The sequence below is a fragment of the Stomoxys calcitrans genome, chromosome 5 (genome assembly GCF_963082655.1).
Source record: "Stomoxys calcitrans chromosome 5, idStoCalc2.1, whole genome shotgun sequence".
Classification (NCBI taxonomy): Eukaryota; Metazoa; Arthropoda; class Insecta; order Diptera; family Muscidae; genus Stomoxys; species Stomoxys calcitrans.
Window position 1 is genome coordinate 48,532,259 of NC_081556.1, and position 134,553 is coordinate 48,666,811.

A 134,553-nucleotide genomic window follows, 5' to 3' on the forward strand; every position below is an offset into this window, starting at 1 on the left:
ACCATGCTATTGAGACCCAATGACTATACTGTTAAGTTCTCAAGCTAGGGCACAAGCATGCCAGATAACGTCTCTGGGGAAAAAGATACAAAACACCGATGCTTAAACGGTGTATCCTGACCAATGAATAATCCATCAGTTGAATACAGGGCCTAGAATTGGCTGCCATGGGATTGAAAAATTTAAAGTGTTTCAAGAAATTTTACTCCAAATTGAACACATTTGAGAATAAACTGGGATATAATTCAAGTTATCAATATATTTATTTATTGAAGATTTTTTTATAGTTCTAAAAAATCCCAAATATTATCACAAAAAGTTTGTTATAGATTAATTTTCCAAAAACAAGAGAAAAACATTTTTGTTATTTAAGGCACATTCCATCACTCAGAAGACCACAGGGGGAGAATAACAAGTTGTACTAAGTATTGTAATATCAAAGTGTTGCACTGGTTTAATTGCTGGGCTTTAGTGATTCTCCGCTCCGCTGTACTGTGAGACATCATCCATCATGGCGGAGTCATAGTCATCCAAATCGACAAAATTGAAATCCACATTACCCTGATATTGTTGTTGTTGTTGCCTTCGACCGGCTCGATTTACTTCCACTGAAAAGGGTTGACGTGTCGATGTGGGCTTTGCACTGCCCGGAGCAGGTGGAGCTGCTTTCTTCGCTGGCATATTTGATGAATGTAATCTGCCAGCTGAGAGAGGAAGTTCATCCGCCTTTTTATTTTTACCAGTAGTTTGACTAATAGTCGATTTGTTATTTGAGCCTGAGGCCTTTTTTGTAATCTGTATTTCGGGCAATGTCTGGGAGCGAGTGGTGACCGCCTTTGTGGTTTTCGAGGTGGTCGACTTGGTCTTATTTTGGGCATCTTGCTCTATGTGTTTGTTAAAGGTACTCGGTGGAGGTTTCTGGTGTTGTAAGAATTTGCGCCGTACCTCTTCAAGTTGTCCAGTACGCGCTGAATTCTCACCTTGGCTGGTAGCCAACTCCTCACTGATTTGGTTGAGTAACTCCAACAATGTTTGAGCCTTTTCATCTTCAAACTCAACTTCAATGGGTGAATCGCGGCCATGCACTTTGGAGGGGACATGGAGAATTAACCTGGAATTAAAGAAAGAAATGAAACATGAAGAATTGTGGAAAATTGTAGAATTTCAACCATATCATTGAATAGGTTGATAGACAGAAAGATGAATAGTTAAGCAAAATCATAAACCATTGACTGTTGCACCGTTGTCCAATAGCGACTAACATCCATAATTTCAGTTTGATTAAAAATTTTGAATATAATCGGCTTTTGGCAGAATTTTAAAATGTGTTCTCGAGCTTAAACTATGGGATTTTTCCCAATTGTTTTACATCTCGGACCATTGTTACATGGGTGCAAGTTGTTGGGCATTTTAAAGTGATCTGGATGATTAAACGGAAGGGACTAGAAGGCATCTTCCTTCTTCAGTTACTGTGATAACACAATGAACGAAAATGTCTTAGTGAGACTCATGGCGGACTGCCACTTAAACCTAACCTACACGGGCAGATGAGTCTAGAGTGTTGTATAAAGGAATAGAGAGTGCAGGCTTAGGGTTGTGATTCAGGTTTGCCATGCCCGACTTCCGAAATCAAAAAATAGTTGGAGCGAATGCAAAATTGCTCATGAACATTCAATAAAGAAGCAGGGTGCAAACTTCTCATATATCAATGAATGGTGTCAGATTCAAGTCTAAGCTCAATGATAAAGGGCCCCTGCTTTATAACCAAGTCCGAACGTTGTGACGCAGGGCGAAACCTCTCTGTGAAGTAGGTTTTACATGGCTGCGTTACTAAATGGTACAGTACCTCACAAATGTCGCCAGCATTAGGGCGGCTGAAAATTTTTCTCAAGTTCTAGCTTAGATTCGAACCCCCGTGTTCTGCGTCATAGGCGGACATGCTAACTTCTGCGCTACGGTGGTCTCCAAATGATAAACTAAATAATAAGTTAAGAGAAGTAATAGCACAAGTAGCAGCACGGCACAGCTGATCTCTGGCGAAAGGAGGAGTGCCCCGAGAGGCGGTGTATGTTATTATACCCTCCACCATAGATTGGGGGTATACTAATTTCGTCATTCTGTTTGTAACATCTCAAAATATGCGTCTAAGACCCCTTAAAGTATATATATTCTTGATCGCCGTGACATCTTAAGTCGAACTAGCCATGTCCGTCCGTCTATCTGTCCGTCCGCCCGTCCTTATGTCTGTCGAAAGCACGCTAACTTTTGAAGGCGTAGTGCTAACCGCTTGAAATTTTTCACAAATACTTCTTATTAGTGTAGGTCGTTTGGGATTGTAAATGGGCCAAATCGGTCCATGTTTTGATATAGCTGCCATACAATCCGATCTTGGGTCTTGACTTCTTGACAATCTATAGAGCGCAATTCTCATCCGATTTGACTGAAATTTCGTAGATAGTGTTTTGATATTACTTCCAACAACTGTGTTAAGTATGGTCGAAATCGGTCTACAAACTGATATAGCTGCCATATAAACCGATGTTGGGTATTGACTTCTTGAGCCTCTATAGGGCGCAATTCTCGTCCGACTTGACTGAAATTTCGCACATAGTGTTTTGATATTACTTCCAACAACTGTGTTAAGTATGGTTGGAGTCAGTCTACAAACTGATATAGCTGCCATATAAACCGATCTTGGTTATTGACTTCTTGAGCCTCTAGAGGGCCCAATTCTCGTCCGATTTAACTGAAATTTTGCACAAAGTGTTTTGATATTACTTCCAACAACTATGCAAAGCATGGTTCTAATCAGACCAAAACCTAATATAGCTGCCATATAAACCGATCTTGGGTCTTGACTTATTGAGCCTCTAGAGGGCGCAATTCTCATCCGATTTGATTGAAATTTCGCACATAGTGTTTTGATGTTTTGATATCACTTCCAACTACTATGCGAAGTATGGTCCTAATCGGTCCATAACCTAATATAGCTGCCATATAAACCGATTTTGGGTCTTGAGCCTCTAGAGAGCGCAATTCTCATTCGATTTGGCACAAATTTTGTACAACGGCTCCTCCCATGGCCTTCAATATACGTGTGCAATATGGTCAGAATCGATCTATAACTTGATAGAGCTCCCATATAAACCGGTCGCCCGATTTCGCTTCTTGGGCCCCGAATTCGACTATAACTTGATATAGGTACTCCTACGTCCTTATTCATTATACTTTGTTTGCCTAAAAACAGATATTGCGCAAAGAACTCGACAGATGCGACCATGGTGGAGGGAGACTGAGGGTCATATACATGTCGCTTCTCAATCTTTGGTAAGTCTTCTGTTCTGAAATGGGGTGCCTGGAAAGAAATGCGATAACGAGGAAAGTCTCGTCATTCTGTAATTCTATAGAAACCTTAATTGGCTGACCAAACTCTCTCCTGTGACAATTTCTTCCCGTTCTGCCCGGTTCGCTATCTTTTGTTATTCCCACCACCAAAGGATGGGGGTACATTCTTTATGTCATTCCGTTTGCAACACAACGAAATATCTATTTCCGATACCACAATCTATATATTCTTGATCGTCGTTAAAAATTGTATATCGAAATAGACCAATATACCAATTTAAGATCTGAGATGCATTAAAGCCACATTTATTGTCCTATATCACTGAAATTTGGGACAGCCAGTTGTGCTAGGACCCTTGATACCACTGTCCAATGTGGCCCTGATCGGTCTAGATTTTAATATAGCTGCCTTATATACATATCTCCCGATTTAAGGTTTTAGGCCCATTAAAGGTGAATTTATTAAACGATTTCGCTGATATTCAGCAGAAATTCGTATCGAGTTTGGTTAAGATCGGGTTATATTTGGATCTAAGCTGCGTTACGCTCTTCTGCACTCGTGTTTAATATGGCTCAGATCGGTTTGTATTTGGATATAGCTGACATATAGACCAATCTCCCGATTTAGGGTCTTGGTACCATAAAAGGCACATTTACTATGTAAGGCTTTTGGACATCCCTACTGTTTATGATTCAGATTGGTCCATACAGGATATAGCTACCTTATTAATATACCAAGAACTTAAGAATCTTCCTATAAGCAAAATTTAAATTTTAAATATACGTCTCCCTTTTATAGTAAAGGTTAAAGCAATAGATTTTCTCTTTTCTGTCTCCACTTCATCCCACTTACTTTTTAGCCTCCTCAATTGCCTTGCCCAATTGTTCTACATTCTTGGCAGCTTCCTTGTTGCTGCGTCCTATTTGAGAATTTTTGAGAGTGCCTTGCAAAACCATGGTCCATTTATGGGCAGTTGATTGGGCTGCCACTTGACGAGCAACTCTTTGGAAACGCTGCTTTGGTGTCTCTTGGGCTGGCCGCGAGGCAACTTTTTCCACCCTAATCTCATTCATATCACCATAGCCGTTGACATTAAAATTGCCATTGCCATTGCCATCGCGAGCATTCTCATCATTGACATTATCGACGGGGGCCAATTGGAAACCTTTCATTAGACGACGCTCCCAGACTTTGGTTTTGCGGGCGCGGCAAGCTGAAATTAAAAATAAACAACCTCATATTTTTATTTCATCCTTTTTTACAAACTTTTAATTTCCGCTACGCTTACGTTTCTCCTTCTTGGCTGCCGATGTAACATCCATGCCACTATTTTCAAATATCTCCAACATTTCATAACGCATTGTGGATATTTCACTCTTGACCTCATTGATGTCATCCTCTGTCACGGGATTATCTTCGAACTTGCGATGTTGGGCAGCTACATAACGCCATACAAGCGAGCGCATGATGTTTTCGTAAGCATTTCCCTGCTCCTTGGCATGACGTTTCTAAGGGACACCAAACATAGAACCAAACAAAAACAATAGGAGACTAGAATCAAATATCAAATGGGTTGTCATGTTTTCGAGAATGGTGAAATATAACCAGAATTACCATTTTTGGGATTTAATTACAAAATATTTTTTGGGTGAAAATCAAATTTCAAAAAACCCTGTCATTCAAATAAAGCTTTGGTTTAAATTCGGATGTTGTATTAAAAATTCTCAAATCAAATTTAAAATTTATTCCTAAAATCGGACAATAGCTGCTCACAGACCACTATGGCCCGATTTATATCATATGGGGTGAAGACTCGATAGGTCACTGTACCAAATTTTGGGTATGAAATACGTCTTAACGGGTAAAAGAACTTAAATCGGAGATCGGTCTAACAGCAGCTATGTCAAAATATGTTCTGATCTGAAACTTATTTTGCAGTGACGTACTGGAGAAATTGGGTAGTATATGAGATTTAAACTATAAGTTAGCTCTAACCAATGTCTAGTGAGTAAACACTAGAACTACTCATTGATACACATTTCCCGGGAAATTCTCCAACGGACAACGTGGCGCCAGAAGAGGTTGTCACTGCTAAGCATTCGTCGGAGGCCATTAGGGAAATTGTGTCTGAGCCGAAAATCCTTAGGGCGATACGATATTTCGACTACTTTAAGTCGCCAGGTCCTGATGATGTGTCGGCGGTTGAATTACAAGCAGTGTCTGATAGACTAATTCCTTGCCTTAGGGAGATATATTCTGCTTGTGTCAGCATGTCATATATACCTGTGGGATGGAAGGACACGAAGGTCACTTTTATTCCGAAAGCAGGAAAACCGTACCACACGAAGGCGAAAGATTTTCGTCCTATTATTCTGTCATCCTTTATGCTGAAGACCCTTGAGAGATTGGTAGAAATATATCCATATCCCATACCTGATAGACTAATTCCTTGCCTTAGGGAGATATATTCTGCTTCTGTCAGCATGTCATATATAGCTGATTGATGGAGGGACACGAAGGTTATTTTCATTCCGAAAGCAAGAAAACCTTACTACACTAAGGCGAGAGATTTTCGTACTATTAGTGTGTCATTCTTTTATGCTGAAGACCCTTGTGAGGTTGGTAGAAACATATCTTAGGGCAAAGAACCAGATCAATTTGGCTCAGACCGGCCCATATTTGGATATAACTGTCATATAGTCCGATATCTCGATTAAAGTTTTGGGTCCATAAAAGACGCATTTATTTTCCGATTTCGCCGAAATTTGGGACAGTGAGTTGTGTTAGGCCCCTTGATATCCTTCTTTAATTTTGCTCAGATCGGTTCAGTTTTGAATATAGCTGCCATATAGACCGATCCGCCAATTTAGGGTCTTAGGCCCATAAAAGCCACATTTATTGTATGATATTGCCTAAATTTGGGTCAGTGAGTTGTGTTAGGTAAGTCGATATTCTCCTTCAATTTCGCTTAGATGGGTCCAGATTTGGATATAGCTGTCACATAGATCGATCTCTTGATTTAAGGTTTGGGGCCCATAAAAAGCCCATTTATTGTCTTATGTCGCCGAAATTTTGGGACAGTGAGTTGTGTTAGGCCCTTCGAAATCGTTTTTCAATTTGGCCCAGATCCGTGCAAATCGGTCATATAGACCGATCTCTCGATTTAAGGTCTTGGACCCATAAAAGACGCAATTTTTCTCCGATTGCCCCGAAATTTGGTACGGTGTGTTGTGTTAGGCCCTTCGACATCCGCCTTCAATTTGGCCCAGATCGGTTCAGATTTGGATATAGCTGCCATATAGACCGATCTCTCGATTTAAAGTCTTGGCCCCATAAAAGGCGCATTTATAATCCGATTTCCCTGCATTTTGACACAGTGACTTATGTTAGTCTTTTCGACTTCCTTGTCGTATATGGTTCAGATAGCTAGCTCAACAACAAAAATATTTTGTTCTACAAAATTGAACAATGACTTGTACCAATTAGACCACTCAAATCCCGTGCCGAATTTGGTCCAAATCGGACCATATTTCGATATAGCTGCTATAGAGACTTAAATTACGCATTTTTCACCGGATTATGACGAAAGGTGGTTTACATATATACCCGAGGTGGTGATTATTCAAAGTTCGACCCGGGGGAACTTTACGCCTTTAATTTTTCACTTAAGGGTCAAAAATGAAATAAGTCCTTGAAATTATGAAACTGTTTACAAAATGTTGGACTTATTCCCTTGCGCAATAAGTCCCAAAATGTATGGTGTTTATTTGGGTCTTATTTTATTTTTTTGGGAGCTCTTTCATTGGGGTTTATTTCATGTAGCCAAAAATCGGCCAGGCCGAATTTAGCACGTTCTTACTTTGTAAACACTGTAACGTTTATTTCAACAGGCAGAGAGTCAGGACTTGATCCCCGCTATGAAATTTACCAAAATTTAAATTGATGATTTTTTCATTCGATATTTTCTGAGATTTTTTAGAAAATGATGTCTCACATTTCTTAAAAAAAAGGATTTCCATAAATGTTGCTCTTATTTATGTAGCTTTTTCTTAAAAGTAAAAGTCTTTTTCCCCATTGGCAACACTGGTCTAACCAAAGCACAGGATGTTAATGTCTAATGTCGAGATTTATTTCCACATACCTTGGAACGCTTGCGATCAATCTCTTTGCTCGATTTCCTAAACAATCTAATGAGCCACTTAACAGAGGGCAAAATATTAAAGGGTGGCGGTAGGGTGGAGCTGTCATCAAAAAAGCTCATCCATAGCTTGGTACGTGCAAACTTCCACTCGGTATCGGAATGTTCCTACAAAAAAGAAAATGAAAACAAAACAAAAAATCGCAAAAAACAAACGGATTTACTCCGCACTCCACATGGCAAGGCAATCGTAAATTGGAAAATTCCTACAATCCCCTTGAAATGCACGTGCCTAAATTTTCAGCTCGTTTAGGTAGTCCTTAACAACTCCTATAAGAGACTTGTATTGTTTTGCCCTCCCTTTGTTCATTTCAGCAGTTTCGAGGGGATTTGGTCTTGCTAACAGCTAAACTTACATCAATCATGGCATAGGAGTTGGACATCATGGCGATTAGCAGATTCAAGAGCACTATCACATTGATGACGCTGTATGAGCCGAACATGAGAAGACCCCAAAAACGTGTGTAGGACTTAATGCCAGTCAGTTCGAAATCATCCAGGCCAACCATGCCGAAACTGGCCCAAAACAATGACTGGGAGGATTCAAACAAACTGTAAGAGGCAACAAAAGAGAGAAACAAAAGTTTTAAGTTTTCTGTCACATCATCAATTTGTTAATAAAACAACAACGAAAAAATTTCTAAAATTGTCACTCAATTCAAAACAAGCTGAATTTTCAAAAGAATGACAACAACAACAACAATAATTTAGGAAGTAATTATCCTTGTCAAACTAACTCCCTCACCCACTGCCTTTTGAGTTGCCTATCTCTCTGAAATGTTTTCAAATTTCCCAATTCATCATCATTCCACCCCTGGGTGATGAAACATCCATTGACTTACTTTCCAAATCTACGCCATTTCATACACGAATCCGAATGTCCTGCCCAGTCAGCCTCTCCATCAGGCAGGACATAACATTTACTTTTCTCCAAATCAGCAAAATACCACAACAATTGATTTAGGCCACAGGCAAAGGCAAACAGCACCAACGAGTAGATGAAGAAGAATTTCACAATGTCTATGACCATGCGCCCTAATGAGATTTGCAAGGGTCCCAAATGCGGATTGATGGAGAACAGATGCACCAATTTCAAGGCAGAGAAAACATTGGCAGCAGCAAACAGTCCTTCGGCTATCAGTTGTGGATCAAAGTCATTCCATTTCTCGCGCGGCACATATGCCATTTTAGGATCCAAAGCAATTTCACGAGCTTGTTGGATATAAGCCAAGGTTCTGAAATGAGATTAAAGAACAAAAGGTAATTTTTATACGAAATTAATGATATTTTTGTGAGAAAAAAGGATTTTTCAAGAAATTTTTGCTCAAATTTTTTAATCAAATTCTGAATCACTTCCTCCATAGGATGTGGGTATACAAATTTTGTCATACCGTGTGCAATTCATCAAAATAATGATCAGAGACCTAACATGGTATATATATTCTAAATCGACTTGACACTCCAATTCGACTTAGCCATGTCCGTCCGTAACTTCTGAAGGGGTAAAAATATAGCTGACATAAAAACTTCCGATTTAGCTTCTAGAGCCTCTAGAGGGCGCAATTCTAACCGATTTGACTGACATTTTGTATGGTACTCTGAGAAACCAAGCCAGCCATCCCGCAATGGAGACTCCAAACAGTGTCTTGCGGAGGCATGGCCACTGAGTCTTCATGGAGGACTGTGACTTCCAAAAGTCGCTGAGAATGGTAAGGAGCCACCCTCTTACGCCAGAGTGGCAAGGAAGCACAACAGAGTGCGCTGACTTATGCAGTCATCAATATCGGCTGTCATCGGTCCCAATTGGAGGATCTGGTTAACGATCGGATTTTTCAACATGTATGGAACTCTGTAGAGAGCTCACCCTTACAAATGATGAGCTGCGAGTTTAGAGAGGACATCTTTACGCTGCGTGCTGTGAGAAAGGTGGATATCCCCCAGCTCACAAAGGCTACGGTCTTCATCATGGGATGGGGCAGTAAATTTGCAACGAAACGCATGTTAGGATTCTTGGGCAAGCAAAACCAAGGTTTGGTCGCAGAAAAGTGGGTGGTTTTCCACAGGGAGGAGAAGGAGGAAGGAACTCTCTTTGTGGTTGGCATTGGCATGGCGCACTACGGGAGCAAAGCTGCCCTTTTCAAGATTGGGAAGATTAGGATAGGCAGAAATTTTCATTCTGCTACATAAGGCCGTGCAGTGGCAGGAGACTTAACACCGCTCAACAAACAGGGGGCTGAAAACGAAACAATCACGGCATCTCTCAATATTGGAAAGAGTAGCAGAAGCAAAGATCATAAAACAAAATATCACCAACTTAAAGATTCGGAATACTGGGATAGGTAAAGATCCTAATATTGAAACATGCAACCCAACGAACAGGGAGCCGATACTTTCACCTACTCCCAAGAAGCCCATTTACTTAAGATTTGGAAGGCTAAGATAGGCAAAGATCCTAGTACTGAACATTAGCCAGTTCAGGGAATTGATACCCAATATAGCTTAACGAACAGGGACCCGACGATGGAACCATTACCGACTTTATAAAAAGTCGGAAGACTAGACTAGGCAAAGAAACTAAAACGATGACATCAGTGACAGAAAAGTCAATGCTGTCTAAAGAACGGGGAGCAGACGATGAGATCATCACCTACTCCCAAGATGCCCATTTACTAGAGGACCAATGATTGAGGTAATTCAGATAAACCTCCACCGGAGCGAGACTGCAACACACGCTCTGAGGGAGAAAATCAGCAAGGGCAAGATCCAAATTGCCATAATTCAGGAGCAATGAACGATCCGGAACAAAGTTTCTGGCTGAACCATATCAACTACCAATTATTCAATGCTATCACTGATTCTCGGCCGAGGACCTCCGTTATTGTTCATAAAAATTTGAATTATATATTTTCCCCAGTGTTGTCAACGTCGGATACAACAGTGGTGAGACAGGAAGACGGTGGAGCATACCTGGCAGCACTTTATCTGCCTTTCGACTCTCCCACATCGCCACCCACGTCGGAGCTACAACGACTGGTGTGGAAAGCAAAACAGTCAGGAAACGAGGTTCTAATAGGGTGCGATGCGAACTCTCACCATATTTGGTGGGGTAGTACCAACTCTAATAAGCGGGGCCAAGCCCTGGAAAAGTTCTTGAATACTAACGACCTAATAACACTTAATATTGGTAACACCGCTACCTTTGTTAATAGATTAGGGAGGAGATATTAGATGTGACTATATGTTCCGAAAAGCTGATAGATGAAGTTCAGGATTGGAGGGTCTCCATGGAACACTCTTTCTCTGACCATCGCTACATTAGGTTTAGAATAAAACGGCCAGCGCCAAATCCGATAAGCTTCCGGAATAACTAGAAAACCAACTGGACAAGACTCGAAAGGCTACTCAGAAAACGACTTGGGCAAGATAATTCAGATTGCCCAAGCATAGAAGAGATTGACGACTGCACTGGTGGGATCCTTCGAAGATAGCTGTCATCTTCGGGAAAGGAAATCAGCCCAAGAAAAACACTGGATGACCGCGGATATTAGCAATTTTGGAAAGGAGGTCCGCAGACTTTTTAACAGAGCACGTCGAAAAAAAGCGTAAGTTTATTGGGATGTGTATTACGCACGGCTCAAGCAATATAATAAGATTACCAGAGCAGCAAAACGTTTCTCTTGGAAGCTTTTCAGCGAACAGGTCGACAGCGTTAATGACGCCGCCAAGATAAAAAAGTTTCTCTCAAAAACCCATGTCCAAACTGAAAATGAGAAACAACGTAGAACATGTTGAACAACGACGGCTTTTGATGAAAACCCATTTTCCAAAGGATACAGGATAAAAACTCGCGGAAACACTGGAATCTACGAATCATGAGGTTGATCGAAGGTTGGTGAAGGAATCCTTGAGGAGCTTCAGACCATTTTTTGCCCCTCCTATGGGTGACCACCATAAATGACCTATTACGGATGCTGAAAGGGTCTTGCATATGGCATATGACTGGGCTAGACCCAGAGGTTTCAATGTTAACCCAGAGAAGACTGAAATATGCCTGTTCACGAGCAAGACGAAGGTGGGCCAATTGAACGCACCACATTTCCCCAATAAGACGATTTCAATATCTGACAAGGTCAAATACTTAGGTGTGATCTTGGACAGAAAACTGAAATGGAAGTGTCACATTCTGGAGCGTACTGAAAAGGCTCACAGTTGTTGGGCACTATGTAGACGGGCCGAAATGGGGCCTAAATCCGACGATAGTCCACTGGCTCTAGGGAGCGTGATTAAACCAATACTTAATTACGCCTCAGAAGTTTGTTGGACTGCTATGGAGAAAAAGAGCAACGAAAGGACCATATAACATGTTCAGAGAGAGAATCACGCCCACTAGGGCACTGGAGACCATTCTAGATATCCGACCCATTTACATACAGATTAAGTGGGAGGCAGCCACTGCGGCTATGATACTTAAAGTAAAACTGGTCATCATGGCACTTATTATCCAATTTGCAGAAATTTTTGAAGTGGTATTTTTTCTATTCGGCCCGATCAAACTTAATACGCTTTTAATGGTTTTAATATAAATAATATTTTGCGTTTGTTTGGAGACCACCGTAGCGCAGAGGTTAGCATGTCCGCCTATGACGCTGAACGCCTGGGTTCGAATTCTGGCGAGACCATCAGAGAAATTTTCAGCGGTGGTTTTCCACTCCTTATGCTGGCACAATTTGTGAGGTACTATGCTATGTAAAACTTCTCTCCAAGGAGGTGTCGTACTGTGGCACGCCGTTCGAACTTGGCTATAAAAAGGAGGCCCCTTACGATTGAGCTTAAACTTGAATCGGACTGAACTCATTGATATGTGAGAAGTTTGCCCCAGTTTCTTAGTGGAATGTTCATGGCCAAAATTTGCATTTGGATTTGTTTGTAACACCAAAAGGAAGAGCGGTAGAGCCGTTGTTAAGCATACGGAGCAACTCAAATTCATATTCTGAATTACAAACAGACAAACTGACAAACTTTTAAGTCTCGACCCTCTTTCTTTTGAATTTCATTGAAATCGGTTCAGATATAGCTTCCATTTATATGTATCTCCTGATTATCAGTTCTGGAGCCTTTTGCAAGCGTATTTATCGACCGCATAATGTCTTCATCTATGACTTTTGCTGGAGTACGGATTTTTGTTAAAATCGGTTTAGACTGAGATGTAGCTCACATGTTAGTGTTCATCAGTTATTGTGTTGTAATTTTACAATGTGGTCATGTGAGGATTGGTTCGATCCTCACAAATATTGCCACAAATGATTATCTTAAGAATGATGTCAACATTCTTTTATTGAATTTTATCGAAATCGGTTCAGATACACATCGCCTATTTATACCCTACACCACAACTGTGGTACAGGGTATTATAACTTAGTGAATTAACTGGAAACACCCAAAAGGATGAGAGATGGACCCATTGATAAGTATACCGATCGACTCGAAATCACTTTCTGATTCGATTTATCCGTCTGTCTGTCTGTCTGTCCGTCTGTCTATGTTAATTTCTGTTCAAAGTACAGGACGCAGTTTTCATCCTATCGACTTAAAATTTAGTACAGGCATGTTTTTTGGCCTAGAGACGAAGCCTATTGAAATTGGAAAAAATCGGTTCAGAACTGGATATAGCTCCCATATATATATATATATATATATATATATATATATATATATATATATATATATATATATATCGGTTCAGATTTAGGAATAGCTCTCATATATATGTTCGTCCAATTTTGAGAAATATTGCAAAAAAGTGTTCATTTGTTAACCGATTCTGTCGAAATTTTCCAGGAAGTATTTCTATGACTCTCAATGTAACTGGTGAATTTCATTGAAATCGGCCCAGATTTAGATATAGCTGTCATTTAGGAAAGTTTTATTACCCATTTAAAAACCTATGCGGAAGTCCAAAAAAATGGGCAAGATTCATAAATAAATACAGTGGCATTGCCGAGTTTTCTATTGGGTTGTCCAAAAAGTAATTGCGGATTTTTCATATAGTCGGCGTTGACAAATTTTTTCACAGCTTGTGACTCTCTAATTGCATTCTTTCTTCTGTCAGTTTTCAGCTGTTACTTTTAGCTTGCTTTAGTAAAAAAAGTATATTTGATTAAAGTTAATTCTAAGTTTTATTAAAAATGCATTTGCTTTCTTTTAAAAACTCCGCAATTACTTTTTGGGCAACCCAATACTTATGGGGTATAGTCGGCACAGCCGGACTTTTGCCTTTCGTTACTGATTGAATTTTAAAATATTAACTTGTTCGCCCCACACATCTCCACACTCACCTTAAACACACCACACTGATGTATAAGCTATTCCGTAGGAAATCAATAAAATTCCACATATTCCTCAGATAGCACTTCATGCCCACACTGAATATCTCCTGGACCTCCTCCCACATGAAGCCGAATAAATAGAGAACAACCAGTAGCTCTAATTTGGTGGGTCCACGGCCACGCTGACGCATTTTATCCTCCATGAGTTGGTGTTTCATGTTGTCGGTACCAAGGATACGTATCACATCTTCATCGGCTCGCTGTGAGACCAGTATAAGGATAACTGTTGAACATTAAGGGAAACAAAAAAAAGAGAAGGAAAACAGAATTAAACCACAGGGCTGTAATGACAAATACAGTGTGTGTGTGTGTGTGTGCGTGTGTTCACAAAAACAAAAATGTAATTTTATATAAACAGAAAAAATGAAGTGAAAAGAAAAGAAAAACGCTAGCGAATTATGGTAGATTGGCCATATTCATATGAAGATGTCATTACATTTCTTGCGAGACTCATAGCCTTTTGTATATTCAGTGTGAGTGGGACTGTGTACACCGGACTTGTTGTGAATGGGTTGTTGCGTGTCTACCACCAATATCAATGTCTTTGTGTGCATGGACAACACACAGCCACATCGAAATCTACATCAACTGCCATTATTTGCAGTCTTGCTTCGCTCAACTCCTGAGGGCATTTCAAGGATCACTTGTGTGTACAGTGTTCTTCATTTGGCCAAAGCGCTTGTTATTGTGCTGCCACAATCTCTTTTGTAAGTTTGAGTTCGCTATTGTGTAGATGATGCGATGATGCGTACCTCTATACATGTGTGTGCATGTGTTTGTGGGTGTTGTTAGCATTTTATGCTTCTGGTCAAGTACAAGGGCATTCTAACTTTCAGTTTAAGTTTTATGCACACACTCATATCCCTATACCCCCACTCACACACTCACAGCCATACACATACTACACTTTAAAGACAATAGCTTTAGTCTATGATATGGTTTTCGTTTGCGTGTATGTGGCTTGTTATGCGGTAATGTTAGTGGTCATAGCATTAAATGTTAGTATTATGTGATGGCTTAGTGGTTGTCATATGCACAAGCATGAGTATGAGAGTGCGTGTGAGTGCTGCTGTATTTGCCTTGGCCAGTCGAGCAACAAGACTGATAGATAGAAGGAGATAGAGAGTGTCAGTCTTAATACAAAAACACCAATGTTAAACATTCTTCCGGTATCGTTATGGACGACTCTGCACAATTTTCATTGTGCAGGTTACAGCCATCGGGCACAGTGAAGTAAAAGAACTTAGAAGTTCGGCCGGGCGAAATCTTGGATACCCACAAACCATGGATTTTTCTAAAAATTGGATAATGTTTGACTTTTTTGGGACCTCAAGTAGTGATCGGGGTATGGATATATATGGGATTAAGTTAGTGACCATATGAGGCAATCATATTGGCCGGATCGAATCGTAAAGGGTGATTTTTTTGAGGTTAGGATTTTCATGCATTAGTATTTGACAGATCACGTGGGATTTCAGACATGGTGTCAAAGAGAAAGATGCTCAGTATGCTTTGACATTTCATCATGAATAGACTTACTAACGAGCAACGCTTGCAAATCATTGAATTTTATTACCAAAATCAGTGTTCGGTTCGAAATGTGTTCATTCACCGTTCAGCGATGAGGCTCATTTCTGGTTGAATGGCTACGTAAATAAGCAAAATTGCCGCATTTGGAGTGAAGAGCAACCAGAAGCCGTTCAAGAACTGCCCATGCATACCGAAAAATGCACTGTTTGGTGTGGTTTGTACGCTGGTGGAATCATTGGACCGTATTTTTTCAAAGATGCTGTTGGACGCAACGTTACGGTGAATGAACACATTTCGAACCGAACACTGATTTTGGTAATAAAATTCAATGATTTGCAAGCGTTGCTCGTTAGTAAGTCTATTCATGATGAAATGTCAAAGCATACTGAGCATCTTTCTCTTTGACACCATGTCTGAAATCCCACGTGATCTGTCAAATACTAATGCATGAAAATCCTAACCTCAAAAAAATCACCCTTTTTATACGCTCCACCATTTGTCAAGTTATTTGCCCGATATCTCTTTATATGCAAACAAAGGACAATGGATAAGAATTGCTATGCCATTGGAGCTATACCAAGTTATGAACGATTTGGGGCCATACTTCGTTTGACTGTTGTGGACCAAAGTGGAAGTCATTGTGCAAAATTTCCGCCAAATTGGATAATAATTACGCCCTTTAGAGGCTCAAAGTATAAACTTGAGATCGGCTTATATTAGAGCTTTATCAGGATATAAACTGTTTTAGACCATACTTAGCACAGTTGTTGAAAGTCATAACCTAACAGTTCATGCAACATTTCATGAATCACATTTCAAAAATTGAGGCTTCTTAGGATATAAAAATCAAATCCAAGGACTAGGGCAGCTATAATCAAATGTGAGCCATTTTCATCTTGGCGGCGTCATTAATGCTACCGACCTATTGCCAGAAAAGCATCCAGAAGACACGTTTTGTCGCTATGATCAGCTTATTGTATTCCTTGGGCCGTGCGAAGTACATACACCAATAAACTCCAGTTTTTTTACGATGTGCTCCTTTATCAACTATGCGGACCTAATTTAAAAAATTGTTTCTCTATGTGAACAAATACCTTCGAAAGACCACACTATTGTTCTCTCAATGTCTTTTTTGGTCGGACAATTCAAAGTTTGCCCAAGTTTTCATCTGAGTAGTCTTCCGTATTTTGCCCAGTTAATTTCACCGTATTCCGAAATTTTAGCGGATTCAACGCTGCCCGAGCTGTTCTAAGCCTAGTGTAGCGGTAGTCCGAGAAGGCGTGCCCCATGGAGGAGACTTATCTGGATGACCTTAATCATCGGTCCTACACTCAATCATCGTCGGCTCACTGCTCGTAACAATGAGTTTCCTGTCATCGCAATGCACAGTCTTCTCTATATTCATCAAGACAGCTTGGCTTGACAGTTGTCACGAACACTTGGTCAATGTTCACTTCAATGAGAGTTATTTCCTTCTCCTCCTCCATGAGGTAGACCTCCCATATCTCGCGAATTTGCTGCCCCATCCCCTAATGAAAGTCGTCGCCTTTGTGAGCTGAGGGATGACCATCTTTCTCCCCAGGTCGAGCTTTGCACACTCCGAGGGAGTGGAGATACTCCATCGAGCTTTTTGATTGACTGATGATTGACATTCTGCTGACGTAAAGCGCAGCATCAAAGTTTCCCCCTATATTCGCACCTCGTAATTTGTATGGGTGGACCCTCTTTAAAGTTCCACACATGTTCGTAAATCCGCTCGTTAACCAGATCCTCCACTTGAGACCGATGATCTGGTAGAATCCTACCGGATCATCGGTGACATCGATGACTGACTGCATGCAACTTGTTAGACCAAATAATTTAGACCAAAATTCGTACTTATTGTGGGAGGCATATAGGAAATCGCTGTGCAATTTTAAGATGACCGATTCATAAATGCGTTATCTAAATACGGCTCAGATATTCTTTCAAGGATAACACAGTGTCCGTAGCCGCCACATGACCAACGAAAAAGCTCCCTTAACCTCACAGCAGTGGTCACTGCAATTTGTGTAGCCACAATGTCCAGAGCCACTAGATGTAGTATTAAATCCAGAGCATCAGATGGTGTCATCCTCAGAGCGGCTGTGATCCGGTTAAGTATTGAGCGGTAGGTGGACTTTTGAACGCCGTCCACCAGATCACAACGCTATATAGCATTATAGGTCTGACAACTGCAGTGATAGGTAAGCTAAGTTTTCAGGACCAGGCCCAGAGGACAACGAATGATAGATGGTCACAAAGAGATGGCTGTGAGCTTTCCAAAACTACGTGGCCTAATCTAGACTCGAAGAGGTCTACTGCTTTGCTGTTATAGGCTAGAACAGATGTCTCAGTCATTGTGCCCGTCATGACAGGTCACTGTCTAATCGGAAAACATGCTGACAGACTAAAGGTTGCCAGCAACGACTCATTTCTTTAAGAACCTGTCTGATATAAAGGGTATGAATATTCGCAACATATTAGGCTTTTTAAAGCGATCTGGATGGTTCAACGATAGGAACTAGAAAGCATCTTCTTTCTTCAGTTCCTATGGTATCACAATGGACTAAAACGTCTAAGTGAGTCTGATGGCAGACTGCCACTTAAACCTAACCTAACCTTGCTCAGAGACTTCCTCAGCTCACCATATTATGTTCATAGCTCAGCCTTATACACCTCCCAATCGTGTGGTGTTCTTGTTGGTTTCGCTCTATTGATGGATTTTCTGCAATCCTATCTTAGACCAACCAGTTCTGGGGTCCACCACGGCGGTCGCTGTTTGCGCCTTGGCTTGGCACTTAAATATGCTGATACAAGCGAGTCATTAGGGGCCTTCATGACTCGCTTGACTATTATGTATATATCCGTCTATGTGAGCCGAAATTTATCCGAATCTGGCTTTCCTCTGGTTAGCCAAGGGTATCATATTACCTTCGGCTAAATTTGATGAAAATTTAATGAAAACATTCACATACACACCAGCTGACATGAATTTGAATTCCCAGGATTTGTATACCCACCACCGAACGATTCAACATATCGAAATATCCATTTCCCACCCTTAAAGTACATATATTCTTGATCAGCATAAAAATCTAAGACGATCTAGCCAAGTCCGTCCGTATGTCCGTCCGTCTGTCCGTCCGTCTGTCCGTCCGTCTGTTCGTCCGTCTGTTCGTCCGTCTGTCCATCCGTCCGTCCGTCTGTCCGTCCGTCCGTCTGTCCGTCTGGGGCTATGGGGATATTGGGCTGAAACTTTGCACAGATTCTTTTTTTGACCATAAGCAGGTTAAGTTCAAAGATGGGCTTATCGGACTATATCTTGATATAGCCCCCATATGGACCGATCCGCCGATAAGGATCGGCCCATAACAGCCACATTTATTATCCTATATCGCTGAAATTAGAGATAGTGAGTTGAGTTAGGCCCTTCGACATTCTTCGTCAATTTGGCTCAGATCAGTCCAGATTTGGATATAGCTGCCATAAGACCGATCCTTTCGATTAAGGGTTTTAGGCCCATAAAATCTACATTTATTATCCGATTTTGCTGAAATTTGAGACAGTGACTTTTGTTTATTTTTAGATGTACCTACTAAAAAGCCCAATATTTTGTAATACACAATTGAACAATGACTTGTACTTATTAGTATTTGGTCCAAATCGGAACATATTTCGATATAACTGGACATAGGACATAAGGTTAAGGTATGCAATTTTCACCGGATTTGGATGAAAGGTGGTTTACATATATACCCGAAGTGGTGGGTATCCAAAATTTGGCCCGGCCGAACTTAACGCCTTTTTACTTGTTTTTTTTTTTTTTAATAAATTTGTCACCATAACTACTACTTTTTTCTTCAGCCAATTCAGTGATTTATATGCTTTGTTCTTGAAAACATTTTCTAAAATAAGCAGAATGTAAATCTGTGAAATGGCTGAAGAAAAGAAGTGGAATTTTTCTTGCGAACGCCCCATGTTAAAATCATGGCATTTAATATAAATTTGAAAGTAAAATAAAAAAAAAAATGTTGCTGGGTTTATTTCGTATACCCTTTATTACAAATAACAATTATGATTAAAATTTTTAGTTTTTTCTCAAAACTCCTCAACACATCCACTGTGCCTTTCCTTGGACCTCATTATTATTGGTACAACTACCACTACTAGTGATGCTGTTTTTGGTTTATGAGATTAGATAATGTCCACAAATGGTTTAAAGACAGCTGCCTTGCTTCGTTCACATTTAGGTTCCCTGCTCCTTTTCTTTCTGTTCTAGCGTTTTCATATTAAACCAGTAGAGTCATCATGTCATTTAAGCAAATGGCAAAACATAAAGGTCTCTTACTAGTCACCCATTTCCTACTGACCACGCCAAGATGGGATGGTATGGGATGGGATGGACAAACGCCATGAAAATAAAAGGAAGTTGCAGAACGCAGCTCGAATGATGATGGAGTAGAAAGTGGAAACTCTAACAGATATGAAATCCATGGTGTTTTAACATTTTTTTATTATTTTGTTTTTTCTTTTTGCTTATCTTTTATTAAAAATTTTCCGTGATGGATGGAAAGCGAAATAAAAACGCAAACAGTTTAGCAACAGAAGGCCAAACGATGAAAGGAGGGCAAAAACATAACAAGAAATAGCTGTCATCAACTAGCTTTTCACGAACACTGAAGCCGAATAAATGATATTCAATTATGCTCATTGTTATCGCAATCAAAAGAGGAATTTCTAAATAAAATTACGGATGGGGCAAAATTCATAATTTTTCTCGTTTTCCCCTACTTTTTGGACAAATCTACTTAATTGACATTTGTTGTACTTACACAAAAAGAAGAGATATGACGAGGCATGAATGAGAAACTTCATGAACGGTTTACGCATCAGTTGACCAGTTTTGCAATTGGGAGCCACCATGTAGATCATGCAATAGATGGGAAATAGAACAGCAACTTGGGCAATGCAAATCATTTTCTCCAGCAGCGTTTTGCGTCGAAACCCGGGAAGACCTTCATACCAAATGGCCGATAGCAATTGTTGGATATTGGAATGGGCTACAAACTAGAAAAGGAATATTAAAAAAAATTTTAATATTTTTTTAGGGTAAAGGTTATTGTTATCTGTAGAAATTAAATATCAGCATAATATTCTAGAAACCCTAATACCAAGTAAAGAAAGGCAAAAAAAAAAAGTTGAGCGATACCGTTTATACAATACCACACATCTACCCTTTAGGTATAAATTGTGCAACAGCATCAAGAGGACGATATATCTTAACCCTCCGGCGGATGAGAAGGTCAGTGGGGACTTTTTTGAAGGTCCCAGGTAAAAAGGCCTACTAAAAAGGCGTTTAGTTCGGCCGGGCCGAACTTTGGATACCCACCACCCCGGGAATATACATAAACCACTTTTCATCAAAATTCGGTGAAAAATGCATACCTTTTGCCCCATAGCAGATATATCGAAATATGTTCCGATTTGGATCAAAAACCTATAAGTACAAGTCTTTGTTCAATTCAAACCAAAATGTTTGTCTTTTAAATAGCTTTATCCAAAAATAAACCGATCTAAGCCATATACGACACGGATGTTGAAAAGCCTAAAATAAGGCACTGTGCCAAATTTCAATGAAATCGGATTATAAGTGCGCCTTTTATGGGGCCAAGACTTTAAATCTTTACCGATCTTGCAATATGGCAGAAGTATGTCGAGGGGCTTAACGTAACTCACTGTCCCATATTTCGGCGACATCGGACAATAAATACGCCTTTTATGGGCCCAAAACCTTAAATCGTGATATCGGTCTATATGGCAGCTATATCAAATTCTAGACCGATCTGAGCCAAATTGAAGAATAATGTCGAAGGGCTTAACCTAACTCCCTGTTCCAAATTTCGGTGACAACGGACAATAAATGCGCCTTTTATAGGCCTAAGACCATAAATCGGAGGTTCGGTCTATATGGCAGCTATATCCAAATTTGGACCGATCTGGACCAAATTGACGAAGAATGTCGAAGGGCTCAACACAGCTCACTGTCCCAAATTTCAGCAAAATCGGATAATAAATGTGGCTTTTATGGGCCTAAGACCCAAAATCGGAGGATCGGTCTATATGGCAGCTATATCCAAATTTGGACCGATCTGGACCAAATTGACGAAGGATGTCGTAGGGCCCAACGCAACTCACTGTCCCAAATTTCAGCTAAATCGGATAATAAATGTGGCTTTTATGGGCCTAAGACCTTAAATCGGCGGATCGGTCTATATGGGGGCTATATCAAGATATAGTCCGATATAGCCCGTCTTCGAACTTAACCTGCTTAAGGACAAAAAAAGAATCTGTGCAAAATTTCAGCTCAATATCTCAATTTTTAAAGACTGTAGCGTGATTTCAACAGACAGACGGACAGACGGACGGACATGTCTATATCGTCTTAGATTTTTACGCTGATCAAGAATATATATACTTTATAGGGTCGGAAATGGATATTTCGATGTGTTGCAAACGGAATGACAAAATGAATATACCCCCATCCTTCGGTGGTGGGTATGAAAAAAAACCAAAAAGGCGTTAAATTAGGCTGGGCCGAACTTTGGATACCCACAACCTCGGGTATATATGTAAACCACCTTTAGTCAAAATTCGGTGAAAAATGCATACCTTATGCCCCATAGAAGCTATATCGAAATATGTTCCGATTTGGACCAAATACAAATAATAACAAGTCATTGTTCAATTGTGTATAACAAAATATTTGCCTTTTTAGTAGCTTTATCTAAAAATTAACCGATCTGAACCATATTCGACACGGATGTCGAAAAGCCTAACATAAGTCACTGTGTCAAATTTCAGTGAAATCGGATAATAAATGCGCCTTTTATGGGGCCAAGACATTAAATCGAGATATCGGTCTATATGGCAGCTATATCCAAATCTGGACCAATTTGGGGCGAGTTTCAGAAAAATTTCGAAGAACCTAACACAACTCACCGTCATAAGTTTCAGCGATATCGGACAATAAATGCGTCTTTTATGGCGCCAAAGCCTTAAATTGTGATATCGATCTATGTGACAGCTATATCCAAATATGTACCGATCTGAGCCAAATTAAAGGAGAATGTCGAAGGGCTTAACTTAACTCCCTGTCCCAAATTTCGGTGACAACGGACAATAAATGCGCCTTTTATGGGTCCAAAACCTTAAATCGGGAGATCGGTCTATATGGCAGCTATATTCAAAAACTGGACCGATCTGGGCCATATTGAACAAGGATACCGAAGGGCCTAACACGCCGTTCCTACTCATTGAGCTTAAAATTGAATCGGACAGCACTCATTGATTTGTGAGAAGTTTGTCCCAGTTCCTTAATGGAATGTTCATGGGCAAGTTTGTATTTTCTAGATGAAGGGTGCGAAGTTAAAGTTGTTTTAGCTTAGACATAAACCTAGAATTGGTGAATTTGCAACAATAATTTTAAATTAATTTATCTCATGGAATTTTGGAAAATGTGCTATCCAAAGAAAGCGTAAAGCGAGACGAATCTCTTACAGTTGGTATAACTTCAATGACTTCATTTGTACAGTTGTGAATTGACACACAATTTTGGCAAAAAATTTCAAAGGCGTTTTTCGGAAATTTCTTGAAGAAATTAAAATAGAAAAAAAATTAATTTCAAAAGAAAGCCCTAAAGGAGCAGAATTCCCTGAACTAAAAAAAAAACAAAATTTTACAAAAAATTAAATAAATCAAGATATTTTGTTTTTAAGGTTAGGTATACGAACCGCGGTTTGGACATTTCTGGATGGAATTTCATCAAAATTTTGGTATGTATGGAAAATGAATGACCCAATGGGCTATATACAGTATATATACTTCGTTATTGAAATTACAATGAAGCAATTTAACGATGTTTGTGTGTCTGTCCGTCCGTCTGTTGTAATCATGCTACAGCTTTTAACCAGTAAGTATATAATACCCTACACTTATCCTACAATTATAAATTCGGGCAATAGATATTTATAAATGAAAGCTATATCTAAATCGGAACCGACTTTTTTGGACAGATCGTTTGAAAATTTTTGTTACTACGGCGACATAAGTGTAAATCCGGCGATAGGTATCTATAAGAGCTGTATCCAAATCTGAACCGATTTTGATGAAGTCTTGCAGATATGCAAATTGCAAATTTTGCCCATGAACATTCCACTAAGAAACACGGTCGCAAACTTCTCACTTATCAATGAGTGCAGTCCGATTCAAGTTTAATCTCAACGATTTTATAGCCGAGTCCGAACAGCGTGCCGCAGTGCGACACCTCTTGGAGAGAAGTTTTACATGGCATAGTACCTCACAAATGTTGCCAGCATTAGGAGGGGAAAACCACCTCTGAAAATTTTTTTCTGATGGCCATGCCAGGATTCAAACCCATTCGTTCAACGCCATAGGCGAACATGCTAACTCTGCTCTACTGTGGTCACCAATCTTGCAGATATATTAAGATCAGTAATAAAACAATCCCTGCCAAATTTTGTGTAGATAGGTTGAAAATTGCAGTTACTACAGCCATTAAAGTGCAAATCGGGCGATACATATATATGGGAGCTATATCCAAATACGAACCGATTTTTACAAAAATCAATAGCGTATGTCCTTGGGCTAAACAAGTGACATGTGGAAAATTTCGTCACGATTGGAGAACAAATACGACCTGTAACTTGATTACAAGAATATAAGGACTCACAGGCGGAACGACGGACATGGCTAAATCGAATCAGAAAGTGATTCTCAGTCGATCGGTATACTTATCACCTCTACCTCTTCTCCTATTTATCGTTGCAAATAAATGCACAAATACCCTGTACCACAGTGGTGATGTAGGATATAAAAATAAAATCGAATATCTCCGAAACCATTATAGATATTAAAGACCTAAAGCGGACTTTTTAGTAGAAGTTTTCGAGCATAATCCAGTAATTTGGAAATCAGACCATAAATTAAAATTTGGCAGCCTGAACACTTTTTCGAAATACCGTGATGATCAAATTTAAGGGCGTGCCAAAAGGCGCCCAGACAACCTACGGCCTGGAAATTTTGCACACGATCTCGTTAACACCTAAGCTCTAAACATTGCATAGAGATATCTATATCTATCGCACAGCATTTTTATACCCACCACCGAAGGATGGGGTTAAGTTCGACGATGGGCTATATCAGACTATATCTTCATATAGCCCCCATATAGACCGATCCGTCGATTAAGGGTCCTAGGCCAATAAAAGTCACATTTATTATCCGATATTGCTGAAATTTAGGACAATGAGGTCTGTTAGACCCTTCGACATCCTTCTGCAATTTGGCCCAGATCGGTTCAGATTTGGATACAGCTGCCATATAGACCGATCCCCCGATTTGAGGTCTTAGGCCCATAAAAGCCACATTTATTATCCGATTTTGCTGAAATGTGGGACAATGAGCTGTGTTAGGCCCTTCGACATCCTTCGTCAATATGATCCAGATCGGTTCAGATTTGGATATAGCTGCCATATATACCGATCCTTCGTTTTAGGGTCTTAGGCCAATAAAAGCCACATTTATAATCCGATTTTACTGAAATTTGGAACAGAATTTGGAACAGTGAGTTGTGTTAGGCCCTTCGGTATCCTTCGTCAATTTGGCGAAAGTCAGTCCAGATTTGGATATAGCTGCCATATAGACCGATCTCTCGATTTAAGGTCTTTGGCCCATATAAGCCACATTTATTATTCGATTTTGCTGAAATTTGGAACAGTGAGTTGCCTTAGGCCCTTCGACATCTTTCTTCAATTTGGCCTTGATCGGATCAGATTTGGATGTAGCTGCCGTATAGACCGATCCCTCGATTTAAGGTTTTTGGGCCAATAAAAGCGCTTTTATTGTCCGATGTCGCCGAAATTTGGGACAGTGTGTAAAGTTAAGCCCCTTGATATACCTCTGCATTATGGCTCAGATCGGTCCAGATTTGGATGAAGCTGCAATATAGATCGATCTCTCGGTTTTAGTTTTTCGGGCCATAAAAAGTGCCCATAAAAGGCGCATTTATTGTCCGATTTCGCCGAAATTTGGGACAGAGAGTTAGGTTAAGCCCCTCTATATATTTCTGCAATTTGGTCTAGATCGATCAAGATTTGCATATAGCTGCCATATAGACCGAGATCTCTATTTAAAGTCTTGGTCCCAAACAAAGGCGCGTTTATAATCCGATTTAACTGAAATTTGACACATTAACTTATATTAGGCTTTTCGACATCCATTTTGTGTATGGATCAGATCGGTTTATTTTTAGATATAGCTGCTAAAAAGACCAATATTTTTTTACACACAATTGAACAATGCCATGTACTTATTAGTATTTGGTCCAAATTGGATCATATTTCGATATAACTGCTATGGGACATAAGGTATGCAATTTCCACCGGATTTTGATGAAAAGTGGTTTACATAACTTACCGAACTTAACGCGTTTTTTTTTTTTTTTTTTCCGATTTTCTCCTACTGTACATTAATCGGCACATTAAGGGTCTGAAGACCATAAAAGCTGAATTTATTATCCTATTATGCTGAAATATTTCAATCCTCCCAACAACGGACCCAATTATGGCTCAGATCGGATGATATTTAGATAAAGCTGCCATATAGACCGATCAGCCGACATAAGCTTAAAGTCCCGTAAAAGACGCATTTATTATCCGATTGCGATGGAATTCGAAACTGTGAATAACACAACAGTTCTCGGGACCTGAATCGAATAAGATCCAGATCAGCACTTATTTAGATATAACTATGGATATGCTAGAGCACTTATAATAAAATGGGATGATTAATATGAGATGGTGTTTATCCAAAGTTTGACACTGCCGAACTGAATACGTTTTTACTTGTTTTCGTGTCTTCTTTCTCTCCTTAAAATGATACTTACCCTTTTCTGTTTGTAGTAGACCGCCTGTGTTAGCCGATTCAAAGACATTCGATCGCCTGGCTGATATGTTGAGATGTCTGGATCATAATTTAATATAATGGCCAATTCATTGGAGGTTCGTGTTTGATCCAAAAGACTAACAGCAAAATTTTGACATTGACGTCTCAGTTCTACATATTCAGCTTTGCATTCCTGACATAAAAAAAGAAATGTAAGAAAACCAAATTCTAAAATTTGCCCTTTTTACCTGTTCGGTTAATGCCAAGGTCCTTAATTCCCATGATAGCTGAAATGCAGTCAATAAGGGATCATGTGAGGTCAAACAGATGAGTGAAGGACTAGAAAGAGCTCGATAAATATTAACACGGGAAAGGGAATGTCTTAAAGAATCTTCGGAGGTCATGCGTACGCATTCTTCACAGCCACACCTGAAAGGATAAAAGAAAACAATTAAACTCCAAAAGTAGAAGATGAAATGTGATAAGTTCGTCCGGGCCGAACTTTGGATAACCAACGTCCGAGATATATTTATTAACCTAATTTTAAGGAAGCAGACGCGGTAAGAACTGACGGACAAAGCTAGATCGTCTTAAAATCTAAAATGCATGAGGCCAGAAATTTATATTTCGATATTTTTATCTTAAAATTCAGCGACTGACAAAATAAATTTTGTCCTTCATTGTGGTGGTGGTGGATGAAACAACTTCGCCAGATCATATCAGCTTTTAAATATGTACCGTGGGGTGTATGAGGTATATTAATTTAATAAAAACAAGTATACATCACCTAGTACACGATACATCAATCAGCCCAGGCCATGCGATAGGACGGTCCTCGTGGCACTGGACCTATCGAAGGCATTTGACACGGTCAGCCATGCCAAATTATTTGAGGACATCGCCAACACGTCCCTCCAGCCAGGTCTGAAACGATGTGTCGCGAATTATCTGTGTGGTCGCCAGTCATTTGTGCAATTTGGGAATAAGAAGTCGAAGCACCATAGAGTGAAACAGGGAGTTCCCCAAGGAAGGGTGATATCTCCGGCACTGTTAAGTCTCTACCTATTCTCCATTCCACCCCCTCGATCGGTCGATGGAGAAATGAGTCCGACCAATAGGTGTCCCAAAATACTTGGTGTCACATTTGACAGCTCTTACACATTCTCCCCACATGCCACAGCAAGGTCCTCAGGGCACTTGCTGGCAGCACTTGGGGTGCTGACAAAGAAACCTTGTTGACCACGTACAAAGCTATTGGTCGGTCTGAAGTAAGTTCTGCAGCGCCAGTGTGGTCTCATCAACTTTGTGACACGCATTGGAATAATATTCAGATCTGTCAGAATGCCGCCCTGCGAACTGCGACGGGCTGTCTCCTCAGTTCTCATGTGGACCACAATCATCAGGAGACAAAGATCCTACCAGTGCAAAGACATAACTACATGCTGTCTAAGCAATACCTTTTGGGCTGTTATCGCAGAGACCATCCAAATCATCATCTTGTGGATAGATATCCAACGCCCTGAAGCCTTAAGGTAGATCTACATGATCTAGAGCGTGAGGTCCAGCATTACAAGAGAGAACCTCTAGATCAAGCGACATATCAAGCAGGACTAAACAACATTCATGTAGACACGGTAGCAGATGCGGTAATTCGCTACCGGGTGAATGTAGTCCTTATAGAACGACCGCCTCCCATTGCACCTGAAGATATCGACCTCCCCCGGCAAACCAAGGTAGTTCTGGCTCAATTACGTTCCGGCAGATGCAGCCGCCTCAATTTCTACAGGGCTATGATTGATGCCGCCGTGCAAGATGTATGTCCCGATTGTAACCACGGACCGCACGATACACGTCACCTGTTTAACTGCCCGGCCAGACCCACTCGCCTCAGACCCAGATCCCTGTGGACGCACCCAATCTTAATCGCAGAGTTCCTGGGTCTTGACACTCAACAGAATCAAGCAGACGAAAGATAGAACACAATAAACTGCTACAACTACAACAACAATAACCTAGTACACTAAACTGCACATTTAATTCCCCAAATAACTAGCAAGGAAGAGCAAAAGTCGGGCAGAGCCGACTATATAATACCCTACACCTACCCTTCAACAATAAATTCGGTCTATGTCTAAATGGCAGCTACATCCAAATTTCTATATGGCAGCTTCATCCAAATTTGGACCGATCTGGGCCAAATTAACGAAGGATATCGAAGAGCCTAACACATCTCACTGTCCAAAATTTCAACAAAATCGGATAATAAGTGTGGCTTTTATTGGCCTAAGACCCTAAATCGGCGGATCGGTCTATATGGGCGCTATATCAAGATATAGTCCGATATAGTTCATATTCGAACTTTGCCTGCTTATGAACAAAAAAGGGATCTGTGTAAAGTTTCAGCTCTGTAGCGTAATTTCAACAGACAGACGGACGGACATGTTTAGATCGTCGCAGATTTTTACGCTGTGAAGTATATATACTTTATAGGGTCGGAAATGAATATTTCGATGTGTTGCAAACGGAATTACAAAATGAGTATACCCCCATCCTGCATCGCATTTGTCGAGTTCATTTCTTGATATCTCTTTTTAGGCAAACAAAGGATAACATACGGACAGACGGGTGGGCGGATAGACGGACGGGCGGGCGGATAGACGGACGGACGGGCGGACAGAAGGACGGGCGGACAGACGGACTGGCCGACAGACGGACGGGCGGACAGGAGGACGGGCGGACAGACGGACGGGTGGACAGACAGACGGGCGGACAGACGGACGGTTGGACAGATGGACGGGCGGACAGACGGACGGGCGGACAGACGGACAGGCGGACAGACGGACGGGCGGACAGACGGACGGGCGGACAGACGGACGGCGGGAAAGACGGATGGGCGGACAGACAGACGGGCGGACAGACGGACGGGTGGACGGACGGACATGGTAGATCGACATAAAATTCATAACTATCAAGATTATGGGGACGAATATATCGAGTAGTTACAAACAGAATGACGAAATTCATACACCTCCATCCTATGGTGATGGGTATTAAAACAGTCTTAAGGCGTACTCGCCTCTCAATTGTTGCGCGTGCTGTGTGGCATGTGGCACCGTCTTGTTGAAACCACATATCATGCAAGTCAAGTCAAAAAAATTTAATATCATCCCACTGTAGTGCTCATGTCATCTTTGAAGAAGTACGGTCCAATGATGCCACCAGCCCATAAACCGCACCAAACTGTGACTTTTTCTGGGTGCATTGATATGCTTCTGGGTGATCTGCACTCCAAAATCGGCGCTGAACACAATCTTTTGATAAAAAAATGGATTTTCGGTCAACTCTCCAAGAGCCCATTCACAAAAAATTTTGCACTGCGGTAGGTCGGTCGGCTTCATTTCTTGCACCAGTTATATTTTGCAAGGCTTCACACCTAAATCCTTCCGAAAAGTTTTCCATGTTGTTGAGTAACAGAGGCCCAACTGATGCGAACGACGACGAATCAGCTGCGATATTTTCTTCAATTCGCACTCTACGTAAGCGTGAGGGTGGTTTAATGTCCAACAATGTCAATTTTGTGCAAAATTTTAGTCCCAATAGCCCGAGTAGCCGCTTCAGTGGGTCGATTATACTGATCATAAAATGTAAGAAAGGCGCGATGAACTTTCTTAACAGAACACTAATTTTGATAAAAAAAATTAAATAATTTGTAAGCGTTGTTCGTTTGTAAGACTCATTCATGGTAAAATTATAGACCAAACTAAGGACGTTTGACAGTGAAATAAAACACGAGTGAGCTGTTTAAGCCAGTGTTGCCAAAAGGATAATATCCAAAAAAATCACCCTTTAGTATCATTGCCTTTTATTTTCACAAAGTTGAGGTTAAGACCAATGTGGCCAATATTTTTACATGACTGCTGAGGCTTCCAGCAGTAATCCCAATATGAGCAAGGCGATGGTAGTGAACAAGAAAGCCTAGCCACCTTTCGAAAAGGAACGTATGCCAATGGCTACTATGTCCAAGGATTTGTAGATTAGGCAATTTATTTTCAGTAACATTTCAATAATCAAATCTTTCCCCTCAACATAATTCTCACGGTCAATAGATCGACTCTACTTTGGACAAAAAATAAATAAAGCGAAAACCCAATTTTAAAGTGAGGCAGAAAATGTGTTGTGCTTTGTAATAGCATTTGGCATGAGAGGCTAACAATCCGCATAAAAGCCATATTCCTCATCATCAGCCTTTTTGTGCCCATGCCCCCGACTGGTTTTTTGAATGCGATTGATATTTAGAGACACAGTTGGTAGTATCCGCATCAAAATTTTTAACAAATTTGACTATATTTCGTTGTTTTCTCTTGAAAACCCTTACCTATAGAATCAAAAGAGGAGAAGAGGATACCGCAGAACCAATCCCTGATGATGGTATAGAATGTTTACCTCCTAGTCAAAATGAGGTCCAAGTAGCAGTGACCCGACTAAAGAACAACAAGGCTGCAGGAGCCGACGTGTTACCCGCTGAACTATTTAAGACCGGAGGCGACACGCTGATAAGTCGTATGCATCAGCTTATCTGCGCAATCTGGCTAGAAGAACGCATACCTGATGACTGGAACTTAGCATACTATGTCCCGTACACAAGAAAGGAGACAAGACGGAATGTGCCAATTACAGAGGAATAAGTCTCCTCCCCATCGCATACAAGATACTCTCGAGCGTACTGTGTGAAAGATTAAAGCCTAAAGTCAATGAGATAATTGGGCCCTATCAATGCGGCTTTAGACCAGATATTCACACTGCGCCAAATCCTGGAAAAGACCCGAGAAGGACAAATCAACACCTACCATCTTTTTGTTGACTACAAAGCCGCCTTCGATACTCCTTTAAGTTCAAAGGTATTTCAAGCCATGTCTGAGTTTGGTATCCCTGCAAAATTAATAAGACTCTGCAGGATGACGCTTGCTGATACTCGTTCCTCAGTAAGAATAGGACAGAATCTCTCCGAACCATTTAATACCAAACGAGGTTTCAGACAAGGAGACAGCCTATCGTGTGATCTCTTTAATATCCTGATGGAGAAGATTATACGAAATGCAGATGTGAATAGATTTGGCACACTAATCACAAGAGAACACATGCTACTTGCCTATGCAGTGCTTGGAGTTGGATCGCTATTCTACGTTCGGCTAGTGGAACAAATATTCTGTCATAGCCAATTAAAGTAAAGTAAAGTAATGGCATTTGACTGGCTTCCTAGAACGCGATTTCGTTTGACACCACACACATCAGTAGGATCTGTCAAAAAAGTTTGTCTTCTAGGATGAAACTATGCTCTTAAGAGTTTTTCTTTAAAGCGCGACAAGAAAGAAAACAACTCCACCCTATATATTTCTGTCAAATGAAGACGCAACAAAACACACTTTCCCAACTGTCACTCAAACAATCGTCAATTGCCCTAAGAGTAAGTTTTAAATATAATCATATGTCTTTGAAATAACCAGACTTCGGATATTGTCTAGCCAGACAATATCCGATTGAATGAATTATTTCCGAATAAATTTAGGGCAAAACGTTTGAAAATAAAATTAATCAAAATTTTTGAACCAAAAATAATTTTATAAAATTTTACCAAAACACAAATATAGGCAAAATACGATGTTAATAAAAAATTTTCTAACTAATATAAGATTTTTTATTGAACCTATCATCTTTCTCATTTTGAAAACCCCTAATGCCAACCAGCAATCTCTAACACTAAGCACTTCTTAAAGATTTAAGTAAATATGGATTTTCCTTCCATTTAAATTTAAAAATTCACTTTAAGCCCCAACAGCTTAAGAGGTCTTTTATTGAAATTCATATGGAACAATTAGCTATACAACAGTGTTGGTGACCCTCTTCACAAACAGACACATCTGCCCACATCATAAACTGCATTAGACTGAAGATTGTTATTCGCACATAGTTCACCTGGGCCAGATTAGCCTGCCCCGCCTCTGCCCCTTTTCACCAAACTAAACCGTATAGTGTAGATGCTTCACCTTCTTAGTTGGTGTTTGCCATGAAGAAAAAAAGGAAAACAGAACTGAAAGGAATCTGACATAGATTTTCAAGCACTTCAAATCTAATGCATTTCTAAGCTACTTTCAAGCTTCCCACATTGGTGTTTGTGTCTGTTTTACTGCTTTTTATCTCTCCCTTTCTTTTACTTTATTTTTGCAGCATGACACAGAATTTATATACCAACTTACCTGATGTCATGGGGCACGGGGACCGCAGCACCTCTGTCCAGAAGGATTTTCAGAATCTCGAAATTGTTTTTGTGTGCGGCCAGTATTAGAGGTGTTATATCCGGCGGATACATGGCCGTATTAATGTCAACTTTTTGCCAACTCTAGACACAGATAAAGGAAAGAAAACAAAAACACATACACATATGAGAAACACCAGAGAAAAAGGAAAGCGAATTTCGGATGAAATGTGTATGAGAAAAATGGGGAAATAAATGTCTGCCATTGGCATCAGGTAAGGCATGAAGCAAACTAAGTTTTTAGGTTCCGTTGTTTTACAAACGCAATCCAAAAATAGGCCGCATATTCAGTTAGCTATTGCGTTTGGAACAACAAATAAAAAATATATTTCGGAAAATTCTTCTTGGGAAAAAAATAGAAAACTTTGGTAAAAAGATATTCCACGAAAATCATATATTGTCTATCATTTCGATGATTTTTCTGTAACAATCTAGGCCTAATGAAGGTCGGCGATCAGGACATCGCAATACCTACACATGTGGTCTTAACGGATGACCTCATCAGGGACATCGTGGACGTGGACAAGATAGCGTGGGTTGTCCGCACCTTCCGGCCGTTTAAGTCGGCCGGTCCTGACGGAATTATCCCGGCACAGCTGCAGGAGTCCCTTGGAGTCACCCCAACATGGCTTAAGCAGATCTTCAGGGCGAGCCTGGTATGGTCCTACATACCGAGGGCATGCAGAGAAGTCAAGGTGGTCTTTATCCGCAAGGCGGGAAGAACAAACCACAGCACAACGAGGGAGCCTGGCATGGTCCTACATACCGAGGGCATGCAGAGAAGTCAAGGTGGTCTTTATCCCTAAGGCGGGAAGAATAAACCACAGCACAACGAGGGATTAAAGGCCTATTAGTCTTTCATGGTTTTTGCTGAAAACACTGGAAAAACCGATTGACCTTAAGGTGAGAGGGGGACCGGACCGAAGAACTTTAATGGGGCACAACACGCATACCTCAAAGGCAGGCCGGTGGAGACGGCCCTTCACGAGGTGTTACATTAGGTCGAGATGTTTCTCCGACAGAAGAGTTACACTTTTGCGGTTTTTTGAATATTGAGCGGGCTTTCAATTATGTGGACATGGGGGCTATAGTCGTCGCACTGGACCGCACGGGGATTCACATCTTAATCATCCAATGGACAAATAATATGCTCTATGGCAGGATTATTAATGCAAACCTGAGGAGATTGTGTGGTCAGAAGGCGGGTGACCAAAGGAACGACCCGAGGAGGAGTGTTCTCACCGATACTGTGGAAACTCGAGAGATCGGTCCATATAACAGCTATATCCAAGTCTGAAGAGGGATGTCGAAGGACCTAACATAACTCACTGTCCCAAATTTCAGCAAAATCGGATAATAAATGTGGATTTCATTGGCCTAATACCCTAAATCGACGGATTAGTCTAAATGGGGGCTACATCAAGATATAGTCCGATATAGCCCATCTTTGAACTTAAGCTGTTTATGGAAAAAAAGGATCTATGGAAAGTTTAAGCTCAATATCTTTATTTTTAAAGACTGTTGCTTGATTTCAACAGACAGATGGACAGACGGACAGACATGGCTAGATCGTCTTAGATTTTTACGCTGATCTAAAATATATATACTTTATAGAGTCGGAAATGGATATTTCGATGTGTTGCAAATGGAATGCCAAAATGAATATACCCCATCCTTCGGTGGTGGGTATAAAAAGACATTAACGCCTTGTCTGAGAATGACGCGATCCGCATTGTTTGGGTGCCGGACATAGCGAAGTTAAGAGGAATCAAAGATCAGCACAAGTGATGGCCACCGCTGCGGCGAATAGGTTAGCATGTCTATGACGCCCAACACTTGGGTTCAAATCCCGACGTGAACATCAGAAAAAATTTTAATGTTAGATATACCATTACTTATGCTGGCTCTTTTTTTGAGGCATCCTGCCTATGCGGTACGCCGCAAAGCGTTGACCCGTTGCACAAAATTAACAAGTAAAAGCGTGCTAAGTTCGGCCGGGCCGAATCTTATATACCCTCCACCATGGATCGCATTTGTGGAGCTCTTGCCACGGTATCTCTTTTTAAGCAAACAAAGGATAAAAGAAAAAAATTGCTATGTTATTGGAACAATATCAACTAATGGTTCATTTTGGACCATATTTGAATTGAATGTTGGACGACACCATAGTAGAAGTCATTGTGTAAAATTTCAGCCAAATCTAGTAAGAATTGCGCCCTTTAGAGGCTGAAGAAGTAGGGAGAGCTATAAACCGATTCATGCCATATTCGACACTTATGTTAAAGGTCATGAGAGAAGCCGTTGTACAAAATTTCAGCCAAATCGGATAATACTTGCGTCCATTAGATCCCATATTGGTTAATATGGCAGCTATATCAGGTTATGTACCGATTTGAATTATTCCTAACACAGTTATTGGAAGTCATAACAAAACACCTCGTGCGAAATTTCGGCCAAATCGGATGAGAATTGCGACCTCTAGAGGCTCAAGAAATCAAGACCCAATATCGGTTTATATGGCGGCAATATCAAAGCAGGGGCCGATTTTAACCATACTTAACGCAGTTGTTGGACGTGATACCAAAAAACCACGTGCGAAATTTCAGTCAAATCGAACGAGAATTGCGCCCTCTAGAGGCTCAAGAAGTCAAAACAAAAGATCGGTTTATATGGCAGCTATATCAAAAGATGGACCGAGATAGACCATTTACAATACCAACCGACCTACGCTAATAATAAATATTTGTGCAAAATTTCAAGCGGCTAGCTTTACTCCTTCGAAAGTTAGCGTGCTTTCTACAGACAGACGGACGGACAGATGAACGGACAGACGGACGGACAGACGGACGGACAGACGGACGGAAAGACGGACGGACAGACGGACGGACAGACGGACAGACGAACGGACGGACGGATATGGATAGATCGACGTCATGACGATCAATATATATACTTAGGGGGGTCTTAGACGCATATTTCGAAGTGTTACAAACAGAATGACGAAATTACCATACGCCCATCCTATGGTGGAGGTTATAAAAAAATTGAGCTGAATCTTTGCACAGATTCTTTTTTTATCCATAGGCAAGGTATTAGGGCCCTTCGATATCGTTCTTCAATTTGGCCCAGATGGGTTAATATTTGGATATAGCTGTCATATAGACCAATCCGCCGATTTAAGTTCTTAGGCCCATAAAAGGCGCATTAATTGTCCGATTACGGCGAAATTTGGGACAGTGAGTTGTGTTAAGCTCTTCGATATCTTTCTGCATTTTGGTCGTGATCGGTCTAGATTTGGATATAGCTGCCATATAGACCGAACTCTCCATTTAAGGATTTGGTTCCATAAAAAGCGAGTTTATAGTCCGATGTCGCTGAAATTTGGAACATCGAGTTATGTTAGGGCCTTCGACATCCTTCCTCAAGTTGGCCCAGATCGGTGCAGTTTTAAAAATAGCTGTCATATAGACAGATATTTCGATTTAAAGTCTTGGACCCATAAAAGGCGCATTTATTGTCCGATATCGCCGAAATTTAGGACAGTGATTTATGTTAGGCCATTTGACAACCATCCTCAATTTGGTCAAAATCGGATTTAAGGTCTTAGGCCAATACAAGCCACATTTATTATCCGATTTTGCTGAAATTTGAGCAGAGATTTTTGTTGCGAAACTCGACATCTTTCTTCAGTTTGGTCCAGTTCGTTGCAGATTTGGATATAGCTGCCATATAGACCGATCTCTCGATTTAAGGTTTAGGGCCCATAAAGGCGCATTCATTGTCCGCTTTTGCCAAAATTGTTGACCGGGAGACGCGTTAGGCATTTCGACATTTTTCTGCCATTTGGCTCAGATCGGTTTAGATTTGGATATATCTGCCATATAAACCGATCCGCCACTTTAAAGTCTTACACCCATGAAAGGCCCATATATTCAAGGTCCTTCTTCAATTTGGTCAAGATCTGTTCAGATTTGGATGTGGCTGCCAAATAGACCGATCCCTCGATTTCAGTTCTTGGGCCCATAAAAGGCGCATTTATTGTCCGATGTCGCCGAAATTTTGGACGGTGAGTTGAACTAGGCCCTTCGACTTCATTCTTCAATTTGGCTCAGATCGGATCTGATTTGGATATAGCTGCCATATAGACCGATCTCTCGATTGAAGGTTTTGGGCCCATTAAAGGCGCGTTTATTGTCCGATGTCGCCGAAATTTGGGACAGTGAATTGCGTTAAACTATTCGACATCCTTCCTCAAATTGATCAAGATCGGTTCAGATTTTGATTTAGCTGCTATATAGATGCGATCCCTCAATTTCAGGTCTTGGGCCCACAAAAGTCGCATTTATTTTATTATGCCGCCGAAATTTGGGACAGTGAGTTATGTTAGGCCTTTCGACATCTTTTTTTATATGTCATAGATCGGTTCAGATATGGATATAGGTGCCACATAGACCGATCTCTCGATTAGAAGAATTGGCCATTAAAGGCGCATGTATAATCCGATTTCGCTGAAATTTGACACAATGTCTTATATTAGGCTTTTCGACATCCATGTCGTATATGGTTCAGATCGGACAATGTTTTGGTATAGCTACCAAAAAGACCAATATTTTGCTCTACAAATTGAACAATGGCTTGTACTTTTTAGACTACTCGATATCAGTTCCGAATTTGGTCCAAATCGAACCATATTTCGATATTGCTGCTATGGCCTCATAAATTGTTGCATTTTTCACCGGATTATGAGGAAAGATGGTTTACATATAAATAGCCGAGGTGGTGGGTATCCAAAGTTCGGTCCTGCCGAACTTAAAGCCTTTTTACTTGTTTTTAATTGGTGTACCAAAGTAGAATATGATCTTAAAGAGGACATAACTGAAAACTCATTTGTCAAAGGCAGACGTCACAAACATAAACATATGGTTAGCACCGTTAGTTTTGAATATTAGGGACAACGGGACAACTTGTCCTGAATCAAAAAAGCTACATTTCGATGCACAAACTTGCACCAATTCAATACTAAGGATTATTTTGTAAAAAATAATCCTTTCAATTTGGATTCTAGCATATCAAAATATTTTTCAAAAACGATCGCCGGAAAATTTTACTGTAGTCCCCTGAATACACCAAAACCCAAATCTTAACATAAATACCGAAAATCAGTAAAACAGAAATCTTTATGCAGGGATAAAGTTGTAAGTTAAGCTAAACGCCTTCTTTATGTGGGAGGCATATCATCTTATATTCCGCTTTGGACCATACACGGCGTAGTTTTTGAGAGTCATAGTAGAAGTCATTGTGTAAAATTCCAGCCAAGTCGTATAATAATTGCATCCTCTGGAGGCTTACGATATAAAATCGGAAGATCGGTTTACATCAGCTTAAAGATCGATTTGGATCATACTAGTGGTAATTATTGAGACTCTTAACAGATGCCATCATGTCAAATTTCAGACAAATCGGGTTTTAGTTGTGACCTCTGGAATCTCAAGAAGGTAACAAGTAAGTTCGGCCGGGCCGAATCTTATATACCCTCCACCATGGATCGCATTTGTCGAGTTCTTTTCCCGGCATCTCTTCTTAGCCAAAAAAGGATATACGAAAAGATTTGCTATTAGACCGATATCAATATATAGTCCGTCTTGGACCACAATTAATTTATATGTTGGAGACCTGTGCAAAATGTCAGCCAATTCGAATAAGAATTGCGCCCTTTGGGGGCTCAAGAAGTAAAATAGAAAGATCAATTTATATGGGAGCTGTATCGGGCTATAGACCGATTCAGACCATAACAAACACGTATATTGATGGTCATTAGAGGATCTGTCGTACAATATTTCAGGCAAATCGGATAATAATTGTGACCTCTAAAGGCTCAAGAAGTCAAGATCCCAGATCGGTTTATATGGCAGCTATATCAGGTTATGAATCGAGTTGAACCTTATTTGACACAGTTGTTGAAAGTAAAAATAAAATACGCCATGCAAAATTTCAGCCAAATCGGATAGGAATTGCGCCCTCTAGAAGCTCAAAAAACAAGTCCCAAGATCTGTTTATATGCCAGGTTATGAACCGATTTGAACCAAACTAAGCATAGTTGTTGGATATAATAACAAAATACGTCGTGCAAAAATTCATTCAAATCGGATAAGAATTGCGCCCTTTAGGGACTCAAGAAGTCAAGACCCAAGATCGGTTTATATGACAGCTATATCAGGTTATGGACCGATTTGAACCATACTTGGCACAGTTGTTGGATATCATAACAAAACACGTCGTGCAAAATTTCATTTCAATCGGATAAGAATTGCGCACTCTAGAGGCTCAAGAAATCAAGACCCAAAATCGGTTTATATGGCAGCTACATCAAAACATGGACCGATATGGCCCATTTACAATCCCAACCGACCTACACTAATAAGAAGTATTTCAAGCGGCTAGCTTTACTCCTTCGGAAGTTAGCGTGCTTTCGACAGACAGACGGACGGACGGACGGACGGGCATCGACATAAAATGTCGCAACGATCAAGAATATATATACTTTATGGGGTCTCAGACGACTATTTCGGGTAGTTACAAACAGAATGACGAAATTAGTATACCCCCCATCCTATGGTGGAGGGTATAAAAAGGAAGATCGGTTTATATGCGAACTAATCAGCTCATAGTTCGATTTGGACCATACTCCACTGTTTTCTATATTACACTCAAATATTCATCTGGGCAAAATTTTAGAGCGTTGTGTTTACTCTAACTATTTTTGCCCAGCGAATACACTAAGAGGTAACACTGTACGCCATTGGGACTGAGCTTAAACTTTAATTGCCCATATAATATAAGAGAAGTATCCGCTGTTCCTTAATTGAATGTTCAGGGGAAATTTAGTTAGTAAGAGCAGACGATTATACAGTGAAAGCCACAGGACTGCCGTCAATAAAATTGGTTTACCCGAAGCATTTCAGATCAACGCTGTCCGAGGTAAGGACGTAGACAACGAACGCTCATGTAACTCTTTAGAACAGTGAAACGGTAGGTAGGACGACAAACATCCTATGGGGGGATACGGATCGTGAAAAGACAAGGATACTACTGAGAGGATGTTAGAAGGAGGTCAGATAAGCTCACGGTATCATAACGGGAGAAGTAAGATTACGAGCTCATTTCTACAAAATGGGTACGGCAAATGATAGCTTATGTAGGGCATATGGGGAAGATGGTGAGACGTTGAAGCATTTCCTTGGTCGTTGTCCGGCTTTCGCGGCTAACAGACACCGCCACTTAGGTGGGTTCACAATACCAGATATAAACCGACCTAGGCAGCGGTATAGAAAACTGTTAGAGAGTTTGTAAGTAGCAGAAAATTCTTGACTTTTTTTCGAGGTAACCGATTGGAGTGCACAACAAGCCGATTACTGGCTTAGGTGTATGTCCATAATAGCATGGAGCGAATTTATATGAGCAGCATAGCTTGCTGTCGACAGACAGACAGATAGACGGATATGCATTCCTAAATCGGCTTAGAATGTCTAGTCCATCCAGAATATATCTTCTATATAGGGACTCAGTTCAATATTTCCATAAGTTACAAAGGGCTTGACGAAATTAGTATACCACCTTCCTATGGTAGAGGGTATAAAAAATAACTTACTTCATATTTTTATGTCATTTACTATGGCATATCATTTTGTCTGTTTTTCATCCCTTCGGCCCAGTTTTTTAACCCAAGGGCCTTTCACAACGTTTTTTTTTTCTTTGTCTTCTTCTTTATTTTGGCGTTTTCATTCGCATGAAAAATGAAGTCAAGGGCGTGCATTTTGTCGTTGACTTAATATGGCTACCCAAAAACCGCTTCGCTAAAGACTACATTAAACGACTCAAGCACTAGAAGGCAATAAAAAAAAAAACTGTAACGGAGGCAAACAGTTGCGCTACATTAAGTGCCTAATCAAGCAGACATTCACTTTTGTATTCATAGTCAACGTTCCGCATCCTTGTACGAATACAAGCAAAACAAAAAAACAACAACGGCCCATACAATGATGCTAAGATACTGTACGATAGGCTCAAACATATTTGAAGTTCCTTTCTACTTGCCTACTTGGTTGCCTCTTCACACAATCCAAGAAGGATGAATGAGTTGAGGAAGAGAAAACAGAAATAAATTCCATATGAATAATTTGTTAAGGGGGTCTTTCTTCTCTTCTCTTTTCTTATTCTTCTGGTTTTTCGCCATAGTATCACTTTAGTGGCGTGAAGTGAGGCGATTAAAAAAAGGCTCAAGTCATTCGTCATGTAAGAGACACAGTAGCTAAGACGAATAAGCTTTAAACATACACAGAAAAATATATCAAAATTAAAGTAGGTTAAAATAGAAAAAGAAATAATTTAAAAATTTAAGAAATTAGAAAAAATTTTATATTTGATTTTGCGATAAATTTTCATATAGAAAATATTGATCTTGCTATAAATTTTCGTACAGAAAATTTTGAGCTTGCGATCAATTTTCGTATTGAAAATTTTGAGCTTGCGATCAATTTTCGTATTGAAAATTTTGAGCTTGCGATGAATATTCGTATAGAAAATTTTGAGCTTGCGATGAATTTTCGTATAGAAAATTTTGAACTTGCGATGAATTTTCGTATAGAAAATTTTGAGTTTGCGATGAATTTTCGTATAGAAAATTTTGAGCTTGCGATGAATTTTCGTATAGAAAATTTTGAGCTTGCGATGAATTTTCGTATAGAAAATTTTGAGCTTGCGATGAATTTTCGTATAGAAAATTTTGAGCTTGCGATGAATTTTCGTATAGAAAATTTTGAGCTTGCGATGAATTTTCGTATAGAAAATTTTGAGCTTGCGATGAATTTTCGTATAGAAAATTTTGAGCTTGCGATGAATTTTCGTATAGAAAATTTTGAGCTTGCGATGAATTTTCGTATAGAAAATTTTGAGCTTGCGATGAATTTTCGTATAGAAAATTTTGAGCTTGCGATGAATTTTCGTATAGAAAATTTTGAGCTTGCGATGAATTTTCGTATAGAAAATTTTGAGCTTGCGATGAATTTTCGTATAGAAAATTTTGAGCTTGCGATGAATTTTCGTATAGACAAGTAAAAGCGTGCTAAGTTCGGCCGGGCCGAATCTTATATACCCTCCACCATGGATCGCATTTGTCGAGCTCTTTCCACGGTATCTCTTTTTACTCAAACATAGGATAAAGGAATATTGGAAACCATAGTAGAAGTCGTTGTGCAAAATTTTAGCCAAATCTAGTAAGAATTGCGCACTTAAGGGGCTGAAGAAGTAAAATAGGGAGATCGGTTTATAGGGGACCTATATAAGGCTATGAACCGATTCTTACCATATTCGACACGTATGTTAAGGGTCATGAGAGAAGCCGTTGTACAAAATTTCAGCCAAATCGGATAGGAATTGCGTCCTATACTGGCTCAAGATGTCAAGATCTCATATCGGTTTATATGGCAGCTATATTAGGTTATGGGCCTATTTTAACTATTCTTAGCACAGTTGTTGAATGTCATAACAAAACACCTCATGCAAAATTTCAGCCAAAATCGGATAATAATTGCGCCCTCTAGTGGCAAGACACCGGTCGTTTTATATGGCAGCTATATCAGGTTATGAATCGATTTGAAATATTCTTAACACAGTTGTTGGAAGTCATAACAAAACACGTCGTGCAAAATTTCAGACAAATTGGATAGGAATTGCGCACTCTAGACGCTCGGGAAGTCAAGACCCCAGATAGGTTTATATGACAGCTATATCAGGATATAGACCGATTTCAACCATTCTCAACACAGTTGTTGTAAGTCATAACAAAACAATTCGTGCAAAATTTCAGCCAAATCGGATAAGAATTGTGCCCTCTAGCGGCTCAAGAAGTCAAGATCCCAGATCGGTTTTAATGGCAGCTATATCAAACCGTGGACCGATATAGCCCATTTACAATCCCAACCGACCTTCACTAATAAGAAGTATTTGTGCTAAATTTCAAGCGGCTAACTTTACTCCTTCGAGAGTTAGCGTGCTTTCGACAGACAGACGGACGGTCAGACGGACGGACGGACAGACGGACGGACGGACAGACGGACGGACTTGGCTAGTTCGACTTAAAATGCCATGACGATCAAGAATATATATTCTTTATGGGGTCTTAGACTAATACTTTGAGGAGTTGCAAACAGAATAACGAAATTAGTATACCCCCATCCTATGGTGGAGGGTATAAAAATTTTGAGCTTGCGATAAATTTTCATGTAGAAAATTTACGGACAAACCTCCCACATATCAATAAGGGCGTTCCGATTCGAGTAAAAGCCGAGTTCGAACGGCGTGCCGCATTGCGACACATCTTTGTGGAGAAGTTTTAATATGGGTGCCATTCCAAATGATACAGTACCTCTCAAATGCCCCGAGCATTAGGAGGGGATAACCACTGCTGATTAAAAATATGTTTTTATACCCTCCACCGAAAGATGGGGGTATATTCATTTTGTCCATTCCATATCCATTTCCTACCCTATAAAGCATATATATTCTTGATTAGCGTAAAAATCTAAGACGATCTAGACATGTCCGTCCGTCTGTCTGTTTAAATCACGCTACAGTCTTTCAAAATATTTAACTGAAACTTTGCACAGATACTTTTTTTTTTTTTTTGTTCACAAGCAGGTTAAGTTCGAAGATGGGCTATATCGGACTATATCTTGATATAGCCCCCATATGAACCGATCGGCCGATTTAGGATCTTAGGCCCATCGAAGCCACATTTATTATCGGATTTTGCGGAAATTTGGGACAGTGAGTTGTGCTAGGACCTTCGACATCCTTAGTCAATTTGACTCAGGCCGGTCTAGATTTGGATATAGCTGCCATATTAGCCATATAGACCGATCCTCCGATTTAGGGTCTTAGGCCCATAAAAGCCACATATCATATCCGATTTTGCTGAAATTTGGGACAGTGAGTTGTCTTACATTCGACATGCTTCGTTAATATGACCCGGATCGGTCCAGATTTGGTTATAGCAGCCATATAGGCCGATCCTCCGATTTAGGGTCTAAGGCCAATAAAAGCCACATTTATCATCGGATTTTGCTGAAATTTGGGACAGTGAGTTGTGTTAGGACCTTCGCCATTCTTCGTCAATTTGGCCCAGGCCGGTCCAGATTTGGATATAGCTGCCATATTAGCCATATAGACCGATCCTCCGATTTAGGGTCGCAGGCCCATAAAAGCCACATATAATATCCGATTTTGCTGAAATTTGGGACAGTCTTACGTTCGACATGCTTCGTTAATATGTCCGGGCCAGTCCAGATTTGGATATAGCTGCCATATAGACCGATCCTCCGATTTAGGGTATTAGGCCCATAAAAGCCACATTTAATATCCGACTTTGCTGAAATTTGGGACAGTGAGTTGTCTTACATTCGACATCCTTCGTCAATATGAACCGGATCAGTCCAGATTTGGATATAGCTGCCATATAGACCGATTCTCCGATTTAGGGTCATAGGCCCATAACAAGGTGCATTTATTGTTCAAGTTCGCCAAAATTTGGGACAGTGAGTTGTGTTAGGTCCTTCAGCATCCTTCTTCAATTTCACTCAGATCGATCCAGATTTGGATTTAGCTGCCATATAGACCGATATCCCGATTTAATGTTTTGGGCAAATAAAAGACGTATTTTTTGTCCGATTTTGCTGAAATTTGGGACAGTAAGTTGAGTAAGGCCCTTCGATATCCTTCGTCAATTTGGCAAAGATCGGTCCAGATTTGAATATAGCTGTCATATAGACCAATTCTCCGATTTAGGGTTTTAGGCCCATAAAAGCCACATTTATTGTCCGATTTTGTAGAAATTTGGGACAGTGAGTTGCATTAGGGCCTTCGATTTCATTCATCAATTCGTCCCTGATCGGATCAGATTTGGATATAACTGCCATATAGACCGATCTCTTGATTTAAGGTTTTGGGCCCATAAAAGGCGCATTTATTGTCCGATATCGCCGAAATTCCGAAGAGTGGGTTAAGTTAAGCCCCTTGACATACTTCTGCATTATGGCACAGATCGGTCCAGATTTGGATATAGCTGCCATATAGATCGATCTCTTGGTTTTAGGCTTTGGGGCCATGAAAAGCGCATTTATTGTCCGATGTCGCCGAAAATGGGGACAGTGAGTTGGGTTAGGCTCTTGGACATCCTTCTTCAATGTCACTCAGATCGGATCAGATTTGGATATAGCTGCTATATAGACCGATCTCTCGATTTAATTTTTTGGGCCCATAAAGGACGCATTTATTGTCCGAAGTTACTGAAATTTGGGACAGAGAGTTGAGTTAAGCATCTCCACATATCTCTGCAATTTCGTCTAGATCGATCAAGATTTGCACATAGCTCCCAGATAGACCGATATCTCGATTTAAAGTCTCTAAAAAATGCGCATTTATAATCCTATTTAACTGAAATTTGACACATTGACTTATGTTAGGCTTTTCAACATCCATGTTGTATATGGTTCAAATCGGCTTATTTTTAGATATAGCTACTACATGCTAATCTCTGCGCAACGGTTACCTCCAATAACCAACAGATATAAACTCTTCTTACCGAAAAGATGTTAACAAATATTTTCCTACATTTTATAAGCTTAAATTTTATGACAACCAAATGACTTAAAATCTTTTCACAGTGCTTCCGGCATAATTATCCCAACAGCCATGCGGCTGCAAAAAATATCAAGGTAAATTAACAAAAATCAACGCTTTCAATGTGAGAAGGATAGATTGAATATCTAATATGACAAAATCCAAAAAGGGAAGGTGCAATTGAAACGGCGTTTTTTTTTAAGCAAAACAGCCCCAACTTCATTGCTATGAATTACAAACTCAAAGCCGTAAATAAGAGTAATGATGATTAATCAAAAAGGAATTTTCATTACAAGCATAGCAAATTATTATCCTTAGCCAACATCTCTTCGAAGACGACACAAAAAATAGCAGGAAGTTAATATTGGCTTTACAGCCTAAGGCCCTTCAAGTGGAAATAACAAAAGGAGCTTAATAGCCTAAGGGTTTATTGCAACGGCGGCAAAAGTGGAGAGGGAGGGCAGCAATGGGCGTCAAAGCACAAAACGTGTCTAATGACTGATGTCTAATTAAAGATTGTGCAACACAGATTTTTTTTTTACATTCCAACACACCATAGGGACCCAGGCAGTCGAAGGAGTCGAAGTTGAGTTCCCACAATCGAAAAATTACAAAATCAACTTCCGCATTATGGTTGCCCAAGGGGGTGTTATGGTGTAGGCAAAGCAAAATTCAAATGTGAAGAGCATGAAAAGCTGATAAGACACTTTTCTTACGCTTATCATCCCTAGCAGTCTCATATACTCACATATAGGTCACCTTCTTTGTATATCAACTCCTCGTGCTCCAACAGAAGTTCTACAGCCTCCACAAACTCTGCATTAATGGCATGCAACAAAGCATCCTTGGTCTCCACACCCATAATAACCAAAAGCTCCACCATTTCTAAATTCTCATTGTCAATAGCTAGAGTTAAGGCACGTCGACCCAAAGGATCCATGCAATTAATGTTGACATGACTTTTGCGATGGGCTTTTTGCAGTATTCTAAAAAGAAAGAAAAAACGATTTTTTGGCTATTAGGAATGTCAAAAACAAAATGCATTATGAAAATTTTAATTAAACAAAAAAACTTTCAAGAAATTAGTTGTTTCGATTTTTTTACTCAATTGACCGGTATTGTACAAAATTTATAATAAAGTTGTTCAAATATTTTCAAATCATCTAGAATTTGAAATCTAAGTTTGATCTTCATTAAAAATTAAAAAAAAAAAACAAGTAAAAAGGCGTTAAGTTCGGCCGGGCCGAACTTTGGATACCCACCACCTCGGGTATATATGTAAACCACCTTTCATCAAAATTCGGTGAAAATTTCATACCTTATACTCATATACCTCATACCGATCTGAACTATATACGATACGGATGTCGAAAAGCCGAACATAAGTCACTATGTCAAATTTCAGTGAAATCGGATAATAAATGCGGCTTATTTGGGGCCAAGATTTTAAATCGAGATATCGGTCTACATGGCAGCTATATCCAAATCTGGACCGATTTGGGCCAAGTTGCATAAACATGCCGAAGAGCCTAACACTAAGCACTGTCCCAAATTTCGGCGAAATCGGACAATAAATGCCTCTTTTATGGGCCCTAAACCTTAAATCCAGAGATCGGTCTATATGGCAGCTACATTCAAATCTGGACCGATCTGGGCAAAATTGAAGAAGGACGTCGAAGAGCCTAACCAAACTCACTGTCTCAAATTTCAGCTACATCGGACAATAAATGCGTCTTTTATGGCCCCAAAACCTAAAACCTAGATATCGGTCTATATGGCAGCTATATCCAAATCTTGAACGATCTGTGCGATATTGCAGAAGTATGTCAAGGGGCTTAACTTAACTCACTGTTCTAAATTTCGGGGACATCGGGCAATAAATGAGCATTTTATGGGCCCAAAACCATAAATCAAGAAATCGGTCTATATGGCAGCTGTATCCAAATTTGAACCGATCTGGACCAAATTGAAGAAATATGTCAAAGGGCCTAACACATCTCACTGTCCCAAATTTCAGCAAAATCGGATAATGAATGTGGCTTTTATGGGCCTTACACCATAAATCGGAGGATCGATCTATATGACAGCTATATCCAAATCTGGACCGATCTGAGCCAAATTAACGAAGGATGTCGATGGGCCTTACACAATTCACTGCCCCGAATTTCATAAAAATCGGATAATAAATGTGTCTTTTGTGGGCCTAAGACCCTAAACCGGAGGATCGGTCTATATGGCAGCTATATCCAAATCTGAACCGATCTGGACCAAATTAAAGAAACATGTCAAAGGGCCTAAGACAACTCACTGTCCCAAATTTAAGCGAAATCGGACCATAAATGTGGCTTTTATGGGCCTTAGACCCTAAATCGGAGGATCGGTCTATATGGCAGCTATATCCAAATCTGGACCGATCTGAGCCAAATTGACAAAGGATGTCGAAGGGCCTAAGACAACTCACTACCCCAAATTTCAACAAAATCGGATAATAAATGTGGCTTTTATGGGCCTAAGCCCCTAAATCGGCGGATCGGTCTATATGGGGGCTATATCAAGATATAGTCCGATATAGCCCATCTTCGAACTTAACCTGCTTATGGACAAAAAAAGAATCTGTGCAAAATTTCAGCTCAATATCTCTATTTTTAATAACTGTAGCGTGATTTCAACAGACAGACGGACAGACGGACGGACATGGCTAGATCGTCTTAGATTTTTACGCTGATCAAGAATATATATACTTTATAGGGTCGGAAATGGATATTTCGATGTGTTGCAAACGGAATGACAAAATGAATATACCCCCATCCTTCGGTGGTGGGTATAAAAACAAGTAAAAGCGTGCCAAGTTCGGACGGGCCGAATCTTATATACCCTCTACCATTGATCGCATTTGTCAAGGCTCAAGAAGTCAAGATCCCAGATCGGTTTATATGGCAGCTATATCAGGCTATGTAGCGATTTGCGCCATACTTAGAACAGTTATTGAAAGTCACAACAAAACACCTCATGCAAAATTTCAGCCAAATCGGGTAAGAATTGCGCCCTCTAGCCTCTAGAGGCTCAAGAAGTCTAGACCGAAGATCGGTTTATATGGCAGCTATATCAAAACATATACCGAATTGGCCCATTTACAATCCCAAGTGACCTTTACTAATAAAAAGTATTTTTGCAAAATTTCAAGCGCCTAGCTTTACTCCTATGAAAGTTAGAGTGCTTTCGACAGACAGACAGCAAAACGTGCCTTTCTGAGAACAGGTTGATACCGTCAGGAACGCCGCCATGATGAAAAAGTTTCTCTCAAAAACCCATGCTCAAACTGAAACGTTAGTAGACTACATGGGAGTGAAAGCAGAAACAACTGAGAACATGTTGAGGCTTTAGATGAAAATGCATTTTCCACAGGATAAGACGGGACTCATGGAGCCACCATCATCTTGGAATAATAAGGTTGATCGAATTCTTGTCATAACGGATTTTATGGTCAAAGAAGCCTTGAAGAGCTTCAAACTATTTAAGTCACCCGGACCTGATGCCGGACATTTCCGGCGCTACCACAGAAGGAGGTTGACTATCTGGCGCTTTGTCTGGCCAAAATTTTACAGCGTGCCTAGGACTTTCATATACTCCAAAAGCCTGGCAGAAGGCAAGGGTGGTGTTTATACCCAAGCCCTGCAAGGCAAGTTATGCGACACCAAAGGCCTACAGACCTATAAGCCATACGTCCTTTCTACCCAAAACTAAAGAGTAAGACATCCAGCGAACTGCTCAAATACAAACAGCATGCCAATCTCAGGGGAAGCTCGGTGGAGACTGCCCTGCACTAGGTTGTGCATAACACAAAAGAATCCTTCAATGACAAGACGTACACATTGGCGGTATGCATTGACATCGTGGGGGCGTTAATTAAGGTGCGGACCGATACATTGATCCAATCCTTAGACTAGTACCGAGTGGACCAGGTCCTTAGAGACTGGATAAACCATAGGCTAAGGAACAGGTGGATAAATTGTGGGTCCCATGAGATAAACATAAGGGTGAAAGTGGCACAAGGCATGCCACAGGGAGCTATTTTATCGCCACACCTTTGGGTGATCACCATAAATGACCTTTCTCGAAGGACCTGGTCCACTCGGCACTAGGACTAGGTCCTCAGAGATTGTATAAACCATACGCTAAGGAACAGTTGGATAGATTGTGGGTCCCATGAGATAAATATAAGGGAGAAAGTAGTACAAGGCATGCCACATGGGGGCCATTTTATCGCCACATCTATGGTTGATCATCAAAAATTACCTATAACGAATGCTGACTGGGGAGGGATGTGAACCCATCTGCTACGCAGGCGATCCTATTGTACAATACTTCTAAAGGGTAAGGATCCGAAGCAGCTATGCAGAAGGATCGAAAAAGTCATACATATGGCACACGACTGGGCTTGACCTTGGGGTTTCAATATTAACCTAGAGAAGACTGAAATATGCCTGTTCACGTGGAAGTTGAAGGTAGGGCAATTTGGCGTACCAAGTTTCCTCAATAGATCGATTTCGATATCTGAAAAGATCAAATACTTAGGAGTGATCTTGGCTAGGAAACTTAATTGGAAGTGTCACATTCAGGAGCGTACTGAAAACGCTCCCAGATGTTGGACACTATGTAGGTCGTAGGCTCAAAATGGAGGCTGAATCCGAGGATAGTCCACTGGTTCCACAGGTGCGTGATTACGCCTCGCAGTCCACGCGATGGTGAAAAAATGCAACTTAGGAATAAAACAACAGCTTCAGATAACATATCGTCTTGGCGTAGGCGGAGTGATGAGGACCACGCCCACGAGGACACTGGAGACTATTCTAGATATCCGACCCATTGACAAACAGATTAAGTGTGAGGCAGCCACTACAGCTATGAGACTAAAGACGATGGAAGAATAGATAGAGGATAGGAGCAGGGCATACCATCGTGGCGACAATAGGGAACCTGTAAGGAAGGGAAGGCGACAATGGGAAACCTGTAAGGAAGGGAAGAGGTTTTCGATCGGATATCTGCGATGACACTTGAAGTCGAGTGCGAGGCGCTGCTGCCAGCAGCACAGTCCTGGATTGACGGAATTCTGGTATTGGCACCAGGGAGTTCATGTCTCAAAGATGGATCAAAATTAGAGGACAGTGTAGGCTTGGGAGGCTATACTGAGAACCCAGGGACTGAGATCTGTTTTAGACTGCCTGACCATAATACGGTCCTGCAGGCGGTGACCCGGGCGATCACGGAATGCGTGAAGTGGTGTGGTGCTAACGCGAGGACGTCGAGTTTGAACATCTTTTCGGACAGTAAACTGGCTATCAGGGAAATCAGCAAATCAGTTGCTCAAAAAGTAATTGCGGATTTTTCATATAGTCGGCGTTGACAAAATTTTTCAACGGCTTGTGACTCTGTAATTGCATTCTTTCTTCTGTCAGTTATCAGCTGTTACTTTTAGCTTGCTTTAGAAAAAAGTGCGCGAAATTTTGTTTACATTTGTTTGTTTGGCGTCAATTTTAATATGGAGCCCACAAAGGAGCATTTTCGCCATATTTTACTTTATTATTTCCGTAAAGGAAAAAACGCGGAGCAGGTTGCTAAAAAGTTACGAGTTGTGTATGGTGATAAAGCCTTAAAAGGAAGACAGTGTCAAAATTGGTTTCGCAAATTCCGTTCTGGAGATTTTTCACTTAAAGATGAGCCACGTTCAGGTCGGCCAAATGAAGTTGATGATGACCAAATCAAAGCATTAATCGAATTGGATCGTCATGTAACTGAGCGTGAGATAGGAGAGAAGTTAAATATACCAAAATCAACCGTTCATTATCACATAAAAAGTCTTGGACTGGTGAAAAAGCTTGATATTTGGGTACCACATGTATTGAAAGAAATTCATTTAACAAACCGAATCAACGCTTGTGATATGCACCTTAAACGCAATGAATTCGATCCGTTTCTAAAACGAATCATAGCTGGAGATGAAAAATGGATTGTTTACAACAACGTTAGTCGAAAACGATCATGGTCCAAGCATGGTGAACCAGCTCAAACCACTTCAAAGGCTGATATCCACCAAAAGAAGGTTATGCTGTCTGTTTGGAGGGATTGGAAGGGTGTGGTATATTTTGAGCTGCTTCCAAGGAACCAAACGATTAATTCGGATGTTTACTGTCAACAATTGGACAAATTGAATACAGCCATCAAGGAAAAGCGACCAGAATTGGTCAATCGTAAAGGTGTCATATTCCACCAGGACAACGCTAGACCGCACACATCTTTGGTCACTCGCCAAAAACTGAGTGAGCTTGGCTGGGAACTTTTGATGCATCCACCATATAGCCCTGACCTTGCACCATCAGACTACCATTTATTTCGATCTTTGCAGAACTCCTTAAATGGTAAAACTTTCGGCAATGATGAGGCTATAAAATCGCACTTGGTGAGTTTTTTTGCAGATAAAGGCCAGAAGGTTTATGAGCGTGGAATACTAAATTTGCCAGGAAGATGGCAAAAGGTTATCGAACAAAATGGCAATTATATATTTGATTAAAGTTCAATCTAAGTTTTATTAAAAATGCATTTACTTTCTTTTAAAAAATCCGCAATTACCTTTTGGGCAACCCAATAGCTGCCATATAAACCGATCTTGGGTCTTAACTTCTTGGGCCTCTAGAGGGTGCAATTCTTACCCGATTGGAATGAAATTTTGCACGTCGTGTTTTGTTATGATATCCAACAACTGTACCAAGTATGGTTTAAATCGGATGATAACCTGATATAGCTGCCATATAAACCGATCTTGGGACTTGATTTCTTGAGCCTCCATAGGGCGCAGTTCTTATCTGATTTGAATGAAATTTTGCATGATGTATTTTATTATGACTTTCCGACTTTCTTTCTTTATGACTTTTTTTATAAACCGATCTGGGATCTTGACTGTTTGAGCCTGTAGAGGTCGCAATTGACTACATGAATATATGCCCTTTCTTATGGTAGTGGGTATAAAAAATCTTTTCTTTTAAAATATTTTCCGCATCTTCTTTGTTATAAATATTTACTAAATTCCAAATGTGCACAAATTTCCTTTCTCATCTATTACCTTCCCATTGCAATACAGTCGTCATTTAATATGCCAAAAAATTCGTTAGAGCATAATACTTCCGGCAAAATTTCAATTGCAATTTCTCTTCCGTTTTCTATTTCTCAAAACTGCATTTCATATCCATTAAGTCTTGCCAATTATTTCCAATAGAACGAACTGCAAAAAAACAAAAATTCATTCAATATTTGAACCAAATTTCAATCCTCATTAACGAAATTGTCAAGAGAAACCGAACAAACTTTGTTCATTCAAATTCTGTTTTCATCTTTTTTTTACCTATTTAGCCATTTTAATTGTGGCAGCTGCCATTATTGACTTAAAAATCACAAAATTGCTTCAGCATGTCTGGGCCATATTTGGCATTTTATCGAAAAAATTTAGTTTCATAAGTTGCACGTGTAGTTGTATGTCGTGCCTTTTTCCCATGCCAAAGGTATGCCTTTGTGCCTACCACCTTTTGCCTGCCATTTAATGGAAAGTTTAGAATCAATACCAAAGTTCGACTTAAAATTTTGTGATTTTTATATTTGTTTGTCTTGTTTTTGGTTTCTCTGTTGGCTTTGTGGGACTGAAAAACTTTTAATTAGATGCCTTCTGGCATGGAAATGATTGCTCACAAAAAGATGAAAAACAACAACAATAACAAAATCAGTAAAACAGCAAAGAACCGGAAACAAGCATCATCATTTCCTTGGTTTCCAATGCAGTGCCACTACGCACTCAAGGTGGTCTAAATAAAGTATGATTCATTATATTGTGGAGCGATGTATGGGCAGGTGGCAAGTGGCAAGTGGGGTGGTGTTGATGGTATGCAGCATGTTACAAAATTATGAAGAACAATATGGCCACAAGTACCCTGCAAACGGTGCAGGTGAACATTAATTGCCTGGGTATTTAAGAAAGACAAATTTTCAACTATGTAGTTGGAATTTGAGCACATATTTCAGGCATAAAAGAGGAGATGTATGATAATTTTAAGAATATTCAAGAATAAATAGTTTTATTCTTTGATAAAAGCGGGATATGTGGTGGTCTAAATAAAGCATGATTCATTATATTGTGGAGCGATGTATGGGCAGGTGGCAAGTGGCAAGTGGGGTGGTGTTGATGGTATGCAGCATGTTACAAAATTATGAAGAACAATATGGCCACAAGTACCCTGCAAACGGTGCAGGTGAACATTAATTGCCTGGGTATTTGAGAAAGACAAATATTCAACTATGTAGTTGGAATTTGAGCACATATTTCAGGCAGGAAAGAGGAGACGTATGATAATTTTAAGAATATTCAAGAATAAATAGTTTTATTCTTTGATAAAAGCGGGATATGCCATCGCAAGATGGCAATGAAATGGATATGAAAATCTCATTAGAAAACTTTGGGATACTTCTTGGTTTTCAATGCAATTTTTATACCCTCCACCACAGGATGAAGGTATACTAATTTCGTTATTCTGTTTGTAACTCCTCGAAATATTCGTCTAAGACCCCATAAAGTATATATATTCTTGATCGTTATGGCATTTTAAGTCGAACTAGCCATGTCCGTCCGTCCGTCCGTCTGTCTGTCTGTCCGTCCGTCCGACTGTCTGTCGAAAGCACGCTAACTTTCGGAGGAGTAAAGCTAGCCGCTTGAAATTTTGCACAAATACTTTCCATTAGTGTAGGTCGGTTGGGATTGTAAATGGGCTATAGCGGTCCAAGTTTTGAAATAGCTGCCATATAAACCGATCTGGGATCTTGACTTCTTGAGCCGCTAGAGGGCACAATTCTCCTCCGATTTCGCTGGAATTTTGCATTAGGTGTTTTGCTATGACTTACAACAACTATGCTGAGTATGGTTGAAATCGGTCCATAACCTGATATAGCTTTCATATAAACCTATCTGGGGTCTTGTCTTGCTGAGCGTCTAGAGTGCGCAATTCCTATCCGATTTGTCTGAAATTTTGCATGACGTGTTTTGTTATGACTTCCAACAACTGTGTTAAGAATAGTTCCAATCGGTCCATAACCTGATATAGCTGCCATATAAAACGATCTGGGGTTTTGAGTTCTTGAGCCCTAGAGGACGCAATTCTTATCCGATTTGTCTGAAATTTTGCACGACGTGTTTTTTTATGACTTCCAACAACTGTGCTAAGAAAAGTTCAAATCGGTTCATAACCTGATATAGCTGCCATATAAACCGATCTGGGGTCTTGACTTCTTGAGCCACCAGAGGGCGCAATTATTATCTGATTTGGCTGAAATTTTGTATCAGGTGTTTTGTAATGACATTCAACAACTGTGCTAAGAAAAGTTCAAATCGGTTGTATCGGAGACATGGCTGAATCAATCAACACCTAATGCGTTTATTGATCTCTCAGGATATAGCGTGCATAGAGCTGATAGATTACGTCGTGGGGGCGGCACCGCTCTGTATGTGAGAAACTACCTGAATACTCAGTTATGTACAAAGTCTAACCCAGGTGGCCCAATTGAGTATGTTTTTGTTGAGGTGTCTGCTGCCGATACCAAGCTCCTAGTGGGGTGCGTTTATAGACCGAACAACCGTACGGATACGCGAGATTTTTTCTCTGTCCTTGAACCTCTCTCTCTTGCTTACTCAGACATTGTGGTTGCTGGGGACTTCAACTCTAATGTTTAACAGGACACGGGCTTGACGTTTGAAATGTCTTCCTTGGGGCTTTTGCCTGTCAATTCAACAATTCCCACGCATTTTTCCGCATCCTCCAGCACGCTTCTCGATCGATGTTAGTGACACTTTGAAAGTCCTCCTATACGTCCAACTGTCAGCCTCATGTTTTTCGAACCATGAATTGATCTTTTTTAATGTATGAATTTGAGCTCACCAGGACTAGGGAAACTTATTCATATAGAGACTTTGCCCGTCTCGACCATGATTTTTTGCTTTCGCGTGCTGTGCTCATCGACTGGGATCTGATATTTTGTATGGAAACTATCGATGAACAAACTGACTTTCTACAGAGAAATATCCGTGACCTACAGGAACTTACGGTTCCACTCAAGACTAGAGAAGTGTCCTCCAGATCGAAACCGTGGTTCTCCCGGGATATTCATTCGGCTATTCACGTGAGGAATATGTCGCATCGCAGGTGGAGACGTTTCAGGACGCCTGAGTTACATGATGCCTTTCGCTCAGCAAGAGACCATGTCAATAAGTTGATTAAGATAGCCAAGAAAGACTACTATTACAGACGCTTTACTTCTGCAATAGGCTCCAAGAGAACGTGGAAGGTTATTCGAGACATAGGAATTGGGAAAGATACTAATAGATATTCAACAAACTTGGACATCAATGGGCTTAACGATGCTTTTGTTAATGTCCCACAGATCCCAGTTGATCCCAATTTCTATGGCTTCAATGTCTCCCCCTCCCTCGATGGCGACTCTGGTTTTGGCTTCAGCTGTATTGGTCCCACCGTTGTCCTTGAGTGCGTCGCGACTGTAAAGTCTAATGCTGTCGGATCTGATGGCATTGATCCTAGATTTGTAAGACTCTTGCTCCCCCTTATTATTCCTCATGTAACCTATGTTTTCAATAGGATTTTGACCACGAGTTACTTTCCATTAGCGTGGAAACATTCCAAAGTCATCCCACTGCCTAAAAATTCCAAGGAATATAGACCAATTGCGATTCTTTGTTACTTGTCAAAGGTCTTTGAGAAATTGTTGTATTTGCAAATGTCGTCTTTTGTCAACGAGAACTCTTTGTTATATGTGAGACAGTCCGTGCTTCGACCTAACCACAGCTGCGTAACTGCCTAACTGCCTTGGCAGAGGTCACTGAGAGGATCAGGGTCAATTTGGAGAGTGACAAGATAAATTTCCTTGTTCTTCTTGACCATTCTAAGGCATTTGATACTGTGGATCATTCCTTGTTATGTGATAAGATGAGACATCTTTACAATTTTTCTTCTACGTCCGTTCGTCTCATTTTGTCGTATCTGTCATACCGCACTCAGTCCGTCAGTTATAAGTCTTCTCTATCGGCACCTCTGCTTGTTTCAAAAGGTGTTCCTCAGGGATCAATTCTGGGTCCTCTTCTCTTTTCATTGTACAGTAACGACATGGCGGGTCAATTGTCTTATTGTGAGGTACATATGTACGCTGACGATGTACAAATATATATCCGCAGTCCGAGGGATGAGATTGCTGAAAACATACGTCTGCTTAATCATGATCTGTCAAGAGTCAGCACGTGGGCGAAAGCCAATGGCCTGTGTCACAACCCTGAAAAGTCCAAGTGTGTGGTTATCAGAAACAGGCTGTCTCGTTTTTCATGTGATGTCGCACAGTGGGCCAAATGGCAAAAAAATTGGAAATAAGTCTACAACTTTTTATCTGTTGATTTTAGCCATACAAAATGTTCTAGACATTTGTAGAGGAGGACATAGGCTTTCAGAAAAGTGCTGTTGTTGGTCCATATCTTTAATACAGGGTGAGCTACAGGGTGTGAAAGTTGACCACTTTTGACTTCTCCAAGCTTCTGGGGGCCATAACTTTTGATCTACTCAACCGATTTACATGATTTAGGACTCTAGAGAAAGAGCTTGACAAGATCTAAAAAACTTATGCATAAAGTACCATGCCATCGTGTACTGTTAAGGAGTTATGAATTGTTTAATTTTAAAATATGAAAATTTGGCCTTGGTTTTTTTCAGTGTTTTTTAAATAACTCCGTCAATTTTAAAGCTATAAACTTCATACTTCACACAAATTATGCCAGCATATGTGTGCATAAAATACAAAAGGAATCACGTGAATATCTTTGGCGGTTTAAAAATGGCATCGTTTTCAATATGAAAAATATTTTTTTTGTCAAAAAATTGCAAAATTTTTCAAAAAAGATACTCCCATTTCCTTTAAGTTTTCGCAAACTTTGGCCGTCAAAGCATTATCATTTCTTTCCATTTTCACAAAGTCGAGGTATTAAGAAAAGTTTTAAGTGCTAATTTGGCTAATTTCGATATCAAACAACACCGTTATCTTAAGACCAAAATGGCCAATTTTTTTACTAAACTTCAAAAGTTTCTCACTGGAAAAAAAGTTCCACGGGGATTTTTTCGCTTTTTTTGAACTTAAATGAAAGCTTAAAATGTTCCCAACATTTTAAGGTATGTCTCGCCATATCCTAGCCATAAATGAGATCGTAGCGATCAAAATACTGAAAAAAGTCAATTTTCAAGTAGTGCTATATTCATTGCTAAAAAACAAGTATTACGTCACATTTTATTGCAAAGATGTTAAATAAACTTTTATTTGGTAACACTTCTTCTACAAAACACAAAAAGAATCATGGAAATATCTCTATTCTATTCCATTTTATGGAACCGGCAATAAAAAAGTCAATTTTTCAAAAAAGTCGAATTTCCCAAATTTTGTTTTTGTTGTCCTAATTGCACATGACACACTATAGCCATATTTACGCAACATACCTTATCGTAAAGGAAATTTTCATACCTTTCCAACGATGTATAAAACATTTCTCAACTCGGATTCTATCTACTCTAAAATTCATTTACACTTCATTAAACTCTATATAAAAATGTCTATTTGTGAAATGGAACCTTATATGGGGCCTACACTAAAACATTGATAGATTTGCCCAGGGTTTACAATACAAATGTGTTAGAATAAAAAAAGGTCTCCTGCCAAAGTTTAAAAAAATTGGAATAAAAATATGTGTTTTAGAGCGAAAACACTTCGCATCGGCGTGCGTTTATATGTATATTAGCTACTCCCAAAATAAAAAAGCATTTTAGTTTTGTATTATTTGATTTTATTCTCTACCAAATAATCTAAGGTATCAAAATTTAAAAGCTCTTTAATTTGAATGGCATCGGGATCGTCCTTATCTATATCGTCACATATTTTTGGTAGCCATTTAGTTCTGATGCTGTATAGTACCGGATCAGACGATAACAATAAATATTGAAGTAAATCATAATTTTGGTTAAATTTGGTGCTCTTTCGGGTATTGAAAAGCCGGAACTGTTTAACATCTCTATTACGGGATTCCTGAGCTTCTTCTGTAAGTTCTCCTAACGGAAGTATGTTGTATTCCACAATTTCCTTGCCATGATGTAAGACTTTATGTACTGTCGGTGTTAAAGCTTTCCACGAATATAAATCAGATAAAATGTTTTTTGTGTCATTACTATAAGCTTCAAATTTGGTTGAATTTATCATCTTTTTGCTATTGATTACAGCCAAAATCACTTTGAATCGTCTTAGCAAGAGTTCATCAAGACCGGTTATTTTAGATGTCGATACGGGGTCCTCAAAAAACCGCCTTGCCGAGTTGCCATCATTTGTGCTTCCGTATCCGTAAAGAGGTTTATCTATTATAAGTCCCTTTTGTTTAAACTCCAACTGGATTCGATTCTTCTCTTCCTGCCTCATTTTGTGAAGATCTTGGTTGTTTCTAGCAGAGACATCGCGGTTTCCAGGGCTAGTCCGATATTTAAGGTCATACGATAAATGCAAACAATACTCCATGAATCGAATTCTACAGTGCAGGGGCGAAATACCGAAATTGAGCGCATTTTCGTTTACTAAATTTTCATCAGACTTGTCCTCGAATTGCCCATTCTTCTTGCCACAAATATTGCATCTCCAATTGGACATAACGCCAGTTAATGCGTTTGCCACCTTTCCATCGATCATAGTGAGTTGTAGTTGAAACGAAACTTTTATATTTCTTCCCAATTGGTTTATAACAATCATGGGTAATGCAGCAATTTCTTCCTTTATTTCGTTCACCAAAGATCGTGTTGTGTTCCGGTCTTCCTTTGTATACTCAAACCGAATTGGGCGACATAAATATTTTGACCCAGGTGTTCTATTTATTCATATATCTTGAAATGCATTTTCTTTCGATGATGAAGATTGGTCCTTGTACAATCTCATTCTCAATGGTACTAATGATGCCATGAAAATTGATGCGAAGTTGGTATCTATTTCTGTTTGTTGCTTATATTCGGAAAATCCAGATGATCCATCACAACCCCATTTGCTGATCAAAACCACTTCGGAATTATTACATGTGTTCAACTGTTCTTCAGTAAAATTAGAAATAATTCTAACAGCTGTATTTTCAACAAGATCAGCAAGTTTCACTCTTGCTTTTAATTCGTCCACGTATATATTTGATGGCACCATTTTCGTCCTGGTGTTGTACAATTTATGTTTTGAGGGTAAACAACCCCATCCTTTTTCACGAAGAGCCTTCCTCATTGTTGAGTATTTGTTTCTTGAGAGGCCTAGGTTCAAAATCAGGGCCAGTGCATCTTCCTCCGTGAATTCTGTAGTCGATTTTGGAGTTGGAATACTTTCTACCATTCTCTTTACCCTTTTCGGAGATGCTAATGGTAAAACATCGACAATTCGTCCAACATTTTTTGGTTGTGTTTTTAACAATGCTGTTTTGAACGTATCTTTTATTAAATTTGGCGGATGTGCCGCCAATAGTTCCTCTTGTTTTTTCTTTTTGGTTTTCTCCGTAACTTCGTCGTATGCTTTGCTAGGCCGGCCGGGAATCAGCGGTTTAATTTCAATAAGTAGATCCGATTTCAGCCACTTCTCATACATTTTGAAAAACTTGATTTTTGCGAATGAACATTCTGGCAACCTTCTCTCAAATGATTTGTAGAATTTTTCAAGTTTGTCTAAAGCGTCTTTATTTAGCCTTATTCCATATATGTGGTCCAAAGTGTAAACAAGTTCCTTAAATGACTCCGTGTATGATTTGGAATCATTTTTGATGTCCCATACAATTTTCGAAAGAGTGGAATACTTCAGTATGACTTCCATAACTTATAAATGTCCTTTACGCCTCTACAAAATATAATGAAGAAAATTTGGATTTTGTTCAAATATTTATGCAATATATTCACAATTAATGACCCATTTCAGGTATCAGACGCAATCGTAAAAAGGGGTCCAAAGTGCCTCTTTTTACTTACTCTTCTATAATTATTTACCTGGACTCGAATTTGGTTAAAAAAAATGACAATGAATTTTTTATGGGTAGGTTTTTTCACATTCATTGATACGGTGGATTTCCTGGGAATTCGACATAGCGAAACAGGTAACATTTGTCTGCATCAAATCTTAACACAAATATATATATATATGCAGGTATATTTCTAGGTTACTTTTTATTCAAAAATCATCAGCTTACATTAAAAATAGATGTAGGTACTATACAAACGCACGCCGATGCGAAGTGTTTTCGCTCTAAAACACATATTTTTATTCCAATTTTTTTAAACTTTGGCAGGAGACCTTTTTTTATTCTAACACATTTGTATTGTAAACCCTGGGCAAATCTATCAATGTTTTAGTGTAGGCCCCATATAAGGTTCCATTTCACAAATAGACATTTTTATATAGAGTTTAATGATGTGTAAATGAATTTTAGAGTAGATAGAATCCGAGTTGAGAAATGTTTTATACATCGTTGGAAAGGTATGAAAATTTCCTTTACGATAAGGTATGTTGCGTAAATATGGCTATAGTGTGTCATGTGCAATTAGGACAACAAAAACAAAATTTGGGAAATTCGACTTTTTTGAAAAATTGACTTTTTTATTGCCGGTTCCATAAAATGGAATAGAATAGAGATATTTCCATGATTCTTTTTGTGTTTTGTAGAAGAAGTGTTACCAAATAAAAGTTTATTTAACATCTTTGCAATAAAATGTGACGTAATACTTGTTTTTTAGCAATGAATATAGCACTACTTGAAAATTGACTTTTTTCAGTATTTTGATCGCTACGATCTCATTTATGGCTAGGATATGGCGAGACATACCTTAAAATGTTGGGAACATTTTAAGCTTTCATTTAAGTTCAAAAAAAGCGAAAAAATCCCCGTGGAACTTTTTTTCCAGTGAGAAACTTTTGAAGTTTAGTAAAAAAATTGGCCATTTTGGTCTTAAGATAACGGTGTTGTTTGATATCGAAATTAGCCAAATTAGCACTTAAAACTTTTCTTAATACCTCGACTTTGTGAAAATGGAAAGAAATGATAATGCTTTGACGGCCAAAGTTTGCGAAAACTTAAAGGAAATGGGAGTATCTTTTTTGAAAAATTTTGCAATTTTTTGACAAAAAAAATATTTTTCATATTGAAAACGATGCCATTTTTAAACCGCCAAAGATATTCACGTGATTCCTTTTGTATTTTATGCACACATATGCTGGCATAATTTGTGTGAAGTATGAAGTTTATAGCTTTAAAATTGACGGAGTTATTTAAAAAACACTGAAAAAAACCAAGGCCAAATTTTCATATTTTAAAATTAAACAATTCATAACTCCTTAACAGTACACGATGGCATGGTACTTTATGCATAAGTTTTTTAGATCTTGTCAAGCTCTTTCTCTAGAGTCCTAAATCATGTAAATCGGTTGAGTAGATCAAAAGTTATGGCCCCCAGAAGCTTGGAGAAGTCAAAAGTGGTCAACTTTCACACCCTGTAGCTCACCCTGTATTAAAGATATGGACCAACAACAGCACTTTTCTGAAAGCCTATGTCCTCCTCTACAAATGTCTAGAACATTTTGTATGGCTAAAATCAACAGATAAAAAGTTGTAGACTTATTTCCAATTTTTTTGCCATTTGGCCCACTGTGTGTCGGTATATTCATTAACGACTCTAGATTGGAAATCGTTCCTCATGCAAAGAACTTAGGCGTTGTTATTAACAGCACTCTGACTTGGAGTAATCATATCGACTCTGTCGTTGGTCAGGGATATTCAAAATTGCGTGCTCTCTGGGCCACTCAGTCGGTTACTCCGCTGCGGGTTAGGTCTCTCTTGGCAAAGACTTATCTTGTTCCTGGCATTCTCTACGGCTGTGAGTTGTTTGCTAAATGCGACTCGGTAAGTAGACGTAAGCTAAACACCTTTTTTAATAGCGTTACTCGTTATGTATTTGGCTTGAGACGGCGCGATTATATCTATCTGTATGGATTTATTGATTTCGCCAGATCTACTAGAGGTAAAAAAATCATTCCCAAAATGTATCGGAGGCTTGTTTCTGAATGGCATATGTTCATATTCGCTGTACGTCTCTGGAATTCTCTTCCTAACGATCTGCAATTACTCAGTAACTCGGCAACATTTAAAACCAGACTTTGGAAACATTTTACTGCATTAAGTTGATGAATGTTAAGACTCATTTTTTTCATATTTATTTTTAATCTTCTATACTTACCTTAATTTCTTTTTTTCCGGATCAACTAAGTCTACTAATTCCTCTTTAATTGATAAATTCACTTTTGTTTTTTTTTTTTTTTTTTTAAATTCAAATCTACAAAGCCACAATTGTTAGTTTTTTCCGTAAGTTATTCATTCAAAATCTGTGATGTATTGTATAGCTATAGATTCTTAGTTTTAAGTGTTTACTATGTACAATTGTTGTACTTGTTGTGCGGGTGTAAATAAATAAATTACAAATTACAAAAATTACATAACCTGGTATAGCTGCCATATAAACCGATATGGGATCTTGATTTCTTGAGCCTCTAAAAACCGCAAGAATTATCCGATGAATTTTTGTACAACGGCTTCTCCCATGACCTTAATGAATCGGTTCATAGCCTAATATAACACCCCTGTAAACCGATCTCCCTATTTTACTTCTTCAGCCCCCTTAAGTGCACAATTCTTACTAGATTTGACTAAAATTTTATACAATGACTTTCACTATGGTCTCCAATATTCAACATTCTTTTATCAATTGTTTGCCTAAAAAGAGATACCATGGAAAGAGCTCGACAAATGCGATCCATGGTGGAAGGTATATAAGATTCGGCCCGGCCGAACTGAGCACGCTTTTACTTGATAAAAATTGTTTCTTAATGCTATGAAGACTTGGGGTCCACCGTAGCACAGATGTTAGCATGCCCGCTTACGACGCTGATCGCCTGTGTTCGAATTTTTCAAAAAATTTTCAGCGGTGGTTATCCCCTCCTATTGTTTGCGACATTTTCGAGTTAGTATGACATGTAAAAACTTCTCCTCAAAAGAGATGTCGCACTGCGGCACACCGTTCGGCTATAAAAAGGAGACCCCTCATCATTGAGCTTAGACTTGAATCGGACTGCATTCATCGATATGTGGGAAGATTACCCTTGTTCCTTAACGGAACGACCATGGACAAATATGCATTTGCATTCCGAAGACTTCTACTAAAAACCAGTAAGGAAAGGAAAAAGTCGGGCTTGCCGACTTTATAATACCCTACACCACCCCATAGGTACAAAATGTTAGCTATGTCTAATTCTGAACCAATTTTGATGGACCTCGCCGGATGTTTTCAGATGGGCGAATAAACAAAAGTGAGATCTATAACTAAATCTGAACCTATTTTTCTACGAAATTCACCAGTAATGTCCAAAGTCAAGAAAAAAAATCCTTCCTAAATTTGAAGAGAATCGGTTGACAAATAGCAATTTGCAGTATTACTGCAAATCGGACGAACATATATATGGGGGCTATATCCAAATCTGAACCGATTTTTTCCAATTTCAATAGGCCTCGTGTCCAGGCCGAAAACATGCCCATACCAAATTTGAAGACGATGTGAGGGAATGATCACTGCTTAAAGATGATTTTCGATAGCAATATATCACAGCTATATAATTTCTTGGCTGGACTTGCTTGCCATGTGTCATTGTGGCCGACATATAAGTTGGTTCAAAAATTATCAATGCTTCAAATAAAATACCACATTAACTTGCTGCCCTCGTAATGCAAAACTTCAGCTACAAGTTTGCCTGTATATTTCATTAGAAAGTTTGCCATAGTATGTTGGCCCTTAAAGGCCCCAAAAAGAAGACATTTCTCCCAAAACAAATAAATTATTTTAACACATTTCCCGGAAATGCTTATTTGATTCCTAAGGCTTCGACTGTCGTCCAATTTTTACAAGGAATTATGTCTCGCCCTACAAAGCAACAAGAAGTTTAAACTTAAAAAAAATTGTCACTAGGGTTACCTTCAAAAAAACAAGTAAAAAGGCATTAAGTTCGGACAGGCCGAACTTTGGATACCCACCACCTCGGGTGTATATGTAAACCTCCTTTCGCCACAATCTGGTGAAAATTGGAAAACTTATGCACCTAAATTCGGCAAGGAGATTGAGTGGTCTACTAAATATAAGTCACTGTTGAATTTTGCATTTCAAATTTCAGCGAAATCGGATAAAAAATAAAGCTTTTATGGGCTTCAGACCATTTATCGGGAGATCGGTCTATATGGCAACTATATCTAAATATAGCCCGATCTGAACCATATTTGGGTCAGTTGTTGGGAAGCCTTAAACTACTAACTGCTTCAAATTTCAGCATAATCTTATGAAAATTAAAGTTTTTATGGGCATTTGGCCCTTTATCAGAAAATCGGTCTATAAAGCAGCTATATCCACATATGGTCCGATTTAGCCCGTTCCAAATTTCAGCTCAATATCTCAATTTTTGAAGGCTCTAGAGTGATTACAACAGACGGACGGACAGACACACGCACATCGTTAAATCGTCTTAGAATTTTACGACGATCCGAAATATATATATCTTGTAGGGTCGAAAATTGATATTTCGATGTGTTATATGAATATACCCCCTGTCCTACGGTGGTGGGTATAAAAGTAAATGTATTGAAGAAAATTCTGGGGGTGGGTAAGCTCCCCCAGGACCCTCTTAGCTAAGCCAATACCAAGTTATAAACCGATTGGGGCCATACTTGGTCTGGCTGTTGGAGACCAAAGTAAAATTCATTGTGCAAAATTTCAGTCAAATTGGATAAGAATTGCGCCCTATAGTGACTTAAGAAGTCAAGATCCGAGACCGGTTTATATGGGAGCTATATCTGTTTATAGACCGATTCGGATCATAATTGGCATGAATGTTGAAAGTTATTTGGACCATGCTTAGTACAGTTATTGGTGGTCAAATCAAAACACTTCATGCAAAATTTCAGCCAAATCGGATGACAATTGCGCTCTCTATAGGTTGATGATGTTAAGATCCGATATCGGATTATATGGGAGCCATATCAGGTTATGAACCGAATTAACCATACTGAGCACAGTCATTGATGGACATACCAAAACACTTTATACAAAATTTCTTGCAAATCGCTTAATAATTGCGCCCTCTAGTGGCCCAAAAAGTCAAGATCCGAGACCGGTTTTTATGGGAGCTACATCTGTTTATAGACCGATTCGGATCATACTTGGCATGAATGTTGAAAGTTATAATTCAAGTTTTTGTTCCAAATTTTAGCCAAATCGGTGGAAAAATGAGGCTTCTAGGGGCTGAAGAAATCAAATCGGGGAATCGGTCTATTTGGGGGCTATATCCAAATTTGAACCCATATGGCCCATTTGCAATCAAACCAAAGACCTACATCAATAAGAAGTATTTGTGAAAAATTCAAATAAAACACTTTGGAAAGGGCAAGGCCACTGGCAAATATTGGGAGTTTAGACCGCGTGTCCTGCATTGGTTATATACTGCAGTTGTAAGACCTATAATGCTATATGGTGTTGTGGAATGGTGGACGGAACTTCAAAAGTCCACATACCGAATAAACTGGATACAAAGGATGGCTTTTTTGTGCATCACAGCCGCACTGAGGACTAAACTATCTGATGCAGTGAATTCAATGCTACATCTTATGCCCCTGGACATTGTGGCTAGACAAATTGCAGCGACCACTGCTGTGAGGTTAAGGGGGCTTTCTCTTTGGTCATGAGGCTGCAACGGACACTATGTTATCCTTGATACAATATCCGATGTCCCAAGCAGTGTGGATAACACCCTACCTAAGCCGCTTTTTGATAAAAAGTTCTGTACCACTATTCCTTATAGAACCGATTGGAAGTACAATATCCCTAGTAACAGAAGTTATATTGACTTCTATACGGATGGTTTCAAACTAAAAGACCAGGTGGGCTTTAGGGTATACTCTGAAGTTATAGAACTGGTCATATCGAAAAGGTTACCCGACCACTGTATCAAGCGGAGACCATTGCAATTAAGGAAGTGGTGAAATGGCTAAGATATAATGTCATTACGACTATTGGCATAGATATCTTCTCAGACTGCCAGGCAGCCATTAAATCCCTGGAGAACGTATTTCTGAACACAAAAACCGCCCTCGACTATCGCAGATCTCTCAACGAGACGGCTGAACAGTTCAAAATTCACCTGTTTTGGGTACCAGCCCACAGAGATATCCCAGGAAATGCTAAAGCAGACGAGATTGCGAGACTAGGAACTACCTTACACACTACAGGGATACTGGAATCTGTGGGTATGCCTCTAGCAACACGTAAGCTAAAATTTCAGAACCAAACCCGAAGGATAACGAATGATAGATGGTCACAAAGCGGGGGGCTGTGAGCATTCCAAAACTATGTGGCCTAATCTCGACTTAAAGAGTTCTACTGCTTTGCTGTCATTGACTAGAACAGACGTCTCAATCATTGTGTCCGTCATGACAGGTCACTGTCTAATCGGAAAACATGCTGACAGACTGAAGGTTGCCAGCAACGACTTTTGCAGAAGCTGTGAGATATCGAAGAAGAAGAGACTATAGAATACCTTCTGTGTGTGTGTCCCGCACTAGCAGTCAGAAGGAGTTCCACTTTAGGTTCGCATTTGTTTGAGAACCTGTCTGATTTAGAGGATGTGAACATTCGCAAATTATTAGGCTTTTTTAAAGCGATCTGGATGGTTCAGTGTAGGAACTAAAAGGTCTCTTCCTTCTTCGGTTCCTGTGGTATCACAATGGACGAATACGCCTAAGTGACTCTGATGGCAGACTGCCACCTAAACCTAACCTAACCAACAAACGGATTGACTAGATTATAATACGCCCATCCTATAATAAAAATCGAGCTTCAGGGTTTTACGACAATATTCCTCCTTGATTCACTTTGTACGGCCAGACAAAACGGCTTAGGCTTGGATATAGTCAGCAAAGATAGATTTCAATGTTCTCGTCTGTTCCTATAACCCACTCCTATCTCGAACTGTTCCACCACTGCAATGCAATAACCAAGGGTTTTAGCTTCAAAAGTTATGAGTGGGATGTAGTTATTCATAACTGAATTGTTGTAAGGCGATATTTTTTTATACTCTCCACCATAGGATGGGGGTATACTAATTTCTTCATTCTGTTTAACTGAAAGTCCTCGAAATATTCGCCTAAGACCCCATAAAGTGGATATATTCTTGATCGTCATGACATTTTAAGTCGATCTAGCCATGGCCGTTCGTCCGTCCGTCTGTCGAAAGCACGCTAACTTTCGAAGGAGTAAAGCTAGCCGCTTGAAATTTTGCACACATATTTCTTATTAGTGTAGGTCGGTTGGGATTGTAAATGGGCTACATCGGTCCACGTTTTAATATAGCTGCCATATAAACCAAGCTGGGAACTTGACTTCTTGAGCCGCTAGAGGGCATTTGGCTGAAATTTTGCATGAGGTGTTTCATTACGACTTCAAAAAACTGTGCTGAATAGCTGTCATATAAACCTGTCCGGGGTCTTGACTTCTTGTGCGTCTAGAGTGCGCAATTCTCATCCGATTTTTCTGTGGTGTTTTGTTATTACTTCCAACAACTGTGTTAAGTATAGTTCAAATCTTTCCATAACCTGATATAGCTACCATATAAACCGATCTGCGGTCTTGACTTCTTGAGCCTCTGCAGGGAGCAATTCCTATCCGATTTGGTTGAAATTTTGTACAATGGCTTCCCTCATGACCTTTAACATATGTGTCGAATATGATATGAATCGGTTTATAGCCTTATACATCTCCCCTATAAACCGATATCACTATTTTACTTCTTCAGGCCCTAAAGTGCGCAATTCTTACTAGATTTGGCTGAAATTTTACACAATGACTTTTATAATGGTCTCCAATATTCAATTCAATTATGGTCACAATCCGTTATGTATTTAGAAGTCTAAAACACATAAAGCAATAGAAATAATATTTGCAAAGAACATCGATCTATTATTTAGATTGCTTATTTGGACTTACCTGTATGTAGTTCAACACTATCACCACAAAAATCCAGGTATTACTGTACAGTGTATCACAGCAGTGGTGTTGGAAATACAACAAAAGATACCAAAACCGTAAAACAATTTACTATTATCTTTGTGTTGTTTTGGTCACCAAGGAGGTATTCTGCTTTTCCTTCCTCTAAAACTTTCAGTTTTAACCTCTGGCTATACTCTGCCTCTCACAAATAAGAGTTTTCGCATGCTACCTTCTGCGCTTTGCACTTAACTGTAAAGTTTCTGAAAAAAAACTCACTGAAGAGTAAACCACAGCAGAAAATCGTTGAAACCATAAAAATAGCCACAAAACCCCATAAAATGTAGAATGAGAGATAGATGTCCTTGTCTCTATGCTTCTGAAAAGATTCATATTAAATTTTGGCAGGCACTTAGGAATGAAGGACATTGCCGCAATGGGACAAACGACCAAGGTAGACAAATTAATAGAAATTGCCGGTGGTCTACATTGTAAAGCTTAATAACTTGAAGAAATCTCATTTTCCCAAAAAAAGAGTTTACAATAAAAACGGGTGAAAAATTGAAGAGGGCAACTATTGTCACTATACAGGAGTGTGAACAGACAAACCAAAAGGACAAGAGATAACCTGGCTGAAGTTGAGATAAACACATATACAGGGTGGCTGATGAAAGCCGCTACCAAAAAAAAAATGTAATAACTTTTTTTCTATTTAATAATAATAATTTAATAATTAATTTAATTAATTAATTAATTAATTTAATTAATAATAATTTAATAATTAATTTAATAATTTAATTTAACATGAATAAAAGAAAAATGTATTCCATACACCGAAAAAAAAATGTAGCAATATTCATCATTGTAGCAATATTCATCAGCCACCCTGTACAAATGTATAGAAAAGTTGATGGCTGTTTAGTATGTTCGCCTATGATTCCGAACGCCTGAGTTAGGATACCGGTAATAACATCTGAAAAATGTTTAACGGGGATTATCCCTCCACAAAAGATGGCTGCATTTGTTAGATATTCATAGATGTAAAACTTTTCAAAAAAGTGATCGATAACCAGTCGGTAGACAGACTGTCGGCAGACAGACAGTCGGCAAACAGACAGTCGGCAGACAGACAGTCGCTAGACAGACAGTCGGCAGACAGACAGTCGATAGACAGATTGTCGATAGACAGACAGTCGATAGACAGACAGTCGATAGACAGACAGTCGATAGACAGACAGTCGATAGACAGACAGTCGATAGACAGACAGTCGATAGACAGACAGTCGATAGACAGACAGTCGATAGACAGACAGTCGATAGACAGACAGTCGATAGACAGACAGTCGATAGACAGACAGTCGATAGACAGACAGTCGACAGACTGACAGTCGATAGTCGATAGACTGACAGCCGATAGACTGACAGCCGATAGACTGACAGTCGATAGACTGACAGTCGATAGTCGGCAGACAGACAGTCGATAGACAGACTGTCGGTAAAGAGACAGTCGGTAAACACACAGTCGATAGACTGACAGTCGGTAGACAGACTGTCGATAGACGGACTGTCGATAGACAGACAGTCGATAGACAGACAGTCGATAGACAGACAGTCGATAGACAGACGATAGACAGATAGTCGATAGACATACAGTCGATAGGCAGACAGTCGATAGACACACAGTCGATAGACAAACAGTCGATAGACAGACAGTCGATAGACAGATAGTCGATACACAGACAGTCGATAGACAGATGGTCGATAGACAGACAGTCGATAGACAGACAGTCGATAGACAGACAGCCGATAGACAGACAGTCGATAGACATACAGTCGGTAGACAGACAGTCGATAGACAGACAGTCGATAGTCGATAGACTGACAGCCGATAGACTGACAGCCGATAGACTGACAGTCGATAGACAGACAGTCGATAGCCTGACAGTCGATAGACTGACAGTCGATAGACAGACAGTCGATAGACAGACAGTCGATAGACAGACAGTCGATAGACAGACAGTCGATAGACTGACAGTTGATAGACTGACAGTCGATAGACTGACAGTCGATAGTCTGACAGTTGATAGACAGACAGTCGATAGACAGACAGTCGATAGACTGACAGTCGATAGACAGACAGTCGATAGACAGACAGTCGATAGACAGACAGTCGATAGACAGATAGTCGATAGACAGACAGTTGATAGACAGACAGTCGATAGACAGACAGTTGATAGACACACAGTCGATAGACAGATAGTCGATAGACAGACAGTCGATAGACAGACAGTAGATAGACAGACAGTAGATAAACAGATAGTCGATAGACTGACAGTCTATAGACAGACAGTCGATAGACTGACAGTCGATAGACAGATTGTCGATAGACAGACAGTCGATAGACAGACAGTCGATAGACAGACAGTCGATAGACAGACAGTCGATAGACAGACAGTCGATAGACAGACAGTCGATAGACAGACAGTCGATAGACAGACAGTCGATAGACAGACAGTCGATAGACAGACAGTCGATAGACAGACAGTCGATAGACAGACTGTCGACAGACTGACAGTCGATAGACTGACAGTCGATAGTCGATAGACTGACAGCCGATAGACTGACAGTCGATAGACAGACAGTCGATAGACAGATTGTCGATAGACATATTGTCGATAGACAGATTGTCGATAGACAGACAGTCGATAGACAGACAGTCGATAGACAGACAGTCGATAGACAGACAGTCGATAGACAGACAGTCGATAGACAGACAGTCGATAGACAGACAGTCGATAGACAGACAGTCGATAGACAGACAGTCAACAGACAGACAGTCGATAGACAGACAGTCAACAGACAGACAGTCGATAGACAGACAGTCGATAGACAGACAGTCGATAGACAGATAGTCGATAGACAGACAGTTGCTAGACAGACAGTCGATAGACAGACAGTCGATAGACAGACAGTCGATAGACAGACAGTCGATAGACAGACAGTCGATAGACAGACAGTCGATAGACTGACAGTTGATAGACTGACAGTTGATAGACTGACAGTCGACAGACTGACAGACAGTCGATAGACAGACAGTCGATAGACAGACAGTCGATAGACAGACAGTCGATAGACAGACAGTCGATAGACAGACAGTCGATAGACAGACAGTCGATAGACTGACAGTCGATAGACAGATTGTCGATAGACAGACAGTCGATAGACAGACAGTCGATAGGCAGACAGTCGATAGACAGACAGTCGATAGACAGACAGTCGATAGACAGACAGTCAACAGACAGACAGTCAACAGACAGACAGTCGATAGACATACAGTCGATAGACACACAGTCGATTGACAAACAGTCGATAGATAGACAGTCGAAAGACAGACAGTGGATAGATAGACAGACAGTCGGTAGCCTGACAGTCGATAGCCTGACAGTCGATAGACTGACAGTCGATAGACAGACAGTCGATAGACAGACAGTCGATAGACAGACAGTCGATAGACAGACAGTCGATAGACAGACAGTCGATAGACTGACAGTTGATAGACTGACAGTCGATAGACTGACAGCCGATAGTCTATCGAAACTACCAAACGGCACCAAACGAGCAATGAAGAAAGGGTTTTCTACAACAATGACAGAACTAATGGGTAAGCTGTGCACCGGATGGGAGTACGTACAGATTTATTTTACATATTGAGCCATAAAAGAAAGTCGATAGACAGACGTATAGACCGATTGGTGTAAATGGTACTCAAATATTAAATCGTGGAAAGTGAAGTGCGAAACCTTTTAGTATTAGGAACGAAGTATAGCGGGTCCGCCTCATCTCTAAAGAATCATCCAGCAGGACATGTCTACCGATCAAACCAATATTGGACTGTAATGAAAGGTCTTTGCAAAGAGAGTATAGATTTGTTATTTATATAAGGGAGCAAGTATCTGGAGGCCGGGCAACCCCCAAATAAAACATTACTGAGATCGAACACTTACGGTTTGGACGACTATTTATTTTTAGTTTCATTTTTTGCTGCTACCGCACGCCGTAGTCTAATTCAAACGTATAATTATTGCAAGTTCCCATTTCGGAGAATTCACCTCCTCTTTTAATAGAGGTAGGAGAATTTTCTCTTTCAAGCCCTCTGTCATGATTTGGCGATGGGAAAATTCCGAAATGGGAACTTGCAGTAATTATGCGTTTGGATTAGACTAAAGTGTGTGCTGTGGATAGTCCCACGGACAAGTCTGCAGCAACAGCTGCATAGTCGTTTTCTCAGTCCTCGACCCTTCGGCTGTTACAAACCTTTAGATTTACCTTTTTCAGCCGGAGTTTGCTGCGAATACAGCATGTCTCTCCATCAACCTTATGAATTCATTCAGATGGATGGTGAAAGATTTCGAGGTGGTTTATGATTAGAATACCTAACCCACTTATCCTAATGTGGTGGGTAGAAACATATCTTTGTTTAGTACACCTACCTCGGTATCTTTCGTTTGAGTGTCCTACATCTTAATAATTCTCTGTACACCCTAATATTCTATTGCAATCTTTGTTTGTGTTTGCCAAATGAACACCGGACACTCCAAAGACATCTTGTCTAATGTTGACACAATCTCAACTATACTCTAAAAACCTTCAACAATAACCAATTCCATGAAAAGCCAATGCCCAAATTCTGCAGGATGGATACAAATATTTGGTTCTTCTTTACAATAAATGGTTGCCATGGCAGTGCTCAGGTGCTGTATACATAGGATAAAGCAACAGCATTAGGATGCTTTTCTTTGTGGCCAAAGGGTTAAAGTTTACTAATCCCTACGAAAGGATAGACAGTGTGAATTTATATCATTGTTGACCAACAATTTTGTTCGGGTGGCGTATCTGATATAACCTTTTCAGCAGGTGTGTTTAAAAGGATGTTTGAACATCATCCTCGACGGTGAGAAGACAACACTAGGCCAACACTTAAGATTATGTAGGTTTTTTTCTGTGGTTATTTCGTGTCAGAGTACCATAGGTTTGTCTTATATTTTTCAAATTAAATTGCCTTGAATCTTTGAAAATAAAGGAAAGGAGACACTTTGTTCCTGCTTCCAGTTATGTGTTGATTATGATATTTAAACATTTTTTTTTTCAAGGTATTTGGCCATAACTGGCATATTTGTTAAACAATAACAACAAGGCTTAAATACTTGTTGAGATTGTGTAAACAAGATTTTCTACGTTCATAGAATAAATAATTTTTGGGCTGAGAAATGTAAAAAGGGGGTTACGATTGGCACCGGAGATGGTATTTTTTGAGAAAATCATAGGTATTAAGATTATGCAGGTGAACAAATAGAAAGTTTAAATTCTCAGAAATCTGATTTTTTTTTTTTTGTAAATCTCAAGTATGCTGTCTTCTCTACTTTGGAATATATGAACATAGTTTTAACAATATATTACTGTCTTTGGAAAAAATGATATAAAATGGTCGCCTCTGTTGATGAAAAGTTTCCTAAAATGAATTTCTGTTTGGTCAGGCATTGGCTACGGACACTGTGGTAGCTTTGATGGCATGCCCGATATGCCAAGCAATAAGAAGTAGACATTGTCTAAGCCGCTATTGATAAAAATAACTGTGCCACTGATATAGTCTTTAAGACGGTTGACGTAAATAATTGCTTAGATATTTAGGCAGGCATTTAAATGTCTGAAGATCGTATTCCTGAATTCAAAAATTGCCCGCGACAGTCGCAGACCGCTCAACGAAATGATTGAGTAGTTCAATATTCACTTGTGTTGGTCGCCGGGTAACAGAGATATTGCTGGAAATTATTGAACAGACGAATTGACTAAAAACAAGTAAAAAGGCGTTAAGTTCGGCCGGGCCGAACTTTGGATACCCACCACCTCGGGTATATATGTGAACCACCTTTCATCAAAATCCGGTGAAAAATGCATACCTTATGCCCCATAGCAGCTATATCGAAATGTTCCGATTTGGACCAAATACTAATAAGTACAAATCATTGTTCAATTGTGTATAACAAAATATTGGTCTTTTTAGTAGCTATATCTAAAAATAAACCGATCTGAACCATAAACGACACGAATGTCGAAAAGCCTAACATAAGTCACTGTCCCAAATTTCGGCGACATCGGACAATAAATGCGCCTTTTATGGCCCCAAAACCTTAAATCGTGAGATCGGTCTATATGGCCACTATATTCAAATCTGGGCCGATTTGGGCCAAGTTTCAGAAAAATGTCGAAGAGCCTAACATAACGCACTGTCCCAAATTTCGGCGAAATCGGACAATAAATGCGCCAAAACCCTAAATCGAGAAATCGGTCTATATGGCAGCTATACTCAAATCTGGACCGATCTGGGCCAAATTGAGGAAGGACGTCGAAGAGCCTAACACAAGTCACTGTCTCAAACTTTGGCGCCATCGGACAATAAATACGACTTTTATGGCCCCAAATACTAAAACCGAGAGATCGGTCTATATGGCAGCTATATCCAAATCTGGACCGATCTGTGCCATATTGCAGAAGTATGCCAAGGGGCTTAATCTAACTCACTGTCCCAAATTTCAGCGACATCGGACAACAAATGAGCATTTTATGGGCGCAAAACCTCAAATCGAGTGATCGGTCTATATGGCAGCTATATCCAAATCTGGACCGATCAGGGCCAAATTGACGAAAGATGTCGAAGGGCCTAAGAAAACTTATTGCCCTAAATTTCAGCAAAATCGGATAATAAATGCGGCTTTTATGGGCCTAAGATCCAAAATCGACAGATCGGTCTATAAGGCAGCTATATTTAAATCTGAGCCGATCTGGGCTAAATTGACGAAGAATGTTGAAGTTCTTAACACAATTCACTGTCCTACATTTCAGCAAAATCGGATAATATATGTGGGTTTTATGGGCCTGAGACCCTAAATCGGCCGATCGGTCTATATGACAGCTATATCCAAATCTAGACCGATCTGGGCCAAATTGACGAAGGATGGCGAAGGGCCTAACACAACTCACTGTCCTAAATTTCAGTAAAATCAGATAATAAATGTGGCTTTTATGGGCCCAAAACCCTAAATCGGAGGATCGGTATATATGGCAGCTAAATCTAAATCTGAACCGATCTGGGCCAAACTGACGAAGAATGTCGGGGGTCCTAACACAACTCACTGTCTCAAATTTCAGCAAAATCGGACAATAAATGCGTCTTTTATGGGCCCAAAACCTTAAATCAAGAGATCGGTCTATATGACAGCTATATCCGAATCGAGACCGATCTGGGCCAAATTGACGAAGGATGTCGAAGGGCCTAACATAACTCACTGACTAAAATTTCAGAAAAATCGGATAATAAATGTGGATTTATAGGCCTGAGACCCTAAATCGGCCGATCGGTCTATATGGGAGCTATATCAAGATATAGTCCGATATATCCCATCTTCGAACTTAACTTGCTTATGGAGAAAGAAAGAATCTGTGCAAAATGTCAGCTCAATATCTCTATTTTTAAAGACTGTAGCGTGATTTCAACAGACAGGCGGACAGACGGACGGACATCTAGGCATGTCGTCTTAGATTTTTACGCTGATCAAGAATATATATACTTTATAGGGTCGGAAATGGATATTTCGATGTGTTGCAAACGGAATGTCAAAATGAATATACCCCCATCCTTCGGTGGTGGGTATAATAAGAATCTAAGTTAAAAATTCAGTGCTACTTACAAAATCCTTAATTGTGTTCCATACCATACTCCCAAGTTGTTTCATGTCCGGTATTATATCTCCAATTAAGTGCTGGCATCTGTAAGCTGCTTTATCATTCTACCTTACTCCGCTATGGCCCGGCACGCAAACGTTGCTGATAGTGCCATCCTCAGAGAAGGCGTTAAACTCCTTCTTACACTTCAAGACTGTTCGTAACCTTACAGTCCTGGTCTTTATTGCCATGATGACCAGTTTTAAACCTCATGCATTCCGCTATCGCTCTCCGCATGCTGGACCGCATTATGATAAGGCAGTCGAAAAGAGATCAGCCCCTGGGTTCTAAACGCAAACCCTCAGACCACTTCTGTCTTCTAGCTTTGAACCAACTATGTAGAATGATCTTCCTGATGACAATACCAGAGTTTCGTCAAGATTGTAACGCGGGCAGCTGTGCCTCGACCTCAAGTGTCGTCTCAGGTATGCGATCGGAAACTTCTTCCATTGCTTTCAGGTTTCCTATCGTCGCCTCGGATATACCGCGATGGTATGATCAATCCCCTATTCATTGCCCTATCGCCTTAAGTCCCATAGCCACAGTGTCTGCCTAACATTTAATCTGTATATCAATGGGCCAGATATCTAGAATAGCCTCCAGTGCCCTGGAGGGCGTAGTGCTCATCGCCCCTCCCATGCCAAGGCAACATATTTTCTGAACCTGTTGTATTATCCTTATATAGCACTTGGAGGAAACATCGTAGTCAACCACACCACTGAGGCGTAAGCAAGTTTCGTAAAATCCAGCTCCTGTAGAGCCAGTGGACTATCCTGGGATTCAGGCCCCATTAAGAGCATTCGGACCGTCTTCATAGCGCCCGACATCTGAGAGTTTTCTTAGTACCCTGCTGAATGTGACACTACCAATACAGTTTCCTGTCCATGATCACTCCTCGACCTTGTCAGATATCGAAATCTTTCTATCGGGGAATCATTAAGCGTCAAACTGGCCCACCTTCATCTTCCCCGTAAATCAGCAGATATCTGTCTTCACTGGATTAACACTGAAACCCCTTTGTCTAGCTCAGTCGTATACCATTTGCAAGGCCATTTCGGCATATAGAATATAGCTGTTTCGGGCCCTTTGTTACCATTTAGAAGTTTTATAACATTGTCTGCATTCAAATCTCTTTTTAGTCAGCATTCCTTGCAGGATGCTGATGGTGGTCACCCATTACATTGGCGATAAAATATCCCTCTGTGGCGTGCCCTGTGCGTGACATGGGATCCACCATTTATCCACCTGTTCCTTAGCATATGGTTTATCCAGTCTCTAAAGACCCACCCAATAATGGTTTAAGGATGGATCAGTGTGTCGGTCCGCACATTGTTAGACGCGTCCTCGATGTCAATGCATACCGTCAATACGATGTCTGATCCAAGTAAAATCATGCTAAGTTCGGCCGAGCCAAATCTTGGGAACCCACCACCATGGATTCTGCTAAAAATTTATACAAAATAATTTTAGTTGAGGTGTATAATTTTATTATACCCACCACCGAGGAGGTACATCCATCTAACCATTCTGTTTGAAACCCATCGAAATATTAATTTCCAACCCTACAAAGTAGATATATTTCAGATCGTCGTTAAATTTAAGGATGTTCGTTTGTCTATCCGTCTGTCTGATGAAATCACGCTACAGTATTTGAAAATAGAGATATTGAGCTCAAACTTTGCACAGTCTTTTTTTGTCCATAAGCAGGTTAAGTTCGAAGATGGGCTATATCGGACTACATATCTTCATATAGCCCTCATATAGACCGATCGGCCGATTTAGGGTCTTAGGCCCAGATCGGTCCAGGTTTGGATATAGCTGCCATATACACCGATCCTCCGATTTAGGATCTTAGGCCCACAAAAGCCACATTTACTATCCTATTTTGCTGAAATTTGGAACAGTGAGTTGTGTTAGGCTCTGCGATAATATTCTTTAATTTGGCCCCGATCGGTTCAGATTTTAATATAGCTGCCATATAGACCGATTTCTCGATTTAAGGTTTTGGGCCCATAAAAGGCACATTTATTGTCCGATGTCGTCGAAATTTGGGACAGATCGGTCCAGATTTGGATATAGCTGCCATATAGACCTATCTCTCGGTTTTGAGTTTTGGGGCCATAAAAATCGCATTTATTGTCCGATGTCGCTGAAATTTGAGACAGTGAGTTTAGTTAGGCTCTTCGACGTCTTTCTTCAAATTGGCCCAAATCCGTTCAGATTTTAATATAGCTGTCATATAGACCGATCTCTCGATTTAAGGTTTTGGGCCATTAAACGGCGCATATATTGTTCGATTTCGCCGAAGTTTGGGACGGTGAGTTGTGCTAGGCTCTTCGACATTTGTCTGCATTTTGGCCAAAATCGGTCCAGATTTGGATATAGCTCTCTTGTACACCAATATCTCGAATTAATATCTTGGCCCCATAAAAGTGCATTTATAATCCCACTTCACTGAAATTTGACACAGTGACTTATGTTAGGCCTTTCGACATCTCTGTCGTATATGATTCAGATCGGTTTATTGTTAGATATAACTACTAAAAAGACCAATATTTTGTTATACACAATTGAACAATGACTTGTACTTATTAGTATTTGGTCCGAATTGGAACATATTTCGATATTACTGCTATTGGACATAAGGTATGCAATTTTCACCGGAATTTGATGAAAGGTGGTTTACATATATACCCGAGGTGCTGGGTATCCAAAGTTCCGCCCGGCCGAACTTAATGCATTTTTACTTGTTTTTATACCCTCCACCATAGGATGGGGGGTATACTAATTTCGTCATTCTGTTTGTAACTACTCGAAATATTCGTCTGAGACCCCAAAAAGTATATATATTCTTGATCGTCGCGAAATTTTAAGTCGATCTAACCATGTCCGTCCGTCCGTCTGTCTGTCGAAGGCACGCTAACTTCCGAAGGAATAAGCTAGCCGCTAGAAATTTTACACAAATACTTCTTATTAGTGTAGGTCGGTTGGTATTATAAATGGACCATATCGGTCCATGTTTTGATAAAGCTGTATTATATACCGATCATGAGTCTTTACTTCTTGAGCCACTAGAGTGCGCAATTCTTATCCTATTGAAATGAAATTTTGCACGACGTGTTTTGTTATGACATCCAACAACTGTGCCTAGTATGTTTCAAATCGGTTCATGACCTGATATAGTTGTCATATAAACCGATCTTGGGTCTTGACTTCTTGAGCATCTAGAGGGCGCAATTCTTATCCGATTTGAATGAATTTTTGCACGACATGGTTTGTTACGATATCCAACAACTGTGCCAAGTATGGTTTAAATCAGTTCATAACCTGATATAGCTGTCATATAAACAGATATGGGGACTTGACTTTTTGAGCTTCTATCGGGCGCAATTCCTATTCGATTTGGCTGAAATTTTGAATGTCGTATTTTTTTCTTACTTTCAATAACTGTATCAAATAAGGTTCAAATCGGTTCATATCCTGATATAGCTGCCATGTAAACCGATTTGGGATCTTGACTTCTTGATCATCTAGAGGTCGCAATCATGACCATCAACATACGTGTTTATTATGGTCTGAATCGGTCTATAGCCCGATACAGCTCCCATATAAATCGATCTCTCTATTGTACTTCTTGAGCCCCCAAAGGGTGCAATTCTTATTCGAATTGGCTGACATTTTACACAGGTCTCCAACATATAATTTAACTATGGTCCGAACCGGACCATATCTTGATATCGCTTTAATAGCAGAGCAAATCTTTTCTTATATCCTTTTTTGCCTAAGAAGAGATGCCAGGAAAAGATCTCGACAAATGCGATCCATGGTGAAGGGTATATAAGATTCGGCCCGGCCAAACTTAGCACGCTTTTACTTGTTTTTATACCCTCTACCATAAGATGGGGGGTATACTAATTTCGTCATTATGTTTGTAACTACTCGAAATATTCGTCTGAGACACCATAAAGTAAAGGGTGATTTTTTTGAGGTTAGGATTCTCATGCATTAGTATTTGACAGATCACGTGGGATTTCAGACATGGTGTCAAAGAGAAAGATGCTCAGTATGCTTTGACATTTCATCATGAATAGACTTACTAACGAGCAACGCTTGCAAATCATTGAATTTTATTACCAAAATCAGTGTTCGGTTCGAAATTTGTTCAAATTTTGACAAATTTTGTTCAGCGATGAGGCTCATTTCTGGTTGAATGGCTACGTAAATAAGCAAAATTGCCGCATTTGGAGTGAAGAGCAACCAGAAGCCGTTCAAGAACTGCCCATGCATCCCGAAAAATGCGCTGTTTGGTGTGGTTTGTACGCTGGTGGAATCATTGGACCGTATTTTTTCAAAGATGCTGTTGGACGCAACGTTACGGTGAATGAACACATTTCGAACCGAACACTGATTTTGGTAATAAAATTCAATGATTTGCAAGCGTTGCTCGTTAGTAAGTCTATTCATGATGAAATGTCAAAGCATACTGAGCATCTTTCTCTTTGACACCATGTCTGAAATCCCACGTGATCTGTCAAATACTAATGCATGAAAATCCTAACTTAAAAAAAATCACCCTTTATATATATTCTTGATCGTCGTAAAATTTTATGTCGATCTAGCCATGTCCGTCCGTCTGTCCGTCCGTCCGTCTGTCTGTCGAAAGCACGCTAACTTCCGAAGGAGTAAAGCTAGGCGCTTGAAATTTTGCACAAATACTTCTTATTAGTGTAGGTCGGTTAGTATTGTAAATGGGCCATATCGGTCCATGTTTTGATATAGCTGCCATATAAACCGATCTTGGGTCTTGACTTCTTGAGCCTCTAGAGTGCGCAATTCTTATCCGATTGGGATGAAATTTTGCACGACGTGTTTTGTTATTACATTCAACAACTGTGATAAGTATGGTTCAAATCGGTCCATAACCTGATATAGCTGCCATATAAACCGATCTTGGGTCTTGACTTCTTGAGCCTCTAGAGGGCGCAATTCTTATCCGATTGGAATGAAATTTAGCACGACGTGTTTTGTTATGATATCCAACAACTGTGCCAAATATGGTTCAAATCGGTTCATAACCTGATATAGCTGCCACATAAACCGATCTGGGATCTTGACTTCTTGAGCCTCTAGAGGTCGCAATTATTATCCGATTTGCCTGAAATTTTGTACGACGGATTCTCTCATGACCAATAACATACGTGTTTATTATGGTCTGAATCGATTTATAGCCTGATGTAGCTCCCATATAAATCGATCTCTCTATTTTACTTCTTGAGCCCACAAAGGGCGCAATTCTTATTCGAATTGCCTGACATTTTACACAGGTCTCCAACATATAATTTAATTGTGGTCCAAACTGGACCATATCTTAATATCGCTCTAATAGCAGAGCAAATCTTTTCTTATATCCTTATTTTTGCCTAAGAAGAGATGCCGGGAAAAGAACTCGACATATGCGATCCATGGTGGAGGGTATATAAGATTCGGCCCGGCCGAACTTAGCACGCTTTTACTTGTTTTTTTTTTTTTTTATTTTCTCTCACTGTGCATTGTAAGACTTTAGTCCTAACCTACTTCTAATTTTTAAATATTGTCCAATTACCTCCTTTATTTGATAAAACTCCTCTCCAAACTTGCTATACCCCTCCTATGGTTACCTCTTCCTTGGATCTAAACTCACGTACTTTGAACACAAATCATGGTGTAAATCATTTTTCAAAATGGCAATTTAATTGAAAATTTATTAAAAAAAACCCACTTCAAAGCATAGCCATCCAAAGAAAATGGAGTTAAATCCCCCCATTACTCAAAAACCATCCCACATTTCGTGTCTAGATCTCTAAAACGGAAGGTGTACGCTGTATCTGGGTATGTAGTAAATGCTCAAAAAAAAAAAAAGATAAATTACTTTTAACATATAAACACCTCTTGAAATGTACACATAATGAAACACCTTCAACATAATGGGGCGCCAACAACATCAATATTAACAACAATTTTCATGTTTTTCCACTTGCAACACAATGAACAATGTGCGCCATAAGAGAGAGAGAGAGCTTCATACACAACACATGTGAGGCATGATTTGGCATACCATTCCAGCAGATAGGGATGTTGGTTGTATTCATGGCAGCAGCATCCGCCGGAGTAAATGAGGAAGGCTAAAGTAACAGAACAAGAGACATTTGTCTGCTGCCAGAGTACAAGTGCCGGAAAGAGAATTTCAAACAAAAAAATTAAATTTCTTGTTTGGTTTTTTATATACAGATATAATAGAAAGTAAAAAACAAGGCATTAGCTAAAATGTTGTTATTGTGTTGTTGTTGTTGTGTTTTTGGTGTACTGCAACCAACAATGTGGCTTTCCCCACTTCTGGTTGTAATGAATGAATGAAAAAATGTTCGCGTCTAGATAAACATTCGGGTAAAAATTGGTTCTGTGTTAGTGACGGCATATATTAAATAACCTACTTTTCAAACATTAGGTGTTTTTATAACAGAACAAGTAAAAGCGTGCTAAGTTCGGCCGGGCCGAATCGTCGAAACACGTCGTGCAAAATTTCAGCCAAATCGGATAGGAATTGCTCCCTGTAGAGGCTCAAGAAGTCAAGACCCCAGAACGGTTTATATGGCAGCTATATCACGTTATAAATCGATTTAAACTATTCTTAGTACAGTTGTTGGAAGTCATAATAAAACCACCTCATGCAAAATTTCAGCCAAATCGGAAAAGAATTGTGCCCTCTAGCTGCTCAAGAAGTCAAGGTTCCATATCGGTTTATATGGCCGCTATATCAGGTTATGAACCGATTTAAACCATACTTGGCACAGTTGTTGGATATTATAACAAAACACGTCGTGCACAATTTCATTCCAATCGGATAAGAATTGCGCACTCTAGAGGCTCCAGAAGTATAGACCCAAAATCGGTTTATATGACGGCTATATCAGATTATGAACCGATTTGGCATAGTTATTGGATATCATAACAAAACACGTCGTGTAAAATTTCAGCCAAATCGGACAGGAATTGCGCGCTCTAGACGCTAAAGAAACCAAGACCCAAGATAGGTTAATTTGACAGCTATATCAGGTTGTGGACTGACTTCATCCATACTCAGCACAGTTGTTGGAAGTCATAATAAAACACCTCATCCAAAATTTCATTCCAATCGGATAAGAATTGCGCCCTCTAGAGGCTCAAGAAGTTAAGACCCAAGATCGCTTTATATGGCAACTATATCAAAACATGAACCGATATGGCCCATTTACAATCTTAACCGACCTACACTAATAAGAAATATTTGTGCCAAATTCCAAGCGGGTAGCTTTACTCCTTCGAAAGTAAGCGTGCTTTCGACAGATGGACGGACGGACGGACAGACGGACAGACGGACAGACGGACGGACAGACGGACAGACGGACGGACAGATGGACGGACATGGCTAGATCGACATAAAATGTCACGACGATCAAGAATATATATACTTTATGAAGTCTCAGATGAATATTTCGAGTAGTTACCACCCCATCCTATGGTGGAGGGTATAAAAAAAGTAACCTCGAAAAAGATAATCTAAGTTATAAATTCCGCGCTACTTACAAAATCCTTAAATTGTTTTCCGTGTCACTCTCCTAAGTTTGTTCTTATCGGGTATTGCGTCCCCACCTAAGTGACGCGGCACCTAAGTGAATCGGCGAAAGCCGAGCAATGACAAAGGAAATACTCCAACGTCTCATTATGTTCCTCTCATGAGCTCGTAGTCCTATGTGTCCCGTTATGATACCAATAGCTACACTGACCTCCTTCTTACTTCCTTTCAGTAATAGCCTCGTCTTCTCTCGATCTGGATTTTCGCGGTCCTACCGACCGTTTCGCTGTTCCACAGGGATGTATGCGCATTCGTCGCCCACGCCCTTTACTCGGACTGCGTCGACCCAAAAAGCTTCGGGTTATCCAAGTTTATTGATGGCAACCCTTCACTGCCAAATTGTCCGCCCTATCATTCCCCCTTACTACGTTATGGCCAGGCACCCAAACGATACGGATTTTTCCATCCTCAAAGAAGGCGTTAATCTCCTTCTCACTCTGCAAGACTGTTCGAGACCTTACTGTCCTGGTTCTTATTGTCTTTATGGCAATTTTACTGTCCGTAAAGGTGTTCACACTCGACGTCCTCGCGTTAGCTCCACAGCACCTCACGCATTCCGTGATCGTCCGGATCTCCGCCTGTTAAAAGAGCGTTTTTAGTCTACGCCCTTAACTCGGACAGCGTCGAACCGAAAGGCTTCTGTTTTACCAAGTTTATTGATGGCATAATTCTAGCCTTCAACGCTTAATCGTCTGCTTTTTTCATCTCCCCTTACACCGCTATGCGGATTGTGCCATCCTCAGAAAGGGCGTTAATATCCTTTTTAAACTCCAAAACTGTTCGTGACCTTATCGTCCTGGTTGTTATTACCCTGATGGTAAGTTTACTGTCCGCAAAAATGTTTGTGCTCGACGTCCTCGCATTAACACCACATCATCACACGCATTCCTGTGTAGCATGATCATCCAGATGGCAACATTAGGATTGCCTCAATCCAAGTCTGTGCCTGCAGCTTTGGTCCACCTGTGTAGCATGATCTTCCAGATGGCAATATCAGGGTTGCGTCAATCCAAGTCTGTGTCACTGGCAGCAGTCTCTTGCACTCGACCACAAGTGTCGGGTCAGGTATCCGAAAATAAAACTCTTCCATTCCTTCCAGGTTTCCTTTCGTTGCCTGATTCTATTCTCTAAGCATTCTCTCGTCTTAAGTCTCATAACCGCAGTTGCTGCCTTATACTTAATCTATATGTCTATGGGTGGGATATCAGGAATAGTCGGAGGCCACTGTAGCACAGAGTTTAGCATGTCCGCCTATGACGCTGAATGCCTGGGTTCGAATCCTGGCGAGATCATCAAAAAAAATTTCAGCGTTGTTCTTCCCCTCCTAATGCTGGCAACATTTGTGAGGTACTATGCCATGTAAAAATTTTCACTGCGGCACGCCGTTCGGTCTTGGCTACAAAGAGGAGGCCTCTAATCATTGAGCTTAAACTTGAATCGGAGTGCACTCATTGATAAGTAAGAAATTTGCCCCCTGTTCCTTAGTGGAATGTTCATTTGCCATCTAGAATAGTCTCCGGTGCCCTAGTGGGAGTGGTCCTCATCGCTCCGCCTATGCCATGACAACATGTTCTCTGGATCTGTTGTATGGTCCTTATGTTGCATTTTTTTCTCCATAGCAGTCCACCAAACTACAGAGGCGTAAGTAAGTATTGGTCCGCTCACGCTCCTGTAGAGCCAGTGGACTATCCTCGGATCAGGCCCCATTTCAATCCTACGGCCCCCAATACGCTCGTGAATGTGACATTTCCCATTCAGTTTCCTGTCCAAAATCACACCTAAGTATTTGAACTTGTCAGATATCGAAATCGTCGTATTGGGGAAACGTGGTGCGTTAAATTGGCCCACCCTCGTCTTCCTCGTGAACAGACATATTTCAGTTTTCTCTAGGTTAACATTGAGACCACTGGGTCTAGCCCAGTCATATGCCATATGCAAGACCCTTTCGGCCCATCTGAAAAGCAGGTTCGGAACCTTGCCCCTTAGAAGTATTATAACATAGTCTGTCTATCAGACGGGTTCAAATCCCTTCTCAGTCAGCATCCGTAATAGGTCATTTATGGGGGTCACCCATAGAAGTGGCTATAAAATGCCCCGTGCTTTGTGCCACTTTCTCCCGTATATTTATGCCATGGAACACATAGTAATATAAAATAATATCAAATAAATTAGAGCCAAAATTTAATACCAAAAATCTTTAACTAAATTATGACCTTAAAGCAATTCCAAAATTACTACAATTTAAAAACCCAATTTTAAGCACAAAAAATCCACTGCCCTTTATTTGTTTGCCTGACTTACTTAAACTGTACTTACCTTCTTACATTCGCTATATCACCACGTTCCACGGCCAACAGAAACTTCTTCTCTTCCATTTGTAACGGCTGTGGTAAACCAATTGGCAGACATCCATGTTTGAGGGTATGGGATGTGGCTCCTGTCTGTTGGCCAGAAACTGGGGCCACCTGCTTCCGTTGCCATTACATTGCGAATGCGAAAACCGCGACAAAGGAATCCACACAGATACAACAGTAGAGAGCAATGCCACGATACAACGGCATCAGGATATCCACACCAAAAAATGCAAGGCGGCCAATAAAGAAAGATTTTACACGAGAATTAAGACAGCACAACGAAAAAGAAGAAGGAAAAGAATATGTTAAACAGAGATTATAAAAAGTGCAAAAATATTTAAATACACTCATGAACGTTAGGGTGTAATGAATTTCATTTAAGAAAAGAATTATTTCGTAGCAGGTTTGGGCCATATCCAGATTTGGATATAGCTCCTTCGATTTGTTTTCTTGCGCCCTTGGAAGTCTCAATTGCTATCCGATCTGATTCAGATTTTGCACGTAGTGCTCACACAATCGTGCAAAATGCAATTTTTGAGCTAATAGAAGGCGCAATTCTTATCCGATTTGGCTGAAATTGAACACGAGGTGTTTTGTTATGATTTCCAACAACTGTGTTAAGTATGGTCGAAATCGGTTCATAACCTGATGTAACTGACACCGATCTGCGGTCTTGACTTCTTGAGCCCCTAGAGGGCGCAATTTCCATCCGAATTGGCTAAAATTTTGCGCGACGTGTTTTAATATGACTTCTAAAAACTGTACTAAGTATGGTTCAAATCGATATATAACCTAATATAGCTGCTTTATAAACAGATTTTGAATCTTGACGTCTTGAGCCACTAGAGAGCGCAATTCTTGTACGATTTGGCTAACATTTCCATGAGGTGTTTTGTTTTGATTTCCAAATACTGTGGTAAGTATAGTCTAAATCGGTTCATAACCTGATATAAGTGCCATATAAACCGATCTGGGATCTTGACTTCTTGAGCCTCTAGAGGGGGCAAGCATTATTCGATTTGGCTGAAATTTTGTACAACGCCTTCTCCCATAACTTTCAATATGCATGTCAAATATGGTCTGAAGCGGTCTATAACCTGATACAGCTCCCATATAAACCCACCTTCCTATTTTACTTCTTGAGCCCCTAAAGGAAGCAATTCTTAATCGAATTGGCTGAAACTTTAAACAATGATTTCTATTATGGTCTCCAATAATCAATTCGATTATGGTCCGAATCGGACTCTCACTTGTTTTTCTTGTTAACGTTCATATTTTACTTACAATAAATTTAAAAATTTTAATCTTCTTTTTTACTTTAAAGAGAATATTGCAATTTTACTTATTCCCTATCTTCCTTACTAGTATTTGAAATCATATTTGAATGCTGGTGAAAATTTTCAAGATATTTAAATTAACTCTTTATGATTCTTAGCCAGTTTACCCTCATAAATCTTTGAAAATTTAAGAAAAAAAGAAATGAAACTATTCATGTGCAATCAATATCTCTTCTGTGTAAGATGCCCTTTATGAGGTTATTTCAATATCTTCTTATGTGGGCTTAAGCATCTTCAGCAACACTGGGAAAAGAGTCGGAGAAATTCATTGCCACAGCGTGAGTTATTGAAAAGTGTTAAATTGATTGAGTTTTTGGTAAAGTTGAATGGAATTGAACGATTTTACATACCAATGCATGCAGTGATTTCAGGTAATCGACTTTTTTATCTTCATTTACATAGATCATAACAATACATACTACATGCATAGTATGTAAACGCCTTTATTATCCTGCGAAGTGCTTTAAACCATAAGTTAAGATTTAGGTGAAATGGTTTAAAATCATATCAGAAAATTTCAACATGATGATATATTCATAACATCAATATTTTATACTTCATGTTGAAGGCTTCATTCACTAGTGTGACTTAACAAAATATGAAATTAAATTCATAGTTCTACCACAAATTCAACAATGAGTCAAGTTTTTTTATATTCAAAACTTGAGTCTACTCTTTAAAAATAAAATTCAGCATTAAAAATCAGTAAGTCTTCCTACCTGACGTGAAATAATTCGTTCGCTTACTGTACGTCTAGCAGTCTTAAATTAATAAACTTTTCTTCTTCAACTTCTTGTGAATATTCTTAACAGCACATAAGAGCCAACATGAGATGAGGAACATCAACAACATAAAGCTGCTATTAAAATGAGATTTGAATTACGGAAAAAGACGTGGAAGAGCAAAAAATTGTCTTGTGGATAACCCCAAACCACCCCTCCTGACAACGAAAGCCCCTTCAAAAGCGATATACTTAGCGGTTATGACAAAATCTTCTCAAGAACACACTTATAATATAATTTCCTATAATAATATTATTTATATCTGCAGTAAGGATAAAAGTTATAGTGAACGATACATGAGCAAAATAGAGTAGATGAAATGTATTTATATATAGACTTAAATGCCAATAAAGAGAATCAAAATGAAAAGAATTAAAAAACAAGTAAAAGCGTGCTAAGTTCGGCCGGACCGAATCTTATATACCCTCTACCATGGATCGCATTTGTCGAGTTCTTTTCCCGGCATCTCTTCTTAGGCAAAAAAGGATATAAGAAAAGATTTGCTCTGCTATTAGAGCGATATCAAGATATGGTCCGGTTTGGACCTCAATTAAATAATATGTTGAAGACCTGTGTAAAATGTCAGCCGATTCGAATAAGAATTGCTCCCTTTGGGGGCTCAAGAAGTAAAATAGAGAGATCGATTTATATGGGAGCTGCATCGGGCTATAGACCAATTCAGACCATAATAAACACGTATGTTGATGGTCATGAGAGGATATGTCGTACAAAATTTCATGCACATCGGATAATAATTGCGACCTCTACAGGCTCAAGAAGTCAAGATCCCAGATCGGGTTATATGAGAGCTATATCAGGTTATGAACCAATTTGAACCTTATTTGACACAATAGTTGATAGTAAGAATAAAATACGTCATGTAAAAACTACCAGTTGTTGGATATCATAACAAAATACTACGTGCCAAAATTCATTCAAATCGGATAAGAATTGCGCCCTCTAGAGGCTGAAGAAGTCAAGACCCAAGATCGGTTTATATGACAGCTATATCAGGTTATGAACCGATTTCAACCATACTTGGCACAGTTATTGGATATCATAATAAAATACTTCGTGCAAAAATTCATTCAAATCGGATAAGAATTGCGCACTCTAGAGGCTCAAGAAGTCAAGACCCAAGATAGGTCTATATGGCAGCTTTATCAAAACATGGACCGATATAACCGATTTACAATACCAACCGAACTACATTAATATAAAGTATTTGTGCAAAATTTCAAGCGGCTAGCTTTACTCCTTCGGTAGTTAGCGTGCTTTCGACAGACAGACGGACGGACGGACAAACTGACGGACATGGCTAGATCGACATAAAATGTCGCAACGATCAAGAATATATATACTTTATGGGGTCTCAGAATGACGAAATTAGTATACCCCCATCCTATGGTGGAGGGTATAATAAAGTTTATATGGGCTTCAGACCCTTTATCGGCATATCGGTATATATGGCAGCTATATATAAACATAGTCAAATATGGACCATATTTTGGTTAGATGTCGGGAGGCCTAAAACTACTCACTGTTTCAAATTTCAATCAGTGAAATCGGATGAAACACGAAGGGCATTATGGGCATTAGACCCTTTATCGGAAAATCGGTCTATATAGCAGCTATATCCAAATATGATCCGATTTGGCCCGTTCAAGAACTTAACCAGCGTGCCTCATAGATACATATCTGTGCCAAATTTCAGCCCAGTATCTCAAATTTGGTAGCCTGTAGAGTGATTACAACAGACGGACGAACAGACAGATAGACGGACAGACACACGGACATCGTCAAATCATCTTAGAATTTTACGACGATCCGAAAAATATATACTTTGTAGGGCCGGAAATTAATATTTCGATGTGTTGCAAACGGAATGACTAAATAAATATACCCCCTAACCTACGGTGGTGGGTATAAAAAACCAGTAAGGTAAACCAGTTGCAAAAGTCGGGCGGTGCCGACTATGTAATACCCTACACCGCCTAGTCAACATATATCTTACTTTCAATACATGAAACCTAAGTTGATATCTGGTCAGACTTTAATCTCTCACACCTAAGATTTTTGTAAGATATTTTTCGATAGGACTTAAATGGTCGCTACTGCAGACTTTAAGGGCCATACTGGAGATATATCTAAATCTGGACCGACTTGAATGAAATTTAGCACACGTGCTAGGACGTTAGGTAAAGCATCTCATGCTAAATTTTATAAAGATCGAACCAAAATTGTGGCGACTGAAGCAAAAAAAGTCATATCGGATGAGAGATATATATGTCAGCTGTATCTAAATCTGATCCGATTTTGATAAAATTTTGCTACATATAAATCTGAACCGATTTACTGAAATTTTGCATATGTATTAAGACATCAAGAAAAACCTTTCATGAAAAATTGTGTAAAGATCTGACCAAAATTGGGGCTACTACAGCCGCAAAAGGCCTCATCAGCTAAAATTCATATATATATGGAAACTATATCTACATCTGATCCGATTTTAATGAAATCTTACATACGTATTGGGACGACAAGGAAAACATCACGTGCTAAAATTGGAAGGGATCGAACCAAAAATGTGGGTACTATAGCCTTAAAAGACCATATCGGACCATGTCTAAATCTGATCCGATTTTGATAAAATATTGCACACAAATTGGTACGTCACAAAAGGCGCTTCATGCCAAATTTGGTAAAGATCGGACTAAAGTTTTGGCTTCTTCAGCCTTAATAGCTCAAATCGGATGATTTATATATATATATATATATATATATATATATATATATATATATATATATATATATATATATATATATATATATATATATATATATATATATAAAGGGTGATTTTTTTGAGGTTAGGATTTTCATGCATTAGTATTTGACAGATCACGTGGGATTTCAGACATGGTGTCATAGAGAAAGATGCTCAGTATGCTTTCACATTTCATCATGAATAGACTTACTAACGAGCAACGCTTGCAAATCATTGAATTTTATTACCAAAATCAGTGTTCGGTTCGAAATGTGTTCAAAGGGAAAGGGATCGAAAGGGACCTCCTTTTTATAGCCGAGTCCGAACAGCGTGCCGCAGTGCGACACCTCTTTGGGAGAAGTTTTACATGGCATAGTACCTCACAAATATTACCAGCATTAGGAGGGGAAAACCACCGCTGAAATTTTTTTCTGATAGTCTCACCAGGATTCGAACCCAGGTGTTCAGCGTCATAGGCGGACATGCTAACCTCTGCGCTACGGCGGCCTCCCGATACAGCTCCCACATAAACCGATCTCCCGATTTGACTTCTTGAGCCCCTGGAAGCCGCAATTTTTATCAGATTTGGCTGAATTTTTGCATGTAGTTTTTTGTTATGACTTCCAACAATTGCGCTAGATACGGTCCAAATCGGTTTATAACCTGATATAGGTCCCATATAAACCGATCTCCCAATTTTACTTCCTGAGCCCCATGGAAGCCGCAATTTTTATCCGATTTGGCTGAAATTTTTCATGAGGTGTTCTGTTAAGACTTTCAACAACATTGCTAAGTACGGTCCGAATCGGTCTATAACCTGATATAGCTCCCATATAAACCGATCTCCCGATTTGACTTCTTGGGCCCCTGGAAGCCGCAATTTTTGTCCGATTTAGCTGAAAATTTGCACGTAGTGTTCCGTATAACTTCCAACAACTGTGTTAAGTACGGTCTAAATCGGTCTATAAGCTGATAAAGCTACCGTATAAACCGATTTCCCGATTTGACTTCTTCGGTAGAAGCAGCAATTTTTATTCGATTTGGCAGAAATTTTATATGCAGTGTTCTGTTACGATTTCCAATAACTATGCCGAATGGGGTCCAAATCTGTCTATAACCTGATATTGCTCATGCAATGCGTGAGGTGGTGTGGTTTTCAGGCGAGGATGTTGAGTGTGCACATCTTTATGGACAGTAGACAGGCCATCAGGACAATAACAACCAGGACGGTTTACGAACCATCTAGGAGTGTTAAAAGGAGATTAACGCCTTCTCTGAGGATGCCACGATCAGCATCGTTTGCTTGTCGCGCCATAGTGGAGTGAGGGCGAGTGAAAAAGCAGATGATTTGGCAGTGAGGTTGAGAGGATGTCGCCAATAAACTTGAAGCCTTTCGGATCGACCCAGTCCGAGAAAGGACATGAGCTACGAACGGCGAAAATATTTTGGGGAGATCCGGATCGTAAGAAAACGAGGCTATTACTGAAAGGAAGTAAGAAGGAGGTCAGTATAGCTTTCGGTATCATAACAGGACACATAGGACTGAGAGCTCACTTATGCAAAATTAGTGCAGCAAGTGATAGCATGTGTAGGGCATGTGGGGAAGATGATGAGACGTTTGAGCATATCCTATGTCATTGCCCTGCTTTCGAGGCCAACAGACACCGGGACTTAGTTGGGGACAGAATTCCAGACATGAACCAACTTAGGGGAGTGGTATAGAAAACAATTAATGATTTTGTAAGTAGCACGGAATTCCTAACATAGATTTTCTCTTTCGCGCAACAAGCCTATTACTGGCTTAGGTACATGTCTATAGTGTCATGGGGCGGATTAATATCCACATCCTCTTTATAACTTAACCTAAATGTCCACAGGGAGTTTTACACCGATTATATTGTGCTCTTACTGAAAAATTTATGTCCGAAGTCATCAATTTACTTATTTCAAACCAATTATATGTTCGCACAAACCACTCCCATGCACCACATGGTGTTGGTTTGAAGTAATACGCTCCATGGTAACAATTATACTTTTCATAACAAATCAACTACATTTATTTTTATCCAATTAAAATTCAAATTAAAAGATTTAAAAACAAATCATTCAGTGGATAATTAAATATTTAAATCATTAAATTAATCAATCAACTGGAAATAGTATGAATGCCTTAGACAATTTGTGGGTGAATTAAATTTTTATGGTGACAAAACAGCGACGGCAAGTTATTTAAAACATGTAAAAGGGTCCTAAGTTCGGCCGGGCCGAATTTTATATACCCTCCACCATTGATCGCATTTGTCGAGTTCTTTTCCCGGCATCTCTTCTTAGGCAAAAAAGGATAAAAGAAAAGATTTGTTCTGCTATTAGAGCGATATCAAGATATGGGCCGGTTCGGAACACAATTAAATTATATGTTTGGAACCTGTGTAAAATGTCAGCCAATTCGAATAACAATTGCGCCCTTAGGGAGCTCATGAAGTAAAATAGAGAGACCGATTTATATGGGAGCTGTATCAGGCTATAGACCGATTCAGATCATAATAAACACGTATGTTGATGGTCATGAGAGGATCCGTCGTGCAAATCGAATAGTAATTGAGACCCCTAGAGGCTCAAGAAGTGATGATCCCAGATCGGTTTATATGGCAGCTATATCAGGTTATGAACCGATTTGAACCTTATTTTGCACATTTGTTGAAAGTCATAATAAAATATCGGATAAGAATTGCCCCCTCTAGAAGCTCAAGAAGTCAAGACCCAAGATCTGTTTATATGGCAGCTATATCAGTTTATAGACCGATTTGAACCATACTTGGCACAGTTGTTGGGAATCATAATAAAACACGTCGTGCAAACTTTTATTCCAATCGGGTAACAATTGCGCTCTCTAGAGGCTCAAGAAGTCAAGACCCAAGATCGGTTTATATGGCAGCTATATTAAGTTATGGACCGATTTGAACTTAGCACAGTTATTGGATAGCATAACAAAACACGTCGTTCAAAATTTCATTCCAATCGAATAACAATTGCGCACTCTAGAAGTTCAAGAAGTCAAGACCCAAGATCGATTTATATGACAGCTATATCAGGTTATAGACCGATTTGAACCATACTTAGCACAGTTATTGGATATCATAACAAAACACGTCGTGCAAAATTTCATCCCAATCGGATAAGAATTGCGCACTCTAGAGGCTCAAGAATTCAAGACCCAAGATCGGTTTATATGGCAGCTATATCAAAACATGGACCGATATAGTCCATTTACAATACCAACTGACCTACACCACTAAGAAGTATTTGTGCAAAGTTTCAAGCGGCTAGCTCTACTCCTTCGGAAGTTGTCGTGCTTTCGACAGACAGACGGACGGACAGACAGACGGACGGACATGGCTAGATCGACATAAAATGTTGCGACGATCAAAATTTTATAAAATTTACAACTTTTAAAATTTTTGATTTACTTTCAAGAAAATCTGGATATTGTTATCCTTTTTGTACCAATCAACATGGGATGGGGGTATAATCTAGTCTTCCGTTTGTAACACCTCAAAATATTTAGGATCATGGATCGCCTTGACGTTCTGAGTCGACCCACCCATGTCTGCCCGTCCGTCCACCATCCGTCTGTCAAAAGAGCGGTCGAACGCTTAAAATTTTGCACAATAACTAAATATTGATGCAGGTCGTTGGGGATTGCAAATGGGCCATATCGCTTCAAATTTGGATATAGCTCCCGATCTCCCAATTAGACTTGAGCCCTTACAAGCCGCAATATTTGGCTGAAATAGTTCTGTTTAGGTTTCCAACTGTTAAGGTTTGCCAAGTACTGTCTGAATCTGTCTATAACCTGATATAGCTCTCATATAAACCGATCACACGATTTGACTTCTTGCGCCCATACAAGCCGCAACTTTTGTCCGATTTGTCTGAAATGCATGTAGTGCTCTGTTGCATGTAGTAGTGTTCTGTTATGACTTCCAATAACTGTGCGAAGTACGGCCTGAATTGGTCTATAACCTGATATAGCTCCCATACAAACCGATCTCCCGATTCGACTTCATGAGCCAGATGCATGCAGTGTCCCGGCTGACACGGGATAACTATGAGCACCACATAGGCTGGAACTTTGAGCTCCGACTTATGTGATGTTCTTCGTTATCACGGGAAGCTTGGCTGAAAGCGCGTCCACAGGTTGAGGATGGTGGAAAGTCCCCAGATCGGTTTATATGGCAGCTTTATCAGGTTATGGACCTGATATATGGCAGTTATATCCAAATCTGGACCGATTTGAGCCAAGTGGCAGAAAAATGTCGAAGAGTCTAACACAACTCACTCTTCCAAATTGCGGCGAAATCGGACAATAAATGCGCCTTTTATTGGGCCAAGACTTTAAATCGAGATATCGGTCTATATGACAGCTATATCAAAATCTGGACCGATTTGCCAAGTTTCAGATAAATATCGAAGAGCCTAACACAACTGACTGTTCCGAATTGCGGCGAAACAGGACAATAAATGCACCTTTTATAGCCCTAAAACCTTAAATCGAGAGATCGATCAATATGGCAGCTATATCCAAATCTGAACCGATCTGGGCCAAATTGAGGAAGGATGTCAAGGGGCCTAACGTAACCCACTGTCCCAAATTTTGGGAAAATCGGACAATAAATGCGACTTTCATGGGCGCAAAACCTTAAATCGAGAGATCGGTCTCTATGGCAGCTATATCCAAATCTGGCTATATCCAAATCTGGACCAAATTGAAGAAGAATATCAACGGGCCTAACGCAACTCACTGTTACAAATTTGAGCGAAATCGCATAATAAATGTGGCTATATGGTCATATTGAAGACGGATGTCGAAGGGCCTATCACAACTCACTGTGCCGAATTTCAACAAAATTGGATAATAAATGTGGCTTTTATGTATACTTTATAGGGTCGGAAATGGATCTTTCGATGTGTTGCAAACGGAATGACAAAATGAGTATACCCCCATCCATCGGTGGTGGATATAATAACGTTGACAACCCACGCAAACGAGAAAAGGACCATGATTTGCGGATCTGCACCTGGAATATCCGCATTCTCTATAGAGAAGGTGCAGTATACGAGATGGCGGATGTATTGGAGACGGGCAAGGCAGAAATTACCGCCTTGCAGCAATAGCGATGGACCAGGAATGGCGTCACAATAACAGCAAACGGTGACGAACTGCCATAATACGAGGCATGAATTTGGCTGTGGATTTGTGGTTAGTCGAAGACTGAAATACCTTGTCTCAAGCTTTATTCCGGTGGATGAGAGGCCAGCTTCATTCCGCATAAAAGCCAAATTCTTCAACATCAACCTTATTTGTGTCCATGCCCAGACGGAAGACAAGGACGAGCAGACCAATGGTATTTTCTACAAGCGCCCATGACACTGAAATCGTTTTGGCAGATTTTAATGTGAAAACATTGTTCCACCAGTAGGAAAGTTTAGCGCCGACGAGATATCGCCCGGTAATTTGTTGAGGCTAATAGATTTCGACGCGGCAAAGAACATGGTAGTTATCAGCATCAGATTTCGACATCAAAGGACTCACACTGCCACATGGTTGTCACCCGATCAAATCGCAAGAAATCAAAGTGATCATGTTGTAATGGATGTAAGGCATTCATCCAGCATGCATGTAAGATGTACGATCGATTCGAGGAGCAAACATTGATTCGGATCATTACCTTGTTGCAAGAAAAGTTCGCACCTGTTTAAACATGGATAGGAAAGTACGACCTGACACTGCACGGAAGCTGGACATTGAAAAGCTACAAACACAACAGATGGCAACGGCATACTCCACTCGACTAACACAACTGCTTAATGAAAGCACTCCTTCTTCCCATGATATTACGGCGCAGTGGCAAACCATTGCCCACTCGATGGAAAATGCCACGAAATCCGTACTTGGTTACCGGAAGCGTCCTTCAAGAAGCCCATGGTACGACCAAGAGTGTCGAGATACTACTGAAGCCAAGAATGCGGCACATAGAGCAATCCTGCAATCAGTAGCAACGCTCCAGATGAAGGAAAGGTATCGAAAGAAAAGGAGAGAGGAGAAACGCCTATTCCACAGAAAGAAAAAGTAAATGGAAAGACATGAGTGTGAGCGAATTGAGATGTACTGGAGTCAAAATGAAGTCCGGAAATTCTACCTAAGAATTAAACATCAAAGCGATGGCTTTGGTGCAGGCACATTCTCCTGCAGAGACAAAGAAGGAAATGTGGTAACTGACACAGATAACATGCTGAGGATATGGAAAGAACATTTTACCCAACTGGTAGTGCCCGACGTTGACGGAGGAGCCAATCCCTGATGATGGAATGGAATGTTTACCCCCTAGTCAGAATGAGGTCCAAGTAGCAGAGACCCGACTGAAGGAAAACAAGGCAGCAGGAGCCGACGGGTTACCCGCTGAACTATTTAAAACCGGAGACAACACGCTAATTAGGCATATGCATCAGCTTATCTGCGCAATCTGGCTAGAAGAACGCATACCCGATGATTGGAACCTCAGCATACTATGTCCCGTACACAAGAAAGGAGACAAGACGGAATGTGCCAACTACAGAGGAATAAGTCTCCTCCCCATCGCATACAAGATACTCTCGAGCGCACTGTGTGAAAGATTAAAGCCTAAAGTCAATGAGATGCTTGGGCCCTATCAATGCGGCTTTAGACCTGGTAAATCCTCCCTAGACCAGATGTCCACACTTCGCCAAACCCAGAAAAACCCGAGAAGGACAAATCAATACCTACTATCTCCATCTGAATATGGTGTCCCTGCACAATTAAAAAGATTCTGCAGGATGACACTTGCTGATACGCGTTCCTCAGTAAGAATAGGAAAGAATGTCTCCGAGCCATTTAATACCAAACGAGGTTTCAGACAAGGAGACAGCCTATCGTGTGATCTCTTAAATATCCTGTTGGAGAAGATTATACGAGATGCAGATGTGAATAGATATGAGACACTACTCACAAGAGAACACATGCTAATCGCCTATGCCGACGACATCGATATCATAGGTCGGTCACCGGAAGTAGTAACTGCAGTCTTTGAAAGAATCGAAAGAGAGTCAGTGAAAATGGGTCTGGCAGTAAATGGAGATAAGATGAAATGGATGGTTTCAACTCCCAAAAAGCCTTGCAAAACCGAGCAGATAAAGAAAATGGAGAAAGTTGGGAACCACAACTTTGAGACAGTCAGTAACATTATCTACCTCGGCACGAATGACACCAGTTTTGAGATTAAGCGTGGAATAATACTGGCAAACATATGCTACTTTGGACTAAGTAAGCATTTTAGAAACAAGGCCACCTCTCGACAGACGAAGATTACACTATATAAGACACTGACACTACCCACGTTGTTATACGGTTCCGAAGCATGGGTACTTGTGAAAGCAGACAAGACAGTGCCTGGAGTATTTGAGAGAAAGATTCTTCGTAAAATATATGGACCGGTTTGCGTTAATGGAGAATATAGGCGTCGTATGAACACGAGCCTTATGACGATAGGAGTATTGTTCCACGTATCAAAATACTACGGCTGCGTTGGCTAGTTCATGTTGTCAGAATGGATGAAGAAGCTCCAGCAAAGAAGTCTTTTGAAGGCAATCACGGTGGTACACGCAAACCGAGACGACCAAAAGCTTGATGGAAAGATCAAGTTGTGGGAGACAACTCCAAACTTGATGTCATATTTATAGAAGGAGCGCAAAAGATCGAGCCTGTCATAGCCCATTTAGGTAAATAAAAGTGTTTTAAATCCTTCAACATTCTTGTCCATTATAGTCCATATCAGTCCATAATTTCATATCGATTTTATAAATCTATCTATAACCAGTAGCGAAAGGCAAAAGTCGGGCGGATACGGGTAAATAATACCTAAACCACCGAGTCTACGTACTACTTTTAGCACATAGAACCTACGTCGAAATCTAGTCTGACTCTAATTTGTCATACCTTTTGAAATATTGAATTAAACCTTGTAAGATTTTCTTACAAAAGGACCTCAATTGTGGCTTCTATAGCCTTAAAAGGTCATATCGGATGAAAGACATATAGGGGAGCTATATCTAAATCTGCGCTAAATTGGACGAAATTTTGCACCATACTTGGACTTCAAATGAAACGCCTCACTCAAAAATTTGTAAAGATCGGACGCAAAATGTGGTTTCTACAGCCCTAAAAGGTCATATCGGATGAAAAATATATACGGGAGCTATATTTAAATATGCACCGATTTTGATGAAATTTTGCACACATGATGGAACTTCAAATAAAAAGCCTCACGCAAAATGTTGTAAAGATTGGACCAAAATTGTTGCTTCTACAGCCTCAAAAAGCTACAACGGATGAAAGATATATTGGGTTGCCCAAAAAGTAATTGCGGATTTTTTAAAAGAAAGTAAATGCATTTTTAATAAAACTTAGAATGAACTTTAATAAAATATACTTTTTAAACTTTTTTTCTAAAGCAAGCTAAAAGTAACAGCTGATAACTGACAGAAGAAAGAATGCAATTACAGAGTCACAAGCTGTGAACAAATTTTTCAACGCCGACTATATGAAAAATCCGCAATTACTTGGGGAACCCAATATATGGGGGCTATAACTAAATCTGAACCAATTTTATTCAAATCACTTGTTCAAAATTTCATGACAATCGGACAATAAATGCGAACTGTGCCTTGATTACAAGAATACATGGACAGACAGACGGACAGGCGGACAGGCGGACTACGCTCAATTGAATCAGAAAGTGATTTTAAACCGATTGGTATACCTATTGATGGGTCTAGCTTTTCTCCTTCTCAGTGTTGCAAACAAATTCACAAAGTTAAAGGTTAAACAAAATTTTTAATTGCATAAGGCCAGTTAGTACAGGGAAAAGAAGTGTTGGGATACCGGTCGTATGAAAAGGTTCGGTTAGGTAAGGTTGGAAAGAGGGTGCAGATATTAATCCGCACCATGCCACTATGGACATACACCTAAGCCAGTAATCGACTTGTTGTGCGCTCTAAAAACTATAAAGTAACCTCTAAAAAGATAATTTTAAGTTAGGAATTCCGTGCTACTTACAAAGCCGGGTAATGACAAAGGAAATTCTCCAACGTCTCATCATCTTCCCCGCATGTCCTACATATGCTATCACTTGCCGCACCGATTTTACATAAGTGAGCTCGTAGTCGTTTGTGTCCCGTTATGCAACCAATAGCTATACTGACCTCCTTCTAGCTTCCTTTCAATAATAGCCTCGTCTCACGATCTGGATCCCCCCATAGGATTTTCGCCACCCTACCGACAGTTTCGCTGTTCCACAATGTTGCATGCGCATTCGTCGCCCACTCCCTTAACTCAGACTGCGTTGACCCGAAAGGCTTCGGGTTAACCACGGCAGTCCTGTGACCTTCACTGCCAAATCGTCTGCCCTTTCATTTCCTCTTACTCCGTTATAGCCCGGCATCCAAACGATGCGGATTTTGCCATCCTCAGAGAAGGCGTTAATTTCCTTCTTACACTGCAAGACTATTCGTGTCCTTACCGTCCTGGTTGTTATTGCCCTTATGGCAATTTTACGGTCGGTAAAGATGTTCACACTTTCACGCATTCTGTGATCGCCCGGATCTCCGCCTGCAGTCTAAAACAGATCTCAGTCCCTGGATCTCAATGTAGACCCCAGGCCCACTCTGTCATCTAGCTTTGATCCATCCGTGTAACATGATCTTCCAGATGGCAATACTAGAGCTCCATCAATCCAAGACTGTGCCAATGGCAGCAATGCCTCGCACTCCACTTCAAGGTTCCTCTCAGGTATCCGATCGGAAACCTCTTCCCTTCCAGGTTTCCTATCGTCGCCTCGATAATACCGCGATGGTATGAGCTGCTCCCATCCCCAATCTATTCTCCCATCGCCTTAAGTCTCATAGCCGCAGTGGCGTATAAATAAATTATTGTGCGAAAAATAATCTAAACCATTGGGCTCTGTAGGGGGCCAGAGCCATAAACAACATATTTCAATATTAATGTTGAATACAATTATGCCTTGGGGACTACTACGTAAAAAAAGAATTAACTTACGCTATGTAGCAAATTATTTCGGTGGACCATGTGGTATATGATGATTGTACTTAGTGACGTATGATTATTTTTGAAATGCCAACTATACGAGAATAAAAAGCAAACTAATTCAAAAGAGAGGTGTCGCCATAAGGCATGCCATTCAGACTCGCCTACAGAAAGAAGGCCCCTTATCATTGGGCTTAAATTTGAATCAGACAGCACTCATTGATATGTGAGAGTTTGACCTTGTTCCTTAGTGCAATGTTCATGGGCAAATTTGCAATTGCGAAGAAAAGAAAAAAAGGGGGGTGGGGGCTATTTTACGTATCGCTTGAACGATAATAGGAAGTTTATCTACGCTACTGTACTTTACTATTTCTACGCTAAGAAGCTTTCATGTAATTTTAATAATTATTACACCACTGTATGCTTAAGAACAAATTTTCTTTAATTACTTACGTTTTTTTCATCCCTTCGGCTAAATATACCCATTTTGTTGCTTTACTATTTAAGAAAGTTATGGATGCGGAGCACTGCAGCCAGCAAGAAAAAGTGTTGAAAGTCACATTGAAATTTTTTGTTTAAATCATGAATGGCATGATATTCAAACACACATTCAAGGCAGATGAATCATTGGCGTCCCGAAAATTGGTCACATTTAGGTTATTTGACACGTCAAAATTTTACTTTATATAAAAATGATATCAGTTTTTGATTTTTCCAAAACTTTGACTGAAACGTTCACCTTTCAACTTTTTTCCGTTAAAATTTGTTCAAAAATGTTTACTATTTCCACTATTTAAGTAAAAACAGTTTTCTCCTTGTAATTCTTGATGAATGAATAGTTTTATTTGCTTATTGCAATACTAATACCTGAAAATTTTAAAACAAAGTATAAATTAAATGAATTTTATTCCATCAAATTGGGTGTATGACTGCGAGATGAAATAAAATGTCTGAAAATGTTTAGGAATTGTTTCTTCCAGAGAAATACAAATGAAGCCTTCAATTTTGGCAACACTTTAAAAAAAAAAAATAAATAAAAATCAATTTCCGATGAAAGTTAGGTGAACGTCGTACTGTGGCTTCGGTAGAGCTAACATGAGGCAAAAATCTAAATTTGAAATAACTTTTTATACCCTACACCATTCAAATATAAATAAGGAGTAACACCAAGTTATGGACAGGTATGGACCGTTCTTGTCATGACTATAAAAAGTCATAAGAATACCACGTTTAAAGTTACAGCCAAATCGAATAACAAATATTATTCTCATGAAGTCAAATCGGGTGGTTTATATGGGAGCTACAACAGTTAATGGACCGACATGCCAAAAAAAAAAAAACAAGTAAAAGCGTGCTAAGTTCGGCCGGGCCGAATCTTATATACCCTCTACCATGGATCGCATTTGTCGAGTTCTTTTCCCGCCATCTCTTCTTAGGCAAAAAAAAGGATATAAGAAAAGATTTGCTCTCCGAATAAGAATTGCACCCTTTGGGGCCTCCAGAAGTAAACAGAGAAATCGATTTATATGGGAGCTGTATCGGGCTATAGACCGATTCAGACCATAAATTAGGTTGAAGATTAGGAAATATAATCTGGAGATCGGTTTATATGGGAGCTATATCCAGCTATGAACTGATTTAGGCCATACTTAAGTTAAAACAACAAACTTTAAGCAAAATTTCAGGCAAATCGGATAATAATTGCGACCTCTAGAGGCTCAAGAAGTCAAGATCCCAGATCAGTTTATATGGCAGCTATATCAGGTTATGAACCGATTTGAACCATACTTGGCACAGTTGTTGGATATCATAACAAAACACGTCGTGCAATCGGATAAGAATCGGATAAGAATTGCGCACTCTAGAGGCTCAAGAAGTCAAGATCCAAGATCGGTTTATATGGCAGCTATATCAGGTTGTGGACCGATTTGAACCATACTTCCAATCAGATAAAAATTGGGCACTCTAGAGACTCAAGAAATCAAGACCCAGGATCGATTTATATGGCAGCTATATCAAAACATGGACCGATATGGCCCATTTACAATACCAACCGACCTACACTAATAAGAAGTATTTGTGCAAAATTTCAAGCGGCTAGCTTTACTCCTTCGGAAGTTAGCGTGCGATCGACAGACAGACGGACATGGCTAGATCGACATAAAACGATCAAGAATATATATACTTTATGGGGTCTCAGACGAATATTTCGAGTAGTTACAAACAGAATGATGAAATTAGCATACCCCCATCCTATGGTGGAGGGTATAATAAAGCGATTTTCCATGATTAATATCTGTTTTTGTATTCTCATATCCCGAAATATAAAAGGCAACCTTCATATTTTTGATCGTCATGGCATTTTAAGTCGATTTAGCCATGTCCGTACGTCTGTTCATCCGTCCGTCTGTCTGTTGAAAGCACGCTAACTTTCGAAGATGTAAAGCTAGGAGCTTAAAATTTTACACAAATACTTCTTACTTGCGTAGTTCAGTTGGGATTGTAAATGGGCCATATCGGTCCATAACGTGATATAGCTGCCATATAAATCAATCTGGGATTTTGTCTTCTTGAGCCTTTAGGGGGCACAGTTATTATCCAATTTAGCTGAAATTTTGCTTAAAGTTTGTTGTTTTAACTTAAGTATGGCCTAAATCAGTTCATAGCTGGATATAGCTCCCATATAAACCGATCTCCAGATTATATTTCCTAATCTTCAAAAAGGGAGCAATTCTTATCCGATTTGGTTGAACTTGTGTACAACGGCTTCTCCCATGACCTTCAACTTATGTGTCGAATATGTATATAGCTTGATTCAGCTACCATATAAACCTTTCTCTCGGTTTTACATCTTGAGCCCCTAAAGACTCAATTCTTATCCGAATTGGCTGAAATTTTACACAATGCCTTCTACCTGCTGGTCTCCAACATTCAATTCAATTATGGTCTGAATGGGACCATAACTTGATTAAGCTCCAAAAGCATAGCATTTCTATCTACTGTCCTTTGTTTGGCTAAAAAGAGGGCAAATAACTCGACGAATACGATCCATGGTGGTATAAAATTTGACCCTGCCGAACTTTACTTTACTAGGGTATCACAACGGGCCTAACTGGCCTCCTTGTAAACTCACCTTTTAGGGTGGTCTAGCCGTTCAATCTTAATCTAAACCTGGCGTTTGATAAGAGGTTGCCGAGCGCCTTGACAATAGGCCGTTTGGCGACGTCTACAGGGGCGCAAGTTCTCCTTGATGGGGAAGCGGTTTTTCTGCGTTCTAGGCGATCTTGGGAACGTATCTCAGTGTCTTGAAATTCGTGGATAAAACGTCAAGGATTCGACGGGAGGAGAGATGAGATCCGGCGAAGGCACATACGTGCATACGTGAGGAATAGGCGTTGACACAAACTGGCCTCCGAGTGAACTCACATATGGTAAGCTACCCATTCAACCTAACCTAACCGTTGATTAATGCGCTCCATTTCATTCCGTTTGCAACACCTCGAAATAATCATTTCCGCCCATACATAGTATTTTTATACCCACCACCGAAGAATGGGGGTGTATTCATTTCGTCATTCCATTTGCAACACATCAAAATATCCATTTCCGACCCTATAAAGGATATATATTCTTGATCAGCATAATAATTTAAGACGATCCAGCCATGTCCGTCTGCTGTCTGTTGAAATCACGCTAAAGTCTTTACAAATAGAGATAATGAGCTGAAACTTTCCACAGATTCTTTTTTGTCCATAAGCAGGTTTAGTTCGAAGATGGGCTACATCGGACTATATCTAGATATAGCCCCCATATAGACCGATCAGCCGGTTTAAGGTCTTAGTCCCATTAAAGCCACATTTGTTATCAGATATTGCTGAAATATGGGATGAGAGTTTTTTAGACACTTCGACATCATTCTTCAATTTGTCCCAGATCGGACCAGACTTAGAGCTGTCACATAGACCGATCCGCCGATTTAGGGTCACAGGCCCATAAAAGTCCCATTTATTATACGATTTTGCTGAAATTTGGGACAGTGAGTTATGTCAGGCCCTTCGACCTCTTTCTTCAATTTGGTTCAGATCGGGCCAGATTTGGATATAGCTGCCATATAGATGGATATCTCGATTTAAGGTCTGGCGCCCATAAAAGGCGCAATTATTGTCCGATTTTGTCAAAATTTGGGACAGTGAGTTAGGTTAAGCCCCTCGATATATTTCTTCAATTTGGCCTAGATCGGTCCAGATTTGGATATAGCTGTCATATAGACCGATCTCTCGGCTTTAGGTTTTGGGGCCATAAAAGGTGCATTTTTTATCCAATATCGCTGAAATTTGAGACAGTGAGTTGTGTTTTTGGCTCTTCGACGTCCTTCTTCAATTTGACCCAGATTGGTCCAGACTTGAATATAGCTGCCATAAGACCGATCGCTCGATTTAAGTTTTTGGGCCCATAAAAGGTGCATTTATTGTCGGATGTCACCGAAATTTGGGACAGTGAGTTAGGTTAAGCCCCTCGATATAATTCTGCAATTTGCCTAGTTCGATCAAGATTTGGATATAGCTGCCATATAGACCGATCTCTCGATTTAAGGTTTTTTATTGTCCGATGTCGTCGAAATTTGGGACAGTGAGTTGTGTCAGGCCACTCGACATCGTGTTTTCAATTTGACCCAGTTCGGTCTAGATTTGTATATAGCTTACATATAGTTCGATCTCTCGATTTAAAATCTTGCGAACATTAAAGGAGCATTTTTGTCCGATTAGGTCGATTATATGGTTCTGAGGCATGGGTACTTGTGAAAGCTGATGGGGCAGTGCTTGGAGTATTTGAGAGAAAGATTCTTCGTAAAATATATGGACCAGGTTACGGTAATGGAGAATATAGGCGAAGTATGACTATGACGAGCTGTATGACTATGACGACCATAGCATAGTTACACACATCAAAATACAACGGCTGCGTTGGCTAGGTCATGTTTTCAGAATGGATGAAGAAGCTCCAGCAAAGAAGTCTTTTGAAGGCAAACTCGGTGGTATACGCACACCGGGAAGACCAAAACCTCGATGAAAAGATCAAGGGGTGCGAGATACCTCGAAACTTGGTGTCAGAGATTTAAGAAAATCGGGGCGCTTGGAACGCTATTCTAACAAATTGTCTTTCATAGCCAATTAAAATTAGTAAGTAAGGCTGAAATTTCCGACAGTGAATTTTGTTGGACCCCTCGATATCCTTCTTGAAGACGGCCCAGATTTGGATATAGCTCCCATATAGACCGATTTCTCGATTTTACATATTGGCCCCATAAAAGCTGAAATTTTACACAGTGACTTATGATAGCCATTTCGACATCCATGTCCTATAGTGTTCAGATCGGTCTTTATTTAGATATAGCTGCCAAAAATACCAATATTGAACCAAAATTGAACAGTGACTTTATCAGACCATCCATTGTCCGAGATGAATTTAGTCCAAATCGGACCATATTTCGATTAGCTGCTGCTCGAAATATGGTTTACATATATACCCGAGATAGTGGGTAGCCAAAGTTCGGCCCTGATGAACTTAATGCCTTCTTGCATAATATATTTGCGCAGAATAGAGCCGGGATCAGATCATTTTCAGATATAGATGGCATATAGTCCATTCTTCCCACTTAAGATCTTGAGCCCATGATGTTGCATTTTTTACCCCTTTTCGCTGGATTTGGTATTTGGGTCCAGTATGGTCGAGATCGGATCATAATGGGATATAGATGGCATATAGACCGATTTCCCGTTTTGGGTCTTGAGCCCATTAAAGGCACACATTTTATATGAAATTTTAAATGTTGTGTTTTGTGTTTTATTAGTTTCTAAAAAAGCCATAGGCATCTAAAGTCTCTTTTATTACCCCATATTGATCACCTCAACATCCGTATCCAATAGAGACCGATACCCTGAAAAAACTTCATGGTTTCACAAATGTCAATAAAATTTGCCTAAAAGTTATATCCATAGTGGTTGGTTGGTATCCAAAGTTCGAAACAGCCGAACTCAATGCTGTAATGCTTGTTTAACATTCCATTTGGGAAAAATTTAGAGAAGTTTGTCACATTGTTTCCCAGCCAAATACGCCTCACATGGCTTTTGTATGCATATTTACTTAAACTTTTTCCATTTTTCGGAAAAGGGCTATAATCCTTGAACAGTTTAAAGTTTATTTTAGCCCTAACAAAATATTCACGATTCAAAAAAAGTTCAACATTTCGGTGAGCTGACGTATTTTCTACCTTATTTCTAACGATTTTTGTCATTATTCTTTCTTGGGATAAACGAAAACCATTTGTCGAGTGTTAATTTTTATTTTAAACTTATTATGTTTATCCTTTTCTAGTTCTAGGAAGAAAAGTAATATTTTATTTTCCTAAGGATTTTGTTCTCACAAAAATTTCTTTTTATTCCCTCATAAAAAAAAAAAAAAAAAATTTCTTCCGTTTCGCTTAAAAGCATGCACAAACTCTTGAGTGATTTTTTTCCGTTGTTATCGCTGTTAAATCCGACCGAAAACTGTTGCTTTACAAACGACGCAAGTTCACAGCATCAAGCGTTCATTACACTCTGCTGGATATGGCATAATTTAATTCAGCTGGCCACACAAGACACAAAACAACAAATACTCAATTATATTTGGAAATTTTCTTTCGATTTTTTTTTTTGTTTTTTTCTTTATGGCAACTTATCAAAATAAAAGCCGAAACACAAGTAAAAAATTTTCATGTTTTTATATGCCATAAAGAAGAATAATTTTTTCAATATTTTATGGTCAATCACTTTTAAAGTTGAAATATTTCATCGAAGTCTGCTCAACGATCGATTTTTTTGGTAAGAATAAAAAAAAACAAAACACATGAATAAGAAATCAAAAAAAAAATAATTTTGTGAAAAAAGTAAAAAGGCGTTAAGTTCGGCAGGGCCGAATCTTATATACCCTCTACCATAGATGGCGTTTGTCGAGTTCTTTTCCCGATATCTCCTTTTAGGCAAACAAAGGCTAAAAGAAAATAATTGATTTAATTTTGAAGCTATATCAAGTTATAGTCCGTCTGGGACCATAAATGAATTGAATGATGGAAACCATAGTAGAAGTTATTTTGTAAAATTTCAGCCAATTCGAGTAAAAGTTGCACCCTATAGGGGCTCAAGAAGTAAAATACAGAGATCGGTTTATATAGAAGCTGTATCAGTCTATAAACCGATTCAGACCATATTTGACAAGTATGTTGAAGGTCATGAGAGAAGCCGTTTTACAAAATTTCAGTCAAATCGGATAATAATTACGCTCTCAGGAGACTCAAGAAGTCAAGATCTCAGATCAGTTTATACGGCAGCTATATCAGGTTATAGATCGATTTCAACCATATTTGACGCAGTTGTTAAAAGTCATAACAAAACACCTCATGCAAAATTTCAGCCAAATCGGATAAGAATTGCGCACTCTAGTGGCTCAAGAAGTCAAGATCTAAGATCAGTTTATATAGCAGCTTTATCAAAATATGGACCGATATATCCCATTTACAATCCCAACCGAAGTACACTAATAAAAAGTATATGTGCAAAATTTCAAGCGGCTAGCTTTACTCTTTCGAAAGTTAGCGTGCTTTCGACAGACAGACAGACGGGCGAACATGGCTATATCGACGTAAAATGTCACGACGATCAAGAATATATATACTTTATATGGTCTCAGACGAATATTTCGAGGAGTTACAGACAGAATGACGAAATTAGTGTCCCCCATCCTATTGTGGAGGTTATAACACCATAGGATGGGGTGTTATAACCTCCCCCATTAAGTTCGGCCGGGCCGATCTTTGGATACCGTGGTGTATATGTAAACCCCCTTTCGCCACAATCTGGTGAAAATTTTATAACTTATGCACCCAAATTCGGCACGGGAATTGAGTGGTCTAATAAATATAAGTCACTGTTGAATTTTGTGTATCAAATTTTAACAAAATCGGGTAATAAATAAAGCTTTTATGAGCCTCAGACTCTTAACCGTCCTGTAGGTCTATATCTAAATACAGTCCGATCTTTACTATATTTGAGTCGAATGGCGGATGGCCTAAAACTACTCACTATTTCAAATTTCAGCGAAATCGGATAAAAAAAAAACTTATATGGGCTTCAGACCCTTTATCGGCAGATCGCTCTCTATGGCAGCTTTATCTAAATATAGTCCAATCTGTACCATATTTGGGTCCTATGTTGGAAGGCGTAAAACGGCTCACAGTTTTAAAATATCAGCGAAATCAGGTAATAAACAAGGTTTTTATAGGCTTCAGACCCTTTATTGGCAGATCGGTCTATATGGCAGCTGTATCTAAATATGAACCAATCTAATCCATACTAGGGTCAGATCTCGGCTGGCTTAAAATAACTCACTATTGCAAATTTCAGCGAAATCGGATAAAAAAACATGTAAAAAAGGCCGATCATGCAAATCTCGATCGATCTAGACCAAATTGCAGAAATATGTGGAGGGGTTCAACTTAACTCTCTGTCCCAAATTACGGCAACATTTAGCATTTTATGGGCCCAAAACATAAAATCGAAAGATCGGTCTATATGGCAGCTATATCCAAATCTGGACCGATCTTGGCCATATTGAAAAAGAATGTCGAAGGACCCAACACGGCTCACTGTCCCAAATTTCAACAAAATCGGATAATAAATGTGGCTTTTATGGGCCTAAGACCCTAAATCGGAGGATCGGTCTTTTTGAGAGCTATATCCAAATCTGGATCGATCTGGGCCAAATTGGAGAACGATGTCGAAGGGTCTAACACAACTCACTTTCCCAAATTTCAGCGAAATCGGATAATAAATGTAGCTTTTACGGGCCTAAGACCCTAAATCGGAGGATCGGTCTATATACCAGCTATATCCATATCTGAACCGATCTGAGCCAAATTGATGAAGGATATCGAAGGGCCTAAGACAACTCACTGTCCCAAATTTCAGCGAAATCGGACAATAAATATGGTTTTTATTGGCCCAAGACCCTAAATCGGAGGATCGGCCTATATGGCAGCTATATATCCAAATCTGGACCGATCTGAGCAAAACTGACGAAGGATGTCGAGGGACCTAACACAATATATGAATATATATTCCGATATTGCCCATCTTCGAACTTAACTTGCTTATGTACAAAAAAAGAATCTGTGCAAAGTTTCAGCTTATTGTCTCTATTTTGAAAACTTTAGCGTGATTTCAACAGACAGACGGACGGACATGTCTAGATCGCCTTAGATTTTTATAGGGTCGGAAATTGATATTTCGATGTGTTGCAAACGGAATGACTAAATGAATATACCCTCATCCTTCGGTGGGGGGTATAAAAAAAAACATAAAATATGAATTCATCTTTCAATAGAAACATTCATTCCAGTCATAAAAACGTGATTGAAATGGGAAAAAATTAGAAAAAGAGCCAAGTAAAAAATTAGCAATGAGGCCGCAATTATTTTTTTTTTTGTTGTTTTTTTTTTATCAAGAAAGAAATATTTGAACGTCTGTTTATGATTTTGAGTTTGTTTTTTTACTTAATTATTATATTTGTTGTCTTGTTCTGACCTTTGGTTCTTCTTACACTTGGATTTTCGTCTGTATCCTCCCTAGTGTTTATTTTATTTGCACTTCTTCATTCCTCATTGGGCTAAGTAAAATTAAATATAAACAATGTTTTGTTTATTTGAAATTAAATCACTTTTAGTATTTGAATGTTATTGCATTTTCCAACGATAGTGCAGCAAGAAATCATTGCACATCAATAAACACATTTTCGCTTGAGCTGCACAAGACACTGGACAATTGATTTTCTTCGCCATGCACATGTGAAATCAATTAGAATATTTTAATTAAATTAAAAATGAGTCAATCCACCACCATGTTCAATGGCAAACACAGTGGCCTGATTCAAATGAGCCGTCCCACTATCTTTTTGGCGTAAAAATACAAGAATTTTTCTATCATTAAACTGCCAAGGCTGCGATAAATGGCTTTACTCTAGAAGGCACTATCGGGCACTTTCGACCAATGTCATAAGGAACCAAAAGAAAAGGTTTCTAAGGAAAAACTTTTGTTTTGTCCACATGTTAATCAAAATTTCTAGCTTGTCCTTAAAAATCATTTTATACCCATGGCTTCTTGCTAAAACTTATAAAAATGTATCATAAGCAACGTTCCAATGTTCTGGTTGTAAACCCAGAGGATACACATCATCCGACACTTAACATACTCATATCCTATCCCAAGCGAAACAAGTAAAACCATGCTTAGTTCGGCCAGGCCGAATCTTATATATATGAAGTTATCAGAAGAGGAAGGCGCCGAATCCTGTGTGGGTGGGTCCCGTGGATTTAAACTACTCAAGAGTACGGGGAATGGGGGTCACAGATGCTGTATTCTTGCAAAGAGTAGTCAACAGGATTTTCTTCTTCCGTCGCCAAACACTGAAGATTTAGTAGTAGCCAGCCTTGAAATAAACAACTCTAATTACTGGCTGGCTTCCATATGTCAGAGATGTTGCCTTCAAGCCTCAAGTTGTTGGATGAAGCCGCTTTTGCAGGGAAAAAGAGTTTCATTCTTGGAAGTGATGGTAATGCACGTCACCAGATATGGGGAAGTTCGGATATCAACGAAAGGGGTATGCTGCTCATCGAATATGTTATAAATTGCAACCTATATTTAACAAAAACAGGCAGGAGGTACCAGATGTATCAGAAGATATTACCGGAAAGATATGCAACTAGGAAGTGTTGAATGACCACAGCTTCTCAGATCATCGATATATTAGTTTCAGCCTTGGGGAAAATACCGCAGAAGTGGTCCCTCGGTTAAACCGAAGAAAGTTGGATTGGAATAAATTTCGGCACACATTCTGCACGTCTATCTCTTCTAAAACAGAAAAGGAAGTGGAAACTGCGGAAGACATAGATATAATGGTCAAGCGGATCACGAAGGCCCTAAATGACTTGCTTGTGCCAGCATGTCCTAGTGCCAAGAAAAGGAGCAAACAGTGACCGCCATGGTGGATCCCAAAACTGGTTGGTCTAAGAAAGGTCTGCAGAAAACTGTTTAATAGAGCAAAAGCCACAAGAGCACCACACTATTGAGGCGTCCATAAGGCTGAGCTAAGAAAATACAAGGGCGAGCTGAGAAAGGCTTAGAACAAATCCTGTGTGGAATTCAGCAGCTCTGTGGAGGATACATCTGAGGTCTCTAGGCTAAGTAAATATCTGCCATCGACCCCTATTACGTGGGGGTATGTTAAGAAGTCAGAGAATGTATGGACAATGTCTAGTGAGGAAATACTAGAACTACTCGTTGACACACATTTCGCGGGAAATTATCCAGCAAACAGCATGGCTCTAGAAGATGTCACTGTTATGCGTTCCTCGGAGGTTATTGAGGAAATTATGTTGGAGCAGCAGATCCTTCGGGCGATAAAAAGTTTCGACTTCTTTAAGTCGTGAGGCCGTGATGATGGTTGAAGCTGTGTCTGATAGAATGGCTCTTGGCTGAGGGACTGACGTCTGGAAGATCATGTTACACGGATGGATCAAAGCTAGGCGACAGAATGGGCCTGAGGGTCTACATTGAGAATCCAGGGACTGAGATCTGTTTTATAATGACTGATCATAATACGGTCCTGCAGGCAGAGATCCGGGCGATCACGGAATGCGTGAAGTGGTGTGGTACTAACGCGAGGACGTCGAGTGTGAATATCTTTACGGACAGTAAAGTCGTCAGGCCCTGATGATGGTTGAACTACAAGCTGTGTCTGATAGACTGGCTCTTGGCTGAGGGACTGACGTCTGGAAGATCATGTTACACGGATGGATCAAAACAAGGCGACAGAATGAGCCTGGGGGTCTACATTGAGAACCCAGGGACTGAGATCTGTCTTATACTGCCTGACCATAATACGGTCCTGCAGGCTGAGATCCGGGCGATCACGGAATGCGTGAAGTGGTGTGGTACTAACGCGAGGACGTCGAGTGTGAACATCTTTACAGACAGTAAAATGGCCATAAGGGCAATAACAACCAGGACAGTAAAAGCACAAACAGTCTTGCAGTGTAAAAAGGAGAATAAAGCCTTTCCTGAGGATTGGACAATCCGCTTCGTTGGGACCCTTGCCATTACGGAATAAGGAGAAATGAAAGGGCAGACTATTTGATAGTGAAGGCCAGAGAACTGCCGTCGATAAACTTGGTTATCCCGAAGCCTTTCGCGTCGACGCAGTCCGATTTCAGGGCGTGGCCGACAAAGGCGCATATAACACTGTGCAACAGTGAAACAGTTGGTAGGACGGCGAAAGTCCTTCGGACTGATCCAGATCGCGAGAGGACCAAAGAAAATAAATAGGAGGTCAGTATAACTTTTGGTGTCATAACGGGACACATAGGACTACGAACTCACTTATGCAAAATCGATCCGAGGAAGTGATAGCATGTGTAGGGCATGTGGGGGAGATGATGAGACGTTGAAGCATTTCCTATGTCATTGCCCGGCTTTACCGGCTATTAAGGATTTAGTAAATAGCACGGAATTCCTAACTCAAAATTATCTTTTTCAGGGTTACTTTTAAGTTTTTAGAGCGCACAACAAGCCGATTACTTAGGTGTATGTCTATAGTGACATGGGGCAGATTAATATCTGCACCCTCTTTTCAACCTAACCTAACCTTACCTAGGGAGATATACCCTGCTTATATCAGCATGTCGTATTTACCTGTAGAATGGAGGGACAAAAAGGTCATTTTCTTTCCAAAAACAGGAAAACCTTACCATACGAAGTAGAAAGATTTTCGCCATATTAATAGAATCAAATCTTAAGGTAAAGATCCCTGGAGATCGCCTGTCTTACCTCACATAGATGGTTCTCTAAGGAGTGTACAATCGTACCATTTCTTGGCACTGAAGGTTTATTGAAAATAAAGTAAAACCAGCGTCAATCATGAAGTATTTGGAGTTTCTTGCCATCAACACTACCGTAAGAAAATTTATTAACAACTTACTTATTAAATAAGCATTACGGCAGGTTTGGGATCTGTTGATCTAAAAATAAAGCATAGCACAGGAACACCTCAAGGAAGTTAACTGTCTCGTCTACTTTGAAACAAAGCCATTAATAATACTTTATTGTCTCTGGAAGAAAAAAGTGTAAAAATGGATCCGTATGCTGATGACGAAGCAATTGTGGTTGGGATAAAATTTCCCAGCACTCTTAGAGATATACTACAGGAAACTCTACGTACGTCAGCGAGGTGGGTTACCGAAAGTAGTCTAGGCGTAAAGATACAAGTAACCTTCAGTAACACCAGTCTTCTTGGGAGGAGAGAATGTTCCATTTACAGAAAGCGCTAAACTCCTGTGTGTTTTGTTGCACAGGAAATTTGACTTCAAATCCCACATTTTCGAAAGGATAAGCAAGGCATCTGTGGCCTAAACAACTGCAAGAGAGATATTGGCAAAAGTTGGGTTGTCATAATGCAGTTGTCAGACCTTTAATGCAAAATGGTGTTGTAGTCTAGTCAACGGCGCTTCATAAGTCCACCTACTGTTCAATAATTAAACGGATCCAAAGGATGGCCTGTTTGTGCATAATAATTTAATGGTACACCTAACTCCTCTGGTCTGTGTGGCGAGACAAATTGCAGCAACCACTGCCTTGAGGCTAAGGAAGTTTTCTCTTTAGTCATGTGACGGCATTGGACACTGTGTTATCCTTGATACAATATCCGATGCTCCAGGCACACCCTACCTGAGCCGCTTTTTGATAAAAATTACTGTACCACTATTCCCGACAGAGCCGATCTTTAATTGCATTCTTTCTTCTGTCAGTTATCAGCTGTTACTTTTAGCTTACTTTAGAAAATGGTGTAAAAAAGTATATTTGATTAAAGTTCATTCTAAGTTTTATTAAAAATGCATTTACTATCTTTTAAAAAAGCCGCAATTACTTTTTGGGCAACCCAATACAATATCCCAGGTAACAGAAGTTACAAAGACTTCTACACGGATGACTCCAACCTAGATGACTAGGTGAACTTTAGGGTGTACTCTGGAGAACTAGAACTGGTCATATCGAAAAGGTTACCTGACCACTGAAATGTATATCAAGCGGAGATCTTTGCAATTATAGAAGTGGTTTAATGGTTATGATATAATGCCATTACGACGATTGACATACTTCTCAGACAGCCAGGCAGCAATTAAATTAACGTTTTTCTGACTGTCGCAGATCTCTCAAAAAGATAGCTGAACAGTTCAAAATTCACTTGTTCTGGGTGTTGGGCCACAGAGATCTCCCAGGAAATAATAACGCGGACAAGCTTGCGAGACTAGGAACTACCCTACAAATTCCAGGGATACTGGAATCTGTGGGTATGCCTCTAGCGGCATGTTAGCTAAGTTTTCAGGATCAGGCCGGAAGGGCAACGAATGATTGATGGTCATAAAGAGGGGGCAGTGGCCTAATCTAGACTTGAAGAGGTCAACCGCTTTGCTGTCACTGGCTAGAAAAGACGTTTCAGTCATTGTGTCTGCCATCACAGGTCACTGTCTAATCGAAAAACATGCTGGACTGAAGGATTCCAGTAACGGCTTTTGCAGAAACTGTGAGGACATCGAAGAATAGGGGACTATCAAGCACCCTCTATGTATGTGTGGCGCACTAGCAGTCAAAAGGCGTTCTACCTTAGGTTCTCATTTCTTTAAGTACCTGTCTGATTTAGCGGATGTGAACTTTCACAAGTTGTTGGGCTTTGAAAAGCGATGTGGAGTGTTCAACGGTAAGAACTAGAAGGCATCTTCCTTCTTCGGTTCCTGTGATATGCCAATTGACGAAAACCTCTAAATGAGTCTGTTGGCAGACTGCCACTTAAAACTAACCTAACTTAACTTAACCCATCTAAGTCTTTCTTGGGAACAGGCAGATTTCTGTCTTCTCTGGTTTGGAACAATTAAGAAACCAGGAGTTCATTCTCACAATATTCGTTCGGTCTTGTCATGTTAGTTTTCATTACGCATCCAGGGGCTGTTGAGAAATCTGTGAAACCACTCTTCTTCAGGGCACGGGACACTTGCTTCACTAGCTGCTGCTGTCGATGTACCTTTCCGAGTTCCGTCTTTCCCTACTGGAGCAACCCTTCAGTCCAATCCAATTCGATGACCCACACACACAGGGCTTGTCGGGTCTCGTCTCGAAGCCTAGCCCTCACGCTTTGATCGTGGCATGGAATTTTTCTGCCAAACTTTGGAAATTTGGTCGATAGTTCCTCAGTAGCCACCGTAGCGTAGAGGTTAGCATGGCCGCCTATGACGCTGAACGCCGAATCGAATCCTGGCGAGACCATCAGAAAAAATTTTCAGCGGTGGTTTTCCCCTCCTAATGCTGGCAACATTTGTGAGGTACTATGTCATGTAAAACTTCTTTCCAAAGAGGTGTCGCACTGCAGCACGCCGTTCGGACTCGGCTATAAAAAGGAGGCCCCTTATCATTGAGCTTATACTTGAATCGGACTGCACTCATTGATATGTGAGATGTTTGCCCCAGTTCCTTAGTGGAATGTTAATGGGCAACATTTGCATTTGCAGTTCCTCAGTAAAGTGTTCAGTGCTGAGTCGTCTCCTCACTTGTTGAATAGCATAGTAGCATACAACTCCTTCAGACTTGATGAGGTCTGCAAGATAGCTCATCTAATCAATCGATCTTCCAGTCGGTGGTTGAAAGATTCAGATTAAGTCTCTGAGGAGAAAGTATTCCATTTAAACTGGGTAGAGGTTAGCATGTCCGCTTATGACGCTGAACGCCTGGGTTTGAATCCTGGCGAGACCATCAGAAAAAATGTTAGCATTGGTTTTCCCCTTCTAATGCTGGCAACATTTGTGAGGTACTATGTCATGAAACACTCGTCTTCAAAGAGGTGTCGCACTGCGACACGCCTTTCAGACTCAGCTATAAAAAGGAGGCCACCATATCATTGAGCTTAAACTTAAATCGGACTGCACTCATTGACATGTGAGAAGTTTGACCCTGTTCCTTAGTGGAATGTAAATGGGCAAAATTTTTATATGTAGTAAATTACATTTTAAGTCCAGTATTTTGGAAAGCAACTCTTGGGTGTTATAACCGCATGTCACGCTAGGGCTGTTAACTGCAGTTGTCAGACAAATCATTTAACTACTTGTTATCTATTGCACATAATCGAATTACATAAATTATATTATATTTCACTTTTGAAGTATTGTATATTATATTTTGTTGGCCTCCTTTATTATTGCCATTTATAATTAAGTTCACCATTACAATTAACCAACTCAGTTTATCCACTCAATGTCCAATGTAAATTATTAATGATATTAAATCAAAATTGCCTCTATAAATAAAAGCAGTTTTGCCATGCTAATTGAGTATTTATTACACAATTAAAGTTTGTTAGTGGGTGAATGAAAGAATGGTCGGATGCAAATTCTTACAAATAAAATATTTTAACATTAATTAAACTCTTCTCACACAATGTGTAGACCAACAAAAAAAAAAAACGATTTGTTTGTAAAAACAATGTTATGCAAATTAGCATAACGAATATAAAACAATGAAACAGAATCACATACACACACACACACATATATATGCTTTAAAGAGAAAACAAACAGTAAACACTAACGGACAGACAGCAAACACACCAGTTCCCATGGCGGAAAAATCACTAAAGCAATATTTATTTACACTTGAAAGCCAATATTTGTACAAACCCTTAACCATAACTCTATGTAGACTATTAATGCAAAAAAAAACTTAAATATTTTGTTTTCAAGCTAATAAAATCATATTCAGTTTTTTTTTTTGTGGAAATTGAAAAAAACTCACCAAAAGAGCATAAACATATTACAAACTATGTTTAACATGAGCAGTTAGTGTACGTTAGTATCCAATTAAAATAGAAATAAGTCATCAACATATATGTGGTGAAGTGGTCGTGTGGTGGGGTGCAAGGGTAAATGAAATAATTTTTGTGAGATTGTGTAAATGCTGCAGTTTTTGTATGCCAAGCAAATATTTGAGATGGAAATATTTTTATTTACAATTATTTAAAAACAAAAAAATTGCTTTAAAAGTATACTCTTAACGAAATACATCAACATTATGTAATATTCTTACTATAACTGACTGCATTTAAACCTAAATATGGAAGTATTAGGACCATGTGGCGTATGACTATTGCCAATAGAGGATGATCAATGGAGCGTATGGGATTTTTTATTGAATAAACCTAAAGCTGCTAACACGCATAGAAGACTTGATGTTATTAAATTAATAGAAGAACAAAATTAGGAGAAACAAGTCAAAAGACGTTAAGTTCAGCCGGGCCGAAATTTGGATACCCACCACCTCAGGAATATATGAAAACCACCCTTCGTCAAAATCCGGTGAAAAATGCATACCTTATGCCCCAAAGCAGCTATATCGAAATATGTTCCGATTTGTACTAAATGCGTATAAGTACAAGTCATTGTTCAATTGTGTACAAAAAAATATTGGTCTAAATATAAACCGATCTGAACCATATACGACACAGATTTCGAAAAGCCTTCCATAAGTCACTGTGTCAAATTTCAGTGAAATCGTGTTATAAATAAGCCTTTTATCGGGCCAAGACTTTAAATCGAGATATCGGTCTATATAGCAGATATATCCACATCTGGACCGATCTGAGAAAAATTTAAGAAGAAGGTCGAAGAGCCTAGCACAACTCACAGTTCCAAATTTTGGCGAAATCAGAAAATAAATGCGCCTTTTATGGCCCCAAAACCTTAAATCGAGAGATCGGTCTATATGGCAGATATACTCAAATCTGAACCGATCTGAGCCAAATTAAAGAATGAAGTTGAAGGCCATAACTCATTGTTCAAAATATCGGCGACATCGGACAATAAATGCGCCTTTTATGGCCCAAAAACCTTAAATCGAGAGATCATTCTATATGGCAGATATATTCAAATCTGGACCGATCTAAACCAAATTCAAGAATGAAGTCGAAGGGCACAACTCAACTCACTATATATATCCAAATCTGGACCAATCTGGGCCAAATTGCAGGAAGATGTCGAAAGGCCTAACACAACTCACTGTCCCAAATTTCAGAAAAATCGGAAAATAAATGTGGCTTTTATAGGTCTAAGATCCTAAATCGACTGATCGGTCTATATGAGGTCTATACCAAGATATAGTCCGATATAGCCCATCTTCGAACTTAACCTGCTTAAGAACAAAAAAAAAAGAATCTGTGCAAAATTTCAGCTCAATATCGCTATTTTTTAACACTCTAGTGTGATTTCAACAAACGGACAGACATGGCTAGATCGTCTTAGATTTGTACGCTGATCAAGAATATCTATGCTTTATAGGGTCCGAAATGGATATTTCGATGTGTTGCAAACGAAATGGCAAAACAAATACACCCCCATCCTTCGGTGGGGGGCTTGTAAGGGCTCCAGAAGTAAAATCGGGAAATCGGTTTATTTGGGAGCATAGGCATAGCTGTTGGAAGTCATAAAAGAACATTGCATGCAAAATTTTAGTCAAATCGGACAACCGATATGGCTCATTTGCAATCCCCAGTAGACTACGTCAATACTAAGAATCTGTGTAAAATTTCAAACGGCTAGATATATATAAAAGCTTTATCTTAGCCATAACAAGCAGGACGGTAAGGTCACAAACAGTTTTGCAGAGTAAGAAGGAGATTAACGCCTTCTCTGAGGATGGCAAAATCCACATTGTTTGGGTGCCGGGCCATAACGGAGTAAGGGGAAATGAAAGGGCAGACGATTTGCCACTGAAGGCCAGAGGACTGCCATTAGTAACTCGACGTAGTCCGAGTTAAGAGAGTGGACGGCGAATGCGCATGCAACATTGTGGAACCAGGAAACTGTCCATAGGACGGCGAAAATCCTATGGGGGGATCCAGATCGTTAGAAGACTGGGCTATTACAGAAAGAAAGCAAGTAGGAGGTCAGTATAGCTATTGGTATCATAACGGGACACATAGGACTACGAGCTCATTTATGTAAAATCGGTGCGGCAAGTGATAGCATTTGTAGAGCATGCGGGGAAGATGATGAGACGTTGGAGCATTTCCTTTGTCATTGCCCGGCTATCACGTCTAACCGATACCGGCACTAAGGTGGAGACACAATACCGGGCATGAACCAACTTAGGGGAGTGGTATTGAAAACAATTAAGGATTTTGAAAGTTGGATGGAATTCCTAACTTAAAATTGTCTTTTTAGAGGTTACTTTGTAGTTTTTTTGGAACGCACAACAAGCCGATTACTGGCTTAGGTATATGTCTATAGTGGCAGGAGCCAACCTAACCTAGCTGAAATTTGACACAGACCAGTTATTTTTTCATACGCAGGTTAAGTTCTTGAATGATCAAATATATTGGGTTGCCCAAAAAGTAATTGCGGATTTTTCATATAGTCGGCGTTGGCAATTTTTTTCACAGCTTGTGACTCTGTAATTGCATTCTTTCTTCTGTCAGTTTTCAGCTGTTACTTTTAGCTTGCTTTAGAAAAAAAGTGTAAAAAAAATATAATTGATTAAAGTTCATTCTAAGTTTTATTAAAAATGCATTTACTTTCTTTTAAAAAATCAATCAAGCAATTACTTTTTGGGCAACCCAATATTTGCACTATATTTGGATTTATGCCATTTAGACCGATCTGACGATGTAGGGTATTAAGCCCATAAAAGGGGCATTTATTGCCCAATTTCGCTGAAATTCGGAACAGTGAGTTATGCTATGGCCCCTTGATAAGCAATCCGAATATGGCCCCGACCGGATCATATTTAGATATAGCTGTTGGCCGATTTAGGGTCTTAAGCCCACAACTGCTGCATTTATTTACCGATTTCGCTAGAATTGTGAACCAGGAGTTGTATTAAGCCACTTCGCATCCTAACTGAAAATAGTCCAGATAGGACCATATTTAGATATAGCTATCATATAGACCGATCTCTCAATTTAGGTCATGTAGCTTATAGAAGACTCATCTAGAGCCCGTTTACGCTATAATTCAGAACAATGATTTGGACTAGGTACAGGTCGCAGTTTTCATACGATCGTTTTCAACTTTGGTACAGGCATGTTTTTCGGCCTAGGGACAAATCCTATTGAAATTGGAATAAATCGGTTCAGATCTGAATATAGCTCCCATACATATATGTTCGTCCGATGTTCAGTATTAATGCAATAAAATGGTCACTTGTTAAGCGATTCTCTCGAAATTTGGCAGGAAGAATTTTTATACGACTCCCGACATTACTGGTGAATTTCATTGAAAACGGTTAAGATTTAGATAAAGCTCCTATTTATATGTTCGTCTGATTTGCAGTAATATTGCAATAAAATGGTCTTTTGATAACCGATTTTCTTGAAATTTGGCAGGAGGGATTTTCTCTTAACTCTCAATATTACTGGTGAATTTCATGGAAATCGGTTCAAAGTTAGATATAGCTATCATATATATATCGCCCAAATTTTTAACATCTAGTCACAGGAACCTTGCCAAAATTTTGCAAAACGATTTCCTCGACTACTGGCACAGTATCTGAGGAGTTTGCTCGAAATCGGTTCAGATTTAGGTATAGCTCTCATATATATGTTCATCCGATTTTGAGAGATATTGCATAAAAGTGCTCATTTGTTAACAGATTTTGTCGAAATTTTGCAGGAAGGATTTTCTTGTGACTCTCAAGCTTACTGGTGAATTTCATATAAATCGGTCTAGATTTAGATATAGCTGTCATATAAGTATATCGCCTGATTTTCACCCCAAGAGTCACTGCAAGCGCATTGTTTGACCAATCTTGTCAAAATTTTGCACAACGCTTTCCTCGACGACTACTACATTATCTTAAAAGTTTGCTCGAAATCGGTTCAGAATTAGATATAGCTCCCATAATGCCCCATTTTTTACAGTTTGAACATGTTTGCTCGCCGAGGTCCATCAAACTTGGTTCAGAATTGGATATAGGTCCCACACTGTACTTATAGGGTAGGTGTAGGGTATTACTCAGTCGGCACCTCCCGACTTTTGCAATTCCTTACTGGTTATTTGTTTGATTTAGCTGTTGCTTATTTATTACACCCTCCACCAAAGGATGGGGGTATACTAATTTCGTCATTCTGTTTGTAACTGATCGAAATATTCGTCTGAAACCCCATAAAGTATATACATTCTTTATCGTCGTGACATTTTATGTTGATCTAGCCATGTCCTTCCGTCTGTCAATCGAAAGCACGCTAACTTTCGAAGCAGTAAAGCTAGCCGCTTAAAATTTTGCACAAATATTTTTTATTAGTGTAGGTCGTTTGGGATTGTAAATAGGCCATATCGGTCCAAGTTTTTATACACCTGCCATATAAACTAGACTAAACTACTCTAGAGGGCGCAATTCTTATCCGATTGGAATGAAATTGTGCACGACGTGCTTCGCTGTAACTTCCAACAACTGTGCCCAGTATGGTTTAAATCGGTCCATAACCTGATATAGCTGTCATATAAACCAATCTGGGGCCTCGACTACTTGAGCTTTTGGAGGGCGCAATTCTTATTCGATTTGGCTGAAATTTTGCATGAAGTATTTTATTATGACCTTCAACAACTATGCCGAATAAGGTTCAAATCGGCTCATAACCTGCTATAGCTGCCAAAATAAACCGATCTGGGATCTTGACTTTTTGAGCCTATAGAGGTCGATTTGCCTGCAATTTTGAACGACGGATCCTCTCATGACCATCAACATACGTGTTTATTATGGTCTGAATCGGTCTATGCCTGATACAGCTCCCATATAAATCGGCCTCTTTATTTTACTTCTTGAATCCCCAAAGGGCGCAATTCTTATTCGAATTGGCTGAAATTTTACACATGTCCCCAACATATATAAAAATTTAATTGTGGTCCGAGCCATATCCTGATATCGCTCGAATAGCAGAGCAAATCTTTTCTTTTATCCTTTTTATACCCACCACCGAAGGATGGGGGTATATTCATTTTGTCATTCCGTTGGCAACACATCGAAATATCCATTTCCGACCCTATAAAGTATATATATTCTTGATCAGAGTAAAAATCTAAGACGATCTAGACATGTCCGTCCGTCTGTCTGTTGAAATCACGCTACAGTCTTTAATAATAAAGATATTGAGCTGAAACATTGCACAGATTCTTTTCTTGTCTATAAGCAGGATAAGTACGAAGATGAGCTATATCGGACTATATCTTGATATAGCCCCCATATAGACCGATCCGCCGATTTAGCGTCTTAGGCCCATAAAAGCTACATTAATTAGCCGATTTTGCCTAAATTTGGAACAGTGAGTTGTGTTAAGCCCCTCGATATCCTTCGTCAATTCGGCCCAGATTGGTTCAGATTTGGATATAGCTGCCATATAGACCGATCCTCCGATATAGGGTCTTAGGCTGATAAAAGCCACATTTATTATCCGATTTTGCCTAAATTTGGAACAGTGAGTTGTGTTAAGCCCCTCGATATCCTTCGTCAATTTGGCCCAGATTGGTTCAGATTTGGATATAGCTGCCATATAGACCGATCCTCCGATGTAGGGTCCTAGGCCCGTAAAAGCCACATTTATTATCCGATTTTGCTGAAATTTTGGGACAGTGAGTTGTGTTGGGCCTCTCGATATCCTTCGTCAATTTGGCTCTGATCGGTTCAGATTTGGATATAACTGCCATATAGACCGATCCTCCGATTGAGGTTCTTTGGCCCATAAAAGCTACATTTATAAGCCGATTTTGCCGAAATTTGGGACAGTGGGTTGTGTTGGGCTCTTCAACATCCTTCGTCAATTTAACTCAGATCGGTTCAGATTTGGATACAGCTGCCATATAGACCGATCCTCCGATTTAGGGTCTTAGGCCCATAAAAGCTACATTTATTAGCCGATTTTGCTGAAATTTGGGACAGTGAGTTTAGTTAAGCCCTTCGATATCCTTCGTCAATTTCGCCCAGAACGGTTCAGATTTGGATATAGCTGCCATATAGACCGATCCTCCGATTTAGGGTCTTAGGCCGATAAAAGCCACATTTGTTATCCGATTTTGCAGAAATTGGGGTCAGTGAGTTGTCTTAATTCCTTCAATATCCTTCGTTAATTTAACACAGATCGGTTTAGATTTGGATATAGCTGCCATATAGACCTATCGTCCGATTTAGGGTCTTGCCCATAAAAGCCTCATTTATTATCCGATTTTGCTGAAATTAGGGACAGAGAATTGTGTTGGGCCCCTCGATATCCCTCTTCAATTTGGTTCAGATCGGTCCAGATTATGATATAGCTGCCATATAGACCGATCTCTCGGTTTTAGGTTTTGGGGCCATAAAAACGCATTTATTGTCCGATGTCGCCGAAATTTGGGACAGTGAGTAAGGTTAAGCCCCTTTACATAGTTCTGCATTATGGCACATATCGGTTCAGATTTGGATATAGCTGCCATATAGACCGATCTCTCGGTTTTAGGTTTTGGGGCCATAAAAGGCTCATTTATTGTCCGATGTCGCCACAATTTGGGACAGAGAGTTAAGTTAAACCCCTCTACATATTTCTGCAATGCGTTCTAGATGGATCAAGATTTGCATATAGCTACCATATAGACCAATATCTTGATTTTAAGTCTTGGCCCCAGTCTTAAGCCTTTCGACATCCATGTTGTATATGGTTCAGATCGGTTTATTTTTAGATATACCTACTAAAAAGTCCAATATTTTGTTATACACAAATATAATCCAAATCGGAACATATTTCGATATAACTGCTATAGGACATAATGTTAAAGTATGCAGTTTTCACCAGATTTTGATGAAAGGTGGTTTACACATATACCCGAGTTAGTGGGTATCCAAATTTCGGCCCGGCAGAACTTAACGTCGAAAAAGAACTCGACAAATGCGATCCATGGTGGAGGGTATATAAGATTCGGCCCGGCCGAACTTAGCACGCTTTTACTTGTTTGCCATAGTCACAGTTAAGCAAATAGTCAATTATTGAAGCTAGCAACTCAAACATTGTAAAAGACCCTTTGTACTCTTGAGATGATAATGCAACATGTGTCTTTGTATTCCTTAATTGACTCTCGTTAAAAGTCCTCTTTTAAAGCTTGTTAACTCATATCGGAGCCTCTCTATAAAAACTTACTTTTGATACTTTTTTACATATGAAGTTGTAAAAATTGTCCAATTTCGATGAAATAATAGTCATCTGGTGGGCACAATAAAATCACAGACACACAGACAAATTCGCAAAGTCTGGCACAAATAAAAACTCGAAATTGTCAAATACTATATGACATGCGACTGGAGTTTATCACAAAATTTTTTGTATTATTTATTTTTTTTCTTTTTTTTTGGTAAATTAACAGCTCAATTATGCTTTGCAATGATGGAAACTGTTAACTTTGTGTGGCCGATGATATTTCATTGGATTTCAGACAGAATTCAGACCTTTGCACAAAAAACACCTTACTTATATGCTGATATGCTTTAACATTTTAATCATGGCATTGACATTTTTTATGTTTTTTCTTATTCGTATAGTAATTCAGTTGCCAAATAAGTTAATTAGTGACTTTTCCGCAGAATTTTCATTTAATCTCTCACTGCTTTCTTTGTTATTGACGAATAAAAATTCAACGAGGCTTTAGTTTTTATTTAGAATTTTTGTTCACCAAACGTTTTCAAGTTTTTGCCATCAATATAGCACCACTTGCATTATTTATTCTTTATTGGTTTCGGCAAAACTATTGTGAAGTGCCCATTTTTTTGTAGTTTTTTTTATTTCATTTGATTTTTTTTTGTGGACCCGTTGTTTGCCTCAAACGTTATAATTACACAATGGTATTTTTTCTCGAATGGCCACTGAAATATATACCTTCTGTTCAGCAACAAAACCAACAACAATTACATTAACTAAGAAAGCAAAAGCCAAAGAAAAACCAAGCACATTAATACCTCCCCCTACTGTCTATACCTGTTAAAATTTCCCATTTCAAGACTATTTTTGTTTTAATTCAATTACCTGAAAGCGTCAAAACCTTATGGAATATGAGAGACATTAGAAAATGTATTGAAAATGTTTTTAGTTGATTTAAACTCAATACTCCATGGGTTAGAAGCGTTTGGTTAGAATCAATATATTACAATATATATCTAAATGGTAATGTTCCCATATAACATTCCATTAAAGAAGAGGAACACACTTTCTCATATCATTGAGTGCTCTCCGACTCATGTTTAAGCTCAATGATATATCCGAGTCCGAACGGCGTGCCACAGTTTGACACCTCTTTAGAGAAAAGTTTTTATATGGCATATTACCTCACAACTGTCAACAGCATTAAAAAAGGGGGATAACCACCACTTAACAAGTTTTCCCATGTTCTCACCAGGATTCGATCCCAGGCATTCAATGTCATAGACAAGCATCATAACCTCTAGGTTACGGTGGCCTTTTATCTATCTTTGTTCTTTAAATTCGAGTCCCGAACTTTGGATAACTACAACCAAGCCAATATTTCGGATACCATTTACATAATTATTGAATGTTTGATAAAAAATTAAAAAGGCGTTAAGTTCGGCCGGGCCGAACTTTGGATACCCACCACCTCGGTTATATATGTAAACCACATGTCATCAAAATCCGCTGAAAACTGCATACCTTATGTCCAATAGCAGTTCTACCGAAATATGTTCCGATTTGGACGAAATGCTAATAAGTACAAGTCATTGTTCAATTATGTATAACAAAATATTAGTTTTTTAGTGCTATATCTAAGAATAAGCCGTACTGAACCATATACAACAAGGATGTCGAAAAGCCTTACATAAGTCACTGTGTCAAATTTTGGTGAAATCGGATTTTAAATGCGCCTTTTTTGGGGCCAAGACTTTAAATCGAGATATCAGTCTATATGGCAGCTATATGCAAACCTTGATCCATCTAGACCAAATTGCAGAAATATGTGGAGGGGCTTAACTTAACCCACTGTCCCAAACTTCGCCGACATCGGACAATCAATGCGCCTTTTATGGGCCCAAAACCTTAAATCAAGGGATCGGTCTATATGGCAGCTATATCCAAATCTGAACCGATCAGGTCCAAATTGACGGAGGATATCGAAGGGCCTAACACAACTCACTGTCCCAAATTTCAGCAACATCGGATAATAAATGTGGCTTTTATGGGCCTAAGACCCTAAATCGAAAGATCAGTCTATATGGCAGCTATAACCACATCTGAACCGATCCGGGCCAAAATAACGAGGGATATCGAAAAGCCTTACACAACTCACTGAACCAAATTTCAGCAAAATCGGATAATAAATATGTCTTTTATCGGCCTTAAACCCTAAATCGTACGATCGGTCTATATGGCAGCTATATCCAAATCTGGACCGATCTGAACCAAATTGCCGATTGAGGTCGAAGGGCATAACACAACTCACTGTCCCAAATTTCAGCTAAATCGGATAATAAATGTGGCTTTTATGGACCTAAGACCCTAAATCGGCGGATCGATCTATATGGAGCTATATCAAGATATAGTCCGATATAGTCCACCTTCGAACTTAACCTGCATATGGACAAAAAAAAAAGAATCTGTGCCAAATTTCAGCTCAATATCTCTATTTTTAAAGACTGTAGCGTGATTTCAACAGACAGACGGACAAACGGACTGACAGTCTAGATCGTCTTAGATTTTTACGCTGATCAAGAATATATATATTGGGTTGCCCAAAAAGTAATTGCGGATTTTTTAAAAGAAAGTAAATGCATTTTTAATGAAACTTAGAATGAACTTTAATCAAACATACTTTTTTACACTTTTTTTCTAAAGCAAGCTAAAAGTATAGCTGATAACTGACAGAAGAAAGAATGCAATTAGGGAGTCACAAGCTGTGAAAAAATTTGTCAACGCCGACTATATGAAAAATCCGCAATTACTTTTTGGGCAACCCAATACTTTATAGGGTCGGAAATGGATATTTCGATGTGTTGCAAAAAACGGTGATTATAAAAAGATAAAAAAGCGCATTCTGTACACTCAAACGGATAAGGCGATATAGCAGCTTTGATACAAACAGGACGACCACGGTGGACCTTAGATGAAATCTTAAGAAGGGTCCAATGGGGTCTGAAGTTTCGGTAGATCAAAGGCCATTGGGCCTTAAATTCGTGGAAATTGTTCTGTTGGAAGAAAGTAAATTGGTTATTCGGGCACTTGACGGTAGCGGTCTAGCTATAGCCGGATCGGTGCAGTCACTTTCCGGGGGTGAAAGAGATGGGAGAACGATTTGTTCCTCGAACCTGTCCATTGGATTATGATATAGACAATGTGGGGATGGATTATACCCGGTTCCTGAAGGGATCTAACCTAATGACAATTTTTAAGGGACAACCCAGCCAGACTGCCCGAAATTTTGTGAGAATTTTCGAAGTGCCGACATTCCAGGCACTTCTACGAAAGCTGAATAAAGAATCAGATCTCCAGAAGAGCATAACACTGCTAAATGCTGAAAAAGAGCTCTCCGGTATCAAGAACTCTAGGGGGACCAAGCCAGCACTCCCGCAATGGAGACTCCAGACAGTGTCCTGCGGAGGGAGACAAAGTCTGAAGAGGATCGAAGGAATCATGCAAGGCCCCTGAATTTTCATGGAGGATTGTGACTTCCAAAAGGACGCCACAGCCATAACGGAAGGAGAAAATGGCGGTTGAAAAAGGTAAAGAGCAGCCCCCTTATTCCAAAATTGCTAGGAAGCACAACAGAGATGAGCTGACTTATGCAGTCATCCATATCGGCAGTGCATCCAGACGAATTCCACCAGATCATCGACACACTGACCGAGTTCTTAGAGTCTTGATAAACCATATGTAAAGAACAGGTGAATTAATTGTGGGTCACAAGACGCAAATATATGGGAGAAAATGACACAGGGCACGCCACAGGGCGGCATCTTATCGCCACTCCTATGAATGACACCCATAAATAACCCATTACGGATGCTGACTGAGGACAGGTTTGAACAAGTCTGCTATGCAGACGATGTTATAACCTAGTTATATTGCTTCCAAGAAATAAGGATCCGAATCAGCTATGCAGAAGTGCCGAAGGGTCTGGGGCTAGACCTAGTGGTCCAGCTCAGAGAAGATGGAAATCAGCCTGATCACGAGAAAGACGATGGTGGGTCAATTTGAAGCACCACGTTTCCTCAATAAAACGATTTCTATATCTGACAAGGTCGAATAATTGGGAGTGATCTTGGATAGAAAACTGAATTGAAAGTTTCACATTTAGCAGCGTACTGAAAAGGCTCATAGATGTTGGGCACTATGTATATGGGATGTTTGCTCGAAATGGGGACTGAATCTGAATATAGTTCATTGGCTCTACAGGAGCATTATTAGACCAATACTTATTTACGCCGCACTAGTTTGGTGGTCTGCGATGGAGCAAAAGTGGAACGTACAACAAATTCAGAGAACATGTTGTCTTGACAAAGGCGGAGCGATAAATATGCGATCCATAGACATACAGTAAGGCGGCCACTGCGGCTGAGTGATTTAAGACAATGGGAGAATGGACAGAGGATAGGAGCAGGTCATACCACCGCGGTATAATCGAGGCGACGATAGGAAATCTGGAAGGAATGAAAGAGGTTTCCGATTGGATACCTGAGATCGGAGAATTGTTGTCGAGGCCAGCAACATAGCCTTGGATTGCCATCTGGAAGATCATGCTACACAGATGGATCAAAGCTAGATGACAGAGTGGACCTGGGGGTTTACGACTGCCTGACCATTTTACGGTAATGCAGGAGGAGATACGGGCTATAGCAGAATGTGCGAGGGGGTGTAGTGTTAACGCGAGGACGTCGAGTGTTAACATCTTTATGGACAGTAAACTGGCCATCAGGGCTATGACAACCGGGACAATAAGGCCTCGAACTTATTGTCTAGGCCAGCCAAGCGGAGATACGGGCTATAGCAGAATGTGCGAGGAGGTGTAGTGTTAACGCGAGGACGTCAATTGTTAACATCTTTATGGACAGTAAACTGGCCATCAGGGTTATAACAACCGAGACAATGAGGCCACCAACAGTCTTAGAGTTTAAGAAGGAGATTAATGCCTTCTCTGAGGATGCCACGATCCGCATCGTTTGGGTGCCGGGCAATATCGGAGTAAAGGGAAATTAAATAGCAAACGATTTGGGAGTGAAGGCCAGAGGACTGCCGTCATCAAACTTGGTTAACCCGAAGCCTTTCGGATTGACGCAGTCCGAGTTAAGGGCGAGGACTACGAACGAAACGATCGGTAGGACGACGGAAATCCTATGAGGAAATCCAATCCAATTATGAGAATACGGAGCTGAAAGGAATTTAGAAGGAGGTCAGTATAGCTTTCGGTATCATAACAGGACAACTTGGACTGAGAGCTCACTGGTGCGGCAAGCGATAGCATGGGTAGGACATGTGGGGAAGAGAATGAGCCATTGCAGCATTTCCTATGTCATTACCCGGCTTTCGAGGCTAACAGGCATCGGTATGTGAGGACAACTTAGGGGCGTGGTATAGAAAACATTTAGGGATTCTGTAAGTAGCACCGAATTCCTGACTTAGATTTTCTTGTTCGGGGTTACTTTTAGTATTTAGAGTATAACAAGCCGATTACTGGCTTATGTGTGTGTCTATAAAGGCATGGGGCGGATTAATATCCGCACCTTTTTTTCAACCTTACATAACCTAGCCTAACATGGCTGGATACCTAAAAAGTATCGCCAACATTTGTAATGGGAAAACCACCTCAGATTTTTTTTTTCTGATTTTCACACCGATATACCGAAGACATTATCCTGTTATCAAAAAAAAAGAATTTTTCGTTTCAAGGCTGTTTCTCATATAACAATCACTTGCATTGGTTTCTCTAGAAATTTTTAATTTCAAGTTGTCTTGCAATTTGGGCATTTCAAAGCAGTTGAACTCCAGCACACTGCAGCCGATACCACATCAGCATCCTTGTTTCGATTTTCGTAGACGGTGCAAAATGCCATTTAAAGTTTTTCAAAAGTGTAAAATAATTTATGCACATATGTGAGTGCTATAAATGGTGGCAAATGATTTCCATGAAATCATGAAGATTAAAGGTGATTGCCATGACATTTGTTTGATTCTTTTCCCCGCAAGCACTTCCAGAAGACTTGTCTATTCCCACACCTGATGAAAACTCGAAATGTTGGCGAAAAACTATCTGCTGCAGATGAGGATGAATAAAACAATAGCTGAATTTCTTCTTGGCAGATAGGGCAACGATTTCAAAGTTTTTTTTTATCCTAACAGTGTTATATCTGGGGTTTATTTAACACAAATGGCATTGTCACACTTACCCCAATCATTCACAGACTTGTCTAGATCCATCTACCTCAACACTTACACTGCCATACCGTCATGCACTCATGCTGAATATATTTTATTCATGCATCAGATACAGCCTTCAAACTGCAAGGATGTGCGTATTTTTCCAGCTTGAAATGTTTATAAATGCCTTCACACACACACACACACACACACACATACAGCTATGAGCAACGTTTCCAAGGAAGCAGAGACATTCTCCTAAAGAGAGAAATGCATGCATTGCACTTTAAATTTAATATGAAAGCGATGTGAATGCGAGTATGGTATAAAACGAGATTTTTCTTCCATCCATAATAAAATCATCTGTTTATATCAAATTTAACAAGTAAAAGCGGGCTAAGTTCAGCTGGGCCATATCTTATATACCCTCCATCATGGAGGGTCTGTCTTTACAGGCAAAAAAAGAAAATGGTTATGAATTGTAATTCTATATCAGGTTATGGACCGATTTGGGTCATACTTAGTTTGGATGATGGAGACCATAGTAGAATTTATTGTTCAAAATTTCTGGGTAGCCCCCTATAGGGACTTGAAAAATTTTGCCGGGAGATCGGCTTATATGGAAGCTACATCACGTTTTAGACTAGTTCAGGCCATATTTGGTACGTATGTTACATTCCAATAAGGGACATTGGTAGGCAGAAGTGTAAAATTTCAACCGAATCGCATAAGAATTGCGCCCTCTAGAGGTTCAAGTGGTTTAATCGGGAGATCGGTTTTTATATGGGAGCTATATCAAAACGTGGCCCATTACAATTCCTTCCAATCTGCACTAATAAGGAATATTTGCAAATTGCAAGCTCCTTGCTTTACTCGTTCGAAAGTTGCTGAATTGCTAAATGGACTCAGCATGTCTAGACGATCAAGAATATATTTGCTTTATTAGTTCTCAAATCATTATTTTTATGAGTTACAAACGCGATGCGATGTAAGTATACCCACTCCCTTTGGTGAAGGTTATTCCATTTGTGCTCACGAAATAAAATATTTGCTAAGCAAAATATACGAGCATATAAAATGCATAAGCTACTTGCACAAAATGAATATTAATGAAGATACATAATTATGAAGAACTCACCTGAATGTGAAAAATAAGAAAAAACAAGTTAAAGCGTACTAAGATCGGCCGGGATGAATCTTATATATCCTCCACCATGGATCGCATTTGTCGGCGTCTCTTCTTAGCCAAAACAAGTAAAAAGGCGTTAAATTCGGCCGGGCCGAACTTTGGATACGCACCACCTCGGAAATATACGTAAATCACCTTTCATTAAAATCCGGTGAAAATTGTATTCCTTTTGTCCTATAGCAGTTATATCAAAATATGTTCCGATTTGGACCAAATACTAATAAGTACAAGTCATTGTTCAATTGTGTATAACAAAAAATTGGTCTTTTAAGTAGCTTTATCTAAAAATAAACCGATCTAAGCTACATACGACACGGATTTCGAAAAGCCTAACATAAGTCATTGTGTCAAATTTCAGTGAAATCGGATTATAAATGCGCCTTTTATGGGGCCAAAACTTTAAATATATAGAGATATCGGTCTATATAGCAGCTATATCCAAATCTCAACTGATCTGGGCCATATTGCAGAAGGAAGTCGAAGAACTTCACGTAACTCACTGTCCTGAATTTCGGCGACATCGGACAATAAACGCACCACTTATGGGCCCAAAACCTTAAATAGAGAGATCGGTCTATATAGCAGCTATATCTAAATCTTTACCGATCAGTGCCATATTGCAGAATAATGTCACTGTCAAATTTCGGCGACATCGGACAATAAATGCGACTTTTATGGGCCCAAAACCTGAAATCGAGAGATCGGTCTATATGGCAGCTATATCCAAATCTGAACCGACCTGGGCCAAATTAGGGGAGAAGAATGTCAAAGGGCCTAACGCAACTCATGGTCCCAAGTTTCAGCAAAATCGGACAACTAATGTGGCTGTTATGGGCCCAAGACCCTAAATCGACAGATCGGCCTATACGGCAGCTATATCCAAATCTATACCGATCTGGGCCAAATTGACGAAGAATGTCGAATGGTCTAACACAACTCACTGTCCCAAATTTTAGCAAAATCGGATAATAAATGTGGCTTTTATGGGCCTAAGACGCTAAATCGGAGGATCGGTCTATATGGCAGCTATATCCAAATCTGTACCGATCTGGACCAAATTAAAGAAGGATGTCAAAGGGCGTAACGCAACTCACTGTCCCAATTTTCAGCAAAATCGGACAATAAATGTGGCTGTTATGGGCCTTAGACCCTAAATCGGCAAATCGGTCTATATGGGGGCTATATCCAAATCTGGATATCCAAATCTGGACTCACTGTCCCAAGTTTCAGCAAAATCGGACAAAAAATGTGGGTGTTATGGGCCCAAGACCCTAAATCGACAGATCGGCCTATATGGCAGCTATATCCAAATCTGGACCGATCTGAGCCAAATTGAAGAAAGATGTCAATGGGCCTAACACAATTCACTGTCCCAAATTTCAGCAAAATCGGATAATAAATGTGGCTTTTATGGGCCGAAGACCCTAAATCGACAGATCGG

At 39.7% G+C, this 134,553-nt stretch overlaps 1 protein-coding gene across 2 annotated transcripts; it reads right to left on the bottom strand.

Moving 5' to 3' along the window:
• Positions 1-244: 244 nt before the first annotated feature.
• LOC106093200 (transient-receptor-potential-like protein) lies at positions 245-102,257 on the bottom strand. 2 transcript variants are annotated; one of them, XM_059369108.1, is made up of 14 exons: positions 101,879-102,257; positions 86,382-86,530; positions 46,180-46,417; positions 32,698-32,840; positions 26,692-26,872; positions 26,445-26,636; positions 20,314-20,548; positions 13,880-14,153; positions 8,387-8,779; positions 7,901-8,096; positions 7,488-7,652; positions 4,635-4,854; positions 4,199-4,559; positions 245-1,111 (listed from the first exon to the last, which is right to left on the bottom strand). In XM_059369108.1, the coding sequence occupies exons 1-14, from the start codon at positions 101,909-101,911 to the stop codon at positions 469-471; spliced, it is 3,423 nt and encodes a 1,140-aa protein (XP_059225091.1). In that variant the 5' UTR covers positions 101,912-102,257; the 3' UTR covers positions 245-468. The 2 variants fall into 2 exon arrangements, with proteins under 2 accessions (XP_059225091.1, XP_059225090.1); XM_059369107.1 differs by having other exon boundaries at positions 86,382-86,533.
• Between the last annotated feature and the right edge of the window lie 32,296 nt (positions 102,258-134,553).

Bases quoted from the DNA above. Each gene is read 5' to 3' on its own strand.
- LOC106093200 (XM_059369107.1), bottom strand. From the start codon at position 101,911: ATGGGTATATTTAGCCGAAGGGATGAAAAAAAC. The intron at 20,549-26,444 runs GTAAGTATCATT...TTCCTTTTCTAG, and splicing joins TCTACTACAAACAGAAAAGG to TTTGTAGCCCATTCCAATAT. The intron at 7,653-7,900 runs GTAAGTTTAGCT...TCTTTTTTGTAG, and splicing joins ACTCCTATGCCATGATTGAT to GAACATTCCGATACCGAGTG.